Source organism: Marmota monax, unplaced genomic scaffold (genome assembly GCF_021218885.2).
Source record: "Marmota monax isolate L192 unplaced genomic scaffold, Marmota_monax_Labrador192_F-V1.1 WCK01_AAM20220418_F8-fsc00632, whole genome shotgun sequence".
Taxonomy (NCBI): domain Eukaryota; kingdom Metazoa; phylum Chordata; class Mammalia; order Rodentia; family Sciuridae; genus Marmota; species Marmota monax.
In genome coordinates, this window is record NW_026694799.1 from 22,066 (window position 1) to 162,987 (window position 140,922).

The following is a 140,922-nucleotide window of genomic DNA, read 5'->3' on the forward strand; positions in this document are numbered from 1 at the left end:
CTTGCTAAAACATTTTTTTTTGGTTCATGTTATTCTGCCAGTTACTCCCATACCTCTTGGTAAGCTATTATTTGTCTACATCTTAATTCCAGTATCTTTTAATTTTTTTTCCTTAATTAAAGGACCTTTGCATGCATATTTTCCAACCTCTTTTTGCCTCCTTATCATCTACTATTTCCTTAACTGCTGATGAATTTAGAAACTAAAATACACACAAGGATTAACAAAAAATAAATAGGATTAAGAGTAAAGGATAGAAAAATTAAGACCCTGAGATATTGTTTTTCACATAATGAAGAAGAAAATTTAAATATAATTAATGCTGGCAATGTTTTGGTAAATAATATACTTTCATATAATACTGGCACCATTACATTAACATAACTCTTTTAAGAAGTAAATTTGCAGTTTGCTACCAGATTCATAAACAAGAAGAATCTTTTAAACCAATAATTCCTTTCCTAGAGATATGCTCTAAAGAATAATTCTAAATATGGGATAAAACCATTTACATTATATTAATCGGTGTAAAGATGCAAAGGCTATATATTATGATGGTTAAGGAAGGAATCAGCCACATACAGGTTTAAATTTCTGCTAAAATATCAGCTAGGTGGCTTTGGGTAAATTATTTAATCTCTCTAAAATTTTAACTTTTATTATTCCTGTATAGTATTATTTGTAATCATTTCCTTATAAATCTGATGTTCTCATTCTCCCTCCTCCATGTTATGGGAACAACTGATTAATTATAAGTTGGTGTGAAGAATAAATCCCAATGGGTAGAGATAAAAACAGAGAGAGGAGAACATGTGTTGCCAACAGTTTAAACATTATATCAACAACCAACCAAGCCACAAAAGAAATCTAAAGATGAGGAGAAGTGGAGAAATGGGTCTCTAAGATAAAAGACAGAAGGCAGGAAAGTCATAAAATCTAAGTTTGGAAATGGCACCATCAAATCCTTCCTCCTCCTATGTTTCAAGAGTCTTTCCTTGCACATTTTTCAGTGGAGAATTTTCATGAGAAATAATTCATCGATGAATATGAAATTTTGCTTTTTCCCACATTTCCAAAGCAACATGTATGTATATACTTTTCCCTTCTTTGCCTGTTCCTCTTAGAATGGACTTAAAGTTTTCATGTTCTAGTTATTGTGATGTGATTGCCTCACCAACTCTATCAGAAAAAATGTGTTAATTACTCTTTCAAAATAACCCAGAGAGGACCTACTTCTATAGTTTTTGATACAAGATTCTGAAATGCCTCTAGTATTTTAGGCCTTCTGGCAATCAATCAAGAAGATATTCTTCTAAACTGACATTGGTTAATCCAAGCAATTTACATGTTGTAAAAGAGGTAGATATTTTATCAGATGCAAAAATCTCTGTCTGTTGCACTATTTTTAGGAAAATTAGCTCTTAAACAAATTCTGGTTAAGACATTCAGTAGAAATATGACTGATTTGTTTGTGATTCTCATAAATATAATCTTTCAGCAACTTTCCATATTTCCTCCAACCCCCACATAAAGCCAACCATTTTTATCATATGACTATAATCCAACTATTTCCTCAATGACCTATGAGCAAAGAATGTTTTAACCATTGTAGTAACAACCTGTACTGTCATTATTAGCTCATAACTCAGTTATAATTATATGCAATTAATATTTGATACTGAAAGCTAATACTAAATATTAATAATTCCTAATACTGCAGGTTATTCCCTATCACTCCAGTCACCTACAGTTTACATGGTGCTTTAGTTAGCTTTTTCACTGCTCTGACTGAAAAACCTGACATGAACAATTTTAGAAGAGGAAAAGTTCATTTGGGGCTCACAGTTTCAGAGGTCACCAACTATAGACAGCCCGCTCCATTAATGAAAGCAGAGAGAGCACTTAAAAGACAGTAAGTTTGACCACAGTGAGTCATAAATGTGGTGAAAATATAAGGTTCTTCCAACACACTAAGGAATCTGCTATTTTACCATAGTTAATTATACCCTGCTAGATGTGATTGGAACCCTATAGGAAAAAATTAGTGGTGCACTGCTAGAATCCCAGCAACTGGGGAGGCTGAGACAGGAGGATTGCAAGTTTGAAGCAAGCCTCAACAACTTAGCAAGACTCTGTTTCACAATAAAAAATGAAAAGGGCTGAGGATGTGGCTCAGTGGTTAAGCACCTCTGAGTTCGATCCCCAGTTCTAAAAAAAAAAAAGAATTGGGGAAAGGGAGTGGGCAAAAAACAATATTTTTTCAATCCCAAAATTCTACAATTAACCTATAATCTTGTTTGAAGTTTCAGGAATAACTCAAGTATCATTAGTAAATTTCTAATCTGTTTACAGCACTTTCCTTTCCTCTAGAGATAGTGTAGGAAAACACTTTTTATATAGGGCCAGATAATAAATATTTAAGTTTTATAAGCCATGAGGTCTCTGTCACAACTACTCAACTCTGTTTTAGCACAAAATCAATCATAGAAAACACATAAAAGAGATGTAACAAACATTGAAATTTGAATTGTATATAATTTTCACATGCCACAAAATATTATCATTCTCATTTTACAACCATTTAAAATTGTAAAATTCAATTGTACCTCACAAAACATATAAAAATAAGCAACAAGTTGAATTCATTCCATGGGCTATACTTTGACAACCCCTGGTTCTAGGGTTTAAATACTCTAACTCTGATAAACAATCCTGGCATTGTGTTCCTCACAATATCATGCTTATTATTTTGTGTTTTTCACATTATATATATTAAATACATCAGCTCAACAGATACATTCATATTTTAGTACCTAGGAACATTATACCTTAAATAATTTGTATAAAGTAATATATTAGACATATCTTCCAAGCAAGATCATTATACTTCTCATGTTTTATAAACTATATATAACCTTGGAACCCTAGACAAACTTGCTAATTATTAAGGTGCTTAAAAATAGCTTATCACAAGGTCTTTCTATACTACAACCAGCAAAGAGAAGGAGGAAAAGAAAGAAATGTTTTCCACATTAAACTAAAAGGAACTTAGTTATTAATGACATAGATTCCATCCAATGCAGAGGTTTGAAGATTGGAAAGAAGGGAAAGACCAATACCCACTGATGTGTTTGCCTTTCTCTCTTTCAGGCGGCGGTTCTGGAAAATATGGTAAGTGTGGATCATTTCCTTGACTTATCTATTTCGGTGATGAGAACCTTTGAGTTTTTGTTCCCCTATTTTCATGAATTACAAGTTTTCTCCCTTAAAATTGTCATTATTGCCTAAGTGATTTCCTCATATTTCAGTTTTCATTCACTTTGATCTATTTCCCTTTTGTCACCAAATATAATGGTTTCCTATCCAATTCTGGTTATTTATTACCAAAGATTATTGAAAGCATGTATTCCCAGCAAGCCTATTTTCTCTGTGTCCTACACTATCAATGATAATTTTTACTAAAAAAAGAAAATCCTCTAAGATTGACAGAGAATAGATGTCAAGATGAGATAGTGATTATGATAACTAACAAGCCATATTTTTAAAAAACTGACTTATGAAAGAACAAAGAAAGGTTAAAAATGTAGTAGTCCAAATTTCAGTAGAATTGATATTATTTACTCAAGGATTAAAAATATTTACATTGGGCTGGGGTTGTGGCTCAAAGGTAGAGCGCTTGCCTAGCAGGTGCAGGGCCCTGGGTTCCATCCCCAGCACCACATAAAAATAAATAAATAAAATAAAGGTATAAAAAAAGATCTTTACATTAGCTGGGTTGTTAATTCAATGGTAGAGCATATGCCTAGCATGCATTCCAGCACCTCAAAAAATCTTTACCTTAACTAAAGAAAACTGTGTAGTAGGATGTGAACCACAAAAGAACCCTCTCTGAGGAGTAGATGTGGAGCTTTGACCAGCAACACTCCTGAGATAAAACAGACTTCTAAGTCCCTAGAAATTCTGTTTCTGAATATACCTAGACAGGATATCATTAGAAGGTAGCTTCCCTTATACTTAAAAAATTCCCACTGATCTTTCTTTTGTGTGTTATTAGCACTACCTCCTATAGATATGTTCATTAACTATTCTCAGCTGTGATGTTTTATATTGTGTATCATTACTTTCTGGCCTGGCTGTTTCTACTCCCAAAATGCAGACTTACGTTTCTAAGATCATTTTAAATGTCCCTGTTGTCCTGAGTCTTCTAAGATTTTAAACATCTACTTTTATAAATATTGCTGTAGAAGACATGAAGTTCATACAAAAGGGTGCCATAATCTCTGGTTGTCATCTAGTGTCTAGAAAACATATCCTCAGTGACTCTCAGCAAAATATAATGAAAGATTGGTTTCTGAACTGCATTGATTCTTTGATGGCAATTTAGAACTCCTTTAGTTATCCAAGATATCCTCTGAATCATAATAATAGGGAAAAAGACTAGTTAAGGACAAAATCTCATCTACTACCTTCTAGATAACTTTAACTCTGAGGGAAAATAGGTCTTGAGCAACTGCTAGGCAATTATCATAGTCCTGACTGGTAGTAATTATCCCCCACTTTAAAAATAAGAAATCTAAAGCTCAGGTATTTGCATACAAGATTTAAGAGTTGGAAAACAGCAGAGTCAGAATTCAAATCCAAGACTTTCTATCTCTGAAGTATACAATATTTCTATACCAACACACTGCCTCCAATATAGTGTCACAAATGCATTTTGTGTGATTATTAATAAAACCTTATCTATAAATCAAGTATTTACTAGTACAAATATACATCTACTAAAGAAGTTGGAAATTAAATGTATACAAAAGAATTCTTTTAAAAATAGAAGAGTTCCCATTTAAATCAATGTTTTACTTTTGGTTTCCTAAATTCAGATTTCTCTACACTGGAATAATTTAAGACATGACTTAGCTCTTCAAAGAAACCATATAAAACAAAATAGAATAAAAATTTTCCAAACACTACAAATGTATAATCATAAGATGCAATCTAACAAGACACATTTCAAGTATTTCAAACATTCCCAACACAAAGTCAAAATATGTCTTTATAATTATGTTTAAATCTCATTCTTTCTAAAAAGAGAGTGCATCAGGGGGAAAAGAGGACAGGAGAGGAAACTGAAGGAGCAATTGTTTTCTTTTGACTCATGGTACAAGAAACAATATGCATTCAGAGCCATCACTGTGTACCTACATTTCTCAAATGCCTTCTCCACATACAGGAGGTCACAGGACCTTGCGATAGGATCTTATGTTTTTCCCTTATAAAAAGAGTTTCATCTGTGTTGGTTGATTTTATGTGTTAGCTTTACTCAGAAGACCCAGGAGTGATAAAGGGCTCTGAGAAGGGATCACAGACCAAGCCTCTTCCTGAGGTGAATAGTTTTTAGTGAATAAATTTTTTAAAGTTGACAGAAAAAATCAATTTAATCTTTTAAAATGTTTGCTTATAATATATATATATATATATATATATATATATATATATATATTCTTATTGATATAATCTTTCAAACACAATTGATTGTTTTGAAAAAGGAGGTTAAGATTTAATTCAATATACAAAGGAATATTTAAGACAAACCAAACAATCAAATAAGTACCAACGTTCTCTCTTACATCTCACCTCAACAATTACATAATAACTATATTATCTTTTCTAATGCAATCAGTGACTGAGAAGTAAGGATTCCTCCCTCTGAAACTTAACAGATCTTTTAGAGTCTAGATATGATTGTGCTTATCCTGCCAATGGATTAAGAACCTAAAATTAGTTTCCTAATAAAGCCCATGTTCTTACTCTTGGTCAAAGTTAACTGGTGTAGTCACAAAGGTCCTACTCTACATGCCTTTATCACACCATCCCTTACCCTGTAAATGATTACCAAAACTGTGTAAGATGTATATTTGCACAGTCATCCCTAGGTATCCACTGGGTAATGGTTCTAGGACCTTCCTCAGATATCAAAAGCTGCAGATGCTCAAGTCCCATAAAATGGCAATGTATTAGCAAAAAAATCTACACACACCCTCCTGTACACTTTAAATAATACTTAATAAAACATAATTGTTATGTAATAGTTGTTATATTGTATTGTTCAAAGAACAATGACAAAGAAAAATGTCCAAAAACAGCCAATATTCTATTTTACATTTTAAGTACAACAAAATTAGATTAATGTGATAACTATTTCATATCTTTCATCTGTAGCAAAAATAAATCCAATATAAAATTTTTACTTTGAATACATTGCAATAATCCCCAAAGTCTTTAAATCTTTTCATTGTATTATAATTTTGTTGTATGTGCAACGAATGAACTTTCAGCTAAAGTTTGAAAATCTTTGTTATGAAGCTTTACATTTTAACTAAAAGAGTATCATGAAATAAAAGGGAAAGAAAAGACTTGTGTACTATTTTAAAATCTGGGAAAAGGGAGACTTGGAATGTGGTAGAATAATGATCTGTGGCTTACTTATGCAATGCAATGTTGAAATTTAAAAGGACATCACTTATGGTATAACTAGATCCCAAAAAATAAATCCTAGGAAACTATTTTTTTGTTAGTCAAGCTCAAGATAGAAAAGCAACAGCAAAGATATTAAAATAATCAATGGTTTAAAGATATTTTTAAGAGTGATAAGGTATTTTTCAGTGTGAGAAAAATACTGATATTTTTTAAGATTCTATGAAATTGGGAAGGGCAAAGGTAGAATAAACAATGACTACTTTATTAAATCCTAGAAGACTTAATTTGGTTAACAAAATTGTACAATTTAAAAGGTCAATTTAGGTTTCAAAATGGGTCATACAGTATTATAAACAATAGAAAGCAATTATCCCCAAGAGATAGTAAAACTAAAAGTATTCAAACATTAAAAAGAACCAGCTTTCTTGAAAGATATATTACATAGAATTCTTAAGGTTACAAGCATCAATGAAAAAATTCACTCTTCTCCATATCATTCCGACTCCCACCACACCCCAAACAAAACGAAACAGTCCACTGGCAGCACTGTCAAAGATTAAAATATACTGGAATATTCCTCTAAATTCATCAATTCTTGAGATACACTATCACTGCTTTTCATTATAAAATTGGAAATAAGTTTATCTATAATAAAATGTCAATACTCTTATCTTAATGAAGAGAAACAAGAGAGAAAATTCATAAATTACTTCAGACATTACTGCACATTTTTAATGTTATTCTTATCTGAGTGTCAAAAACTTAAATACAGAGAAAACATTAAACTATAATACTACTTTTGATTTATAATTAGCTTCTTACCTAATATTGGTGAGCTTTATTTTATAACTGATAATATTCTAATGTTATGGGCTGGGGTTATGACTCAGTGGTAGAGCACTTACCTAGCATGTGTCAGGCACTGGGTTTGATCCTCAGCGCTGCATATAAGTAAAGATATAAGATTCCAAAACCTCAATTATAAAACCTCCGAAAAACCAAAAAGAAACACAAAAAAAGGGATATACATACATATTCTGATGAATCCTAGACACCAATGCAGAAAAAGAGTTATGTGGGAGGGGCAGGAGCACACCCAGACCCTGCACATATTTATTGACTACATAATAAGTTCCATGTACTACACCGAATGTTTTACTTAAATAACATTATTTAATCCTCATAACACCTCCACAAGATAGAAACTACTATCTCCCCAATTTACAGACAAGAACATGAAGTTTACCAACTACTTAAGTTTGAAGCCAGGATTTGACATTTGTGTCTCCAAGGCTATGCTCTTTTGTCTACTTAAGTAATTCTGAAAAGTGAGCAGAGCAGACTATAAGGAAAGTGAGATTGGGGTGATTAATTGGTTTACCCAAATTAACCCAGCTAGCAGGGTTAGTAAACCCAGGTTTTCTGATTCAGCTTTTATGTTCAGTACTCTTTCTACTATATTACACAATAGGTTTCCTCAAACAAGACGTGCTTCTGCTGCATAGTAAGAATCCACACAATTCTCCTTGGTAGCCTAGATATTTTTTAACTTAATTTCAGGGAACCAAATTACTAAAAGAGAGGAAAAAAACAAGAAAACAGAAATACCTAGCAGAAGCTAATGAATTCAAGAATATTAGATCACAGAAATTTATAGAGTTGATTTACCAGCACATGATAGGAAGGACTGGAAATTTTGGCAAAGTGAACTAGCAGATATTACAAGAAGCAGTTTTAAGATGATGATTAAAACTTTAGAGTCTGACTAGATGGGTTCAATTCTCAGCTCTACCATCTACCAATTGTATGATTTATCTTACTTTAGGCTTTCTGTGCCTCAATTTCTTCATCTGTAAAGCTGGAATAATAATACTATCTTTATGGTTGTTGTGAAGATTAAATGATTCAATATGTAAAGTGTTCAGAAAAGTGAGTGGTATATACTAAGCCCAATACTTATAGCTCCTACTATTATTGTTTTGCATAATGAAACTAATGAAACATACTTTTATTCAATATGTAAATCACATTTGAATTTTCTTTTTCTAGTTTAAGAAATAATTATTGCTTCTTGTCATGATTTTTCCTTTAAATCCCATGCCTTTCAAGATACATATTCCATTAGCTCTTACACATTATTAATTGGTCATAACCTGTTGAACAAATGTCAGTTCATTTATATCACATTTTACCTTTTCTCTCATTAGTCTTCCATTTTATTGAAAAGCCTTGAGTTTTATCAATACTTCTATGCTGTTAGGTGATTCCACCATTTTACAATTTCAGGAAAATCTCAAGCTAACCCCAGTTTTTTTTTTTCAGTTTTAAGACAAATATATATATATATATTCAGGGGAGTGGGGAAAAGGAATAAAATGAAAACACTTGATATCTGAATCATGCATTTTTGTTGTGTGCTCAGTCATGTTTCCAGATTTTGAGGATGAAGAACCTGAAAAACCACCACCGGTTTCAAAAACCTCGATTTTAAAAGCTCCGAAAAACCAAAAAGAAGCACACAAAAAGGATATATGTATGGATTCTGATGTATCCTTGACACCAATGCAGACTAAGTGTGACACGGGAGGGGCAGGAGCAAAGCCAGCCCCTTCAAAGAGCGACACTGGAGTGGCAGAGGCAACACCATCCCCTGCAAAGTGGGACACCAGAGTGGCAGAAGCAAAGCCAGCCCCTGCAAAGAGCTACACTGGAGTGGAAGAGGCAAAACCAGCCCCTGCAAAGTGCGACACCAGAGTGGCAGAAGCAAAGCCAGCCCCTGCAAAGAGCGACACCAGAGTGGCAGAGGCAAAAATAGACCAGGTAAAGAGCGACACCTGAGTGGCAGAGGCAAAACCAGCCCCTGCAAAGAGAGACTCCAGAGTGGCAGAGGCAAAACCAGCCCCTGCAAAGAGAGACTCCAGAGTGGCAGAGGCAAAGCTAGACAAGGCAAAGATCGACCTGGGAGTGGCAAAACCACAGGAATCCCTGAGGGAAACACAAGCGGGAAAAGAACCTAAAACCTCAAAAAGAAAGAAATCCCAGGGGAAAAAAGATAAGAAGGAAGAACCAAAAGCCAAAGAAAAGAAATAGAGTCCTGATGATAAGAAGGGAGATGCAGAGACAAACCAAGATTTTTAAAAAGACAAGATGCCAATAAGAAAAGTGATAAAGAGCAAAATTAAAGAAAATGAATCAGAAGCCAAGGGCAAAGGCAAGTATAAAAGGAAGTACAACAAAAAGGTGGAAGAAAATAAGTAAGTAAAAGGAAGACCCATAAGACAATTGATCATACTTCAGATACAACCCATGGCCCAGTCATTGCCTGAATGGATTATAATGTTTATCTGCAGTTTCTGCTCTTCAGAAGTTTCACCATTTTCTTGCCTCAGCCACAAACTTTGGCTCTTAGACTTTCAAATGTTCTCTCTCTATATATATATATGGTCAAGAAAGACTGTGTACTTTCTGAAATAAAACAATTTTATTGGAGAAATGTAAAATAATTCCTTTGACAAGTGTTCTCTCTCTAGCTTATCCAACTAATCAACCAATAACTATTTATAGTGGGCCTAATGATCACAAGACACCCTACTAGCAATAAGTGTGTACCAAAAAACACAAGTCAGAATCTCTGAAATCAAGTAGCCTGTTAATATAGTGACATATGTATGCACAATAGTTTCTAAAAAGTCTATTTTAAAGGGTGTCCAAAAAGTATTTTAAATGGACAATAAAATAAGAATTCAGAATTATTTTTTTTTTCCTGTGATTCCTTTATTTTTTTTTAATTTTTTTTATTGGTTGTTCAAAACATTATAAAGCTCTTGACATATCATATTTCATACATTAGATTCAAGTTGGTTATGAACTCCCAATTTTACCCCAAATACAGATTGCAGAATCACATCGGTTACACATCCACATTTTTACATAATGCCCTATTAGTAACTGTTGTATTCTGCTACCTTTCCTAACCTCTACCATCCCCCCTCCCTCCCCTCCCATCTTCTCTCTCTACCCCATCCACTGTAATTCATATCTCTCCTTGTTTATTTTCCCATTCCCCTCACAACCTCTTATATGTAATTTTGTATAACAATGAGGGTCTCCCTCCATTACCATGCAATTTCCCTTTTCTCTCCCTTTCCATCCCACCTCATGTATCTGTTTAATGTTAATCTTTTCTTCCTGCTCTTCCTCCCTGCTCTGTTCTTAGTTGCTCTCATTATATCAAAGAAGACATTTGGTATTTGTTTTTTAGGGATTGGCTAGCTTCACTAAGCATAATCTGCTCTAGTGCCATCCATTTCCCTGCAAATTCTATGATTTTGTCATTTTTTAGTGCTGCGTAATACTCCATGGTGTATAAATGCCACATTTTTTTTATCCATTCATCTATTGAAGGGCATCTGGGTTGGTTCCACAGTCTAGCAATTGTGAATTGTGCTGCTATGAACATCGATGTAGCAGTATCCCTGTAGTACGCTCTTTTAAGGTCTTCAGGGAAAAGTCCAAGAAGGGCAATAGCTGGGTCAAATGGTGGCTCCATTCCCAGCTTTCCCAGGAGTCTCCATACTGTTTTCCAGATTGGCCGCACCAGTTTGCAGTCCCACCAGCAATGTACAAGAGTACCCTTTTCCCCACATCCTCTCCAGCACTTGTTGTTGTTTGACTTCATAATGGCTGCCAATCTTACTGGAGTGAGATGGTATCTTAGGGTGGTTTTGATTTGCATTTCTCTGACTGCTAGAGATGGTGAGCATTTTTTCATGTACTTGTTGATTGATTGTATGTCCTCCTCTGAGAAGTGTCTGTTCAGGTCTTTGGCCCATTTGTTGATTGGGTTATTTGTTTTCTTATTGTTTAATTTTTTGAGTTCTTTGTATACTCTGGATATTAGGGCTCTATCTGAAGTGTGAGGAGTAAAAATTTGTTCCCATGATGTAGGCTCCCTATTTACCTCTTTTATTGTTTCTCTTGCTGAGAGAAAACTTTTCAGTTTAAGTAAGTCCCATTTGTTGATTTTTGTTATCAACTTTTGTGCTATGGGTGTCCTATTAAGGAATTTGGAGCCCGACCCTACAATATGTAGATCGGAGCCAACTTTTTCTTCTATCAGACGCAGAGATGCAAAAATCCTCAATAAAATTCTGGCGAATCGGATACAAAGGCACATCAAAAAAATTGTGCACCATGATCAAGTAGGATTCATCCCTGGGATGCAAGGATGGTTCAATATACGGAAATCAATAAATGTTATTCACCACATCAATAGACTTAAAAATAAGAACCATATGATCATCTCAATAGACGCAGAAAAAGCATTCGACAAAGTACAGCATCCCTTTATGTTCAAAACATTAGAAAAATTAGGGATAACAGGAACTTACCTCGACATTGTAAAAGCTATCTATGCTAAGCCTCAGGCTAGCATCATTCTCAATGGAGAAAAATTGAAGGCATTCCCCCTAAAATCTGGAACAAGACAGGGATGCCCTCTATCACCACTTCTATTCAATATAGTTCTCGAAACACTGGCCAGAGCAATTAGACGAAAGAAATTAAAGGCATAAAAATAGGAAAGGAAGAACTTAAATTATCACTATTTGCAGATGACATGATTGTATACCTAGAAGACCCAAAAGGGTCTACAAAAAAACTACTAGAACTAATAAATGAATTCAGCAAAGTGGCAGGATATAAAATCAACACGCATAAATCAAAGGCATTTCTGTATATCAGCGACAAAACTTCTGAAACGGAAATGAGGAAAAACACTCCATTCACAATATCCTCAAAAAAAATAAAATACTTGGGAATCAACCTAACAAAAGAGGTGAAAGATTTATATAATGAAAACTACAAAACCCTAAAAAGAGAAGTAGAAGATCTTAGAAGATGGAAAAATATACCCTGTTCATGGATAGGCAGAACTAACATCATCAAAATGGCGATATTACCAAAAGTTCTCTATAGGTTTAATGCAATGCCAATCAAAATCCCAACGGCATTTCTTGTAGAAATGGATAAAGCAATCATGAAATTCATATGGAAAAATAAAAGACCCAGAATAGCAAAAGCAATTCTAAGCAGGAAGTGCGAATCAGGCGGTATAGCGATACCAGACTTAAAACTATATTACAGAGCAATAGTAACAAAAACAGCATGGTACTGGTACCAAAACAGGAGGGTGGACCAATGGTACAGAATAGAGGACACAGAGACTAATCCACAAAGCTACAACTATCTTATATTTGATAAAGGAGCTAAAAGCAGGCAATGGAGGGAGGATAGCATCTTCAACAAATGGTGTTGGGAAAACTGGAAATCCATATGCAACAAAATGAAACTGAATCCCCTCCTCTCGCCATGCACAAAAGTTAACTCAAAGTGGATCAAGGAGCTAGATATCAAATCAGAGACTCTGCGTCTGATAGAAGAAAAAGTTGGCTCCGATCTACATATTGTAGGGTCGGGCTCCAAATTCCTTAATAGGACACCCATAGCACAAAAGTTGATAACAAAAATCAACAAATGGGACTTACTTAAACTGAAAAGTTTTCTCTCAGCAAGAGAAACAATAAAAGAGGTAAATAGGGAGCCTACATCATGGGAACAAATTTTTACTCCTCACACTTCAGATAGAGCCCTAATATCCAGAGTATACAAAGAACTCAAAAAATTAAACAATAAGAAAACAAATAACCCAATCAACAAATGGGCCAAAGACCTGAACAGACACTTCTCAGAGGAGGACATACAATCAATCAACAAGTACATGAAAAAATGCTCACCATCTCTAGCAGTCAGAGAAATGCAAATCAAAACCACCCTAAGATACCATCTCACTCCAGTAAGATTGGCAGCCATTATGAAGTCAAACAACAACAAGTGCTGGAGAGGATGTGGGGAAAAGGGTACTCTTGTACATTGCTGGTGGGACTGCAAACTGGTGCGGCCAATCTGGAAAACAGTATGGAGACTCCTGGGAAAGCTGGGAATGGAGCCACCATTTGACCCAGCTATTGCCCTTCTTGGACTTTTCCCTGAAGACCTTAAAAGAGCGTACTACAGGGATACTGCTACATCGATGTTCATAGCAGCACAATTCACAATTGCTAGACTGTGGAACCAACCCAGATGCCCTTCAATAGATGAATGGATAAAAAAAATGTGGCATTTATACACCATGGAGTATTACGCAGCACTAAAAAATGACAAAATCATAGAATTTGCAGGGAAATGGATGGCACTAGAGCAGATTATGCTTAGTGAAGCTAGCCAATCCCTAAAAAACAAATACCAAATGTCTTCTTTGATATAATGAGAGCAACTAAGAACAGAGCAGGGAGGAAGAGCAGGAAGAAAAGATTAACATTAAACAGATACATGAGGTGGGATGGAAAGGGAGAGAAAAGGGAAATTGCATGGTAATGGAGGGAGACCCTCATTGTTATACAAAATTACATATAAGAGGTTGTGAGGGGAATGGGAAAATAAACAAGGAGAGATATGAATTACAGTGGATGGGGTAGAGAGAGAAGATGGGAGGGGAGGGAGGGGGGATGGTAGAGGATAGGAAAGGTAGCAGAATACAACAGTTACTAATAGGGCATTATGTAAAAATGTGGATGTGTAACCGATGTGATTCTGCAATCTGTATTTGGGGTAAAATTGGGAGTTCATAACCAACTTGAATCTAATGTATGAAATATGATATGTCAAGAGCTTTATAATGTTTTGAACAACCAATAAAAAAATTAAAAAAAAAAAAAAACTGTGTGCCTAGAAAACCCCAGGAAAGCTTTTCTATTAAACAGAATTTCTAACTACAAACCCACCAGAGCCCACCAATCTCTAGCTGTCCTCTCAGACCTCCTCAGTCACCTCCTCTGGGCCCTGGACCCTGGATCTCCCTAGCCCAGACTCTGCCCCCTGTCAGCTGTCCCACTCACTACCAGGTCTGCACTTGCCCTGTGTGGTCTTACCAATGGCCTTCAGCACCTCTTCCTTCGCCTGCTGTTCTTCCTCCTTAAGCCACAGCAGATGCTCCTTTTCCTTCCTCACCTGCATCCTTGTTGAATGTTCTTTGGTGAAAAAATAGCTAGCTCCCAAGAGTAGGAGCCACAGCATGATCATGATCACAGCAAATGCTGACCTCCAGGGAGAAGCCTGAGGGAAGAAGGGCTCTGTGGCCCAGGCAGACAGCAGGTCAGGGGCACACCCAGGAGACCAGCACACTCAGAGAGGCCAGCCCCTCCCCAGAGCTCTGTTGGGAGTGGAAGCAGCACTGACCTGGGATGTAAATAGCCATGGCCTTCTCCTGGCCCAGGACAGGGTTGAGGACTGAGCAGGTCACATTCCCCACAAAACTGTCTCTCACCACCAGAGTGGCCTCCACACTAAACAGCTCCTCAGTGTCTTGGGTGTGGGCCTCAGAAAGTGCTGGGAACTTGTTTCCACTGAGGTCTCTCCACTGCACCTGGGGCTTTGGGAACCATCCTGAGGCTTTGCACACCATGCGCACTCCATCCTCTTCTGGCCCTTCTATGTGCACTTGAGGGTCAGAGCCCATCCCTGGAAGGAAGGAAGGAAGCTGTGGAGCCCCAGGAGGCCGCCTTGACCCCAGAGTTGCCTAGATATCAGGGAGAAGGTTTCATGTTAAATTCTGGGAGTTCTATAGGAAAAGGGAATAAAAGGAAGGAGCACAGGGACCTACACAGGGCAGTGGGCTCATCTCCCCAAACATGAGGCCCAACCATGAGGAAGAATTTGGTCCCAGGGCTCCCTCCTTGAATCTCTAGTTTTCTCACTTCACAGACTCTCCTGGGACCTCTGCCTCTCTGTGTATATCACATCCAAAATTATATTGAGTGACCACCTTTTTTCCTGAATTCTCTTCCCCTACACCCATGTTCCCATGAGTTATCTTTACCAGATTTCCTCACATACTCTTGAAACTCAAAACTCCAAACTGAATTCATAAAGTTGCACCACTTGTGATAAAATGATTATTAATATGTCCCCAATTCTTCACCCTTATTTATAGCTATTTCTCTCACTTCCACAGACTTTTTACTACCTTTACCTTCTGCCTCTGGACCCAGTCATGGAATTTAATTTAGCCAATGAGAAATTAGCTAATGGGACTAGTGCAGAAGTTTGAAAAGCACTGGTGCCTTGGTTTTACCCTCTGCCATTTCCACAGGAAGATAATCATGGGCTACCCACTGGAGGATGGATTCATGTAACATTTCCTGGTCAACCTACTATAGCTGCCCTAGGTCAGCCACATGACCACCTGAAATGTGAGCACACCCAACCAAGGTGCACCTGGTGAACTTTTCAGCTGACTTAAAAACAAATAAAAATTACAAGTAAAAAGCTTAATTATCCCTGTTGAATAAAAGAAGAGTCTATTCCCTTTTCTTATGCCATTTGCTTTAGGAAACTGCAATTATAAATAGTTATTTTCTCCTCCTTTGAAATGCTTATATATGATTTTGAAAACTGGTTAGGTTTTTTACCAGCTTTGTGGCTCAGAAATGCCTTTCTCAAGGACCTGGGAACCATTTCTTTGAAATGCAAACATGAGGGAAGATAGCAACTCTTTGCCTCCTTTTCTGTGGAAATATAGGAGCCTAACTTATGTGGGCATCTTGCTCCAAGTTGTAAAACTACTTCCTGTCCTAAAGCTGGAGGAGTTTATTTTGCTTCCAGATAAAGACACAGATGGTCTCCCAAACTACTAGGTAAATTTAGGATGAGTTATGTGGAACAAATACTGCTTTCAGCCCTCTTAGTTTAGGATTAGTTCTTCTTCAATTTCAAAACAAGTATACAGGAGATTATATATGCTTGGCTCTAAAAAGAAAGAAGAAATTCCTTTCTAGTTCTGTAATACATTTGAGTATCACCATAATATGTATCACTCTCTGATTTCATGCTTATACAGTAATAAAAGTGTTTTCTTGATTGAGGGATATTTTGCTTTTAATTATGTTTCTGAAACTGAACAAAAATGTAGGAGCAAACCCAGGTAATATTAGCCAAGTTCAGCCCCCATTAGTTGAAATCCCTTAGTGCCTGAATTAAATACATTTTTATTGCCAGATGTACCTGAGATTGTGGCTGTCTGTTACACAGCAGAATTATAGCAGTACAACTGACACACAATTATCAAGTGTCCTGTCAGGAAACAAAAAATGGTTAAAATAAAACCCTGGAAGTCTCTGAACTCTTCTCCCCTTCCAAACTCCATGCCCACAAATCTACTCAGTTGACTCTAGTTTCTAAACCTGTCTGACCCCTCCTCTCCCACCCCACTGCCATGCCTCAGGTGAGTCACTCATTCTCTCCACATCATAACTGCACTCCAGGCCTCCTTCTTGCTCACCTCCCATCCATCCATTCAGAGCTACCAATGAGCATTCCCAGCATGGCTCTGTTTAGGATTCCCACTACTCTGCATCCAAACTCCATAACACAGCACACAAAACCTTTACTGATCTGGTATCTGCCTTTCTCTCCAAGAGTTCTTCCCAAACTCTACCATCTGAGAACCTCAGGCCCACACACTCAACCCCAAGAACTATCTGCTCAAATGCAAGTAGCCACCATCACCATGTTGTAGTACCTCTGCCTTTTCACCTTCCAGCCCATAAACATCCAGGGCTCTTATGCCAGCTCAGGTGTCCACTCCTAATGACGTCATCCTGACACCTGAGAGTGGTGTTAATACAGGACCATCTCTTTATTCTAGTGTTGCCACTTCTTACCATCCTCTTCCTCACTCCTTCTACGAACCATGATGGCCTCATTATACCCAGAATAATCAACCATACTCCTACTTCAAAGGTTTCATACCAGGTGCTCCCTCAGCATTAAACTCTAGCCCCCTAGATATCCACCTTGCTAAATACCTACTTCCTTTGAGCCTTGCTCAGACTTTGAAGAACCTGGGCCTGTAGAGAAGCACCAAGAATCTTCTGGAGAAGTGAGCTCTGCTTTAAAACAAAGAGAACAGGGTTTCAAGGATCTACACCGATGGGTTTGGATGTAATAAATGTAGCCAAAAAAAGTTTTTCTTCTGTAAAATCAAACATGTCCCCTACAACAAAACTAAAAAGCCCAGAAAAACATTTTGCAACCTTGATCAGTATAACTTTCCAAGAGAAACTCATTGCAAGATGTATACCTAAGTAACTTATAAATCAGAGCAATGATAACAAATCTTTACCAATAGTGAGGATGTTAAGCACTCTCTCTGGGATTGGGCAGCTGGTCCACTTGTTAGAAAGATTACTTCTATTTTGTATGGGTAAAATCATGTTATCTGCATACCATCCTTTCTGTTTCAAAGGAAGCATTCTGTAGCTCATTCAAAAATTTCCTCCATTTTCCCCATGCCTCCCCCCTCCCAGTTTTGGATTAGCATGCAGTTATCAGAAAGAACATTCGGCCTTTGGATTTTTGAGAATGGCTTACTTCACTTAGCATGATATTCTCCAACTCCATCCATTTACCTCAAATGTCATGATTTTATTCTCTTTTAATGATGAGTAATATTCCATTGTGTGTATATATACCACAGTTTATTCATCCATTCATCCATTGAAGGGCATCTAGGTTTCTTCCAAAGTTTAGTTTTATAAATTGAGCTGCTAATGAACATTGATATGGCTGTGTCACTGTAGTATGCTGATTTTAAGTCCTTTGGGTATAGACTGAGAAGTGGCATAGCTGGGTCAAATGGTGGTTCCATTCCAAGTTTTCTAAGGAATATCCACACTGTTTTCCACTGTGATTGCATCAAATTTGCAGTCCCACCAGCAATAAATGAGTGTACCTTTTCCCCCACATGCTCATCAACATTTATTGTTGTCTGTATACTTGACAAATGTCACTCTGACTGGTGTGAAATGAAATCTTAGAGTAGTTTTGATTTCCATTTCTCTAATTAATACAGATATTGAACTTTTTTTTCACATATTTGTTCATTGAAGGTCTATCTTCTTCTAAGAAGTGTCTGTTAAGCTCCAGCCAATTTATTGATTTTGTTGTTTATTTTTTATATTAAGTTTTTTGAGTCCTTTATGTATCCTGGAAATTAGTGTTCTATCTGACATGTGTGTGACAATAATTTGCTCCTAAATTGTAAACTCTTTGTTCACCTCATTGTTTCTTTTTCTGATAAGAAGGTTTTTTGTTTGAGTTCATCTCATTTATTAATTCTTGATTTTATTTCTTGCACTCTAGGACTCTTTTTAAGGAAGTCAGAGCATAATCCAACCTGATTAAGCCTTGGCCTACTTTTTCCTCTGTTGGGTGCAGGGTTACTGGACTAATTCCTAGGTCCTTGATCCACTTTGAGTTTTGTGCATGGTGAAAGATAGGAGTTTATTTTCATTTTGCTGCATATGGATTTCCAGTTGCTGTTTCTACTTCTATAAGAAATTATGTTGGGATTTTAATTGGAGTTGCATTGAATCTGTATAGCTCTTTGGGAAGTATGGCCATTTTGACAATATTAATATTGCCTATCCAAGAGCATAGGAGATCTGTCCATCCTCTAAGGTCTTCTTCAATTTCTTTCTTTAGTGTTCTGTAGTTTTCATTGTAGAGATCTTTCACCTTTTGTTAAGTTAAATCCCAAGCATATATATTTTGAGGCTATTGTGAATTGGGTAGTTTTCCTAATTTCTCTGTCAGGATTCATCACTGATATAGAGAAATACATTTGTTTTATGGGTATTGATTTTATATCATCCTGCTACTTGGTTGAACTAATTAATTAATTCTACAAGTTTTCTGGTGGAGTTTTTGGATCCTCTAAGTATAAAATCATGTCACCAACAAATAATAATTGAGTTCTTCTTTTTCTATTTGTATCCTTTTAATTCCTTTCATCTGTCTAATTGCTCTGGGCAGAGTTCAAGGACTATATTGAATAGAAGTGGGCATCTCTGTCTTGTGCCAGTTTTTAGAGGGAATGCTTCCAACTTGTTGCCATTTATAATGATGTTGGCCTTGGGTTTAGCATACATAGCTTTTACAATGTTAAGGTATGTTCCTACTATTCCTAGTTTTTATAGTGTTTTGAACATGAAAGGATGCTGTATTTTGTCAAATGTTTTCTCAGCATCAATTGATATAATCATAAGATTCTTATCTTTAAGTGCATTGATGTGATGAATTATATTTATTGATTTCCGTATGTTGAAACAACTTTGTCTGGAATAAACCCGACTTGATCATGGTGCACTACTTTTTAAATATATTTTTGTATGTAATTTGCCAAAATTTTATTAAATTTTTTAAATACTTTTTATTGTTGATGGACACAATACCTTTATTTTTTATTTGTTTATTTTTTTGTGGTGCCAGGGGTCAAACCCAGTACATCACACATGCTAGGCAAGTGCTCTATCACTGAATCACAACCCCGGCCCCATTATTGAGAATTATTGTACCCGTGTTCTTCAGGGATATTGATCTGAAGCTTTCTTTCCTTGATGTGTCTCTGCCTGGTTTTTGGTATCAGGATGATACCACCTTCGTAGAATGAGTTACAACAGGTTCCTTCCTTTCTATTTCATAGAATTATGTGAGGAGTATTGATATTAATTATTCCTTGTAGGTCTTGTAGAACTCAGCTCTGAATCTGTATGGTCCTGGGATTTTCTTGGTTAGTAGGCTTTTGATGTTATCTTCTATTTCCCTGCTTGAAATTGATCTGTATAAATTGTGTATGTCCTCTTGACTCAGTATGGGTTGATCATATGCCACTGTAGTGTATCTTAACGCCAACCACAGCTTCTCTGGCTTCAGGCATTTATCAAAGCTAAAAATCATACTATAAAGATACATAAAGAAACAAAACAAGTGGAAACTGTTGTGTTTCACAACTAAACACTTAGGGTCACTCCAGGTGAACTGGGCTGCATGAAATAATCACACAGACACAGAGAAATACCTTGGGTCTTGTGGCAGCTCCTCCAGCTTTAGGGGGTCCATGGAAAGAGAGAGAGTGCACATGCTGAACCCTTTTATTGGGAAGAAGCCATTCAAATGAGGCAAGGGGTCAGGTTTCAGGGAGTTGAGTCTACCTATGTGATGTCTACTGTCAGCACATTGACTGAAATCTAGGGAGGTCATGCCCATCTCATGAGCTATATGGGGATCATGGCAGAGCAAGTGAAAAGACCAGAGCAAGGCCAGCACAAACAGAGGAGCAACGTTAGTTCAGTCCACTTTGTGCACTCAGTGCTCATATTTCACACACACACACACACACACACACACACACACACACAGAGCTCATGGATGGCTTGCCACATCTCCACATTGTCATCATTCAAGGTCAAGGGGCACTCACTTCCTAAATGGCAGTTCCCAACAGAAAGCCAAGCTTGATCAAGGCTTCTTTCATGAATGACTTCACTTTCCCTCAATTTTGTATCTCTGTTGAATCAAGCACCCTCATGTTGCCATTTGGCATCATGATGAACCAATCTATATTCCAAGTAGTAACAGGTATGTTGAAAAGGAAGATAAAGCAGTTATATGAAACAAGCAAAATATGGTGACAATGGTATGGCCAAGTAATTCTGAGCAACATGATCTAGCATTAATGTCATCACACTCTAAGTCAGACATATAATTCTGAAGCAAACTGACAAGTAATCTATTTACATATAGAAAATACTTAAAATCCACCAAAAATGAACATATTTATATAATGTTATTGTTGGAGTTAAGCATTTTATTAAATTGATTAATTCCTCAATTACTTTTTCTGATATGTTGTGAGCAATTCAGCACCCTCCTTTAACAGGTACTAAGTAATTGTAGTTTAGATGCTTCTACCAAAGTCCAGAAACCACATAAATTATTTGAACAGGGAAAAGTTAACATGGACATATTCATGTCTGAGGCCCTGAATTTAATCCCCAGCACTGAAAAAAAAAGAAAAAAAAATCAACTAAGAAAAAGTGGTAACTACTAAGAGAAGTAAAAGAAGGCTGAAAAGAATGCAGAAATGGCATATATAGGGAAAAGATACTACCTCTTGGGTTGAGGCAGAGTAGCCAAGGAAGGGGAAAAAATGTATGACAGGGTCCTCAATGAGACTGAGGTGCAGAATTCATTGAGGAAGATGGAACCATGGCCCACTGGAAGGTTGAAATGGATTTGTAATGCTCCATCTCACCAGGTGTCCTCTTTTATAATACCCCTGCCCCAACATTTCTGACACTAAATGTTTGGAGTTTTCCACACCAATTCTCTGTATATATTTGGGTATTCTATAATTCAATTAATGAATTAGGCAGAGAGTCCCACAGGTTAACTGGACCCCACAGTCTTAAAAGTATGTCCCCCATGACTTCAGATGACAATCACAAGATAGCTCCTCAAATTACCCACCTGTTTCTGAAGTTCCTGTCACTGTAAGGAGGTCCAATGTAGTCTCTCCAGTGGCAAAGGAAACCTCTACTCAGGACTTTCAGACATTTGTCCATACCACAGAAAAGATGTATGGATGAGTTTGGCTTTAGTAAAGAGAGGAAGAGCATCATTAGAATGTGAAAAGTAAATATAGTGACCCTCAGAGAATAATGTGGGCAATCTCAAGAGCAAGAAGAATCACACCACCAGTGATTAAGGTCAGGTTATTTTATAGGGTACAAAAGTAGAACATATGATCCAAAGGGACAGGACTTCCCTGGAGACTGGGAAATATTAAGTAACATTGTTTCCCATTAGGAAATCTAGTCTGCCATCTTGTTCTCATCTTATATTTGTTCAGTTGTTTGATCCAATCAAATGTTAGCCCCTAGCTTCATGAGGTTAGTAGTGTATTTCTTTTGAAATATTCTTCCTGATTTGCTGCATTCCATAAAATTTATATGGAACTGGAAACTTACAAAGTAATTTATGAGATTGTTTGGTGCATTTTTACCTTTAGTCTCTTTCTGTCCCTTAAGATTCTTTGTCCAGGTCAGGAGCAGCTCACAAGTTATTGTTCCATATCCCAACAGGCACATTTCTCTGTTAGAGCCTTTTATTTTTTGTAGTATCCTAAATTTTTATCTCATTCCCAACACCTATCATCCATTCCCAAGATCCATTCTCAGATTGGGTGATTTTCTACACTCATTTTCTAGAAGGGCTCAGAAAATCAACAGAAACAACTTTGTTTACTAACCAATTTATTATAAAAGATCTTGTAAAAGATACAGTGAATAGCCAGATGAACACACACATAGGGTAAGACCCAGAAAAGCCTGGATCACAGGTATACCTGTCCTGTGGTAGAGTTTGAGAGGCAGCACCCCTAGGAACATGAATACATTGTTGTTCATAAACTCAGAAGCTCCCTCAAAGTTTTTATGGATATTCCACTGTGTCATTATTATTGATTAAATCATTCACTATTTGCAATTAATTAACTCAAACTTCAGCTCTATTTCGTCCCCTCTTTCATTTTTTACTCATAAAATTTGTTCCTTTGGCAACCTGCCCCTATCATGAGGTGACCCAGGGGCTTTCTAAAAATTGTCCTATTAACATAAACTCAGATGGCTGAAAAGGGCTGGTTATTAATAACAACAGACTCTCCTTCCATCTAAAACAGGAAATTCCAAGGATTTTAGGAGATGTTTTCAGGGATCAGGGAGAGAAACCACTTTTCAGGAACCTAGGGCAGAGACTAAAAATACAGATAAAGATATCAATATAGACATTTCTTACTATGTTACCAAAAGGTGAGCCTTCTGTACACCACCAGAAGTTGCAAAACAAAAAGGGAAAACAGCCCAGTATGGTGGCCCATGCCTGTAATCCCAGCATTTATGAGGTTGAGGCAGGAGTATAACATGTTCAAAGCCAGCCTCAGCAACTTATCCATGCCCTAAGCAATGTAGGAAATGAGGAAAAGACTGTCTCAAAATTTTAAAGGAGGGGGTTTGGGTGCTGGGGTTCTGGCTCATTGTTGATGAAAGTGTGAGGAATGGGCTTTGATCATCAGCACCACATTAAAAAAATAAAATAAATAAAGTTATTGGTTCATCCACAACTAAAGAAAAATATGTTTAAAAAATATAGTTTGTAAATGTTGCTAAGTGGTTAAGCATCCCTGGGTTCAATCCCTGGTGCCAAAAAGGAAAAAAAAAAGAAGGAAAGGAAAGGAAAAGAAAGAAAGAAACCGAATTAACTTGCCTTGCCGTGAACATTCCAGTGCATTGTACCAACAATCTCACATTGTGTCAGATGGCAAAGAAGTGTTTACAAGGTCCAGTTCCGATAATACAAAGAAGACCAATATGGAGTGGATTTGGAGCAGAAATGCAATAAAATGATACTGGACTTTGTCCACACCTTTGACTTTATACTTTATGTATGCATTCCTGTTACACCATTCTACAACCATTTGTAACATGACAAAGCCACCTGACAAATGAAGAGCTTCTCTTCTGTTCTCCTACATAAGGAAAGAAGCACTCCCAGTCATTGATACTACACTGCTATATTATCCACTCTTCAAATTCAGTCAGCCTCATATTTTTACCGAAAAGATAACAATTTGTATATAAAAAGCATAAATATAAGAAGAGGGAGGAAGCAAATGGTCAATATATACAAATACACACATATATACCACAAGCAAAGAGAAAATATACAAAAGTGATTATGTCCTTGTTTTTAGAAGGACTGTGGTTATATGTTCTTTCTGTCTTTGAATTCCCAAACTGTGTTGTTTCTCCCCAAGTAAGAACAACTGTTCACAGTTCTTCACCTGGTAGAGTGAACACACCTTTATTCTTGCAGGACTAAGTCTTCAATAGTCCTGTATCTTCTTGTTTGCTGTGGTTTTCCATATGCCCTTACCATCAGACTTGGAAATACTAAGAAGAAATATATTAACTGGACCCATGCTTGTGGTCAAAGTTTGCTGCAATTTACCTTGCATCTGGAAATTCTCTTTTTCATTTATGTTTACTCTAATAATTCTTGTCTTTCCTCAGTTGTAGTATAGACACAAAGTGGGAATGTAGGGAAAAATTAAAGAGAGTAGCAGAAAGGGGGATATGATCAAAGTACAGTATATGCATGTATGAAATTGCCACAATAAGAACAAATATTTTATACAATGAATATGTACTAATAGCTTTTTAAGGAGGAGATCCATTGCCTTATCCTTAATTCCCTGGATTAACATATCACAACATTATCAGTGGTACAAGAAATTTACTGAATTATGGAAAATAAGTATGTTATATTCATCCCAGAATAGGAAGCACATAACATAAAATATTGGACTCTTCTCTTAAAACTCCATCATTCATTGTAGTTTGGAACTGAAATATCCTCCAAAGGCTCATGTGTTAAAAGTTTGGTCCCCAGCTGGCGGTCCTTTGGGAAGTGGTAGAAACTTCAATAGGTGGGGACTAGGAAAGAGGAAGTAAGTAAGTAACTGTGACTGTGTTCTTGAAGACTATGTCTTGGCCCCTTATCTATCTATTTACTCTCTCTCTCTCTCTCTCTCTCTCCTTCTATCCTTCTATCCTTCCCTCCCCTCTCTCCCCCTAAGTTTCTCTCTCTCTCCCTCTTGCCTTCTGTATGCCATAAGGAGAGCCACTCACTCCACCACCTGCTCCATTACATTCTACCTCAGAAGTAATGCAGCCAGGTGACTATTGACTGAAACCTCTAAAACAGTGAGGAAAAAAATCTCTCCTCCTTTAGATTGATTTTCTCATTATTTTGTAACAGAGACAAAAAAAATGAATAACACACCTATCCATTTCGCTGAAAATTTTTGGATAATGAACTGTCATCTGATAGTCCAAATCTGCAAAAATAGAACTGGGTACCACTTTCAACCTCAAGGTTCCTCTACACACATGCAGGTGCAGTAATGTAATCTCTCCTTTGATCGAATTTTTTGTTTTGTTTTGTTTTGTTTTTGGAAAGAGAGTACCATATGTTGCCCAGGCTGGCCTCAAACTTATGGGATAAATTGATCCACATGCTTTAGCTTCCCCAGCAGATAGGACTATAGGTATATGCTGCCACAGCTGCTTGAAATACTTTTTAATACCAAAAAATAGGACTCCTCAGTTAAATTGCACATTCTCTAAACCAGTTACAAAAAAGCCAAATTTAATCTTCTGCTATCTGAATATAAGATATGAACTGAACTCTCATAACCACACATCTATCTAAAGTCTTAACACAGAGCAGAAGGACAAGCCCACTGAACAGTCCAAGTCTCATATCACAGGCTTTTGATACAGGGAGTCTATACCCCAGAAGAGCCACAGTGAGGGATCACAGAGAGCAAGGGACCCTATGTCGACAAAACCTGGGAGTGTCAGGGAAGTAACAGAGATTCAGCCTCTGTGGGAGCACCATCAACACTTCCATTGGGGTATTCAGGATTTCCTCCAAAGGGGGAGAATTGTTAAGGGGTACAGGGAGCCCCTCAGACCCACTCTCCATGGAGCAGATGGTCATGGACACACCTCCATACATAAACATGAAGTATGGAAACAGAGCTCCAGAAAAGAAGTCTGGAGGGAAAGAGAAAATGTGGGACCCATCAATCATGTTATAGAAGGAGACATCCCCTTCACTGTAGTACAGGAAAACCCCTACCCTGAAAAGATCCTGCCTAGGAGATAACCAAGTCACAGGATTAGTTTGGGAAAAATAACTATTGTTAACTTTCTTCATGACCCAAAATCCCTTTTGTAATGATTCCAGGTAGCAGCCTGTTCTGCTCACATCTTTCCTACAGACTCCCAGAGTCCACTTGCTTGATAATTCATTCTCTATCTCCACTTCCCAGTACCATCTTCCTGGTGTGATGCCCTCAAGACCCAAAACACTGCATTTTTCATCACAGTTCACACAGGGGCCCTTCCAGGACAGACTCATCTTTTCATGAGAGACAGAAAGGCTGTGGTGAGTAGAGTCTTGATCCAGAGTGACCGGCCCTGTTGAGAGAATTGTCAGTCATGCAAGGTCCTCTCCTGCCCCAACACAAAGCACACAGCCACCCACCACCTCACAGTCACAGAGCTGCCTGAGCTGAGGAGGGGATAAGACTCCTGAGGTGAGTCTTGTAACTCAAGCCCATGTCAACAACCAGGAGAAGGATCCAGAGGCTGATTTGGGGGATAGGCTTGTGACGGGACCCTTGACAACCAGTACCCAGTGTTGTACCATTACTTCTGCCACAGCAACACCATTGGTGATGTTGCCATCTGAATCACCACAGAGAACTTAAGGAGAAGCCAGAAGCCATGAGGGCAACAGGAGGAAAATCTGGAAGCACACAGTCACTCACAGGCTTGGAACTGTTCCTTCCACCAATCTATGAGAGAACACAGATCTCATATCAGGGATTTGCAGAGTCTCTACACATCAGAGTCAGCAACCAATCTTCTGAAACACAGCAATGTGGGAGGAAGAAAGGAAAATCTGTTTGAAAACATTCAGCTGCTGTATTTTTTTTCTTACACACACACCCCTATATACACACACCACTCACACATCCTGCTGCAGCCTTCCCATGAAGACTAAGCCCAAAAGCTTAACACCCTGGGATCAAAATGCTAGGTATCTATCTGAAATGTCACTGTTTGGATTTAGCTACCAAACAATACTTTCTCAAGACAAAGATACACAACCATCCTGAAAACTGGGTCATCTTTAGATATAATTGAGGTTAACAAAATTTGCAAGACCTCCATTTACTTATAAAGAACTAACTATGCTGAACTTGTAAAATTAACTCTAAGCCATGAGTAGAGAATTACATCTAGCTTAGCTAAACTTGGAGGTTGACTATAAATTAGACTGCAGGGAACTCAGAGAAATCTTACCCAGTTAGGTGGCAATGGAAAGGGTTTTTAGATGGGAGAGAAAGAAGTTCAAAGAAGGAATCAAATATATACAGTGAGAGGTCAACCCTAGAGACTTTTCTTCCACTTCTCACAGACCAATAGGAGAAAAACACCCTTACATATATGGGAGAACCCTAAAATATTGGACCTAGTCATTTGCTTTCCACAAGAATTGCCTAAAGAGTTTTAAAACTTCCAGCTATGATAGAAACCAAAGTACTAAACTCCATAAAGTGTGAATGTGTAAAATACATGACTAGGCCACTTTACAAATGTGATTAAGATTCAGATTCTTGAACGGGGGAGATTATTCTGGATTCTTGCATGAGTCCAAACTAATCACATAAATACTTGTGAACAGAGATCTTTCTTGGCTGTGTCAGAGAAGCAGATAGAATCACAGAAATAAGGTAAAAAACATGCTGTGCTGCTTGCTTTGAAGGTGAAAGAACAGGCCCTCAAATGAGAGAATACAGATGGCCTCTAGAAACTGCAACACGTCAAATGCCTCCAGATAGGAACACAAGGCTGTCCATACCTTCTTAGATTTCTCTGGCCTACAAACAAGTAAGATATTATATTTTTGTTGGCTTAAGCTACTAATTGTTTTAATATTTATTTTTTAGTTGTAGTTGTCAATACCTTTATTTTTTTTTATGTGGTGCTGAGAATCGAACCCAGGGCCTCCCACATGCTAGGCGAGCGCTCTACCACTGAGCCACAACCCCAGCCCCAAGCTACTAATTTTGTAGTAACTTGGCAGCAAATAGAAAACTAATATGACCACATAGATGACACATCCCTTGTGGAACAGAGCAATGGCAGAGAAATGTGCTTGCAGAAACCAAGAAAGTGAAAAGACAGGTGCCCAGTGAGCCAGTGAACCAGAAAAGGTCTAAAGATCAGAGGAAAAAGTCCAGGGGCAACCAAGAATAAGTGACACCGACCTTGGAATTTAGGGTCAGGGGAGGGGGACCAAGCAATGAGATGAGACCTGCCTTTTCTCAGGAGACACTGACCCAAGAGTCTTATGAACCATTTCAGACTAGCCTCCTGATGGAGAGGATCTGAAATAACTAAGAGAAAACATACGGTCCCTCTTCCCAGGGTCCCAAGGCAACATAAGTCTCCTAAAACTGCCATTTTCCCTTTTGGAAAGAGGACAGGAAGGTCATTGACCAAAGCAAAGCCTACATATGTCATACACTCCAAAATGTCTTCAACTGGAAAGCTTTTGCCTCCAACAGGGCAGAGCCTCAGGAACAAGATTAGAATGGTTAACATAATAACTAAACAACGTTTTTTTTTTTTTTTTAAGATTTGTGTTTAAAATGAGAGGAGAAGGAAGCAGATGGGGGAGAAAAGGAAAAGGGGTGAAAGAAGAAAATCTTTTGAGACTCTCCAGTGTGTCAAGTACCATGCTATGTACCTCAATGCAGCCTTCATATAATTCCCACAGAAAATCTTAATTTATAACTCATTGTTACAATTTCATGAACAAGATGAAATAGACATTTGACCACCCCACACTATGCACCTGTCAATATGATAGTGTTGATTCTAGTATAGCAATGGTGTTTATCCTTATAAAATAAAAGAGTATGCAAGTGTTACATGAAAACTTACAAACATTAATTCAGCAGAGAATTGGGAGATCATTTAAAAAAAAAGACTATGTGATCCTTCTTTTTTAATAAACATCTCCCCAGGAAAACCATTAAGATTCTCAAATAGTGTTCCTTAGACATTTGAATCCAAAGCCTCCTTGATGCCATGACTCAGCCTTCTCTGTCTCTCACATGCTATAATGCTGATGTCAAAAAGAAACATCCAGGGCAGGAAAAGGGCATATTATACAAATTCTGATGGCATGGGTCCTAAACTCACCCCTAGAGTTAAAGAGTCCTCTGGATTATCTTTCATTGCATTGGAAACTTCCTTAGCATATGCCTGGCCTAACTGCTACTGAAAGGTGGAGGTGGTCTCATTATCACAGGTGGTCTCATTATCACAAATTTAATGAGATGATTACTTAAAAATGGCTTAATGTAATTCATACACACACACACACACACTCACACATACACACAATGTATTCACTGAAAACTCTCAAAGATGTATCAAGGATTTGGTTACATTTCAGGCACACAAAGAACCCGCATATCCTCTTCAGACTCAACTCAAACCACCTTGGATGGGATTTTCCATCTCTCACTGATTCAGCACACCCAAAATGTCTATGTGAATCTTGGGCACTCTACTTTCTTTCTCATCTCCTCTCTCCTCCCACCTCATCCTTTCTTCTCTGATCTGTTTCTACCCTTTCTCGGGAAAAACAGTATTAGACTCTCCAGGTTTCTCCTTTTATGATCTTCACAAATTAAAAAAAAAAAAAATCAAAGACGAACACACAAATGAAAATTTTCTTAAAAGCAAAGAAAATTGTTGTGAATATCACTAATTGCATTGTGTTCCTGTAACACAAACACAAACACAGACTTTGTATATAATTTCAAGTAGTTCACAAATCCCCTAAGCATCCTGGACCCCAAATTCAGAACACCAGAAACTCATTTCTCAGAAACCAAGGTTCTTGGAAGAAACCCAGCTAGGACAGCAAGTCAGAGTAGGAGGTAGTTGAGAGAAGACTAATATCCAGAGGACCAGAAAAAAAAAAGAAAAACCAAACCTGGACCCAAACACTAGGAATCTGGGGTAAAGGGAATACAGAACCAAGGCCCCCACATTAGGAAGATGAAAGGCCTAAGTTGTCAAATATGATTTCTGAAATTTTTTGGAGACCAGAAATTCCTATCCACAGTTCCAACCCTGCTTCATCTAGGCTCTGCTCACAACTGAACTCTCCAGTGTCACTGAACCAACAATAAATACCAGTTAAACATGATGTTTTCAGGGGGTACAGCTAACCCTAGCCTGCAGGGGAGGATGGGCCTAGAATAGGTTCACATCTCAGCACCACAACATGAAAAACTAAAATCAAAATTTAAAAATACACTTGGGAAATTACCAAAAATGAAGAATAATTTAGGGCTGAGGTTGTGACTCAGAAGTAGAGTGCTCACCTACCACGTATGAGACACTGGGTTCATTCCTCAGCACCACATAAAAATAAAACAAATGTATTTTGTCCATCTACAACTAAAAATTGTTTAAAAAATTGAAGAGTGTTTAAAAGATAGGAATATGAGGTGAGTTCTGTGATCCAAACAGAAGAAGTCTCTGTGGTCTTCCAATGCAAGTTACAATCATTTTTCTCTCTATTTAGGAGAATTTTGCTTTCCTGTTGTGCTTGGCTTTGGTTAGTTTAGGCAGAGGACAGATTACAAGAGAAGTTAAAATGGTTTACTGGGAGGGGTGGGAAACAAATTAGAGAAGAGAGAGCAGGAAACCCATCCCATCCTGGGTGGAGACCACTGATACAGAAGGTCAGGGGAGGATCCTGGAGGAGGGAAGGCCAAGGACACATCAGAGTCACCTGCATACAGGGGGGCCTTCCTCCAGGCTGAAAGGGAACACATGGTGGTGAGACCACAGCTAAAACAAGCCTGCTCAGCATGAATGTACCTGCCCTGGTCTCCCCTCCATTCTAAAGATGAGACTACCCACAGGAGGAGAGAGCCAGAAAGGAGATGGCCTCTTGCAGTATGCAGGGTCAGCAGGGTGTTGTGGGAAATCCTCTGGACCACAGATTAAGATGGCGGCGTTGCAGGTCAACTGCCACTGCCCCACTGTTTTCTCTCTTTCAGAAAACCATCTGCCTCAAAACTCATAACAATCCATATTCTATCTGTCTTTATTCAGTTTTGCTGCTAAGGATAAAAATTATATTCTGTGTGAAAAAAATTGAGAGATTAAAATATAATTAATTGTCAGGGGAATTATTATATCCAGGCTTTTTCTGGCAGAGATATATTTGGGAAAGGGGTGAGGATGTAGCCCAGAGTAGAGACCTTGCCTAGCATCCACAAGGAGCCAGGTTCACAACTCAGCACTACAAGATGAAAAAATAAAATTGAAAAAGACATTTGGGAACTTACCAAAAATGAAGAATGACTTAAAGACAGGAATGAGTTCTGGGGTAAAACTGCCCAACTTTTCACATGTGAAATATTTCTAGAGAATAAGAACCACTTTTTAGAAAGTACTTGGTTTACTTCCCCACACTTCCACCTGTGGTGAGCAGCCCACTTGGATTAGCACCATTAGGAGCTGGAGAAAACAAAATCTCTGGATGGTGATTTACTGGGAGATGAACAGAAGGCCACACTCCTAAACTTAATGACTCCATTTACTTATATAGATCATTTAATGAACTCTTAGTATTTGCCTTTAAGCTTCTATGTACAGACCAATAGCTAGATGCACTGAAGGCTAAAAATCTATATTCTCACATGAGACCCATGCAGGTGATGGTAATGTGGTTCCCATCAGTGGAATATGCTGGTTGCAAAATAAAAGCTAAGGAAAATAAAATGACAAAAGAAACCATAGGACACAGAGAACATTTTCATTAATCAGGGGCAGGATAGGGTAGTCAATCATACAGATGGAGCTTCTATACCCAAAAGGCAAAATGGAGCCCACAATTGCTTTTTTTATATCAGGGAACATCAAAGGACATCCATAGAATGTCCTACACCAAAAATGGTTATAGGTAGGCTGCCCAATTCCCAACGGGTTATACCTCCGCAGCTACTATGAAGTATCTTTCTAGTAGGGCATGGATAAAGGTTATGTGTCTTAAGCAACCTATTGCATGGGAGAGCCACAGATAGTTTCCAAGGTTAAATTTAAAACCTCCCTGGCTGCCAAAACTAAAGAAGACCCTCAAAAATTCACAGATGGCATCCCACACAATATAATGGACAAGCCAAGGTTGAAATAAGATGCAGAATACATGACAGACCAGGGGTCACCATCACACATCACATGCAAGTTTCCACGTTCTAGGTAGAAAATAGGAGCCCAGATCTAGGAAATCTCAGGAAACAGGGTTCTGGGTTCCACTAGCTTCCAATTCTCTTTCCAGTGATGGGGACCCACATGTCTGTGCCTAGATAGACAAGGAGATGGGACACCAGGACACAGGAAAGGTAAGGAAACAAGGGATACCTGGAGAGTCACTTACCAGACAGATAAGCAGCTTTTCTCTGATCTGAAAAACAACAAGAAATAGAGGAATTAGGAACTACAACATCTGCTACCAAGGAAACATACAAAATCCAGGAGGGAAAGCAGATCTTAGAGATCAGCCTGCAGTTCATCTGAAAGAAAATGTAAAACAGCATGAATGCTCATCCCCAAGAAAAGGAAAGACTGTGTGCCTGGAAAATCTCAGAAAAACTTTTCTGTTTACTAGAATTTCTAACTACAAATCCACCCAACCCCACCAGACTCTATCTCTACACTCTGATCTCCTCAGGGCCCAGGACCCTGGATCTCCCAGAGATCAGACTCTGATCCCTGTCAGCTGTCCCACTCACCACCAGGTCTTCACACTTGCCCTGTACAGTCTTACCAATGGCCTTCAGTGTCTTTTCCTTTGCCTGCTGTTCCTCTTCCTTAAGCTGCCGCAGATGTTTCCTTTCCTGCCTCACCTGCATTCTTGTGGAATGTGCTTTTCTGATAAAATAGCAAGCCCCCAAGAGTAGGAGCCCCAGCATGGTCAGGATCACAGCAAATGCTGACCTCCAGGGAGAAGCCTGAGGGAAGAAGGGCTCTGTGGCCCAGGCAGACAGCAGGTCAGGGGCACACCCAGGAGAGCCAGCACACTCAGAGAGGCCAGCCCCTCCCTACAGCTCTGCTGGGAGTGGGAAGCAGCACTGACCTGAGATGTAAATAGCCATGGCCTTCTCCTGGCCCAGGACAGGGTTGAGGCCAGAACAGGTCACATTCCCCACAGAACTGTCTCTCACCACCAGAGTGGCCTCCACACTAAACAGCTCCTCAGTGTCTTGGGTGTGGGCCTCAGAAAGTGTTGGGAACTTGTTTCCACTGAGGTCTCTCCACTGCACCTGGGGCTTTGAGAACCATCCTGTGGCTTTGCACACCATGCACACTCCATCCTCTTCTGGCCCTTCTATGTGCACTTGGGAGTCAGAGCCCATCCCTGTGGGAAGGAATTTGTGGAGCCCCAGGAGGCTACCTTGGGCCCTGAGACCCCAGAGTTGCCAAGACATTACACAACTTCAGGGGAAGGTTTGCATGTTCAATTCTGAGAGTTCTATGGGAAGAGGAAATAAAAGGAAGGAGTACAGGGACCTACACAGGGCAATAGGCTCTTGTCCCCAGCCATGATGCGCAAAGCAAAAACAGGAAGAATTTGGTTTCAGGGCTCCCTCCTTGAATCTCCAGTCTTCCCACCTCACACACTCTCTTGTGACATCTGCCTCTCTGTGTATATCATGTCCCAAATTGTATTCAGTGACCACCTTGTCTCCTGAATTCTCTTCCCCTCCACCCATATCCCTATGAGTTATCTTTACCAGATTTACTTACATACACTTCAAACTCAATTTCAGAACTGAATTCATTAATTTGCACCACTTGTCAAAAAACTATTATTAAAATAACCCAATACTTCACCCTTCTTTATAGTCAGTTCTAGCACTTCCACTTACTTTTTACTGCCTTTACTTTCTGCCTCTGGGCCAGTAATGGGATTCAATTTGGCAATGAGAAATTAGCAAATATGACTAGTGCAGAGGCTTGAAAAGCACTTGCACCTTGGTTTATTCCCTCTGCCGTTTCCACAGAAAGACAATCCTGGGCTGCCCTGCTACAGATGCCCTAGGTCAGCCACATGACCACCTGAAATGTAAGCACACCCAATCAAGGTGCACATGATAAGCTTTTCATCTGACCGTAAGAACAAATAAAAATTAAAAGTAAAAATCTTAATTCTCCCTTTTGAATGAAAAATATTATCTTCCTTTTTCTTATAACATTTCCTATAGGAAACTTGCAATTACAAAAAGGTACTTTCTCCTCTTTTGAAAAGTTTATACATGATTCTGCAAACAGGCTAGGTTTTTTGCCAGGTTTGTTTTTTGAGAATGCCTTTCTCAAGGACCTGGGACCCATTTCTTTGAAATGTAAACATCAGGTAAGATAGCAACCCTTTGCCCCCGTTTCCATAAAAAGGTAGGAGCCTAACTTATGTGGGCATCTTGCTCGAAGTTGTAAAACTACCTCCTACCATAAAGCTAAAGAAGTTTATTTTTCTTCCAGATAAAGCCTATTAGATGACACAGATGATCTCCCAAACTACAAAGTAAATTTAGGATGAGTTATATGGAACAAATACTGCTTTGAGCCCTCTTAATTGTGAATTACTTATTGTTCATCATGAAAACAAGTATACAAAAAATTATGTATGCTTGGCTATAAAAAGAAAGATGAAATTCCACTCTGGTTTTATAATCCCTTAGCAGATCACCATTATATGTATCATATTTTGGTTTGATGCTTATTCAGTAATAAAGTGTTTTCTCATAGCATGGGAGATTTTGCTTTTAATTATGTTTCTGAAATATGACCAAAGATGTATGAGTAAACCCAGGTGAGATTAGCCAAGTTCAGCCCCAATTAGTTGAACTCACTTAGTGCCTGAATTAAATATATTTTTTATTGCCAGATACACTTGAGATTGTGGCTGTTTGTTACACAGCATTATTACAGCAGTAGAACTGACACATAATTATCAAGTGTCCTGCCACAAACCAACAAATGGTGCAAATAAAACTCCGGAAGCCTCTAAACTCTTCTCCTCCCCTTCCAAACTCCATGCCCACAGATCTATTCAGTTGAATCTGGCTTCTAAACCTGTCTGACCCCTCCTCCCCCACCCCACTGCCATGCCTCACGTCAGGCCCTCATTCTCTCCACATCACGACTGCATTCCATGCCTCCTTCATGCTCACCTCCCATCCATCTATTTAAACTGCCAACATGAGTATTCCCAGCATGGCTCTGTTTAGGATTCCCCGTACTCTGCATCCAAACTCCATAATACAGCACACAAAACCATTACTGATCTGGTAACAGCCTTCCTTTCTTACACTTCTCCCCAAACTCTACCATCGGATACCCTCAGGGCCCTCACACTCAACACCACGAACTACCTGGTCAAATGTAAGTAGCTACAATCACCATGTTGTATGCCCTCTGCCTTTTCACCTTCCAGCCCATCAACATCCAGGGCCCTTGTGCCAGCCCAGGTATCCACTCCTAATGACCTCATCCTGATACATGTGAGTGGTGTTAAGACAGGACCATCTCTTTATTCCAGTATTGCCATTTCTTACCATCCTCCCCCTCAATCCTCCTACCAACCATGATGGCCTCATTATACCCAGAATAATCAACCATACTCCTACTTCAAAGGTTTCATACCAGGTGCTCCCTCTGCATTAAACTCTGGCCCCACAGATATCCACCTTGCTAAATACCTACTTCCTTTGAGCCTTACTCAAATGGTCAGTAAGACTCTGCCTGAGCCCCTATATAACATTGCAGCTTGTCCTAACTTCCAAGCTCACATCCTGAGCCCCTTTCCTAATTCTTCCTAGACTTTTGTCTTAACTACTTCTCACCTTACAACATTTTGAACTGAATTATTTATTATGATTTTTCTTCTTTTGACTCTAGAAGGTGACCTCCTCAGTGCTGGGATCTCTATTACACTGATATACCTCTGTGCACAGAACAAGTCCCCACATATTTTAGATGCTCAATGAACAGTGTTTGTATTGAATCAATGAACAAATGAATAAGCCAATATTTCCTCTATTTAACCTATAAAATGTGAGGCTAAATTAAATGACCCCTGATATTCCCACCAAACCCAGTACTCCCAAGGTCTCCAGAATAAACATCAAGTAACTAACCTGCCACCTTCAGTTCCAAATCAGCCTCCTGATAGAAGCCTCCATTTCTGAAGAAGCAGGTGTACATTTCATTGTCAGAAACCTGGATATTGTGGATATGCACAGCAGCCTACCCCTGGGTGAGGAAGTTGCTCACCAGTGAAGTCCACCCGTACTCAGCCATCTGATCCTCAGTCTGTTCCTGTTGGTTCCAATAGAAGAACAGTGCTTGTGAGAATGTACTACGAAACCACCTGAGTTCCATGTTCTCTGCATTGATGGCTGGGACTAGGGCACAGGGCAGTATGGCATCCTCGCCAAGCACTTCCACAATGGGGTGTTGAGGGCCCACAACCTAGAACTGCTCTGTGGACAGAGACATAGTGGGGATAAACTTACAGAAACAAAGACCAAAAACCAGAGAACACACACCATCCAGCAGGAAGGCCAGGAATACTGGGGGAGGGTCCAGACGAGATGACCTGTGAGGTCTGATGGATTTGGAAGAGATCTTCTGACCATTTTGATGTGGCCCAGAAATGATAACAAAGACACTCCCTCATTGGCCTCTGCTCCTGGTCTCTTACTTGAAGAAATCTCTAAATCAATGATTCCCAAGCCTTCATGCAACTGAACCACTAGGATGCCTTATAGAGCACACATCACTGGACCCCACTCCCAGAGCATCTCATTCAGTACATCAGGGGGACTAAAGAATACGAATTTGTTAGGAGATCCTAGGGTGATTCAGGAAGCACACCTTGGGAACCCAAGGTCCAACTTGCTCTGTCTCAGGAAAGAACTGAAAACACACAAAAGTGAGCACTCTTTGGTCATTCAGAAAATTTTTCACCCTGAAAATTCCCCTCTTCAAATTCTAAAATTTTTGCTGAAGTCCATATTTTTCTCCTCTAATAAAGGAGGAGAGAAATACATATGCATTTTAAAACAGAGTCAAATGGTATGTGCTGCTGTGAAAATCCTGTTCTCATCATTCATGGAAACCCCCATCACTGCATGTTAAAGAAGCAAGTTCACCTTACTCTCCATCCCTTAGTACTCTTGGGCTTCTAAAGCTACCATGTGACTTCTTTGCAGAACACACTGCAATGGGCCTCAAAAGAGCTACTCTCAAACCCTGTGCTGCTCCACTCTGGTCTCAGCCACCATTAAATCTCAACTGGAGGATGACTACGATTCCTGACCTCAGTGTTCCTTTTTGTGTGTGAACTAATACAAGTTGCTGTTCTGTTCCAAGCCTCCACATAGCTCCCCACTTCTCCCCAGGCATGACAAGGTGGACACTCTTTCCCAAGACCCCTCTGAACACACCTGCTGCTTCTCTCCCCATGGGCTCTAGTGCAGCAACCCTGGCCTCTGTGCTTCCTCACACTACAGGACACTGCCAGCTCTGCACAGGCTCCTCCCCCTGCAGGAACCCTCCTTCCTTACAGTTCAGTCCTCCTTCTCCAGGGTTATGTTCCCATCTACACACCACCTCACTGAACACTGCTGCCTACCCACACCTGCTTCCCATGCCCCTGACTGCCCAAACCCTGCCCTGCTGCATTTCCCATCCTGGTCATCTCCTCCAACACACATAGGCCTCTCTGGCTAGCTGCAGTTATTACTCACTGTCTCCTGCTAGAAGGCAAACTTTATGACAGAATTCTATCTGATTCTTTCATAGTACAGCACCTAACAATCAACATTTTATTAATACTTCAGGAATAAAATGAATTAATGAATGCTTGCAGCAACAAAAAAGGCAAGAAAACGAAAAATGAGGGAAAATGTATTTTCAAATGTTTTTATATCTTGCTGTTTAAAACCACAAAGAAGACAGATGGTTTTAAACAGCAAGATATAAAAATGGATACCTGGACAAGGAGAAGCAGGGAAGCGAGACAGCAGAGCAAGGAGCGACTGCAGCGCCCTTCCATATCTTTAGAGCTGGGGAGAGAGATGGGGGATGAGGGCCGAGACCTGCAGGCAGGAGGCAGGTCCAGCCCAGAGCTCCAGCACCTCAGCATAGAGAGCAGGGCTTAGGGCTGGACAGCAGTCCCCTGCTGGAGCAAAGCATTTCCTACTGGTTCATCACTCTAACAGGGTGCTGGGCCCCCCCATAACTCTGACACTGAAAAACAGCTGAGCCCAGGATCCTTCTAGCTCTTCTGGGAAGACTGTGGTATCAGGAAACCATTAGAGTTCCCTGGTAAGAAACTGTTCCTTTCTTTCCCACTCTAACCAGAGGGCAGCTATATTTGGCCCAGAACACCAGCTTCTCCCTGGTTTCCTCCTCTTAGGTCACAGGTGTCTTCAAAGCCAACTTACCTGCTTCTCTGTCCTCCCACTTTTGAAAGGCTGTGACTTCCTGGAGCATCTCTAAACACAGCAGCTAAACAACAAGAACCCCAGAAGACCCCAAAACTGCCCTCAGAATTTGCACCTGCCCCAGCTCAGAGCCAAATCCTCTGTTTCTGAGTCCAATGCTGAGGGCTCAATTTCCTCATATCCAAGAGGCATTCAGTCCCCAGGAATACAGGGAAAGCAGAGCCTGACATTAATTTCAGTCATCTCTGCAGAATCTCTGATACTGGGTCCCCAATAAGCCCTCCAGTCAGAGGAACAACCCCTCTCTGGCTCCTTCCACCATCTAAAGCGAAAGCTTAATAAAGGAGACTGGGAAGAGTGTGCTCTGCCATATGGACATCACACCCTTTACCAGGAAGAAGGCAGCAGAGCATAGCAGCAAAAAGAGGCTACCCACAATTTTCCTGGAACACTGCAGAACAACCTCACTTAGAGGTGAAATGCCACCACCACCCCACAATGCCACCACCAATTACTGCCCTAATGGCAGAATCTCTGAGGCCTAGAGATGTTAGTGCCATGTTACAGAAAGAAGAAAACAAAATTATATTGAATCCCTACTAATTACCAAGAACTGTGCCTCATAAATTTTACTTATGCCATCTCATTATCACAACTGCAGAGATAAGGCCATGAACTCTGCCATATGGTAACATCAATCTACTAACTTCCTAGAGGAGGGAGAAGCTAGATGTGCCAGGAGGCTGCCTTCTACCACCACATCTCCAGCCCAGCCCAGCCCCCTGCCCCAGGTGACTCAAGTGAGCAAGATCCTGAAAGGGATCTTGGACTCCCAGTTGCCTCAATTACCTGGCAAGAAAGCTTATCTCAACCTAACCTGAGCATTCTCCCTCCCGAGGTTGCCCTTTGCCCTCCATTTGGGGAGGAGGGGGTGGAAGCAGTGACAAAGTGCAGGTCAGGTCTCCTTAAAGAACACTGGCAGAATCCTTGAACAGCACTGGCAGGGGACACTAAACCTCAGCACTGTCCTCTCCCAGCTCATCAGGATCACTGTTCAGCTGCTTTGACAAGATATACCATTCACTGAACCACAAATATTTTTTTTTATATGAACTTAAATGATCCTAATACTAATAAGGCTAACATTTACTTTCTTTTTTGAGCAACATGAAATATCTCTTATCTTTTATGTATATTAAGTTTTTTCTAAAAGGCTTTGGATAAATGCCCAAACCATAGAACAATGGTTAATGCCAAATATATGAAATGCATTGGGATTCTAAAATGTGAGAGTTGATATAAAGTATTTACCTCCCCTCCCAATCTAACCCCATTTTTTCATACTGGGGATTGAACTCATACTAGGGAATCCCTCTGCCATTGAACCACAACCCCAGCCCTTTAACCCATTTTCTTAAGGACATAGAACCATATGTAACTTAACACTGCTAAGATGAGTTCACTGTGTTATCTTCTAATGTAGGAAAAGATTTAAAGAACTGTTTTCTGTCTATTTATTTCTAGAAAAAAATGAAAAAAGAAAAACACACACAAGTTGGTGAATTTGTTAATTTATCCTTCCAATCTTTATCCATCATGAACCTGGCTGATGGGCTGCCCTGTGACCTGGTAGCCCACTTAGCAGAGTCCCAGTGGTATGGCAGTGCAAGCCCCTTCTTCTGAGTTTGCCCATCTGCCTCTCTGGTGAGGAGACCCTTCCCAGGTGAGGATGCCACCTCCAAAACTGAAATATTAAACCACAAGTGGCTAAGAGACCTCCTTATGCCTCATACTCTCTTAGTGGAGCCAGAGCCTGGCCCAGCCCTACCCTGAATTCAGCTGTTGAGCTCTACTGGCTGGAGCACCTGCCCCACCATCTTCTGCATGAGCATCCACCCCCTTCCTCATCTGAGATTCCATGGAGGTAAAGTATCACTCCCACTCAAGCCCTGAGATAGAAAATGGTAAGGGAGTGAGGCCAGCGGGACAAAAATTATACATTCCTATAGAAAATTTAGTGAATTTCATTACACTCATAGAAAACAAAAAATAAATAAACATTTAAATGGAAAGACAACCGACTGAGAGAAAGCTGGCATAAAAATGGAAAGAACGAGAAAGGATCCAAGATGATGGAATACAGGAGGTACTGTTTCTGGCTACTCTGTGGAATTAAACCAAGAAAACAGTCAGGCGGGGTCTCTACAAGGTCTCCTAGATGGAATACAACACTCCAAGCATGCCACAGGACCCCTACACAGCAGATTTTCACAGAAACCATCAGAGCTGTGACCACCTGCACAGAAATCAGAGCCTCTGTGTTCCAGTAAGACTCCGGACTCTGGACACAAAGCCCGCAGTTCTAGTGCACACACATCTCTCAAGCAGTGTAGCAGAATCACCTAATCAGCTACACACCGCTCCCACGCAAGCCACATGTCTGCAATCTACCCACAGCATAAAGCCATCTCAGCTCCCCCCACCTCACCAGATACCCTAGCACTGGTAGCAGACCCAGTACATCTTGGAAAATATCTCTCACCAGTGGGCGTGGCTATCAGCGCAGACCTCCATTTGAACAGGTACCTGGTTTCCAACTTCCTCCTCCTACCACACTTCCCAGCTGTGATTACTTGGCACAATGACTACCCAGTGCAAAATCTGCTCTCAGCTGAACTGGAGTGGGAGCGCAATGTGACCAGAGCACTGCCCAACTGGCACAAACCTGAGGGTTAGAGGTCCTGCAGTTGCGGCCTGATAAGCAAAGGAAGGAGATTCTAGTAACATAAGAGTGAAAAACCTAAATCAAATCAGAGAGAACAGGATCAGGAAGCTCCAGGCAGGAGAGGGAGAAGATAGTGGGTGGGGGGCTCAAGTCTTCTCACCTTGGTTAAGACAGTTCCACCTACTGGAAGAAAAGAGGAGCAGAAATGAAAGAGAATTCTAAGAATTTTTTTTTGTAGTTGTTGTTGTTGTTTTTATTTATTTACTTTTTGACTTCTTATTCTTCCCCTCTACCCTTCTATCCTCTGGCCCTCATAATCCCAACATATGTGAAACAAAAAATTTTACATGAAATAGAACTATGAGAACTGAGTCACATGAATAATATAATATAGAGGAATTTTTTTCTTTTTTCTTTTTCTTCTCTCTCTTTTTTCTCTTTTTTCTTTCCCTTTTTTCTTCATTCTTCATGCACCCTCCAAATTTTATTATCTCAACATTCTGTAATTTTCTAAATACATATGTGTGTTTGTTTTTATGTACTCTACTGTCCTCTCATGTACTTGTCTACCCTAAATTACCACCTGTCTATTCCCTTGCTTCCAACCCTCTTCATTAGAGTTCTCCTTCAAATTTTCTAAGGTATATTAACCCCATACCCTCATATCCTTCCCCCTTAGCATATTGTCCTATGCCCAACACAGTTTACTGTCCACCACCAGAAACTGTATACCTTTTAAGAAACTACTGATTATATTAAAAATAATAATTGAATCCAACATTTCTGGACATTGAGACTAACTATAAATGTCTTAATAACAATAATTTGCTTATAGGTGATATACTCTTGCTATTAGGATCTGTTAACATTGTGCTTTCCCACAAAGGAGGGAATCTTGGAACCATACAAGAGCACTACAAGTCTACAGGGTAAAAAAAAAACAGTCTCATAGAGCTGGAAAGAAAGAAATGTGAGCAACATGAAAAGACAAGGGAAGAAAGTACCACAAACAATTCAAGACAACACATCATTAGAAGAATTGACAGCTACAGCAGAAAAAAAAATACAGAGAAATATTTCAGAATATACATTGTTAAAATATTTAGGGATCTCAAAGAAGACATTATACAACAAATACAGGCAGTGAAAGATCACTTTGACAATGAGATACATAAACAAATCCAAGAAGCAAAAGATCTCCTCAACAGAGAGATAGAGGTTATGAAAAAAAAAAAACAGAAGTCCTTGAAATGAAAGACATAATAAACCAAATTAAAAACTCAAACAAGAGTATCACCAATAGAGCAGACCTGTTAGAAAACAGGATATTGAAGATAAAGTATATCACCTTGAAAAGAATGTAGACAGCACAGGGAAAATTATGAGAAATCATGAGCAGAACAAATAACAAAGAGTTATTGGGATAGAGGAAGGCATAGAGGTCCAAACCAAAGGAATGAGCAATCTGTTCAATGAAATAATATCAGAAAACTTTCCAGACATGAAGCATGAAACACAAATCCATATTCAAGAAGCCTACAGGATGCCAAATGTTCAAAATCACAACAGATCCACACCAAGACATACTATAATGAAAATGCCCAACATACAGACTAAGGAGAGAATTTTAAAAGCCACAAGAGAAAGGAAGCAGATTACACATAGAGTAAACCAATTAGGATAAAGGCAGATTTTTCAACACAGACCCAGAAAGCTAAAAGATCCTGGAAAAACATATTTCAAGCTCTGAAAGATAATGGGTGCCAACGAAGAATATCATATCCAGCAAAAGTAAGCTTCAGATTTGAAGATGAAATAAAAACCTTCCACAATAAAAAAAAATGTTAAAAGAATTTATAGATAGAAAACCGGCACTACAAAACATACTTGGCACAATATTTCATGAAGAGGAAATGAAAAACATCAATGAAACCAGCAGAGGGAGGTATTACACTAAAGGAAAAACTAATCAAAATATAAAACCAAGTCAAATTAAATAACAAACAAATATGGCTGGAAGTACAAACCATATCTCAATAGTAACCCTAAATGTGAACGGCTTAAACTCACCAAACAAAACACATCGGCTAGTAGACTGGATTAAAAAATAGATCCATCAATATGCTGCCTACAGGAGACTCATCTGATAGGAAAAGACATACACAGACTGAAGGTGAAAGATCAGAAAAAATCATACCACTCACATGGACCTCAGAAGCAAGCAGGGGTGTCCATACTCATCAAATAAAATAGACTTCAAGCCCAAGTTAATCAAAAGGGATAAAGAAGGACACTACATACTGCTAAAGGGAACCATTCACCAACAAGATATAACAATCATTAATATATATGCCTCAAACAATTGTTCTGCTATGTTCACCAAACAAATTCTTCTCAAGTTCAAGAGACAAATAGACCACAACATGAAATCATGTGTGACTTTAACACACCTGTCTCACCACTGGACAGATCTTCCAAACAAAAGTTGAATAAAGAAACTATAGAATTCAATAACACAAGTAATAACTTAGACTTAATTGACATATAGAGAATATATCAACCAACATCAAGTGGATACACTTTTTTCTCAGCAGCACAAGGATCCTGCTCAAAAATAGACCATATATTATACCATAGGGCAACTCTTAGCAAATATAAAGGAGTAGAGATATAACCATGCATTTTATCCAATCATAATGGAATCAAATTGGAAATCAATGATAAAATAAGAAATTAGAATTCCTACATCACATGGAGAATGAACAATGGGCTACAAAAGACATCAAGGAGGAAATTAAAAAATTCTTAGAGATAAATGAAAACTCAGAAAACATATCAAAATCTCTGTGACTATGAAAGCAGTACTAAGAGGAAAATTCATTGCAAAGAGCTTATTTCTAAAAAGAAGAAAAAGCCAACAAATAAATGATCTCATACTACATCTCAAAGCATTAGAAAAAGAAAGGCAAATCAGCAGCAAAAGCAGTAGAGGGCAAGAAATAATGAAAATCATTGTTGAAATCAATGAAATTGAAATAAAAGAAACAATTGAAAAAAATTGACAAAACTAAAAGTTGGTTCTTTGAAAAAATAAATAAGATCAAAAGACCCTTAGCCATGCTAATGAAGAGAAGAATAGAGAGAAGCCAAATTACTAGCATATGGGATGAAAAAGGCAATATCAGAATAGACACTACAGAAATACAGAAGATAATTAGAAATTATTTTGAAACCTTATATCCAATAAAATAGAAGATAGTGAAGACATCGATAAATTCCTTAAGTCATATGATCTGCCCAGATTGGGTCAGGAAGATATACACAACTTAAACAGACCAATATCAAGTGAGGAAATAGAAGAAGCCATAAGAAGATTACAACCAAGAAAATCCCAGGACTGGATAGATATACAGTAGAGTTTTACAAAATCTTTAAAGAAGAACTAATACCAATACTCTTCAATCTATTTCAGGAAATAGAAAAAGAGCAAGTACTTCCAAATTTATTCTATGATTCAAACATCACACTGATTCCAAAACCAGACAAAGACATTTCAAATAAAGAAAACTTCAGGCCAATATCTCTAATTAATATAGATGCAAAAATCCTCAATAAAACTCTGGCAAATTGAATACAAAAACATATCAAAAAGATCATGCGCCATGATCAAGTGAGATTTATCCCCAGGATTCAAGGTTGGTTCAACATACGGAAATCAGTAAATGTAATTCACCACATCAATAGACTTAAAGATAAGAATCATATGATCATCTCAATAGACACAGAAAAACATTTGACAAAATACAGCACCACTTTATGTTCAAAACACTAGAAAAACTAGGGATAACAGGAACTTACCTCAACATTGTAAAAGCTATCTATGCTAAGCCTCAGGCCAGCATTATTCTAAAAAGGAGAAAAATTAAAGGCATTCCCCCTAAAATCTGGAACAAGACAGGGATGCCCTCTCTCTCCACTTCTATTCAACATAGTTCTTGAATAACTGGCCAGAGAAATTAGACAGATGAAAGAAATTAAAGGAATAACTATAAGAAAAGAAGAACTTAAACTAGCACTATTTGCTGATGATATAATTCTATACCTAGAAGACCCAAAAGGCTCTACCAAGAAACTTCTAGAACTAGTAAATGAATTCAGCAAAGTGGCAGGATATAAAATCAACACCCATAAATCAAAGGCATTCCTTTATATCAGTGACAAATCCTCTGAAATGGAAATGAGGAAAACTAGCCCATTCAAAATATCCTCAAAAAATAAATAAATAAATAAATAAAATACTTGGGAATTAATTTAACAAAAGAGGTGAAAGATCTATACAATGAAAACTATAGAACCCTAAAGAGAAAAATAGAAGAAGACCTTAGAAGATGGAAAGATATACCTTGCTCATGGATAGGCGGAATTAATATTATTAAAATGGCCATATTACTAAAAGCATTTTACAGATTTAATGTGATTCCAATCAAAATACTAAAGGCATTCCTCAAAGAAATAGAAAAAGCCATTATGAAATTCATCTGTAAAAATAAGAGACTCAGAATATCTAAAGCAATTCTAAGCAGGAAGAGTGAAACAGGTGGTATCGCTATACCACATCTTAAACTATATTACAGAGCAATAGTAACAAAACAGCATGGTACTGGCACCAAAACAGGCTGGTAGTCCAATGGTACAGAATAGAGGACACAGAGACCAACCCACAAAATTACAACTACTTTATATTAGACAAATGTGCTAAAAGCATGCAATGGAGAAAGGATAGCATCTTCAACAAATGGTGCTGGGAGAACTGGAAATCCATAAGCAACAAAATTAAATTGAATCCCTATCTCTCACCATGCACAAATATTAACTCAAAATGGATCAAGTATTTAGGAATCAAACCAGAGATTTGCATCTAATACAAGAAAAAAAAATGGTCCTAATTTCCATCATGCGGGGTTATGCCCCAAGTTCCTTAATAAGACACCTATAGCACAAGAATTAAAACCAAGAATCAACAAATGGGATGAATTCAAACTAAAAAGTTTTTTTCTCAGCAAGAGAAATAATATGGGAGGTGAACAGGGAGCCTACATCCTGGGAACAAATTTTTACCCCTCACACATCAGATAGAGCTCTTATCTCTAGACTATACAAAGAACTCAAAAAGTTAAACACCAAATAAACAAATAACCCAATCAACAAATGGGTCAAGGACCTGAACAGACACTTCTCAGAAGAGGATATACAATCAGTCAACAAACACATGAAAAAATGCTCACCATCTCTAGCCATCAGAGGAATGCAAATTAAAACTACTCTAAGATACCATCTCACTCCAGTAAGAATGGCAGACATTATGAAGTCAAACAACAACAAGTGCTGGAGAGGATGCAGGGAATAAGGTACACTCATACATTGCTGGTGGGACTGCAAATTGGTGCAGCCAATTTGGAAAGCAGTATGGAGATCCTTTGAAAAGCTGGGAATGGAACCACCATTTGACCCGGCTATTCCTCTTCTTGGACTATACCCAAAGGACCTAAAAACAGCATACTCCACAGCCACATCAATGTTTATAGCAGCACAATTCACAATAGCTAGACTGTGGAGCCAACCTAGATGCTCTTCAGCGTATAAAAAAATGTGGAATTTATACACAATGGAATATTACTCATCACTAAAAAAATAACAAGATCATGAAATTTGCAGGGAAATGGATGGCATTAGAGCAGATTGTGCTAAGTGAAGTTAGTCAATCCCCCCCCCCAAAAAAAAAGCAAATGACAAATGTCTTCTCTGATATAAGGGGGGTGACTCTAAATGGAACAGGGAGGAAGAGCATGATAAGAAGATTACCTCTAGATAGGGAAGAGAGGTGGGAGGGAAATGGAGGGAGAAGGGGAATAGTATGGAAATGGAAGGAGACCCTCATCGTTATACAAAATACATGTATGAAGATGTGAGGAAAAAAAATATTTATGTCACCTTAGATTGCATAGAGAGAAGTGATAGGAGAGGAGGGGAGGGGAAGGGGAAAAGGAAGGACAGTAGAATAAAATAGACATTATTATTGCTGTGTGTACATATGTGACTGCATGACCAACCTGTACACTCAGGTTGGTCATGAAAATGAGAAATTATATCCCATCTGATACAAATGTATGATATGACAAGGTCATTGTACTGTCATGTGTAACTAATTAAAACAAATAAAAAATTTAAAAAATGTATATAACAGTTTTGGAAAACTTAGAGTGACATGTTTCCTCTGGATCACCACTAGAGAGAGAGGACTATGGCAACAGGCAGGGAAACCCTCATTGAACCCTTTAGTTCTGTATCTGTTACTGGCCTTCTCTCTTAAGCCCTGTGTGTTTCTTTTCTTTTTTTTTTTTCAGTTTTACACAATACATTCATTTTATTTATTTATTTATTTTTATGAGGTGAGGATTGAACCCAGGGCCTTGAATGTGTTAGGCAAGTGCTCTACAGCTGAGCCACAATCCCAGCCATGTGTTTATATTCTTTTTGCTGCTACAACCAATGGTCATAAATTTATTGGCTTAAACAAGGCAAATTTATTATGTTACAGTTCTGGAGGGCAGAAGTCTGAAATGGGTTTCAGTGGCAGGGCTGTGTTCCTTCTGGAAACTCTAGGGAAGAAGCAGTTTTCTTGCCTTTTCCAGAGTCTAGAAGTGGCCTACATTTTTTGGCTCCTGGTCCCCTTCCATCCTCATAGCCAGCACTGGTTGGGCAAATCTTTCTCACACTGTATCTCTCTGACACTGACTTGTCCTTTCATCTTCCTTGTTTAAGGAGATTTGTGATTACATTGGACCTGCTTGGAAAATTCTGGCTACTCTCCCTATTTAAGATCATCAGATTAGCAAAGTTATTTCCTTCTGCTGCCTTAAATCTCCTTTGTGGTGTAACCTAGTCACAATTATTTCACTTCATTTCATAGGAGTAGATTAGCCTATTCTCTTTTTTCTTCCATCCCTCCTTCTTTCTTTCTTGATTTGGTACTGGGGATTGAACTCAAGGACACTTTACCACTGAAGTGCATCCCCAGCTCTTTTTATTTCATGAGACTGGTTCTCCATAAAATGCTTAGGGCCTAAATTGCTGAAGCTGGACTTGAACCTGTGATACTCCTGCATCAGCCTCCCAAACCACTGGGATTATAGGTGTGCACCATTGTACCCAGCAACCTATCCTATCCTTTTTCCTGTTAGCTTGGGTTTTCTTTCAGATGGCTAGCCTCTAAACCAACGAATTATTTTAAAATAACTTATTTGTTTTTTGTAAAAATAAAATAAACTCAACCACTGGTCACTCACATGAGGTAGGACTTATTTACTTTTAGCTCAGGTGGAGATCCTTGCAACAACAGGGGTGCTATAGGTGTCAGGTAAGGGAGTACTCCAGCTTGTGGTGGGCTTTGGAATATCATCTGAATCTTGACATTTATTAGAATTATTTCATGCCAATGAAATGAAGTCTTCTTCGGAAGGCTAGCATCTGAAATCTGAAATAGAATCAAAAGGGGATTAACAGATGGATGATCTGAAGGTGAGGTGTCATAGTGATTTATAATCCCTGATCCTGCAGCCATGAATCCGTTTCTTTGGGTCAGTTGAATAATTTTTGCAGCACTCAGGAAATTGTTCAAAATGGCCCCTGGTGTTAGCAAACAAGCAAGAAGCTTGCAAACTCAGTTGTTGCCTGGGCAGCAAGCATCGGAGGCTGGCTCTAATTGGCTGGTATACCATGGTAAAATTTATTGCTGTCACAAGCAGGCATGAGGTAGATGGTTAGCATTTTCAGAGAACACAAGGACCACTTGCATCAGAATTACATGGGAGTTTGTTTAAATCTGGAATTCCCAGGACACATGGTTAGGAATTCATAATTGGTAGGACTGGGATATGGTCTGGAATCTATCTTTTAGAAAATTCCCCAGGCAACCCTTATGCCAGGTAAAGTTTGGGAACTACTGACAAAGAAAATGGTGTGTTTCTTAAAAATCCCTATATAATTCCCTTCTTGCCCCTTTGGTCTGAGAACCAGAGCAATTTTCTTGTGTACTAAGACTCAATCTTAAAAAAGACAAAGCTTATTTTCTGCCCTAGGCATTTATAATAACAAGTACTCTAGTTTTTCTGAGTGCTAAGGGTTTACATAGGCCTTTCAAGATTTGTGCAAAAGGGATGTAGCTTAAGTGATACAGTGCTTTCAAAGCATTCAGGAGGCCTCAGGTTCAATCTCTAGTACCCTGCCACCCACCCCAAATTCTGCAAGCATAGAAATTTTTTTTCCAAGGAACATCAATTAGTTTGAAGAGAAGGACTTAACATTCCGATGGAGAAGAGCAAAAAAACTGAAGCCAGCTTCAAGAAGGAGAGGAACACACACAGCAGAGAGATGAAGGCTAGTCCTTAATGGCAATGTTGATTACTTAAATGATTAAGATTCTACCATATCTGTGAACTTCCTCATGTTGTAGCCTGTTTTAACTGGGTTTCCTATTACTTGTGACCAAAAATTTCCTAATGTCTGTGGTCACTAGTTTGTTTTGTACTCTCTTGGTTTATGCAATTTACATGTAAAATGTAAAAAAAGTAAAAAGCAGAGAGAAAACTGTTGCTTTGGGATTGAAAGATGCAAAGGTCTTTAGGATAAAATTTGTTTATAAGAAAGCTGTTGAGTGAGCTGTGTCTTCCTCCTATATTTTCATGCCTTTCAGTTCCCATGAGTGTCCACATCCACAAAACAAACTCATTAAATTAGCTTTTATTTGCAAAAAAAAGACTCTTTCTCAAAAAGGGGAAGCATGGGGGTGGACTGGGAATGTGGCTCAGTGATTAAGCACCCCTGGGTTCAATTCCTACTACCAAAAAAAAAAAAAAAAACAAGGAATGGGTTTATTGGAGAGGGGAAGAGAAAAAGGAAACAACCTATTCACCTTACACAAAGGTCTTAGGCACGTAAAATCTATGTATAGTCAAAATAATCCTGGAAAATCCTTATAGCACACATCAAGCATACATAAGGTTTTTCAGTTTACAGTTAGTCTTCATTATTTGATTGACTTCCAAGTTTCCTCTAGAATATAAATTTCATGGTGATGTGTACATGATCCCAAAGCCTGAGATTACTGAGCCTGTCATATCATGGCTACTTAGTACATATTTGTTCAGTGAATATAACTGATCACATGGATTACCCTTATGCTTTGGGATAATTCAGCTCATCGTGGTGAAAGCAGATGCAGGAGCAAAACCTCTCATCTCATGGCTGAAAATGAAAGAGCCAAAGAGAAAAGGGTCCTAAAATCTCCTTCAAGGGGACACCCACAATGACTTAAGACCTCCTGCTAGGCCCCGCGTCCTAAAGGCTCCACCATCTCCCATTGGCACTGTGATGAGACAGAGTCTTGAATATACTTACTCCATTTTGTTTAGTAACTCCATTTTGTGAAACAGCTATGCCAAATAGAAAGGTCATGACTGGGGCAAGTTGTTATTCCTTTTGTTGTGGAAACCCTCAAGAACACGGAACTATCTAACTGGGCTCTGTTTCTGTAACTGGAGTACCTGGGCTTATTCTAATGGCTAAGTCTCCCAACATCTGACTGCAATCTCTTGCTTCTGTAACTTGGCTTGCTTGCATTGGCTAACCCCCCTAACATCCCTTTTGTGGTATTTTAGCTTAAATATGAGGTCAAAGTGAAGGGGATGCATCATTTTGATTATCTGGATTTTAGAGAGTAGAGTGTCTGCCACTGGCTAGCAACAAAGGCTTAATTGGGATGGCAATGTGTGGTCTGAGAGTTATTTGAGGGTCTAGGTATCAATATAACAGCACCAAGCTGGGAGCTGTTGCATTCCAAGACTAAACACTCAGGGTCACGCCTGTGAACTGGGCTTTACAAAATAACCACACAGAGAAATACCTTTCTCTTTGAGTCCTGTTATGTCTCCTCTGACCTTAGAGGTCCACAGAAAAAAAGTAATAGGAACATGTGCTGAACCCTTTTATTGGGAAGAAGCCATTCAAATGAGGCAAGGGGTCAGGTTTCAGGAGGCTGAGTCTAGCTTCTGATATCTACTGTCAGCAGATTGACTGACATCTAGGAAGGCCACACCAAAAGGCAGAGAGAGAAGTGGACACACAAAGGGAGTTTCCATGGAATATTCTATCACAAACAGGGCAAAGGGGTAGGTTTACAAAGGAAACAAGTAAGTGTAAGCCCTAGGGGCATGCCCCACAAAGAGAACCTCCTTGCTATCCCAGCAGAGTGGGGTTGGGGGGTACACCTAGTCATAAGTCATGGCACAACTGCCCAGACTGCAGTGATTTTTCAGATCCCTGAGGTGCATCAGGAATGGAAGGTGTGGTCACTCAGTATGGCTCCCCATAGGGAGCCAACTTTTAATGTGAGGGACATTTGAGACCCAAATGATAGTAGCATGGTACTACTTCATGTTTTCTGGTACTAAGACCAGAGAGATCCAACCCCTGTCATCCCTCAGAAAAATGGCACACCACTTAATACAGCGAGCAAAAGCCCCACAATACACTCAACAGTGAATCCAGTCAGATCATCCTTTGTAACACTTCCTGGTGTGGACCAGGGCAAAATGCCAAGGTCCAGGTCAAAGGAGCAATCTCCAGGGGGAATGAGAATAGGTGGACCAGGGACCCAACTTTCTGCTGCCCTTGTTCCTTCAGAGGTAAGTCAATACAGAAACAGGTGGGCTGGGTGGCCTTTGACTTGGTGTCAGCTCGTAGAAACCTTGATAAAGTATCATTCTGGTACCAGATATGATGATAGACATGGATAATAGTTTTGATCATAATAGAATTATTAGAGCATCCCTCCAACCCCACTGGAAAGACAATGTGGCTAGTCAACGTAGAACAGTAGAGAAAAGAAAAAAAGAAAGAATAAAGGACCCAGTGGAAGTGAAAGATTAATGAACTCCCTCAAAACTAATGGTCTGGTCTGGACCTCACCTAAGAGACTATGATTTTTCTCCAGAGCTTTGTGTGGTGGGAGGACACATAGCAGGTGCAAAAGAAGGAAAACAAAGGCCATTTGGGGAGGATGACTCTTGAGAACAGAAACTAACTCTCCAAATATCCCTTGGCCTTTCTGAGAGTCCCTCTCCCTCTGATAAAGAACTCTGCTTCCCATCAGATGTCCTCCTCACTGAGGCAGAGAGAGTCAGAAAGATGAATGGAAAGGTTATGGACAACAATGGGAGGTTCATACAGAGAATGAGGCAAAGAAAACATTAGCCAAGGACTGTGGGAGGTATATATAGTATGTGACCAGAATTTGTCTCCCCTTCTGATTGGTGTGACATTGTTAGTCACCTTGTGATCTGGTTGCCTAGGTAACCATAGCAGGTAGCCCTGATCTTTAGGGTCGAGCAAATGTGTCCTTGTGCATGGGTGTGCCTTCCTACATCCCCATGGGTAGACCTATGCTCACCTGTTCCTTTGTGATATTGCCCCTTGCCCTGTTTGTGATAGAATGTTCCATGGAAACACCCTTTGTGTGTCCCCTTCTCTTACTCTGCCCTTGGGTGTGGCATACCCATATGTCAGTCAACCTGCTGACAGTGGACATCATGAAGATAGACTCAGCCCCTTGAAATCTGACCCCTTGCCTCATTTGAATAGCGTCTCCTCAATAAAAGGGGTCAGCACATGCGGGGTCTCTCTTTCTACAGACCCTTAAGGTCAGAGGAGCCATCACAGAACCCCCAAAGAAAAGGTATCTCTGGCTCTTGTGTGGTTATTTATCACAGTCCAGTACCCCTGGAGTGACCCTGAATGTTTAAGTCACTGGGAATGTGAAAAAGGTCTTTGTGATGAACTGGAAACTGGAAGGTACTCAGTTAGGAGGAAGACCAAAGTAAGGGAATGAGAAAAGAGAGTCCACAGTTATGAAAAGGTTTCAAGTTAGAATAGAGGATCTGAGTTCCAGTCCTGTGGGGATGATCCCGAAAAGACTCTTGCTCTTTTTATTCTTCTTGTCAATTCTGCAGGGGAAAAATATTTGGGTGTGTTGCAACTTATATTTTAATTTTTGGTATTTCCAAATTAATAAAAAGGTATTTTGTAATGCATTTATCTTAAAAATCACCTAATATAAAAATATTCTACTTACAATTAACATAAAATTTTTTAATTGATCTATTGAAATAAAAAACACTGAATAGTTTTCATAGTTATAAATATCTTTCTTTTTTTAAGTATTTAATCCAGTATTTATTCCACTCATGATATTCTTTGTAACCAGAATACAAGTCATAAGAACAATGTATCAAATAATTTGCTGGTAGTCTTAAATAATGCAGCACAGCATTACTTTTAATACTTCTCCATTGTAGGTTGTTAAAAACTCAAAGAGCAATTTTCATTATTGATTTAAAAAAAGCTTTACATTTTAAAAAAAGGACACTATATACCAAGCTGTTTCATAATTTAAGTATTTTTCCATTTATAAAAAAAGCTTTGGAAGCTGGATGCTTGAATCTGTTTCTCTACTCATCTGCCACACCCTCTCCCAACTACAAGTTAGTACAGGGTTACTGCAAGAATGTTAGGCTTTGACATTATTTTTTTCTTTAATATAGTACTTTAAAAATCTGAGAAAGAATTCAAGGAAAAAAGATTCATGTCATTATTTTTCAAATAAAAAGGAAAACTAAGTTAATAAATTTTAGGCATAATAACAGTGTCCCTTTGAGGTAGAATGCTAAAAGAACTTTTGATCAAATCACAACCTAATTTAAACCTCTGCATCAGAAACTAACTTCTCATAAATTCTCTATAAAGTTAACTGTGGAGAATACATTATCTTGGAATGTATTCTCCACATGTATTGTTAACAAGTCTTCCAAGATAATGTACAGTGGACAAGAATGTTAATCCTACAACTGCTGCCTTCATGTCCATTGAAAGCACAAAATTCTCCTATAAGATATCCAAGATCCAATCCCAAAGTCTTTAGCATCCTATGATGAAAAGCACAGCCATGCTAACTTTAGTCACAAATCATAATACCACACCTAGAAAACAAAAATAGAATTAGTGGCAGTTTATTGCCTTATACAAATTTAACCAACATGGTAACCATGCCAAAGGAATTAAAACATTTTAGAACATATGTACAGACTGTACATTTTAAAAACAAACAATGGGCCTCCATGAACTCAATGATCTCCTTGGAATCTTGAACATCTGCATTCAACATGTCTATCTCAGGACTTTCCTTTCCATCTTTCTTGATTTTTCTAGGTCGCATTTTTCTGTTGGTCAATATTCTTCTGAACTGGAACTGGAATTCTTGGAAACAGTAGGAAAAATACTCCAGTTTTGTGAGAAAAGACCGAAGCATTTCTTCAATGGTCATCACACAGCCTCCACCAGCCTTAACATTTAGGTCATCTTCATCATCAAGGAAGGATTCAAACCAGTCCCAAAGATCTGTAGGGGTCTGCATGTACATTCTATACATAAATCCAAGGGCTCTGATATATGGAAAGTCTCTGTGTTAAAACACCCATAACTTTTTTGTGAGTTTGTTTCAGAGTAAATCATTTATATAACAAGCAAAAATCTGTAGAAACAATTCCTCCTATTGCAACACTTCGAATCCCTTCGCACATCCCTGTCTAGCCAGCTGTTTTCCTTTTTCCCAAGGTTCAACATGTGTGACCTTAAAGTAGATCTCATCCACCACCTCGTGGTAGGTCTTGAGCTCCTAGAGCTGCACTTTGAAGTAAGGCGACCACAGATGTTGGTCAGGATCATGTGATTGAGGTCATGGTCTTCTCTTTGCCCCACAGTGGCAGCACATTGCCCTACTTGTCGGAGACCACCAGCTTAGTGGCGCCGCCACCACTGCACTGCTGCTACTGCTGCTGCTGGACCGCAACTGCCTGGTGCTGTGGCTGCAAGTTGCCTGTTAGCTGGAGCTATTGTTAGCCATGTTGAAACAGAAGGATAAATATTTTTCTCACTGAAGAGCAATACTGACCAAGATGTATTTATATCACATGCATTTATGAATATATAACAATGAATCTCACTACTATGCGAAATTATAATGCACCCATAAAAAATTGGAAAAAATATTATATATATATAGTATTCCTCAAACCAACCATTTAGACTTTTTTCTTTCTTTCTTTTTCCTTCTGGTTTTAATTAACGTTCTGTATCACATACTACATGCAAGAAATTTTTTATAAATCTTTTCTGATACTAAAATAGTAAATAAGTAAGACTCTGGGACAAGTATAGAAATCAAAGAACTTATTTAATTAATCAGTACTATAATTGGTATTATTTTAGGCTGGTTCACAGAGTATTTTAAGGAACAGGATGCTTATTGTTCAACAATAAATACAATTTAAATTAAAGATTCTATGATCCTGCAATCCCATGACTAGTAAAATATTGATGAAAAACAAATCAGTGTGGCAAAGAGATATCTGCACTCCCATATTCACTGTGGCTCTATTCACAATTGTCAAGATATGGAATCAACCTAGGTGTCCATGGATGGATGAGTAGATAAAGAAAATATATGTACAAACACACAAACACAAACACACACATACACATACATACAGCTAATACATAATCTTTGTATTAGCCTATCAATGCTCCAGTATGACACTGGAAGGTCATAAAACCCAACTCTTTAATCTTTTTATGTTTTACATAATTTTTCTTGACAATATAAAGAATGGATGCCTTCAATAATATTGAGGTAGTACTAAAACAGGAATAAACCATGACAAAAACAACAAGAGACTGAGTATAACTGCTCAAACAAGGACCTACAGCAGCCATTCTATGTGGACAGTGAAGTGGAGCTGGCCTGTGGGGTTAAGTTCATTCATATTCTCATTCTCTCTCTCTCTCTCTCTCTCTCTCTCTCTCTCTCTCTCTCTCTCTCTCTCCCAAATTAAAGCAAGCTTATACACAATAGTGTACACAGGAGAGCTGATCAGTGACTGCCTCACCCAAATGCAAGGACAGAAGACAGCATCTGTCATGAGAGCAAGGATGTGTTTAAAACACAAAAAGTTACAAAGGTGGGTGTCTTGGGAGCTTACAGCTGACAGGGTTCTGGCAACCCTAATACAAGGGCAGATAGCAGGTTAATGATCTATATGGCTTAACATCTCCAGGTAGGGAGTAAATTCAGATTTTAAAATCAAAGTTAATGAGGAGCAGCTGAGATTTCAGGGAGGTTTGTTATCTGGTCAAGGAGAGCCAGGCCTGGGTAAGTTCAAAGCACAGGCAAAAGTTCCAAGCAAGTTTAAAACATCAAAATGTGGTCAGGCCAAATAGAAATCTTAGTAATTTACAGTAAAACAGAAATTAACTTTTCATGACCTTGTGGGGATATGGCTGCCAATCTTAAGATGGAATTAGGCTAGGTTCATCATTTCCCCCTTGTATTCTGTGTTCCTTTCAAATCTTTGATAGGGTGGAGGAAGGGCTCTGCAGAAATTTCACTCCCTCAGGGGACAGTCTCCAACTTTCCCGACTCACTCAAAGTTGGCCTCCTTGATCTGACCTGACTCGATTTACCTGTCTATACTGAATGCCTATCTAATTCTGGCTACATTCTCCCTCTAATTTTAGGAACTCCTTCCTGCTGTAGGAAAAGAGGCAAAGACCACTCTGGCATCTTTGAGTTGAGAGGGGGTGATGTCAAATAGGGCAAGTTGCTTTGGAGTTCCCTTTTAGAAGTCAGTTTGGATTCAAGTCTGATTGGAGAAGAACAGATTGTAAACTCATCAGGGGATGGGTACTTCCTAAAACTCTAGTTTGGAGAACACCAGTTTGATATAATGTTCTTTTAAACCTTCTTCATTAAAAACTTGTATCCCTCGGTGTAGTTCCCAGCAGGGCCTCCAAATATGATACTGCTGGTTACCAGTGATGAGTTCTGCTCCCTTGAAGTTTGAACATTAGAGAAGCACTCTGAAGCAAGCATATGAGGCAGGGTTATTTAAAAGGAGGGAACACAGACTTCTCTCAAAAAGGAGAAGGGTGCTACAGCTGGTATCCTGGTATCCCCAAGTTCACACACTCTTATGAAATCTGGGGGGCTTTACAGAACCTGGGCCTATAGAGAAGCACCAGGATGCTTTTGGAGAAGTGAGCTCTGCTGTAAAACAAAGAGGGTAGGGTTTCAAGGATCTACACCATGGATTGTGATGTAATTAGTGTAGCCAGAAAAAAAATTCCCATACAACAAAATTAAAAATCTCAGAAAAGCACTTTGCAACCTTGATCAGTATAACTTTCCAAGATAAACTCATTGCAATATGTATACCTAGGTAACTTATAAATCAGAACAATGTTAACAAAGCTTTACTAATAGTGAGGATGTTAAGCACTCTCTTGGTAATTAGGCATCTGTTCCACTTTTTAGAAAGATTTCTTCTGTTTTATATGTAAAATCATTTTCTCTGCATACCATCCATTCTATTTCAAAGGAAGTGTGCCTGTAGCTCATTCAAAATAATGCAGTTCATAAAGGTACAGGATAAATAGAATGGAGAATGTGACAAGTAATATTTTTTTGTTGTTTTTAAAATACTTTATATGGTAAAAATATAGCAAAAAATACTATCTGTTCAAATACAAAAATATATACTGCTATGGTCACAGTTCTCAGGATGATGTAAGTAGTCGCTGGCTCCTTAACTGTTCACTATAGGTTATCCTAACTCCAACTTTAGCTTCTCTGGCTTCAGTTATTTATCACAGCTAAAATCATACTATAAAAATTCACGAAGAAACAGAGCAGGTGAAAACCAAGCTTGATCATGGCTTCGTTCATGTGTCATTTCAGTTGCCCTCAACTGTATTTCTGTTGACTCAAACACCCCCATGTTGCCACTTGGCACCATAATGAACCAATATATATTCCAAGTAGCAACAGGTAAGTGGAGAGAGAATACAAACCAGTGCAGTGAAACAAGCAAAATACAGTGACATTGGTATGGCCAAGCAATTCTGGAATTACCCACTTATTTAATTCTGAGCAACATGATCCAATCTAATTAATGTAATCATATTCTAAATCAGATGAAATAATTCTGAACCAGACTGAGAGGGAGATGAGGGCACAACAATTGTGCAGTGAGGCAACGAACACTACTGCCTCCATCCTCCTCCTTCTCCTTTCCTTCCTCCTCTGTTGCTGACACTCCTTTCATCAAACTGATGAGTAATATATTTACATATACAAAATACTTAAAATCCACAAAAAAGCAAGATATTTATATAATGTTACTTTGGGAGTTAACCATTTTAGTAAATATATAAATTCCTCAATTACTCTTTCTCACATGCTGTGAGCAGTTCAGCACCCTCCTTTAAAAGGTACTAAGTTATTATAGTTTAGATGCTTCTATTAAAGTCCAGAAACCACATAAATCATTTCAACAAGGAAAACTTAATATAGACTTATTCATGCCTGAGGCTACAGTTTTTATCCCCAGCACTGAAAAAAAGAAAAGAAGTATAATAATTAACTAGTAACTACTTAAAAATCTCCAAATAATGCAGAAATTGCATATATACAGAGCAGATACTACCTCTTTGGATGAGGCAGAGTAGCCAAGGAAGGAAGAAATGTAGGAGAGGGACCCAATGAGAATGAGGAGCAGAGCTCATTGAAGAAGATGGGATGATGGACCACTGGAAGGTTGAAAGGGATCTGTAATGCTCCAATTAACCAGGTTTACTCTTTTATAATAACCCCCATAACATTTCTGACACCATATGTATTGGGTTTTTCACACCAATTTATTCTCCAATTCTCTGCATATATCTGGGGATTCTATAATTCAATTAAAGAATTAGCAGAGACCCCACAGGTTAAGTGGACTCCACAGTCTTACAGGTATGCCCCCCCATGACTTCAGATGACATCACAAAATGACTCAAGTCATCCCACCTGTTTCTGAAGTTCCTGTCACTCTAAGGAGGAACAATGAAGTCTCTCCATTGGAAGAGGAAACCTCTACTCAGACCTTCAGACCTTTGCCCATACCACAGAAAAGGCTGAAGTATGTGTTGCGGCTTTAGCAGAGAGGAGAACATCATTATTAAGTGAAAAGTGAATATAAGAACCCTCAGAGAATAATTTGGCAATCTCAAAAGCAAGAAGAGACACAACACCAGGGATTAAGTCAAGTTTTTTTTATTAGGGTACAAAGGTAGCATATATGATCCAAAGGGACAGGACTTCCCTAGAGAATGGGAAATATAGAGCAAGATGGTTTCCTGTTAGGGAATCTGTCTGGTCTGGTATGTTGTTTTCAGCTGATTGATCAGGCAATTAATACAATCAAAACTTATCTGTGGGAGGCTGACTAGCACATGACTGGCTCTGACTCCCCTGCTGAGTGATGTGGCATCTGGTGGTCATGCTGCTGGATAGCCCCAGTCTTCTAGGGTTCAACCCACTGTGTCTAATGCATGGGCATGCCTTCCTACAGCCCCATGGATGGAGTTATACTCACCTGTTTCTTTGTAATATATATAACTCCTTGCCTTATTTGAGATAGAATGTTCCATGGAAATTCCTTTTGTGTGTCCCCTTTTCTTACTGCCCTTGGGTGTGGCCTTCCTAGATGTCAATCAACCTGCTGACAGCAGACATCATGAAGCTAGACTCAACCCTCTGAAACCTGACCTCTTGCCTCATTTGAATAACTTCTCCTCAATAAAAGGGGTCAGCACGTGAAAGTTCTCTCTCTCTCTCTCTCTCTCTCTCCCCCCCCCTCTCTCTCTCCAGACCCTTAAGGTCAGAGGAGCCATCACAGCACCCCCAAAGAAAAAGGTATTTCTGTCTCTTGTGTGGTTATTTCATGCAGCCCAATTAGCCCAGTTCCCCTGGAGTGACCCCTGAGTGTTTTAGTCGCGAGCAACCTGGCACTTAACCCTTAGCGTCATGAGGCTAGTAGTGTGTTTCTATTGAAATCTTGTTCTGCTTTGCTTCAACCTAGAAAATTTATGTGGAACTAGAAAGTTATAAAGTAACTTATGGGATTGCTTGGTGCATTTTTATATTTTTGTCTCTCTGACCCTTAAGGTGTTTGGTCCAGGTCAGGAGCAGTTCACAAGTTATTGTTTCACATCCCAACAGGCACATTTCTCCTTCAGAGATTTTTTTTCTTTAGTATCCCCAAATTTCTACCTCATTCCCAAGGCCCATCCTACATTTCCAAGATCCATCCTCAGATTGGATGATTTTCTACAGCCATTTTCTAGAAGGGCTCACAAAACCAAGAGAAACCTCTTTGTTTACTAACCAATTTATTACAAAAGATCTTGGAAAGGACACAGTGAATAGCCAGATGAATATGCACATAGGCTGAGGCCCAGAAGAGTCTCAAGCACAGGAGTATCTGTCCCCATGGTGGAGTTTCAGAGGCACCACCCCAACACATGGATGCATTGTTGTTCATCAAATCAGAAGCTCCCTCAATGTTTTTATGGAGGTATTTCTGTCTCTTCTGTGATTATGGAGGTTTCACTGTGTAATTATGATTAAATCAGTGACTGCTGGCAATTAATTAACTCAATTTTCAGCCCTATTTCCTCCCCTCTTTCAACTTTCTACTAATAAAATTTGTTCCTTTGGCAACCTGCCCCCATCCTGAGGTGACCCAGGGGCTTTCTAAAATTTATCTTATTAATATAAATTCAGATGGCTGAAAGGTACTTGTTATTAATAAAAACAGACTATCCTTCATCTCTGTAAGGATATCCCAAGGGTTTTAGGAGCTGTTTTCAGGGATCAGGGAGAGAAACCACTTTTCAGGAACCTAGGACAGAGACTAAAAATACAGATATCAATATAGACATTTCATACTATGTCACCAAAAGGTGAACCTTCTGCACACCACTGGAAGGTGCATCAAAAAGGAGAAACAGCCCAGTATGGTGGCCCATGCCTGTAATCCCAGCATTTAGGAAGCTGAGGCAGGAGTATCACAAGTTCAAAGCCAGTCTCAGCAACTTAGCCAGGCTCTAAACAGTACAGCAAAACACTGCCTTGAAATAAAATTTTAAAAAGGTTGGTGGTGCTGGAGTTGTATATCTCAGTGGTGGAGCATGTGGGAGGCACTGGCTTCGATCCTCAGCACCATATTAAAAAATAAACTAAATAAAGGTATTGTGTCCATCCACAACTAAAGACAAATATTTTGGGGATGTCGCTCAGTGGTTAAGCACCCCTGGATTGAATCCCTGGTACCAAAAAAGAAGATAGAAAAGAAACAGAACTACCTTGCCTTTCAGTGCCCTCCACTGCATTGTACCAACAATCTCACATTGTGTCAGATGGCAAAAAAGTGTTTACAAGGTCCAGTTCCAATAACACAAAGAAGATCAACATGGAGTGGAGTTGGAACGCAAATGCAATGAAATGATACTGGACTCTGTTCACACCTTTGACTTTATACTTTATGTATGCATAACATTACGCCATTTTACAACCATTTGAACTTCCATAAAACAACAATCTATCATGACAAAGCCACCTGACAAATAAAGAGTTTCTCATCTGTTCCCCCACATAAGGAAAGAAGCACTCCCAGTTACTGTATACTACACTGATATAGTATTTACTCTTCAAATTCAGTCAGTCTCATTGACTATACTGTTACCTAAAAGTAATAATTTGTATAGAAAATCATAAATATAAGAGAGAGAGGAAAATGGTCAATATATACAAATACACACATATATACTACAAGCATAGAGAAATACAAAACTAATAGGTCCTTGTTTCTAGAAGTACTGTGTGTTTTATGTACTCTCTTTATTCCAATTCCTATTCTGTGTCTTCTCTCCCCCAGTCAGAAAACTGGTCACAAAAATCTGGTGGAGTGAATACACCTTTATTCTTGCAGGGTCTGTCTTAATAGTCCTGTCTCTTCTTGTTTGCTGTGGTTTTCCATTAATCCTTAAGATCAGACTTGGAAGTACTAAGAGGAAACATATTAACTGGACCTATGCTCATGGTCAAAGCTTTCTGAAATTAACCTTGCATCTAAAAATTCTCTTTTTCATTTATGTTTACTCTAGCAATTCTTGCCTTTCCTCAGTTGCAATAATTATACAAAACAGAAATGGAGGGAAAAATCAGAAGGTAGCAAAAAGGGTGGATATGAACAAAGTACATTATATGCATAGATGACATTGTCACAATAAAACCAATATTTTAGACAATAAATATATACTAATAGCTTTTAAGGGGGATCCATTCCCTTACCCTTAATTCCCTAGATTAACATATCACAACATTATCAATGGTACCAGAAAGTTACTGAGGCGGGGAAAACAAGTATGTTCCATTTATCCCAGAATAGGAAGCAGATACCATAGAAAGTTGGACTCTTCTCTTAAAACTCTATCATTCATTGGAGTTTGGAACTGAAATATCCTTCAAAGGATCATGTGTTAAAAGCTTGGTCCCTATCCAGTGGCCCTTTTGGGAGGTGGTAGAAACTTCAGTAGGTGGGGACTAGGAAAAAGGAAGGAAGTAGGTAAATGTGGCTGTGTCCTTGAAGACTATTTCTTATCCATGGGGCCCCATATTTCTCCCTCCCTCCCTCCCTCTTTCTCTTTCTCTCTCTGTCTCTCCCTCCTCAACTTCTCTCTCCCTCCCTCCCCCCTTCTCAGTCCGTTCCTCCCCACCTTTTTTCCTCTTTCCCCCTCTCTTGCTCTCATAAGGTGAGCCACTTGCTCCACCACCAGTGCCCAATCATGACATGACATTCTGCCTCAGAAAAAAATGAACCCAGGTGATTATGGTCTGAAACTTCTAAAACCATGGGGAAAATAAATCTCTCCTCCTTTAGGTTGATTTCTCAGTATTTTGTCACAGAGACAAAAAAGGGACTAACACACCTATCTATTTCCCTGGAAGTTTTTGGATGATAAACTTTCTGGCATCTGATAGTCCAAATCTGCAAAGATAGAACTAGGGACACTTCTCAACCCCAAGGTTCCTCTACAAACATGCAAGTCCAGTAATGTGATCTCCCCTTTGTTTGAATTTTTTTCAAACAGAGTACCACTAAGGTGCCCAGGATGGTCTCAGACTTATGGGCTGTGATCCTCCTGCCTTAGCCTCCCCTGTAGCTGAGATTAGAGATATGTGCTGTCACACCTATCTAAAATATTTTTAATACCAAAAATATGGCTCCTTATATTTAAATTCCATATTCCCTAAACCATTTCCAAAGGAGTTAAATTTTATCTTCTGCTATCTGAATATAAAACATGAACTGAATTCTCATAACCACACATCTAAAGTCTTGACCAAGTGCAGGAGGACAAGCCCACTGAGCCTTCCAAGTCTCATCTCAGGGGACTTTGCCACAGAGTCCACTTAGCCCCAGGAACAGTCACAGTAAATGATCATAGCCAGCAAGGGACCCTATGAAGACAAAACCTTGCAGCGTCAGGGAAGTAATGGAGATTCAGCCTCTAGGGGAGCACCATCAACACCACAGCCTGAGCTGAACCCCTCCCTTGGGGTGCTGAGGGTCTCCTCCAAAGGAGATGAATTCTTAAGGGGTGTAGGGAGCCCCTTAGACCCACTCTCCATGGAGCAGATGGTCATGGACACATCTCCATACATTAACATGAAGTATGGAAAGAGAGCTCCAGAGAAGGAAGCTGGAGGGAAAGAGAAAATATGGGACCCATCAATCATATTACAGAAGGAGACATCCCCTTCGCTGTATTCCAGGAAAACCCCCACCCTGCAAAGGTTCTGCCAAAGAAATAACTGAGTCACAGGAACAGTCCCTGCAAAATATCTATGGTTTCATTTCCTCATGACCCAAAACTCCATATGTGGTAATTCCATGTATGAGCCTGTTCTTTTTGAATCTTTCCTACAGACTCCCAGAGTACACTTGCTTAAGAGGTCATTCTTTATCTCCACTTCCCAGTACCATCTTCCTGATGTGATTCCCTCAAGACCCAACACACTGTATTTTTCATCACAGTACACACAGGGTACCATGTGGGTACACATTTAGGTCAGATGCATCTTTTCATGAGAGACAGACAGACTGGGGTGAACAGAGTCTGGATCCAGAGTGACAGGTCCTGTTGGGAGAGTTATCAATCATGCAAGGTCCTCCTCTGCCCCAAGACAAAGTACACAGCCACCCACCACCTCACAGCCACATAGCTGCCTGAGCTGAGGAGGAGATAAGCCTCCTGAGATATGAGTCTTGTAACTCAAGCCCACATCCTCAACTAGGAAAAAGGAGCCAGAAGGCTGACTTGACATGTGACAGGACCCTTGATACTAGTTTGGTGACCATGACTTCTGCCATAGTAACACCACCGGTGATGCGATCATCTGCATCACCACAGAGAACTTAAGGAGAAGCCAGAAGCCATGATGGCAACAGGAGGAACATCTAGAAGCACACAGTCACTCACAGGCCTGGAACTGTTCCTTTCGCCACTCTATGAGAGAACACAGATCTCATATCAGAGATCTACAGAGTCTGTACACATCAGGGTCAGAACCCAGTCTTCTGAAATACAACAGTGTGGGAGGAAGAAGGGAAAAATCTGTGTGAAAACATTCATCTGGTGTATTTATTTCTTAATCACACAAACATCCACACAAACACACACCACATACACATAAACATGAAGTATGGATGGGCCACTGCAGCCTTCCCATGAAGACTAAGCCAAAAAGCTTAACACCCTGGAATCAAAAGGTTGGATATCAATCTGAAGGTCACTATTCAGATTTAACTACAAAATAATGCTTTCTCAAGACACAAACACACAATCATCCTAAAAACTAGTTTATCTTGTGATACAATTGAGGTTATCAAAATTTCCAAGACCTCTTTTTACTTATAAAGAACTGACTTGCTGAACTTGTAAGGTTGCCTCTAAGACATGAGTAAAGAATTACATCTAGCTTAGCTGAACTTGGAGGATGACTATAAGTCATGAGTGCAAAGAACTCAGAGAAATTTTGCCAAGTTAGGTGGCAATGAAGAGGGTTTTAGGATGGGAGAGAAAGAAGTTCAAAGTAGAAAACAAAGACATCCAGTGAGAGGTAAACACTAGTGACTTTTCTTCATTTTTTTTCACAGGCCAATAGGAGCAAAAACATCCTTACAGATATGGGAGAACCCAAAAATATTGGGCCTACTCATTTGCCTCATACAAGAATTCCCTGAAGAGATTGAAAACTTCCAGCTATGATAGAAACCATAGTCCTAAACTCCAGAGTGTGTGAATATGTTAAATACATGACTAGGCAACATTATCAATGTGATTAAATTCAGGTTCTTGAGCAGGAGAGATTATTCTGGATTATCTTGGTTAGTCCAAACTGATCACATGAACCCTTGAAAATAGAGACATTTCTTGGCTGTGGTCAGAGAAGCAGATATAATCACAGAAAAGAGGTCTAAAACAAGTTGTATTGCTGGCTTTGAAGATGGAAGAATACACCCTCAAATGAAAAATTACAGAGGGCCTCTAGAAACTGAGCAAGACAACAGCCTCCAGAAAGGAACACAGCCTTGTCCATACCTTCTTGGACTTCTGACCTACAAATATATAAGATAATATATTTGTGTTGGTTAAAGCCACTAAGTTTGTAGCAATTTGGCAGCAAATAGAAAACTACTATGCCCACATAGGTGTCACACCCAATGTGTCAATGGGATAGCAAGGAGGTTCTCTTTGTGGAAGTGGAAGGAGACCCTCAGGGTTATACAGTGGAGGGGGTAGAGAGAGAGGAGGGGAGGGGAGGGGAGAGGTGGGGAGGGAGGATGTTGGAGGATGGGAAAGGCAGCGGAGCACAACAGACACTAGTATGGCAATATGTAAATCAATGGATGTGTAACTGATGTGATTCTGCAATCTGTGTATGGGGTGAAGGTGGGAGTTCATAACCCACTTGAATCAAAGTGTGGAATATGATATGTCAAGAAATTTGTAATGTTTTGAACAACCAACAATAAAAAATTAAAAAAAAAAGAAAATTTCAGAAGTGAAAAATATAGTAAACTAAATAGAGAAGGCTAACAGATGGATTCAACAAACAAATGCAAGATTCAGTAAAACAGAAGATAGGGTGATAGAAATTTCTCACCATGAATGTAACCAAACTGGCAGAGATTGGAATGATGCACTCACAAACTAAGGTATGCTGACAGACACCAGAAGATTGAAAAGTCAAGAAACAGATTCTCTCCTAGAGCCTCCAGAGGGAGTACGAATCTACCAATACCTTGATTTCAACCCAGTGATAGTGATTTCAAACTTCTCACCTTCAAAACTGTAAACCAATATATTTCTGTTGTAATAAGCCAGCAAATTGATGGTAATTTGTTGCAGCAGCCGTAGAAATTAACATAGTAAAATGTATGCTCTCTTCAATTGTACATTCTCCAGGATAGATCATGAACTAGGTCACAAAATGAAGCCTAATAATTTAAAAGAATAAAAATCATACAAAGTATGATTGCTCATTATAATGAAATTAAATTAGATATAAACAACTGAAAGAAATTTGAAAAATTCACAAATATGTGAAAATTAAACAATACCCTCATGAGTAATCAATGGGTGAAAAAATAAATCAAAAGAGAAATTAAAAAACATTTTGAGATAAACTAAAATCAATATATCAAAACTTATAGGAAGCAGCTAAGGCAGTGCTTAGGGGGAAATTTATAGCTGTCAATATGTATGCTAAAAAAACTCAATTCAATAACTTAAACTTATATCTATAAATACTAAAAACTGAAGTAAAAGAGTCTATCTAAAGAAAACATAGAAAAGTTAGTAATGAAAATAGAGTAAAAAATTAATAAAGTAGAGAATTTACAGGCAAAATGGATAAAACCAAAATCTAGTTATAAAAAGGTTAAAGGAATTGACAAGATTAACTATTGAAAAATAGAAGACTCACACTGTAGAATTTGAAATTAAAGGGATGGCATTAATATCAACCTTATAAAAACCTTGTAAATTTACACAATTGTTATTTGTAAATTAAAAATATCTTAAAATTATTAGATAGTTGAGATAAAATGTTCAGTTTCCCAAATGATGCAACTACTGAAATTGACCTAACAAAACATTTTAAAAAATCTAAATAGACCTAAAAGAAATAGGTGGAATTAGTTAGTAATCATTAAAAACTATTCACAAAGAAAACTCCATATCCAGATAACTTTACTGTGAATTCTATCATACATTTAAAGTATTGATACTAATTCTCCACACACACAGTTCAAAAAAAATTGTAAGAGGAAGGAATACCTCCCAACTCATTCCACAAAGTCAATGTTACCTTGATACCAAAACTTGACATGGTCTCTGCTCTCAGAAGATAGGAATTTAATCCCAAAAAACCAAAGGCCTAATGTTTTCTCTAATATGTGGCTGCTAATTCACAATGGAGTCAGGGGCTAGGGAAGAATAGAGTTATTTAGATTAGATAGAGGGGAGTGAAGTGGGGGTAGAGAGTAGAGTGTAGGAAGAATAGTAGAATGAATCAGACATTATCACCTTATGTACATATATAACTATACAATCAGAGGTGCCACAGTCCGGCTGCAGCAAAATAACGGGGGGGGGGTGACGAACAACTTGTGTAGATTGATACAGCAGGAGTGGAAGCAGTTTATTGTAGGACAGGAGTGGTATTTATACATTCCACACAGCTTATCTTAATTAGCATAAACTAGATACATCAGTCAACCAATAAGAAATCTCCACACTTAATGGCTCGCTGGCGTTACTTCACAAACCACTCCCTTTGGCATTTTGCCAGGCGCCATCCAGACTTGTTTACAGACTCTAACAAGAGGGATTCTACATCGTGTACAACCAGAAGAATGAGAAATTATACTTCATCTATGTATGATTTGTTAAAATGCATTCTACTGTCATGTATAACTGATTGGAACAAATTAAAATATAAATGAATAGCAATCATGGATTGTAACTCGTCAAATAAAATAAGAAACTATGATTTCATATTGATACAAGTAACTAAATAAATAAATTCAGGGTAAGAAGAGGAAAGAGAGGTACAAAGGATCTCTCTACATAATACTTCTGCAGGGGAAAATGCCTTTACAGTAAGGGTACTGGGAGGCACCACCTTCATTGAGTGATCAAAGCAAACTATTAGTAACAGGACAGATGAGACTGTGCTGCATCTGATGGGATGCAATGAGAACACGGTGTCACTTCTGTGATTCTGGCCCAAGATGGATAACTTGAATTAATCACAAAGAAATATTAGATTGAGACATTCTACAAAATAACTGAACTACAACTTCAAAAGTGTCAATGTCCTGACAGTCAAGGAAAGAGGGAACTGTTCAACTAGAAGGAGACAAAAAAGATAACTAAATACAAGTAATCCTAAGCAGAATTCTTTTGTTGCAAAAGACATTCTCAGGACAACCAGAAAATTCAAGGTGGTCTGGGCATCAATAGGTATCTATTTAATTTCCTGATTTTGATGGCTGTATTGTGGTTATGTAGGAGACTGTTTTTATTTTTATGAATTATGCTAAAATATCTATAGATTGGCATCTATTCCCAAAAGGTTCAGGAAAAATATAAGTCTTTGCATTGAATATCCAAATTTCTCTAAGTGTGTGATCATTTTAAAATTTTAAAAATTTGAAAAACTAATAAATTTATTTTACATATGTAAATCAAGTAACCCTAAATATAATGCATGTAATCATACATTTTATATTTGTTTTGTTTATGCATTAATAGTGTCTAAATATAAGATCTTGGTAAATATATAGTCTTGGCACCTGAGAACAGACCTAGACTCTCTTATGTCAAATGGGAGGTGTCAAGCCCTGAAGTTCTAAAGAGGTTATAAAAAGAATTGGGCCAGGAGAGCTGTATGACTCCTGCCAGAGGCCATGGCCCTCTCCACAATATCTGGACATCCTATTGCAAAATAATAGCTTCCAAAATTCAGAAATTCACAATTTCTAATATTATCTTCCATTGTTCCCAGGACTCATTGAAATCCCATAAATTATCCTATTTCAAGATCCCCCCAAAACACATCAAAGACTGTCTAGTACTCCTAGATCTGTGCCACTTGATCTTCAAGTGTACAATGAGATGTGCTGGAGTGGCTGGGAAAAAAAGTGAGATAACAGGGAAGACTTCTAAGTGGGGGGCCCGGCAAATGATATGTTCTGGGAGTAGGAACTCTTTCTTATCATTTCAAAGTTCTTCGTACTATGTCTCCTTGTTTTGATTCCAGAAATGTGGCCACTGTTCTGATAAAATTAAAAAGTAGTAGGGTGATTATAGTTACCAGTGATGTGCTGTATATTTCAAAACAGCTACAAGAGAGGATTTTGTATGTTCTCATCATGAAGAAATGATAAACAAGATGATGAATACACTAATTCCCCTAATCTGATCATTGCACAATGCATACATGTATGAAAACATCACATTGCACCCCATAAATATATACAATATGTATTAACTAAAAATAAAATAAACCTAAAAAAGTGAAAAAAAAATTCTGGTGAATCGGATACAAAAACACATCAAAAAAATTGTGCACCATGATCAACTAGGATTCATCCCTGGGATGCAAGGATGGTTCAATATACGGAAATCAATAAATGTTATTCACCACATCAATAGACTTAAAGATAAGAACCATATGATCATCTCGATACACGCAGAAAAGCATTCGACAAAGTACAGCATCCCTTTATGTTCAAAACACTAGAAAAACTAGGTTTAACAGGAACTTAACTCAACATTGTAAAAGCTGTCTATGCTAAGCCTCAGGCTAGCATCATTCTTAATGGACAAAAATTGAAGGCATTCCCTCTGAAATCTGGAACAAGACAGGGATGCCCTCTATCACCACTTCTATTCAATATAGTTCTTGAAACACTGGCCAGAGCAATTAGACAGACGAAAGAAATTAAAGGCATCAAAATAGGAAAAGAAGAACTTAAATTATCACTATTTGCGGTAGAAATGATTCTATACCTAGAAGACCCAAAAGGGTCTACAAAAAACTACTAGAACTAATAAATGAATTCAGAAAAGTGGCAGGATATAAAATCAACATGCATAAATCAAAGGCATTTCTGTATATCAGCAACAAAACTTCTGAAATGGAAATTAGGAAAAACACTTCATTCACAATATCCTCAAAAAAAAATAAAATATTTATGAATCAACCTAACAAAAGAGGTGAAAGATTTATACAATGAAAACTACAGAACCCTAAAGAGAGAAATAGAAGAAGATCTTAGAAGATGGAAAAATATACCCTGTTCATGGATAGGCAGAACTAACATCATCAAAATGGCGATATTACCCAAAGTTCTCTATAGTTTTAATGCAATGCCAATCAAAATCCCAATGGCATTTCTTGTAGAAATAGATAAAGCAATCATGAAATTCATATGGAAAAATAAAAGACCCAGAATATCAAAAGCAACTCTAAGCAGGAAGTGTGAATCAGGCGGTATAGCGATACCAGATTTCAAACTATATTACAAAGCAATAGTAACAAAAACAGCATGGTACTGGTACCAAAACAGGAGGGTGGACCAATGGTACAGAATAGAGGACACAGAGACTAATCCACAAAGTTACAACTATCTTATATTTGATAAAGGGGCTAAAAGCATGCAATGGAGGAAGGATAGCATCTTCAACAAATGGTGTTGGGAAAACTGGAAATCCATATGCAACAAAATGAAACTGAATCCCCTTCTCTCACCATGCACAAAAGTTAACTCAAAATGGATCAAGGAGCTTGATATCAAATCAGAGACTCTGTGTCTGATAGAAGAAAAAGTTGGCTCCGATCTACATATTGTGGGGCCGGGCTCCAAATTCCTTAATAGGACACCCATAGCACAAGAGTTTATAACAAGAATCAACAAATAGGACTTACTTAAAATAAAAAGTTTTTTTTCTCAGCAAGAGAAACAATAAGAGAGGTAAATAGGGAGCCTACACCATGGGAACAAATTTTTACTCCTCACACTTCAGATAGAGCCCTAATATCCAGAGTATACAAAGAACTCAAAAGATTAGACAATAAGATAACAAATAACCCAATCAACAAATGGGCCAAGGACCTGAACAGACACTTCTCAGAGGAGGACATACACTCAATCAACAAGTACATGAAAAAATGCTCACCATCTCTAGCTGTCAGAGAAATGCAAATCAAAACCACCCTAACATACCATCTCACTCCAGTAAGATTGGCAGCCATTATGAAGTCAAACAACAACAAGTGCTGGAGAGGATGTGGGGAAAAGGGTACTCTTGTACATTGCTGGTGCGACTGCAAATTGGTGTGGCCAATTTGGAAAGCAGTATGGAGATTCCTGGGAAAGCTGGGAATGGAACCACCATTTGACCCAGCTATTGCCCTTCTCAGACTATTCCCTGAAGACCTTAAAAGAGCGTACTACAGGGATACTGCCACATCGATGTTCATAGCAGCACAATTCACAATAGCTAGACTGTGGAACCAACCCAGATGCCCTTCAATAGATGAATGGATAAAAAAAAATGTGGCATTTATACACCATGGAGTATTACGCAGCACTAAAAAATGACAAAATCATGGAATTTGCAGGGAAATGGATGGCACTAGAGCAGATTATGCTAAGTGAAGCTAGCCAATCCCTAAAAAACAAATTCCAAATGTCTTCTTTCATATAATGAGAGCAACTAAGAACAGAGCAGGGAGGAAGAGCAGGAGGAAAAGATTAACATTAAACAGAGACATGAGGTGGGAGGGAAAGGGAGAGAAAAGGGAAATTGCATGGAAATGGAAGGAGACTCTCATTGTTATACAAAATTACATATAAGAGGTTGTGAGGGGAATGGGAAAATAAACAAGGACAGAAATGAATTACAGTAGATGGGGTAGAGAGAGAAGATGGGAGGGGAGGGGAGGGGGGATAGTAGAGGATAGGAAAGGTAGCAGAATACAACAGTTACTAATATGGCATTATGTAAAAATGTGGATGTGTAACCGATGTGATTCTGCAATCTGTATTTGGGGTAAAAATGGGAGTTCATTACCCACTTGAATCTAATATATGAAATATGATATGTCAAGAGCTTTGTAATGTTTTGAACAACCAATAAAAAAAGATGTTTTACCAGAGGTCTGAAAGTAAAGCAGAGATAAGTGGGAAAGTGTTCTAGACAAATGGAATATCCAGTGCAGGCCCATGAGACAAGAAATGCATGTCACACATGTTAGGGAAGGCACATGGCCCATTCAGTGAGCAAGAAAAGACAGTTTGGCATGGTGGTGCATGCCTGTAATAGCAGGGTCTTAGGAGGCTGTGGCAGAAGGATAAGTTCAAAGCCAGCCTCAGCAACTTAGTGAGACCCTCAGCAACTTAGCAAGACCCTCTCTCAAAATAAAACATAAAAAGGAATAGGGATGTTGCTCAATAGTTAGGTGCCCCTGGATTCAATTCCTGGTACCATAAGTGGGAGGAGGCAGAGGAAAGTGATGACTTATAAGAGAAAATATATATAATATTATGTAGATAATAATAAATAGAATCTTGTAGAACTTGGTAAAGACTTTCTATTTTGATTGTGATAAAAAGAGGTATTTGAGCAAAAGAGAGAAGCACTTCTAAATAATGAATCTAGTAGAAAATATGGTGGAATGAGATGGACATCATTACCCCAAGTACATGTATGAAGACATGAATTGTGACTCTACTTTGTGAACAACCAGAGACATGAAAAATTGTGCTCTATATGTGTACTATGAATTGAAATGCACTCTGCTGTCATATATAATAAATTAGAATAAATAAATATTTTTTTTAAAAAATCATATACTACTGTAGTGTATCTTAACTCCAACGACAGCTTCTCTGGCTTCAGTCATTTATCAAAGCTAAAAATTATACTATAAAAATACTTGAAGAAACAAAACAAGTGGAAACTGTTGCATTTCATGACTAAACACTCAGGATCACTCTGGTGAACTGGGCTGCATGAAATAATCACACATAGATAGAGATGCCTTTATCATTGGGTCCTGTAACAGATCCTCTGACCTTTGGGGTCCATGGAAAGAGAGAGAGAAAGCACATGCTGAATCCTTTTTTTGGGTTAGGGTTAGTGAGGCAAAGGGGTCAGGATTCAGAGGGTTGAGTCTAGCTATGTGATGTCTGCTGTCAGCAGGTTGATTGACATCTGCGGAGGCTATGCCCATTTCATGAGCTGGGGATCATGGCAAAGCAAGCAAAAAGACCAGAGTGAGGCCTGCCCTAACAGAGGGGCAATGTCAGTTCAGTCCACTTTGTGCGCTCAATGCTCAAGTTCACACACACATAGTCCATGGCTGGCTTGCCACATCTCCAATTCTCATCACTCAAGGCTAAGGGGTGCTTGGTTCCTATGTGGCAGCTCCCTACAGGAAAGCAAGCTTGATATGGCTTCTTCATATGTGACTTCAGTTGCCCTCAATTTTGTATTTTTGTTGCAATAAACACTCCCATGTTACCACTTGACACCACAATGAGCCAATCTATATTCCAAGTAGCAGTAGGAAAGTTGAGAGGGAAAATAAAGCAGTGCAATGAAACAAGAAAAATACAGTGACAATGGCATGACAAAGCGAAGCATGACCTAGCATTAATGTAGTAACATTCTAAATCAGACAATATAATTGTAAAGTAGACTGAGAGGGAGATGAGGGCAAAACAATTGTGGAATGTGGAGACGAACACTACTTCATCCATCCTCCTCCTTCTCCTTTCCTTCTTCCTCTGTTTCTGGCACTCCTTTCATCAAAGTGACAAGTAATACATTTACATGTAGAAAACACTTAAAATCCACACAAAATACTCAACATATTTATATAACTTTATTGTTGGAGTTATGCATTTTAGGAAATTGATTAATGCCTCAATTACTCTTTCTGACATGCTATGAGCAATTCAGCACCCTCCTTTAAAAGATACTAAGTTATTGTGGTTTAAAGAACACAAAAAGCTAAACACCAAAGAAAACAAATAACCCAATCAAAAAATGGGCCAAGGACCTGAAGAGACACTTCTCAGAAGATGATTTATAGTCAATCAACAAATACATGAAAAAATATTCTTTATCACTAGCAATTAGATAAATGTAAGTCAAAACCTCTCTAAGATTTTTATCTCACTCCAGTCAGAATGGCAGCTATTTTGAAGACAAACAACAATAAGTGTTGGTGATGATGTAGGGGAAAAGGTACACTCATACACTGCTAGTGGGAGTGCAAATTGGTGCAGCCAATATAGAAAGCAGCATGGAGATTTCTTAGAAAATTGGCAATGGAATCACCATTTGACCCAGCTATCCCTCTCCTTGGACTATACACAAAGGCCTTAAAAACAGCATATCACAGGGACAGAGCCACATCAATGTTTATAGCAGCACAATTCACAGTATCTAAACTGTGGAACCAACATAGATGCCCTTCAATAGATGAATGGATAAAAAAATGTGGTGTATATACACAATGGAATATTACTCAGCAATAAAAGAGAATAAAATCATGGCATTTGCAGGTAAATGGATGGAGTTAGAGAAGATAATGCTAAGTGAAGTTAGCCAATCTCAAAAAAAGCAAATGCCAAATGTTTTCTTTGATATAAGGAGGTTGATTCATAGTGGGATAGGAAGTGGGAGCATGGGAGGAATAGATGAACTATAGATAGGGCAGAGGGACTGAAGGGGAAGGGAGGAGGCAGGGAGTTATTAGTGATGGTGGAATGTGATGATCATTATTATCCAAACTACAGATATGGAGACATGAATTGGTGTGAATATACTGTGTATGCAACCAGAGATATGAAAAAGACTGCTCTATATGTGTAATAAGAATTGTAATGCATTCCACTGTCATATATAAATATTTCTTTTAAAAAAAGAAATAAATAAAATAAAAGATACTAAGTTATTGTGGTTTAGATGATTCTATCAAAGTCCAGAAAACACATAATCATTTGAACAAAGAAAACTTAAGATAGACCAATTCAAGTCTAAGTCTCTGGGTTTAATCCCCAGCACTGAGGGAAAAAAGAAAAAGAATTAACTAGTAAAAAGTGGTAAACTACTAAAAGAAGTAAAAGAAGGCTCCAAAGAATGCAGAAATGGCATATATAGGTAAAAGATAGTACCTCTTGGATTGAGGCAGAATAGCCAATGCAGGAAAAAATATATATGACACGGTCACCAGTGAGACTGAGGTGCAGAACTTATTATGGAAGAACCTCCCACTGGAAGGTTGAAATGGGTCTGTAATGCTCCAACTCACCAGGTGTCCTCTTTCATAATGCCCCCACCCCCCAAACATTTCTGACCCCAAATGTTTGGAGTTTTTCAAACCAACTTATTCTCCAATTTTCTGCATATATCTGGGTGTCCTATAATTCAATTAAGAAATTAGCAGAGACCCCACAGGTTAAGTAGACCCCACAATCTTACAAGTATGCCCCTCATGACTTCAAATGACATACACAAACATTTTAATTTCCATAAAACAACAAATCTATCATGACAAAGCCACCTGACAAACTAAGAGGTTCTCATGTGTTTCCCCACATAAGGAAGGAAGCACTCCCAGTACTGTATACTACACTGCTATATTATTTACTCTTCAAATTCAGTCAGTCTCATTGACTATACTTTTACCTAAAAGATAACAATTTGTATATAAAAAGCATAAATATAAGAAGAGAGAGGAAGCAAATGGTCAATATATACAAATCCACATATACACAACACAAGCAAAGAGAAATACACAAAGCTATTACAGTCTTTGTTTCTAGAGGGACTGTGTAGTTACATGTACTTTCTATCTTCCAATTGCCATTCTGTGTCTTCTCTCCCCCAGTCAGAACAACTGGTCACAGTTCTTCACCTGGTACAGTGAACACATCTTTATTCTTGCAGGTCTAAGTCTTCAATAGTCCCATCTCTTCTTGTTTGCTGTGATTTTCCAATAACCCTTACCATCAGACTTGGGAGTACTAAGAGGAAATATATTAACTGGATCTATGCTCATGGTCAAAACTTTCTGCAATTCACCTTGTATCTGAAAGTTCTCTATCTCATTTATGTTTACTCTAGTAATTCTTGCCTTTCCTAAGTTGCAGTATTGACCCAAAATGGGAATGGAGGGGAAAATCAAATAGGGTAGCAGGAAGGGGTATATGATCAAACTACATTATATGCATTATGATATTATCAAAATAAGACACTATATTTTGTACAATGAAGATGTACTAATAGCTTTTTAATGAGGGGATCCATTCCCTTATCCTTAATTCCCTGGATTAATATATCAAAACATGCCCAATGGTACCAAATAGGTATGTTTCATTCATCCCAGAATAGGAATCAGATAACATAGAATGTTGGGCTCTTCTCTTAAAACTCTATCGTGTATTGTAGTTTAGAACAACAATGAAATGAAATATACTCCAAAGGGTCATGCATTAAAAGTTTCATCCCAGATGGTGGCCCTGTGAGGAGGTGATAGAAATTTTAGGAGGTGGGGACTAGGATACAGGAAGGAAGTAGTCTTCAAGTGGATGTGTCCTTGAAGACTACATCTAGTTCCTGCCCCCCCTCTCTCCTTTTCTCTCTCCTCTCTCCCCACCTTTTCTCTCTATCTCTCTACCTCTCTTGCCTTTTGTCTGCCATGAGATGAGCCACCTGTTCCTTGTCATCACATGACATTCTGCCTCAGAAACAATGGAGCCAGGTGACTATGGATTGAAACACCTAAAATTGTGTGGAAAATAAATCTCTCCTCCTTAAGATTGATTTTAACAATATTTTCTTACATGGAAAAAAAGGTTACTAACACACCTATCTGTTTCCCTGGAAATATTTGGATGATAAACTTTCTGTCATCTGATAGTCCAAATCTGTAAAAATAGAACTACATACCTTCTCAACCTCAAGTTTCCTCTACACACATTCAAATGCAGTAATGTGATCTCCACTTCGTTTGATCCTCTTTAAGACAGAGTACCTCTATGTTGCCCACATTGATCTCAAATTTATAGGATAATGTTGATTCTCCTCCCTTAGCCTCCAAAGTAGCTGGGATTACAGGTATGTGCTGTTACACCTCTCTGAAATGCTTTTTAATACCAACAAAATGTCTCCTCATAGTTAAATTCCACATTCCCAAAACCAGTTCCAAAACAGTCAATTTTTATCTTCTGTTATGTGAATACAAGACATGAACTCTCATAACCACACATCTGAAGTCTGAACACAGAGCAGGAGTGCATGGGCTCTCTCTAATCCAGTGAGGAGGTCCAAGGAACAGAGTAGAGGAAAGTGTGGCTGTGGAGTCGCTAATCAAGACCTCTGGAGACAAAGCAGGGAGCAGGTCTGATTTTATTGTTCAGTTACCATGTATGTATACTCAAGCAGTACCTAAGCAGATTACAGGTAGCCACCAATGCAATGTCTGCTAACTGTCCTTGCAGCAACCAATTGAGGACTGGGTCATGGAGCAAGGACAAGGACTGCAACACATGGTCTCACATCCAGGGCTGTTCCTACAGGATAAGCGGACCGTCACTCATATACCTCATGCGAGGGGAGTGGCCTGCCACTCAGATGCCATTAACATATGCCAGTATGCAGTACTCCATGTACTTTTCCCCACACAGGAGGACAAGCTCACTGAGCTTTCCAAGTCTCATCTCAGGAGATTTTGCCACAGGGATTCTGTAGCCCCAGGAACAGACACAGTGAGGGATCATGGACACCAAGTGACTCTATGCAGAAAAAAAATTGGAGTGTTAGGGAATTAATAGAGATTCAGCCTCTGGGGAAGCATCATAAACACCACAGCCTGAGCAGAACACCTCCCTTGGGGTGCTCAGGGTCTCCTCCAAAAGAGGAGAATTGTTAAGGAGTACAGGGAGCACTTCAGAGCCACTTCCTATGGAGCAGATGGTCATGGACACATCTCCATACACAAACATGAAGTATGGAAAGAGAGTTCCAGATAAGGAAACTGGAAGGAAAGAGAAAATGTGGGACCCATTAATCATGTTATAGAAGGAGACATCCCCTTCACTGTAGTCCAGGAAAACACCCACCCTGCAGGGATACTGCCTAGGAGATAACCAAGTCACATGATCATTCCAGGAAAAATATATATTGTTAAACTTCCCCATGACCCAAAACCCCCTATCTGGTAATTCCATGTATGGGCTTGTTCTTTTTGAATCTTTCCTATGGACTCCTAGAGTCCACCTGCTATGGGATTTATTCTTTATCTCCACTTCCCAGTAACATCTTCCTGATGTGATGCCCTCAAGACCCAACACACTGCATTTTGCATTAAGGTCCCCAAATTGGTCCTTCCAGGTCAGACACTTATTTTCATGAGAGACTCACAGCTTGCGTTGAACAGAGTCTGGATCCAGAGTGACAGAACCTGCTAAGAGAGTTATCAATCATGCGAGGTCCTCCCCTGCCCCAAGACAAAGCACACAGCCACCCACCATCTCACAGCCACAGAGCTGCCTGAGCTGAGGAGGAGATAAGCCTCCTGAGATAAGAGTCTTGTAATTAAAAGCCATGTCTTCAACCAGGAGAAGGAACCAGAAGGCTGATTTTAGGGGTAGACTTGTGACAGGATCCTGAAGAATCAGTATCAGTTTTGTGACCATCACTTCTGCCACAGCAACATCATTGGTGATGCCAGCATCTGAATTGTCACAGAGAAGTTAAAGAGAAGCCAGAGGCCATGAGAACAACAGGAGGAACATCTAGAACACACAGTCACTCACAGGCTTTGAACCATTCCTTCCACCAATCTACGAGAGAACACAGATCTCATATCAGGAATTTGCAGAGTCTGTAATCATCAGGGTCAGCACCGAGTCTTCTGAAACACAGAAATATGGGAGGAAGAAGGGAAAAGCTGTGTGAAAACATTCAGCTGCTGTATTTATTTCTTACACACACACACACACACACACACACACACACACCCCTCATATATCCTCCTGTAGACTTCCCATGAAGACTAAGCCAAAAAGCTTACCACCCCAGAATCAGAATGCTGAATATCAATCTGAAAGTTCACTGTTCAGATTTAGCTACCAAATAATGCTTTCTCAAGACACAGAAACATAACCATCCTGAAAACTGGGTTATTTGAGATATAATTGAGGTTATCAAAATTTCCAAGACCTCCTTTTACTATAAAGAACTGACTGTGCTGAACTTATAAGGTTAACTCTAAGCCATGAGTGGAGAATTACATTGAGCTTAGCTGAACTTGGAGGATGACTAAAAATCGTGAGTGCAGGGAATTCAGAGAAATTTTTCCCAGTTAGGTGGCAATGGAGAGGATTTTAGCATGGGAGAGAAAAAAGTTCAAAGCTGAAAAAAATACATGCAGAGAGAGGTCAACACTAGTGACTTTTCTTCCAATTTTCACACAACAATTGGAGAAAAAGCATCCTTACAGACATGGGAGAACCACAAAATATGGGACCTAACATCTGCCTCACACAAGAATTCCCAAAAGAGATTGAAAACTTCCAGCTATGATAGAATCCATATCCTAAACTCCAGAAAATGCGAATATGTTAAACACATGACCAGGCAACTTTACCAATGTGATTAAGATTCAGATTCTTGAACAGGGGAAATTACTCTGGAATCTCTGGGTCAGTCCAAACTAATCACATGAACCCTTGAAAATAGAGATTATTCTTGGCTGTGGTCAGAGAAGCAGACAGAATCACAGAAACAAGGTCAAAAACATGCTGTTCTGCTGGCTTTCAAGATGGAGGAACAGGCCCCTAAACAACGGAATAGAGATAGCCTCTAGAAACTGCACAAGACAACAACCTCCAGAAAGGAACACAGCCTTGTCCACATGTTCTTGGATTTCTGACCTACAAACAAGTAAGATAATATATTTCTGTTGGCATCAAATAATAAGTTTGTAGTAATTTGATGCAGAAAGAAAAGTAATATGCCCACATAGGTGACACACCCATGTGGAACAAAGCACTGGCAGAGAAATGTGCTTGCAGAAAGCATGAAACTCCCTGTCTCCTGCACACAGGAAGCTGAGGACCCAGAAAATCTCACATGCTATGCTAGATGGTGAGAGTCAGGTGCCCAGTGAGCCACTGAACCAGTGATGGTCTGAAGTTCAGTAGAAAAAGCCCACTGGCAACCTGGAATAAGTGACCCTGAAGTGGCACCCCCTTTCTCCACAGAGAAGCCCTCTTCACCATGGCTGATTTTAAGACTGTCAGCAAAAGAGTCCATTGTAGATAAACTTCCTATTTTCATGTCACCCTGTTTACTTGGCCACTGGCCAAGAAGATACCAGCACTCCAGGTGCTGGACACCCCCTTACTAGTTTTCACAAATTCATCCAGTATAGCACTTTGAAGTAATGTGCAAACAAGGCCTCTGGCCTTGAGCTGGACTTCACAGAGATGTGTAATTTTTAAGATAAGTTACAAATGGGCCCATGGTAACAGCTGGCAGAGGGAGGAAAGAAAGGGGAGATGAAGCTCTCCCTTTCTCAGGTGTTGTCCTTGAAGAGTTAACTTGCCCAGAACAGTGAAAGAAAAAACTGCTTTTATGTGAACTTCTGCAAACTGTGAACTTCTGAGCCCCTCCCCTTACACATTGGGTATAAAACTCCGAAACTCCCTGAACTCGGGGTTCAGGGGATTGATTGATTACAGCACAGGCTGTACCCTCTGAAACTGGCTGCAGCCAAATAAAACTGTTTCCTGCTGTCTTGGGTGCCTTGCCTCATTTGTCCCTACAACAACTCAGAAACTGGACTTTACCTCAGGGTCACGGGAAGGGGGAACAAGCAATGAGATGGGACCTGTTCTTTCTCAGGAGACACCAAACCAAGGGTGTTATGAACCAGTTCAGATTAGCCTCCTGATGGTGAGGACCTCAAATGACCAAGAGAAAACACACGGTCCCTCTGCCCCCACCATCCCAAGGCCACACAAGTCTCCTCCAACCTCATTAACCAAAGCAAAATCTACATATGTTATACACTCCAAAATGTCTTCAACTGGAAAGCTTTTGCCTCCAACAGGGAAGAGCCTCAGGAACAAGATTAGTATAATTAAAATACTAACTAGGCCTGAGTTGTAGCTCAGTTGCATAGCACTTGCCTAGCATGTGTGAGACACTGGGTTCAATTATCAGTACCACATATAAATGAATAAAATAAAAGTCCATTGGCAACTAAATAAGAAATTTTAAAATACTAACTAAACAACATTTTTTCTTTCTTAATGATTTTTGTTTAAATTTGTGTTCCAAATTTCCACTAATACAGGTTTAATCAGATATATTGGTATTTCCACTTTTGTTGAGTTGCTTGATAGAAACTAGATCATATAAAATGTCTGAGCAGACCCAAATAACCCTTGGAGAAAAGTGAAAATTGCACATATTTCACTAAAACGTTAGTTGGTATAAAATTATAATGTTCTATATTATAACCCAGAGAAGTTATCGAAGAAGAAAGGGAGGATAAGGAAGCAGAGGGAAGATAAAAGGTGAAGAAGAGAAAGAATAAAAAAAACCTTTTGAGACTTTCCAGTGTGTCAAGTACTATGCTATGCACCTTAATACACTCTTCACATAATTCCCACAAAAATATTAATTTTTAACTCATTGTTACAATTTCATGAGCGAGGTAAGATCAGACATTTGTCTACCTCACACTATGAACTTTTCAATATGATAGTGTAGATTCTAGTATAGTAATGGTGTTTGTCTTTACAAAATAAAAAAAAAATGCAAGTTATATGTGAAAACATATAGACATTAATTCATCAGAGAATAGGGAAATGGTAAAAAAGACTAATTGATCCTTCTTTTTTAATAAACATGTTCCCTAGAAAATTGTTAAGTTTCTCAAAGGTGTTCCTCATACATCTGATCCCAAAGCCTACTTGATTCAACTATGGCTCAACTCATGCCATGACTCACCCTTCTCTGTCTTTCACAGCCTATATCCCTGATGTGAAAAAGAAGCATCCAGAGGAGGGAAAGGGCATATTATATAAATTCAGATGATACAGGTCCTAAACTCACCCCCAGAGTCCTCTGGATATTCTTTCATTGCATTGGAAACTGCCTTAGCATATGCCTGTCCTAACTGCTACTGGAAGGTTCAGGTGGTGTCTTTATCACAGGCAAACTCAATGAGATGATTACTTAGACGTGGCTTAATGGAATTCACAAACCACACACACATACACACACACACACACACACACCAAGTTTTTACTGAAATCTCTAGAAGATGTATTAAGGAGTTGGTTACATTTCATACACACCAAAAACCTGCAAATTCTCTTCATAATTCAAATTACTTTGGATGTTTTACAGCTCTCACAGCTTCAGGACACCCCAAATTCTGTGTGAATCTTAGGCACTGTACTTTCCTTCTCATCTCCTCTCTCCTCCCACCTCATTCTTTCTTCTATGCTTTGTTCCACACCCTTTCTCAGGTAAACAATTTTAAATTCTACAGGATCCTCCTTTTATGATCTTAACACATTTTTTAAAAATCAAACACCAAGCCCAAAAGAAAAAGAAAAATTCTCTTAACAGCAGAGAAATTTGTTGTGAACATTATAACTTGCATTTTGTTCCTGTAACAAAAACACAAATCAGAGTGATACATATTTTTTTCAAATGGTTCCCAGACCCCCTAAGCATCCTGGACCCCAAATTCAGAACACTGGAAATTCATTTTTCAGCAACCAAGGTGCTTAGAAGAAATCCAGCAAGGACAGTGAGTTAGAGTATGAGGGGGCTGAGAGAAGACCAATATCCAGAGGACCAGGAAGAAATAAGAAAACCAAACATGGACGCAAAGGGTAGGAATGTTGGGTAAAGAGAATACAGAACCAAGGCCCCACATTAGGAAGATGTAAGTCCTAAGGTGTCAAATATGATTTTTGAAATTTTATGGAGCTCACCAATTCCCATCCACAGTTCCAACCCTGCTCCATCCAGGCTCTCCTCACAACTGAACTCTCCAGTGTCACTGCACCAACAACAAATACCAATTGAACACAATCTTTTCAGGGGTACACCTAACCCTAACCTGCAGGAGAAGATGGACCTACAACAGGTTCACTCACAGAACCACATATAAAAAAATAGAATAAAAATTTTAAAAGACATTTTGGAAATGACCAAAAATGAAGAATGATTTAGGGCTGAGGCCATGGCTTAGAAGTAGAGCACTCCCCTAGCATGAGGCACTGGGTTTTTTACATAAAAACAAAATAAAGGTATTGTGGCCACCTACAACTAAAAAAAAATGTTTACAAAAAATGAAGAATGGTTCTGTTATCTAATCGCAAGGAGAAGACCATGTGGAGTTCCAATGCAAGTTACAATCATTTTTCTCTCCATTTGGGAGAATTTTGCTTTCCTGTTGTACGTGGCTTTTTGTTATTTTGGGCAGGGGACAGATTAACAGAGGATTATGAAAGAAAAAAACCAAGAGAAGTTAAAAGTGTTTACTGGGAGGGGTGGGAAACAAATTAGAGACAGCAGAGCAAGAAAACCTATCCCATCCTGGGGAGGAGGCCACTGATACAGAAGGGCAGAGGAAGATCCTGGAGGAGGGAAGGCCAAGGAAACATCAGAGTCACTTACCTGCATACAGGGAGGCCTTCCTCCAGGCTGAAAGGGAACACAAGGTAGTGAGACCACAGCTAAAACAAGCCTGCTCATCATGAATGTACCTGCCCTGGCCTCCCCTCCATTCTAAAGATGAGACTACCCACAAGTTGAGAGAGCCAGAAAGAAACATGACCTCTTGCAGTATGCAGAGTCCGCAGAGTGTTGTGGGAAATTCCCTGGACCACAGATCAAGATGGCTGCTTCTACCACTATCCCACTGCTTCCTCTCTGTCAGAAAACCATCTATCTCAAAACTCATAAAAATCATTATCTATTTTTATTCATTTTTGCTACTAATGAAAAAAAATCATAGCATATGTAAATATATTTTACAGAATAAAATATAAGTCATTCCACAATTATCAGAAGACACTATTAATATCCAAGCTTTTTTTGGGGAAAATTTATATTGAAAGGGGTGGGGACATAGCCCATGGTAGAATGCTTGACTAGCATGCAGTGGCTATAGATTCATACCACAGCACCACAAGATGAAAAAATAAAATTAAAAAAGACATTTGGGAAATTACCAAAAGTGAAGAATGATTTAAAGACAGGAATGTGAGGTGAGTTCTGGGGTAAAAATAGCCAACTTTTCACAGATGAAATATTTCCAGAGAATAAGAACACTATTTTAGGAAGTAATTGGAATACTTAATCATATTTCCAACTGAGGTGAGCAGCCCACTTGGATTAGCACCTTCTGGAGCTAGAGAAAATATAATCACTGGATGGCGAGTTGTTGGAAGATGAACAGAAGGCCACACTCCTAAACTTAATGATTCCATTTACTTATTTAGATCATTTATTCAAATCTTAGTTTCTGCCTTTAAACTTTTATGTGAAGACCAATACTGAGATCCATTGAAGGTTAAAAAAAAACAATATAATGGGCAAGCCAGGGTTGAAATAAGATGTGGAATACATGACAGACCAGGGGTCACCCTCACACCCAGGTGTCTAAGCTCTAGGTGGAAAACACCAGGCAGATCCAGGGAAGCCCAGGTAGCAGGGTTCTGGCTTCCACTGCCTTCCAATCAGCTTCCCAGGGGTGGGAACCCACATGTCTGTGTCTAGACAGAAACAAGAAGAGGAGACCCCAGGTCACAGGTACGATGAGGAAAAAAGAAATTCCTTTAGAGTCACTTACCAGACAGATAAGCAGCTTTCCTCTGATCTGAAAAACAACACAAGAAATAGGGGAGCTAGGAACAACAACATGTGCTACAAAGGAAACATAAAAAAATCAGGAAGGAAAGCAGAACTTACTGAGATCTTCCTGGAGTTCATCTGAAAGAAAATGAAAAACAGTATAAAACCCCTTCCCCAGAAAAGGAAAGACTGTGTGACTGGAAAACCCCAGAATAAAAACTTTGATACTAGAATTTCTATCTACACACCCACCCAACCCCAACTGACTCTAGCTCTCCTCTCTGATCTCCTCAGTCATTTCCCCTGGTCCCAGGACCCTGGATCTCCCTAGAGAGCTGGACCCCTCTGGCCCCTATCAGCTGTCCCACTCACCACCAGGTCTGCACTTGCCCTGTGTGGTCTTACCAATGGCCTTCAGCATCTCTTCCTTTGCCTGCTGTTCCTCCTCCTTAAGCTGACACAGATGATCCTTTTCCTGACTCACCTGCATCCTTCTGGAATGTTCTTTGGTGACACAGTAGCAAGCCCCCAAGAGTAGGAGCCCCAGCATGGTCAGGATCACAGCAAATGCTGGCTTCCAGGGTGAAGCCTGAGGGAAGAAGGGCTCTGTGGCCCAGGCAGACAGCAGGTCAGGGGCACACCCAGGAGACCAGCACACTCAGAGAGGCCAGCCCTCCCCACAGCTCTGCTGGGAGTGGAAGCGGCACTGACCTGGGATGTAAACAGCCATGGCCTTCTCCTGGCCCAGGACAGGGTTGAGGACAGAGCAGGTCACATTCCCCACAGAACTGTCTCTCACCACCAGAGTGGCCTCCACACTAAATAGCTCCTTAGTGTCTTGGTGTGGGCCTCAGAAAGGGCTGGGAACTTGTGTCCACTGAGGTCTCTCCACTGCACCTGGGGCTTTTGGACCCATCCTGAGGCTTTGCACACCATGCACACTCCATCCTCTTCTGGCCCTTCTATGTGCACTTGAGGATCAGATGCCATACCTGTGGGAAGGAACCAGTGGAGCAACAGGAGGCCGCCTTAGGCCCTGAGATCCCAGAGTTGCCTACATATTATACAACATCAGGGAGGAAGCTTTCATGTTGAATTCTGGGAGTTCTAGGGGAAAGATCCCTTACCAGAGGGAATAAAAGGAAGGAGCACAGGGACCCACACAGGGCAGTGGGCTCTTATCCCCAACTGTGAGGCCCAGAGCAAACAGGAATAATTTGGTCCCACACTCCCTCCTTGAATCTCAGTCTTCTCACCTCACACACTCTCCTAGGACATCTGCCTCTCTGTGTATATCATGTACAAAGTTGTATTGAGTGACCACCTTGTCTCCTGAATTCTTTTCCCCTATACTTATGTTCCCATGAGTTATCTTTACCAGGTTTCCTCACATACACTTCAAACTCAAAGCTCCACAATTGAATTCACAAATTTGCACCGATTGTGATAAAAATGATTATTAAAATATCCCAAATATTTCATCCTTCTTTATAGACAGTTCTCCCACTTCCACAGACTTTTTACTGCCTTTGCCTTATGCCTCTGGGCCCAGTCATAGGATTTGACTTCACCAAGGAAAAATCACCTATTGTGACTTATGCAGAAGTTTCAAAAGCACTTGCACCTTGATTTTATCTTCTGCCATTTCCACAGGAAAACAATCCTGGGCTACCCAGTGGAGGATGAACTCATGTAACATTTCTTGGTCAAACAGCTACAGCTGCCCTAGGTCAGCCACATGACCACCTGAAAAATGAACACACCCAAATAAGGTGCATGTGGTGAACTTTTCAGCTGACTGTAAGAACAAACAAAAATTAAAAGTAAAGATTAATTCTCCCTGTTGAATAAAAAAGATACTCTTCCTTTTTCTTATACCATTTTTTTAAGGAAACTACAATTACAAATAGGTACTTTCTCCACTTTTGAAATGTTTATACAGGATTTTGAAAACTGGTTAGTTTTGATGCCAGTTTTTTGGCTTAGGAATGCCTTTCTCAAAGACTTGGGAACCATTTCTAGGAAATGTAAGTATCGAGGAAGATTGCAAGCCTTTGTCCCCTTTTCTGGTGGAAAGGTAGGAGCCTACATTATGTGGGCATATTGTTCCAAGTTGTAAAACTACCTGCTGTCATAAAACTGGAGAAGTTTATTTTTCATCTAGATAAAGCCTAAGACACAGCTCATTACCCAAATACCAGGTAAATTTAGAATAAGTTACATGGAATAAATACTGCTTTGAGCCCTCTTAGATGAGGATTATTTGTTGTTTATCTTCAAAACAGGTATACAAGAAATTTTATATGCTTGGCTATAAAAAAAACCTGAGAGTCATATCTGTGTAATCCCTTTTCAAATCAACCATGATATGTATCATATTCTAGTTTGATGTTTATTCAGTAATAAATGTATTTTATCCTAGCATATATGATTTTCTTTTAATTATATTTCTGAAACATGACTAATAATGTATGAATAAACCCAGGTGATATTAGGCAAGTTCAACCCCAATTAGTCGAACTCACTCAGTGCCTGAAATAAATACATTTTTATTGCGGGATGCACCTGAGATTGTGGCTGTTACACAGCATTATCAGAGCAGTAGAATTGAGACATATTTATCAATAGTCCTGCCATGAAACAACAAATAGTTCAAATAAAACCTTGGAAGTCTCTAAAGTCTTCTCTTCCCCCTCCAAACTTCATGCCCACAAATCTATTCAGTTGAATCTAGTTTCTAAACCTGTCTGACCCTTCTTCTCCCACCCCACTGCCATGCCTCAGGTCAGGCACTCATTCTCTCCACATCATAACTGCACTCCATGCCTCCTTCTTGCTCACCTCCCATCCATCCATTCACAGCTAACAACATGAGCATTCCCAGCATGGCTCTGTTTAGGATTCCCCCTACTCTGCATCCAGAGTCCATAACACAGCACACAAAGTTTTTGCAGATCTGGTATCTGCCTTCCTCTCCAAAAGTTCTCTCCAAACTCTACCATCTGAGCCCCTCAGGGCTCAAGAACTCAAGTAGCCACAATCACCATGTTGGATGCCCTCTGTCTTTGCACTTTCCAGCCCGTCAATCTCCAGGGCTCTTGTGCCAGCCCAGGTGTTCACTCCCAGTGAACTCATCCTGACACCTGAGAGTGGTGTTAATATAGGACCATCTCTTTATTCCAGTATTGCCAATTCTTACCATCCTCCCCTCACTCCTCCTACCAACCATGATGGCCTCATTATACTCAGAAAAATCAATTAAACTCCAACTCAAATGTTCCATACCAGGTGCTCCCTCTTCATTAAACTCTGGTCCCCCAGATATCCACCTGACTAAATACCTACTTCCTTTGATCCTTGCTCAGACTGTCAATAAGGCTCTGCCTGAGCTCCTATGTAACACTGCAGCTTGTCCCAACTTCCCAGCCCACATCCTTTGCCCCTTTCTTAATTATACTTAGTCTTTTGTCTTAAGTATTTATCACCTTATAACATTTTGTACTGAATTGTTTATTATAACTTTTGTTCCTTTGCTCTAGAAGGTGACCTCCTTACTGATGGGATCTCTGTTACACTGATATATCTCTGGTAGTTAGAACAATTCCCCACATATTTTAGATGCCCCATATACAGTGTTTGTATTAAATCAATGAATAAAAGATGAGTCACTTTTTTCTTCCATTTCACCTATAAAATGTGAGGCTAAATTGGATGATCTCTGATATTCCCACCAAACCCAGTACTCCCAAGGTCTCTAGAATAGAGGTCAAGTAACTAACCTGCCACCTTCACTTCAAAATCAGCCTCATCATTGAAGCTTCCATGTCTGAAGAAGCAGGTGTACATTCCATTGTCAGAAACCTGGACCTTGTGGATGTGCACGGAAGCCTAACCCTCAGTAAGGATGTCCCTCACCAGTGAGGTTCGCCCTCTGTACTCAGCCATATGCTTCTCAGTCTGTTCCCATTGGTTCCAATAGATGAACACTGCTTGTGAGAATGTGGTGTGGAACCACCCCAGTTCCATGTTCTCTGCATTCATGGCTGGGACTAGGGCATAGGGCACTATGGCATCCTCGCCCGGTAATGCCACAATGGGGTGTCGAAGGCCAACAACCTGGAACTGCTCTGTGGACAGAGACATAGGGGGAGAAGGCTAAAGAGACACAGACCAAAAAAAAAGAGAACATCACCATCAGGTGGGAAGGCCAGGAAAGCTGGGGCAGGTCCCACATGAGATGACCCCAGAGGTCTGATGAATTTGGAAGAGGTTTTTTGATCATAATGATTTGGCCAGAAATTATACAAAAGACACTCCCTCACTGGCCTCTGCTCCTAGTCCCAGTCTCTCCCATGAAGAAATCTCTAATTCAGTGGTTCTCAAGCTTTCATAATCCTGAACCACTAGGATGCCTTATAGAGCACACTCACTGGACCCCATTCCAGAGTGTTACATTCACTAGATCTGGGTGGAACTATGAATGCACATATACAAGCAGTTCCAAGGATGGTCTGGGGAGCACTCTTTGGGAACCCCAGGTCTAACTTACCCTTTTTCAGGACAAACCTGAAAACAAAGGGCACACCGGTGGCTTAGGTCAGCACTCTTTGGTCATTCAACCAAACCTAGAAAATTCCCCTATTCCTATTCTAAATTTTTTCCTTCAGTCTATTATTTTCTCCTCCACTAAGGGAAGAGAGAAATAGATATACACTTTAAACACAGAGTCAAATTCTACTTACTTCTGTGAAACTCCTGCTTTCGAGATTCACAGAAACTCCCATCACTGCATGTTTAAGAAGTAAGTTCACCTCACTCTCTACCCCCTTGGTGCTCTTGGTCTTCTGAGGCTACCCATTGTAGCCTCCACATGACTCCCTACTTCTCTCCAGACCTGACAAGGTGGACCACCCTTCCCAAGACCCCTCTGAACGCACCTGCTGCTTCTCTCCCCATGGGCTCTAGTCCAGCAACACTGGCCTCTGTGCTTCCTCACCCCTCAGCACACTGCCAGCTCTGCACAGGCTCCTTCCCCTGCAGGAACCCTCCTTCCAAATGGTCCTACAGCTCACTCCTCCTTCTCCAGGGTTATACTCCCATCTACACAGCACCTCACTGAACACTGCTGCCTGCCCACACCCTGACTCCCATGACTCTGACTGCCACTCCCTGCCCTGCTGCATTTCCCATCACAGTCATCTCCTCCAACACACTTAGGTCTCTCTGCCTAGGTGCATGTATTACTCACTGTCTCTTATTAGAAGGTAAACTGTATGACAGAATTTCTGTCTAATTATTTCATACAATAGCATCTAAAAATCAACATTTCATTAATATTTCAGGAAGAAAATGATTGAATGAATGCTTTCAGCACCAAAAAAGGGGTGGCAAGAAACAAGAGGGAAAATGTATTTTCAAATGTTTTTCTATCTTGATTTTTAAAACCACAAAGGAAAACAGATGGGGACACTCACCTGTGGACAGCTGGACAAGGAGAAGCAGGGAAGCGAGACAGCAGAGCAAGGAGCGACTGCAGCGCCCTTCCATATCTTTAGAGCTGGGGAGAGAGATGGGGATGAGGGCCGAGACCTGCAGGCAGGAGGCAGGTCCAGCCCAGAGCTCCAGCACATCAGCATAGAGAGCAGGGCTCAGGGCTGGACAGCAGTCCCCTGCTGGAGCAAAGCATTTCCTACTGGCACATCATACCAACAGGGTGCTGGGCCTCCCACAACCCTGACACTGACAAACAGCTGAGCCCAGAGTCCTTCCAGCTCTTCTGGGAAGACTGTGGGACCAGGAAAGCTTTAGAGTTACCTGGTAAGAAACTGTTCCTTCCTTTCCAATGCCAACCACAGGGCAGCTCTACTAGGCCCAGAACACCAGGCTCTTTCCCTCCCCTTACCTGGAGCTCTGTGGTGGAAGCTATTCCTCTATCTCTCTGTTATTCCACACCACTCATGATCCCCCAAAAAGGAGGGCCTAGATTCAGGGTCCCCATCAGGAAGAACATGCAGCTCCTGATTCCCCCTTGTTCTGCCCCCTAGTTATGCCCAGGTTTGGCCTGGGCAGTGTCAGAGATATTCACCTCATGAAGGAGGCTGTGGTCCCATCACAGGAGCCCAGAACCCTGTCCTGCCTTTTTAGATGGGGAGTTCACCTAAACCTGAATCTCAGCCCAGTCCCTTCCACTGTGGGCTCAGGACATGGTGCTTCATTTGGCAGGTGCCAAGCACTTCCCCACCAACAACTTTGTCCTTACCATCTTTTTCTTTGAGAAAGATTTCTGCCTGAGAGGTTAGGGACCCTTCCTGGAGACAGGGCATAGAGATAAAAGAGCCCTAGTCAGAGAAAAGACCCCAAATTACCTACTATTTGGAAGGAGCAGGGGAAGGCAATCTGTGCTATTGGAAGGGCAAGTTCAGGGAGCCAACTTCTAGGCTACCCTCCTGGCTCAGCCACTCTCAATGTGACCTTCTTGGTCTCAGTTGCCTTATCTATATGATGGGCATAGTCACAACATCTATCCCCAAGTTTACAACAAATATGATGTGAATTTATAGTCACTAAATGTAATTAGAACAGGATTGGTCCCAGAAAATGTTACAGAAATATCATTAAAACAAATGAATAAAGGAACAACCCTTATTAGGCTTCTCCTGGTTCTTCCTAGAACAAGACTTTCCACCGACTCACACCCACTGCCTCTCACACTACCTCATCCTCTGCTTCTTCCTGCCACCAGCTTCTCCCTGGTTTCCTCCTCTTGGGTCACAGGTGTCTTCAAAGCCAACTTACCTGCTTCTCTGTTCTCTCACCCATGAAATGCTGTGACTTCCTGGAGTGTCTCTAAACATAGCAGCTGGAGATAGGTCAAAGTTACAAGGGCCCCAGCAGGTCCCAAATCTGCCCTCAGAATCTGCACCTTCCCCAACCTGCTCTCAGACACCAATCCATGCTTCTGAGCTCAATGCTGGAGGCCCAAATTTTTCATTCCCAAGAGGCAGTTGGTCCCCAGGAAACAGGGAAAAAGCAGAGCCACACATAAGTTGCAGTGATCTCTGCAGAGTCTCTGACACTGGGGCCCCCACTAAGACCTGCCAGTCAGTGGAGCAACCCTCTCTGTCTCCTTCCACCATCTAAACTGAAAGCTTGCAAAAAGATCCTGGGCAGAGTGTGCCCTGCCCTCTGGACATCACTCCCTTTACCAGGAAGAAGGCAGCAGAGCAGAGCAGCAAGAAAGGGTAGCCACAATTTTCCTGGAACACTGAAGAAAAACTGCACTTAGAGATGCAATGCCACCACCAATCCAAATGCCACCACAAATCCCTTTCCAAAAAGCAGACTCCTGGAGGCCTAGAGATGTCAGGAAAATCTTACAAAAAGAAGAAAACAAAATTATATTGAATCCCCACTAGTTATCAAGAACTGTGCTACATAAATTTTACTTATGACATTTCATTATCACAACTGCAGAGATAAAGCCATGAGCCCTGCCATCTGGTAATATCAGCCTAGTAACTTCATAGTTGAGGGAGAGGCTAGATGTGCCAGGGGACTGCCTCCCACCACCACAACTCCAGCCCAGCCCAGCCCCCTGCCCCAGGTAACTCAAGTGAGCAAGATCCCGAAAGGGACCTTGGACTCTCAGTTGCTGCAATTACAGGGCCAGAAAGCTTATCTCACCCTGCCCTGAGCATTCTCCCTCCTAAGGTTGCCCTTTCTCTTCCATTTGGGGAGGTAGAAAGAGCGACAAAGTGCAAGTCAGCTCTCCTTAAAAAACACTGGCAGAATCCTTGAACAGCACTGGCAGGGGAGGCCGAACATCAGCACTGTCCTCTCCAAGGTCATCAGAATCACCATTCAGCTGCCTTGACAAGAAACACTATTCACCAAACCACAAATAATTTTCTTGTATAAACTTAAATGATTCTAATACTAATGAGGTTAATATTGACTTTCTTTTATGACCAACATGTAATAAATTTCTCTCATCTTTTTCCTATATTAAGTGTTTTCTAAATAGCTTCAGATAAATACCTAAACCATAAAACAATGGTTAATGAAATGCATTGAAATTCTAAAAATTTGACAGTTGATATAAAGTACTTAACTCCCCCAAACCCCCAATTTTATTCATACTGTGGATTGAACACATTCTGAAATATCCAACCAGAAGTGGCTGAGAGACCTCCTTATGCCTCTCTCTCTCTCTTGGAGCCAGGGCCTGGCCCAGCCATCCTCCCCCGAATTTAGCTGCTGAGCCATCCTGGCTGGGGCACCTGCCCAAACACCCTCTGCGTGAGTATCCACCCCTTCCTCATCTGAGATTCCAGGGACTTAAAGTATCCCTCCCACTCAAGCCCTGAGATAGAAAAGGGTAAGAGAGTGAGGCCAGATGGAAAAAAAAAATATATGCATTTCTATAGAAAGTTGAGTGAAATGTATTAGACTAATGAAAAGCAAACAATAACTAAAAATTTAAAAGGAAATACAGCAGACTTAGAGAAAGCAGCCATAAAAAGGAAGGAGCAGGGCTGGGGGTGTGGCTCAGTGGTTTGAGCTCTTGCCCAGCACATGTGAGGGACTGGGTTTGATCCTCTGCACCACATAAAAATAAATAAAATAAAGGTATTGTGTCCATCTACAACTAAAATTTTTTTTTTTAAAAAGGGAGGGTCGAGGAGCCTGGCATTGGTCTGACCTATCAGGAGATGAGACACCAGAATGCACACATTGGCCCAGAGTATCTGAAACATGTTCCCCAGTTACTGCAATGTCAGATCAGTTGCAGAGAGCCAGCACAGGCACTGACCATATTGGGACCCATCAGTGACCCAGGAAGAATTTACTGACCCTCCCAATAACCAGGTAGATCAGGCCCATGTATGGTCATGGGTGAAAAAGGTGAGTCCTAGTGGAAGGGATTTCAGAACGGGGTCATGAAAAAATGCCTAGAGGTCTCAAAAGTTGACTTCTGCCCCTCAGAGATGTAGAGAGGGGCCTAGGCCAGGAGAGGCCCTGTCCAGCCCCAAGAGGCACATTCTAAAAGTCCCTGGGATGCTGCACATCCTGTTCCTCTCCTGTCACAGAGACTCCTCCCCCCAGGCACAGCCAGGGCCTCTGCTCTCTAATAACCACCAAGAAATACTTAGGCACACCATTCACTGAGGGTCATTTTACCTGGAACATTTTATACTTCATTCCCATGATGATTTAGTAAAATACCATGCGTTGGTTTTCACTGTCCTCATTCTAGAGCTGAGGGATGGAGCCTTTACAATATGTGGAAGCTATCCAAGATCATAGGGTCACGCGGACAAACACTGACAGGGGCAGGTCTGCCCCACAGCACAGTCTAAATCTAAAAGAGTTGGGGGCACCAGCACTTGGTGTGTTCCAGGGATCTGTAAGGCAAAAGAGGAAGCAAAGAGTATATTATAACTTTCATCATAAAAATTTTACTCTTACATCAATTTGTTTTTAGCTGAATAGTATGTGTACATATTTGTTAGCTGCGTGTTCAAAATACATGACTTAGGACAGGCATGTGGGGCTGGGGTTGTGGCTCAGTGGTAGAGCACTTTCCTAGCATGTGTGAGGCACCTGGCTCAATTCTCAGCACCACATAAAAATAAATAAAATAAAAGTTCATTGACAACTAAAAAATATTTTTAAAAAAGGAGGGCCTGTCTGCAAACATTTGGAAACTCCCTCCCAGAGAGGAAGGAACAACAAGCACCCAGCAAGAGGATGCTCCATGGATGCCAGATCACTCTTGGGCCTATCACTGCCTGTCACACAGGCAGTCTTGCCGGGTTTCCTTGGCCTCTCCTGCCCCCTTGTGACTAGAATATTGCAGACAGAAAGGGCAGTTCCCAGAAGGAAGACAGAGAGGGTATGGAGGTGCAGACAAGAAATCTTAAAACTGTAGGGAGCTAGGGTTGTGACTCAGCAGTAGAGAGCTTACCTAGCATGTGTGAGGCACTGGCTTCTATCCTCAGCACTCTATAAAAAATATATGAATAAAATCAAGTTGTTTTTTTTAAAAAAGGAATCTTAAAAATGTGGAAGGGAATCACATGGAGTCAGGCCCCAAATTCCTTAACAAGACATCTTTAGCACAAGAGTTAAAATCAAGAATCAACAAATGGGATGAATTCAAACTAAAAAGTTTCTTCTCAGCAAGAGAAATAATATGGGAGGTGAATAGGGAGTCTGCATCCTGGGAACAAATTTTTACCCCTCACACATCAGATAGAGCTCTAATCTCTAGATAATACAAAGAACTCAAAAAGATAAATAACAAAAAAAAAAATCAACAAATGTGTCAAGGACCTGAACAGCCACTTCTCAGAAGAGGATATACAATCAATCAACAAATACAAGAAAAAAATATTCACCATCTTTAGCAATCAGAGAAATGCAAATTAAAACTACTCTAAGATACCATCTCACTCCAGTAATAATGGCAGACTTTATGAAGTCAAACAACAACAAGTGCTGGCGAGGATGCAGGGGAAAAGGTACATTCATACATTGCTAGTGATACTGCAAATTGGTGCAGCCAGTTTGGAAAGCAGTACGGAGATTCCTTGGAAATCTGGGAATAGAACCACCATTTGACACAGCTATTCCTCTTTTCGGACTATACCCAAAAGACCTAAAAAAAGCATACTACAGGGACACAGCCATATCAATGTTTATAGAAGCACAATTCACAATAGCTACACTGTGGAACCAACCTAGATGCCCTTCAATGGATAAATGGATAAAAAAATGTGGCATATATACACTATGGAATATTACTCAGCACTAAAAAATAGCAAGATCATGGCATTTTCAGGGAAATGGATGGCATTAGAGCAGATTATGCTAAGTGAAGTTAGCCAATCCAAAAAAAAAATGTAAAATGTCTTCTCTGATATAAAGTGGGTGACTCAAAATGGGGTAGGGAGGAAGAGCATGAGAAGAAGATTACCTCTAGATAGGGAAAAGAGGTAGAAATGGCAATGGAGGGAGAAGTGGAATTGCATGGAAGATGGAAGGAGGCTCTCATCATTATACAGAATACAAGTATGACGAAGTGAGGAAAAAGAAAAAAAGAAGTGTGCCATATTAGATTGGGTAGAGAGAAGATGGGAGGGGAGAGGTGGGGAGGGGATGGGGGAAAAGGAAGGACAGCAGAAATAAATAGACTTTATTATTGCTGTATGTATATACGTGACTGCATGACCAATGTGATTCTGCAACCTGTGCACTCAGAAAAATGGAAATTATGCCCCATCTGATTCAAATGTATTATATGTCAAGACCATTGTACTGTCATGTATAACTAATTAAAACAAATTTTAAAAATGTGGAAGGGATCGAAGGAAACCAGATATAAAATATCAGATACTGTATGTTTCCAAATATGTGATGTTAAAGAATAGACAGACGGAAGCTGTGGTAACAGAAGTCATATGAGGAGATCTCTGGCAGGCTGAGGAGGTAGTTAATACAGGAAGAGAGAGCAGGGAGCCTCCTGGGGTGAAGGAAGGATTCATATCTTCATCTGGGGTGCTTCCTCAGATATACACAAATGAAGATCAGTGCATTCATTCACTTTAACATTAAAAAGAAAAAGAAACAGCTGATCACAGTGGCACACACCTGGAATCCCAGAAGCTCGGGAGGCTGAGAAACAAGGATCCCAAGCTGGAGGCCAGACTCAGCAATTTAGTGAGGATCTAAGCAACTGAGCAAGAGTATCTCAAAATAAAAAATGAAAAGGACTGAGAATGTGCCTTGGTGATTAAGTACCCCTGGGTTCAATCCCTACTATATATATATATATATATATATATATATATATATATATATATATATATATATATATATATACTTTATATATATATATATATATATATATATATAGAGAGAGAGAGAGAGAGAGAGAGAGAGTATTATGGAGGGGAAGAGAAAAAACTATTCACCTTACACAAAGGTTTTAGGCAGGTAAAACTTATGTATGGTAAAATAACCCTGGAAGATCCTTATAACACACATCAAGCATACATAAGGTTTTTCAGTTTACAGTTAGTCTTCATTACTTGATTGATGTCCAAGTTTCCTCTAGAATATAAATTTCATGGTGGTGTGCATGTGTTCCCAAAGCCTGGGATTACTAAGCCTGTCTTATCATAGCTACTTAATAAATATTTTTTCATTGACTGTAACTGATCACATGATTGCCCTAATGCTTTGGGGTGACTCAGCTCATCATGGTGGGAGCACATGCAGCAACAAAACCTCTCATCTCATGGCCAAGAAGTGAGAGAAACAATGAGAAAAGAATCCTAAAATCTCCTCCAAGGGGATACCCACAATGACCTAATGACCTCCAGTTGGCCCTACCTCCTAAAGGCTCCACCACTTCTCACTGGCAACAAGCTGAGAGGGAAAACATTTAAATGTGGGGACATTGGAGACCCAAATGATAGTAGCCTGGTACTACTTCATTGTTTACTGGTACTAAGACCAAAGAGATCCCACACTGTCGTTCCTCAGAAAAAAAAGACAAACCACTTAATAGAGCAAGCAAAATCCCCACAATGCATGTATTCAACAGTGAGTACAGTCAGATCATCCTTTGTAACACTTCCTGGTGTGGACCAGGGAAAAGTGCCAAAGCCCAGGTTAAAGGAACAATCTCCAGGGGTAATGAGAATAGGTGGACCAGGGACCCCGTTTTCTGCTGCCCTTGCTCCTTCAGAGGTAAGTTGATAAAGGAACAGGTGGGCTGTGTGCCCTTGGTCATGGTGTCAGCTCAGGGAAGCTTTGTAAAGTATCCTGCTGGTACTGGAGAGGATGATGGACATGGATAATAGTCTTGATCATGATAGGATTATTAGAGCATCCCTCCTACCCCACTGGAAAGACCATGTGGCTAGTCAATGTAGAACAGTAAAGGAAAGAAAGAAGAAAAGAATAAAGAACCCAGTGGAAGTGAAAGATTAATGAACTACCTCAGAACCAATGATGAGACATCTGGTCTGGGCTTCACCCAAGAGACTCTGATGTTTCTCCAGAGCTTCCTGTGGTGGGAGGACACATAAGGTGCCAAAGAAGGAAACAAAAGCCATTTGGGGAAAATGACTCTTGAGGAGAGAAACTAACTCTCTCAAACTTCCCTTGGCCATTCTGAGAGTCCCTCTCCTTCTGGTAAAGAACTCTGCTTCCCATCAGATGTCCCCCTCACTGAGGCAGAGAGAGTCATAAAGGTGAGTGGAAAAGGTGACAGACAACAAGCAAAGGTTCATACAGAGAATGAGGCAAAGAAAACATTAGCCAAGGACTTTGTGATGAAGTGGAAACTGGAAGGTACCCAGCTATGGGGAAGACCAAGGTAAGGGAAGGAGAAAGAGGTCCACGGTTATGAGATGAGAAGCTTACAAGTTAGAATAGAGGATCTGAGTTCCAGTCCTGTGGGGAATGATCCAGAGAAGTCTCTTGCTCTCTTTACTCTTCCTGTCAATTCTGCAGCGGAAAAAAATATTTGGGTATGTTGCAACTTATATTTCAAAGTTTCATCTTTCCAAATTAATAAAAAGGATATTTTGTTACGTGTTTATCATAAAATATTGCCTAATATAAAAATGTTTTATATACAACTAATATAAATTTTTTTATAAAATCAATCCATTGAAAGCAACAAAATACTATATAGTTTTCATAGTCAGCAAATATCTTTCTTACTGAGGAGCAAAATTGACCAAGTATTATATCACACACAATTAGGAATATGTAACAAAATTCCCACAGTTATGTATAATTAAATGCACAAATTAAAAATTGGAAAAAAGAAAATTATATACATATTTTTTTCTCAAACAAATCACATTCACTCATTCTGATGTTTTTCTTTCTTTCTTTCTTTCTCCCTCCAGTTTCAATGAATGCAACTTCAGTATTACTTACTACACCAGTTAGAGGCAACAAAATTTTTTATAAGTCTTTTCTGATACAAAAATAGTAAATGAATATATAAGATTCTGGGACAAATATAGAAATCAAAAACCTTATTTAATTAATTAATAAGTATTAGAATTGGTATTACTGTAGGCTGATTCACAGAGTATTTTAAGAAACAGGATGCTTATTATGCAGCAAGAAATACAATTTAAATTAAAGATGCTAAGATTCAGCAGTCCCAAGACTAGTACTATACCCAAAGGAAAGGAAATCAGTGTGGCAAAGAGATGTTTGCACTCCCATATTTATTGCAACATGATTCACAATTGCCAAGATATGGAATCAACCTAGGTGTCCATGGATGGATGGATAGATAAAGAAAATATATGAACAAAACACACAAATACAAATGCACACATACACATATCTACAAGTAATACATATTTTTGTATTAGACTATTAATGCTCCAGTATGACACTGGAAGAACACAAAACCCAACTCTTTAATGTTAGTATGTTTTAAATAATTTTTCTTGGCAATATAGAGACTGGATGCCATGAATAATATTGAGGTAGTACTAAGAGAGGAATAAACCATGACAAAAACAACCAGAGACTGAGTAGAACTGCTAAAACAAGGCCCTACAGCAGCCATTCCATGTGGAGAGTGATAGTGGAACTGGCCTGAGGGGTTAAGTTCACACTCTTATGAAATCTGGGGGGCTTTGCAGAACCTGAGCCTGTAGAGAAGCATCAAAAATCTTTTAGAGAAGTGAGCTCTCTTGTTAAACAAAGAGAGTGGGATTTCAAGGATCTACATCATGGATTTGGATGTAATAAATGCAGCCAGGAAATAAAAGTCTTCCTTCTGTATAATCAAACATTTCCATTTTTTTCTTTTTTTATTGGTTGTTCAAAACATTACAAAGCTCTTGACATATCATATTTCATACATTGGATTCAAGTGGGTTATGAACTCCCATTCTTACCTCAAATAGAGATTGCAGAATCACATCGGTTACACATCCACATTTTTACATAACGCCATATTAGTAACTGTTGTATTCTGCTACCTTTCCTATCCTCTACTACCCCCCATTCCCTCCCCTCCCATCTTCTCTCTCTACCCCATCTACTGTAATTCATTTCTCTCCTTGTTTTTTTTTCCCATTCCCCTCACAACCTCTTATATGTAATTTTGTATAACAATGAGGGTCTGCTTCCATTTCCATGCAATTTCCCTTTTCTATCCTTTCCCTCCCATCTCATGTCTCTGTTTAAAGTTATTTATTTCCTCCTACTCTTCCTCCCTGCTCTGTTCTTAGTTGCTCTTATTATATCAAAGAAGACATTTGGAATTTGTTTTTGAGGGATTGGCTAGCTTCACTTAGCATAATCTGCTCTAATGCCATCCATTTCCCTGAAAATTCTATGATTTTGTCATTTTTTAATGCAGAGTAATACTTCATTGTGTATAAATGCCACATTTTTTTTATCCATTCATCTATTGAAGGGTATCTGGGTTGGTTCCACAGTCTAGCTATTGTGAATTATGCTGCTATGAACATCGATGTGGCAGTATCCCTGTAGTACGCTCTTTTAAGGTCTTCAGGGAATAGTCCGAGAAGGGCAATAGCTGGGTCAAATGGTGGTTCCATTCCCAGCTTTCCCAGGAATCTCCATACTGCTTTCCAAATTGGCCACACCACTTTGCAGTCCCACCAGCAATGTACAAGAGTACCCTTTTCCCCACATCCTCGCCAGCACTTATTGTTGTTTGACTTCAGAATGGCTGCCAATCTTACTGGAGTGAGATGGTATGTTAGGGTGGTTTTGATTTGCATTTCTCTGACTGCTAGAGATGGTGAGCATTTTTTCATGTACTTGTTGATTGAGTGTATGTCCTCCACTGAGAAGTGTCTGTTCAGGTCGTTGGCCCATTTGTTGATTGGGTTATTTGTTATCTTATTGTTTAATTTTTTGAGTTCTTTGTATACTATGGATATTAGGGCTCTATCTGAAGTGTGAGGAGTAAAAATTTGTTCCCATGATGTAAGCTCCCTATTTACCTCTCTTATTGTTTCTCTTGCTGAGAAAAAAAACCTTTTAGTTTAAGTAAGTCCCATTTGTTGATTCTTGTTATTAACTCTTGTGCTATGGGTGTCCTATTAAGGAATTTGGAGCCCGACCCCACAGTATGTAGATCGTAGCCAACTTTTTTTCTATCAGACGCAGAGTCTCTGATTTGATATCAAGCTCCTTGATCCATTTTGAGTTAACTTTTGTGCATGGTGAGAGAAGGGGATTCAGTTTCATTCTATTGCATATGGATTTCCAGTTTTCCCAGCACCATTTGTTGAAGAAGCTATCCTTCCTCCATTGCATGCTTTTAGTCCCTTTATCAAATATAAGATAGTTGTAACTTTGTGGATTAGCCTCTGTGCCCTCTATTCTCTACTATTGGTCCACCCGCCTGTTTTGGTACCAGTACCATGCTGTTTTTGTTACTATTGCTCTGTAGTATAGTTTGAAATCTGGTATCGCTATGCCGCCTGATTCACACTTCCTGCTTAGAGTTGCTTTTGATATTCTGGGTCTTTTATTTTTCCATATGAATTTCATGATTGCTTTATCTATTTCTACAAGAAATGCCATTGGGGTTTTGATTGGCATTGCATTAAAACTATAGAGAACTTTGGGTAATATCGCCATTTTGATGATGTTAGTTCTGCCTATCCATGAACAGGGTATATTTTTCCATCTTCTAAGGTCTTCTTCTGTTTCTCTCTTTAGGGTTCTAGTTTTCATTGTATAAATCTTTCACCTCTTTTGTTAGGTTGATTCCCAAGTATTTTATTTTTTTTTTTGAGGATATTGTGAAGGGTGTGGTTGTCCTCATTTCCATTTCAGAAGTTTTGTTGCTGATATACAGAAATGCCTTTGATTTATGCGTGTTGATTTTATATCCTGCCACTTTTCTGAATTCATTTATTAGTTCTAATAGTTTCTTTGTAGACTCTGTTGGGTCTTCTAGGTATAGAATCATGTCTTCCGGAAATAGTGATAATGTAAGTTCTTCTTTTCCTATTTTTATGCCTTTAATTTCTTTCGTCTGTCTAATTGCTCGGGCCAGTGTTTCGAGAACTATATTGAATAGAAGTGGTGATAAAGGGCATCCCTGTCTTGTTCCAGATTTTAGAGGCAATGCCTTCAATTTTTGTCCATTAAGAATGATGCTAGCCTGAGGCTTAGCATAGATAGCTTTTACAATGTTGAGGTAAGTTCCTGTTATCCCTAGTTTTTCTAATGTTTTGAACATGAAGTGATGCTGTACTTTGTCAAATGCATTTTCTGTGTCTATCGAGATGATCATATGGTTCTTATCTTTAAGTCTATTGATGTGGTGAATAACATTTATTGATTTCCGTATATTGAACCATCCTTGCATCCAAGGGATAAATCCTACTTGATCATGGAGCACAATTTTTTTGATGTGTTTTTGTATCCGATTCACCAGAATTTTATTGAGGATTTTTGCATCTAGGCTCATTAGAGATATTGGTCTGTAGTTTTCTTTCTTTGAGGTGTTTTTGTCTGGTTTCGGAATCAGGGTGATTTTGGCCTCATAGAATGAATTTGGCAGAGCTCCCTCTTTTTCTATTTCCTGAAATAACTTGAAAAGTATTGGTATTAATTCTTCTTTAAAGGGTTTGGAAAACTCTGCTGTATACCCATCCGGTCCTGGGCTTTTCTTGGTTGGTAGTCTTTTGATTGCTTCTTCTATTTTATCCATTGATATTGGTCTTTTCAAATTGTGTGTATCCTCCTGACTGAGTCTGGGCAAATCATATGACTTAAGAAATTTATTGATGTTTTCACTATCTTCTATTATATTGGAATATAGGTTTTCAAAATAATTTCTAATTGTCTTCTGTATTTCTGTAGCATCTGTTGTGATATTGCCTTTTTCAACCCGTATGTTAGTAATTTGAGTTCTCTCTCTTGTAATCTTCGTTAGCATGGCTAAGGGTCTGTCGATCTTATTTATTTTTTCGAAGAACCTACTTTTAGTTTTGTCAATTTTTTCAATAGTTTCTTTTGTTTCAATTTCGTTGATTTCCACTCTGATTTTAATTATTTCTTGCATTCTGCTACATTTTCTGTTGTTTTGCTCTTCCTTTTCTAGGGCTTTGAGATGAAGTGTGAGCTCATTTATTTGTTGTTTTTTTTCTTTTTTTGAGGAATGACCTTCAGGCGATGAATTTCCCTTTTAAAACTGCTTTCATTGTGTCCCATAGATTCCACTATGTTGTGTCTGTATTTTCATTTATCTCTAAGAATTTTTTGATTTCCTCCTTTATGTCTTCTGTAACCCATTGGTTATTCAGTAACATCTTGTTCATTTTCCATGTGATGTAGGATTTTTCCTTCCTTCTTTTATCATGGATTTCCAGTTTCATTCCATTATGATCAGATAAAATGCATGGTATATCTCCACCCCTTTATATTTACTAAGGGTTGCCCTATGGCATAACATATAGTCTATTTTTTAGAAGGATCCATGTGCTGCTGAGAAAAAAGTATATCCACTTGATGATGGTTGATATATTCTATATATGTCAGTTAAATCTAGGTTATTGATTGTGATATTGAGTTCTATAGTTTCTTTATTCAACTTTTGTTTGGAGGATCTGTCCAATGGTGAGAGAGGTGTGTTGAAGTCACCCATAATTATTGTGTTGTGGTATATTTGATTCTTGAACTTGAGGAGAGTTTGTTTTATGAACGTCGCAGCACCCTTATTTGGTGCATAAATATTGATAGTTCTTATGTCTTGTTGGTGAATGGTTTCTTTTAACAGTATATAATGTCCTTCCTTTTCTCTTTTGATTAACTTAGTCTTGAAGTCGATTTTATTTGATATGAGGATGGCCACTCCTGCTTGCTTACGAGGACCATGTGTGTGGTATATTTTTTCCCAACCTTTCAACTTCAGCCTGTGTATGTCTTATCCAATCTGATGTGTCTTCTGGAGGCAGCATATTGTTGGATTTGTTTTTTTATTCCATGTTACCAGCCTATGTCGCTTTATTGGAGAGTTTAAGCAATTAACGTTTAGAGTTACTATTGATATATTGTTTGTACTTTCAGCCATGTTTGATTATTTATCTTTCTTTTTAATTTAGTTTGTTTCTCCATGATTAGCTTTCCCCCCACCCTCTGTCTTTACTGAGGTACTTCCCACTGTTGGTTTTGGTTATTGTTTTTCATTTCTTCCTCGTGTAGTGTTTTGCTCAAGATGCTTTGCAATGCTGGTTTTCTGGCTGCAAATTCTTTTAACTTTTGTTTATCATGAAAGATTTTTATTTTGTTGTTGCACCTGAAGCTTAATTTTGCTGGATACAGAATTCTTGTTTGGCATCCATTGTCTTTCAGTGTTTGAAATATGTTGTTCCAGGATCTTCTCTCTTTCAGCGTCTGTGATGAAAACATCCGCTGTTAACCTTATTGGTTTACCCCTGAATGTAATCTGCCTCCTTTCTCTTGTAGCTTTGAATATTTTCTCTTTGTTCTGTATATTGGATATCTTCATAACAATGTGTCTTGGCGTTGGTATACTGTGATTTTGTATGCTCGGTGTCCTGTATGCATCTAAAATTTGTATATCCGTTTCCTTTTTTATTTCTGGAAAGTTTTCTACAATTATTTCATTCAGCAAGTTACTCATTCCCTTGGTTTGAATCTCTATACCTTCCCTCTATCCCAATGACTCTTAAGTTTGTTTTTTTTTATGTTATCCCATATCTCTTGGATGTTTTTCTTGTGATTTTTTTACCAGCCTTTCTCAGTTGGCAAGTCTCTTTTCAAGATGATATATTTTGTCTTCATTATCTGACGTTCTGGCTTCTACTTGCTCCACTCTGTTAGTGATACTCTCATTTGAGTTTTTAATTTGGTTTATAGTTTCCTTCATTTCCAGGATTATTGTTTATTTTTTTATAATCTCTATCTCTAAAAAGATGCTTATTTGCTTCTTTTATCTGTTTATGTAATTCATTTTCAATGTGTTCTTTCACTGTTTGAATTTGCTGTCTCATATCCTCTTTATGGTTCCATTCCATCTCTCTAAGGTATTCCTAGGGTTCTTTATTTGACCATTTTTCTGATTCCTCTAGGTCCTCCTGAATATTTAGGGTGTCCTGCATTTTTTGTACTCCTTTTCTTTCTTGCTTTTTCATGCTGCTCATGTTACTTCTTGTTCTGTTTGACTGCTGAGTTACTTTTTACTCCTATAAATTTATTTGATGCTTGGGAGGAAAGGTATTAGAAGGGAAGGGAAGAAATCACTAAAGAGAATGAGAGTAAGCAGGTAGAATTCAAGGAAGGGGGAATAAGGAAATTGAAAAGACAAAAGAAAAAAATAATGAAAAAAATAAAAATTAAAAAACATAATAAAAAAAATTTAAAAAAATTTAAAAAATGAAAATGAAAGAAAACAAATAAAAAAAATATTAAATGCAGTCTTAGAGTTTGATTAACTTCTCTTCCAGTAGGTGGAGCTGTGCCCACTGGGCCAAGCTTCTCCTCTCAATATGCAGGAGCCAATCACTGTGAAACAGCTCCTCCTCCCCGACTGGGCGGGTCTCCAATCCTAAGTGCCTAGGGCCTTCTCTTGTGTCTAGTCACTTCGCCACTTTTCCTCAAGCCAGGGCCTGCTCACCAGTGATGCTCACCACAATACTGGCTACACGCCATGTCTGCTGCTCCTGGAAGCCCTATTTTCTTGAACAACTGGGACACTCTCCCTGTTTGCCATTCCCTCAGACCCTAAGTTTGTGGAGCTTGGGGCTGAGAACCCTCAGCGAATTTTGCTTGCCCTCCGTTAGCCACGACCCTGGTAGCTGGTGCAAGAGACCTCAGTTGTCAGCACTGGTGGAAGTGGTAGCCGGGGGTTCCATGCTGCGGGTCCCGCGCCACTCCTAATTCCCTCGGTCTGACTATTGCACTCACGGGAGAGCTGGGAGGGGCCCTTAATGTTTCCCTGCTGTGGGGAGAGGGAGGACTAGGGGTTACACACCTGTCGCCGCCGGTTTCAATGAAGTTATCTCCTCCGCCGCATTTGGTGACGTCAGTTCTCTGCTATGGTGGTATCCCATGCAAATCGTGACAATTCGTTCCCTTTGCCGGGTGACCAATGCAACGGGTGGCTCCTGACTGGCTCCCCCAAGCCCCGTCTCAATCCTGTGGCCACTACCTATGAAGGCTCGGTTGATATTAACCTCTGCAGGTTCAGAAGGGCCGACCAGTTGTTTCAGTGGGATCCTTTAGTGCTGAGTCACAGCGGTTTGTCTGCGAGACACAGGTGAACGGGAGCTTGAATTCAGCCGATCTGGACTCCGTGTGTGTTCTGAGAGGCCCAGAGTGTTCGCCCCAGATCCACATCAGCTCAGCATTGCCTAGTGATCCTGAGCAAACAGCATTTATACAGTTTACGACTCCCTATGCCCGCAGCTGAAGAGGTCAGAGACTTGATCTCTCCGCGCCCACCTCCATGTTGGATCTCTGTCTCAAACATTTCCCTTTTAACAAAATTAGAAAGCTCAGGAAACCACTTTACAACCTCTATCAGTGTAACTTTTCAAGAGAAATTAATTGCAATATGTTTACCTAGGTAACTTATAAATCAAAGCAATATTAACAAACTTTACCAACAGTGAGAATGTTAAGCACTCTCTCTGGAATTAGGTAGCTGGTCCACTTGTTAGAATAATTAGTTCTATTTTCTTTGGATAAAATCATGTTATGTGCATACTATCTTTTTTGTTTCAAAAGAAGTGTGCCTGTAGCTCCTTCATAAATGTACAGGATAAATGGAAGGAAGGATATGACAAGTAATTTTTTTTCCATTGTTTTTTAAATACTTTAATTATGGTAAAAATACTATCTTGTTCAAATACAAAATTATATACTGCTATGGTCATGATTCTCATGATGGTGTAAGTAATCACTGATTCTGCAACTGTTAACTGTAATGTATCTTTTTTAAAATTAGGTATATATGGCAGCAAAATACATTTTGATTCATTATACACATTGCTGAACAAATTTTCATTTCTCTGGTTATACACCATGTAGCCTCACACCCTATGTGCAGTCTTACATGTACCTAGGGTAATGATATCCATCTCATTCTACCATCTTTCTGTTCCCATTCCCCCTCCCCACCCTCCCTCCCCTTTGCCCAATCAAAGTTCTCCCATTTCCCCCATGCCTCTCCCTCCCCATTTTGGATCAACAGCCACTTATCAGAAGAACATTTAGCCTTTGGTTTTGGGGGATTGGCTAACTTCACTTAGCATTATATTCTCCAATGCCATCCATTTACCTCAAATGCCATGATTTTATTCTCTTTTATTGATTAGTAAAATTCAATTGTGTATATATACCACTTTTTTTTATCCATTCATCCACTGAAGGGCATCTAGGTTGGCTCCACAGTTTAGCTATTGTGAATTGTGGTTGCACCAATTTGCAGTCCCACCAGCAATGTATGAGTTTACCTTTTCCCCCACATCCTTACCAACATTTATTGTTGTCTGTTTCTTGATAACTGCCATTCTGACTGGTGTGAAATGAAATCTTAGAGTAGTTTTAATTTGCATTTCTCTAATTACTAGAGATGTTGAACATTTTTTATATATTTATTGATTGAATGTAAATCATCTTCTGAAAAGTGTCCATTCAGCTCCTTAGCCCATTTGTTGATTGGATTGTTTGGTTTGTTGGTTTTAAGTTGTTTGAGTTCTTTATAAATCCTGGAGATTAGTGCTCTACCTGATTGATTGTTTCTTTTGCTGAGAAGAAGCTTTTGAGTCCATCCCATTTATTAATTCTTGATTTTATTTCTTGCACTTTAGGACTCTTTTTAAAGAAGTCGGGGCCTAATCTGACCTGATTAAGATTTGTACCTACTTTTTCCTCCATTAGGCGAAGCGTCTCTAGACTAATTCCTAGGTCCTTGATCCACGTTGAGTTGAGTTTTGTGCATGGAGAGAGTTGGGGGTTTATTTTCATTTTGCTGCATATGGATTTCCAGTTCTGTCAGCACCATTTGTTGAAGAGGATATCTTTTCTCCAATGTATGTTTTTGATGCCATTGTCTAGTATGAGATAACTGTATTTAAATGGGTTTCTCTGTGTCTTCTATTCTGTACCATTGGTCTACATGTCTATATGGGTGCCAATTCCATGCTGTTTTTGTTACTATAGATTTGTAGTATAGTTTAAGGTCTACTATTGTGATGACTCTGCTTCATTCTTCTTGATAAGGATTACTTTCGCTATTCTGGGTCTCATTTTTCCAAATAAATTTCATAATTGCTTTTTCTATTTCTATAAGGAATGATGTTAGGATTTTAATTGGAATCACATTGAATCTGTATAGTGCTTTGGGTAGTGTGGCCATTTTGACAACATTAATTTTGCCTATCTAAGAGCATGGGAGATCTAAGAGCATGGGAGATCTTTTCATCTTCTAAGCTGTGTTCTGTAGTTTTCATTGTAGGGGTCTTTCACCTATTTTGATAAGTTGATTCCCAAGGATTTTATATATTTTTGAGACCATTGTGAATGGGGTATTTTTCCTAATTTGTCTGTCAGAGGATTCATCACTGATGTATAGAAATGCAATTGATTTATGGGTATTGATTTTATATTCTGTTACTTTGCTGAATTCATTCATTAATTCCACAAGTTTTCTGGTGGAGTTTTTTTGATCTTCTAAGTATAGAATCATGTCACCAACAAATAATGATTTGAGTTCTTCTTTTTCTACTTGTATCCTTTGAATTCCTTTCATCTGTCTAATTGCTCTGGGCAGTTTTTCAAGGACTATATTGAATAGAAATGGTGAAAGAGGGCATCCCTCTCTTATAACAGTTTTTAGAGGAAATGCTTTCAATTTTTGCCATTTAGAATGATGTTGGCCTTGGGTTTAGCATAGATAGCTTTTACAGTGTTGAGGCATGTTCCTACTATTCTGAATTTTTCTAGTGTTTTGAACATGAAAGGGTGCTGTATTTTGTCAAATGCTTTCTCTGTATCAATTGATAAAATCATATGATTATTATCTTTAAGTCTCTTGATGTGATCAATTATATTTACTGATTTCCATATGTTGAACCAACTTTGCATCCCAGGAAAGAACCACACTTGATCATGGTGCACTACTTCTTTATTATGCTTTTGTGTGCAATTTGCCAGAATTTAATTGTGAATTTTTGCATCAACATTTGTCAAGGATATTGGTCTGAATTTTTTTTTCCTTGATGTGTCTCTGCCTGGTTTTGATATCAGGATGATACTGACTTTGTAGAATGAGTTCAGAAGGGATACTTCCTAGTCTATTTCATGGAGAAATTTGAGGAATATTTGGTATTAATTCTTCCTTATAGGTCTTGAACAACTAATCTGTGAATCCGTCTGGTCTCAGGATTCTTTGTTGATAGGCTTTTGATGGTGTCATCTAATTCCTTGCTTGAAACTGATCTGTTTAAATTGTGTATGTCCTATGACTCAGTTTGGGTTGATCATATGCCATTGTAGTGTATATTAACTCCAACCATAGTTTCTTTGTCTTCAGTCATTTATCACAGCTAAAATAATGTTATGAAAATACATGAGGAAATGAAGCAAGTGGAAACAAAGCTTGATCATGGTTTCTTTCATGTGTGACTTCAGTAGACCTCAATTTTGTATTTCTGTTGGGTCAAACATCCCTATGTTGCCACTTGGCACCATAATGAACCAATCTATATTCCAAGTAGCAACAGCTAAAATTAAGAGGGAAGAAGAAACAGTGCATCAAAACAAGCAGAATATGGTGACAATGGTATGGCCAAGAAATTCTGAGCAACATGATCTAGGATCAATGTAATCACATTCTAAATCAGATGATATAATTCTGAAGTAGACTGCAAGGCAGTTGAGGAAACAACAATTTTGGAGTAAGAAAACAAACACTACTGCCTCCATCCTCCTCTTTCTCCTTTCTTTCCTAATCTGTTGCTGACACTTTTTCCATCAAACTGACAAATAATCTATTTACATATAGAAAACACTTAAAATCTACAAAAAATCAAGATATTTATATAACATCGTTGTTGGAGTTAACCATTTTACTAAATTGATTAATGCCTTAATTACTCTTCCTCACATGCTGTGAGCATGTCAGTGCTCTCCTTTAAAAGGTACTAAGTTATTGTAGTTTATATGCTTCTATCAAAGTCTAGAAACCATTTGAACAAGAAAAACTTAATATAGACTTATTCATGCCTGAGGCCCTGAGTTTATTCCCTAGCACTGAAAAAGGAAAAGGAATTAACAAATAAAAGGTGGTTATCTACTTGGGATGAGGCAGAGTAGCAAAGGAAGGAAGCAATGTAAGATAGGGTTCCCAGTGAAACTGAGGTGCAGAACTCAATGGGGAAGATGGGATGATGGCCCACTGGAAGGTGCTGTGGTGCTGGTCACTGATGTGGTCAATTAGTCGCTCGGTTACCTTGTCGTGGGGGTTAGAGATGCAGAATCAACACATAGACTCTGGGAACTGGTGAGAGAACTGGCTGGAGCCCCACCTCAGGTCGTCATCAAGCAACTCAGTTTATTTTTGGAATGCATACAATTGTTATAGGGTTCCAGTGGGGCGGCCTATCAATCACACATGAGCAGATAGTATCCATAAGCCAATCATCTTATGCCTAATGTAACCATACTATGAGGATTTTCTAAATATTGTTATCATCAGGAAGGGTCTTTGTCCCTAGGGTCGGGGGTTTCTAAGTTAGTAGTTCCATGTCTGAAGCTCCTGGCTATTAGCTTCCTGGCCTGGAAGCTTGGCAATGCTAACCACAGGTGCTAAGGATGTGGTTTCACTAACGGCTCGCTAGAGCAGAGCATTGCATCCTGCAGGCCTTCCTATCAAGCCCAAACAAATATAAATTCTTCAAGCACTCCAAGCTGCTCATAGCTGCTAGCTGTATACTGAAAGTGATTCCAACCATTTCCTCCCTTTTTATTAAACTTGTTGCTGAAGGAGGACCATGATGAGAGAACAAAGGAAGAGGGAAGAGCATAGAAAAAGGGGAAAGAACCAAGACATGGCCCATTCCTGTAGCTGCACTTGTTTCCTGCTGTGGTGAGAGGGTAGCCATTGCTGACTAGGTCTCTGTCTGTCACTTGGGTCCCCATATGAGCTGGGCATGGGGAAAAAGCATCCATAGGGGCAAAAGACCTCTCCTAAATGGGTGAAGACTTAGGCCTTTGCACAGGTGAGGGGTGAGGTTCTGTGCCTCACCTCTCTTGGTCTCCTAGTTTTCTCCTGATGGCCCCTCTGTGACTGTGCCTGTCTTTGCTTGTACTTCCCTTGAGGAATCTTACCCATCCTTGGCAAACCAGCCATCCTCTGGGGCCAAACAGGGTGATGTGGAGTGTGTAAGGCATTTTCCCCAAGAGAGTTCTCTGTCTCCTTGATAGATAATTCCCCCATGTCCTCCATGCCAGCATTCACCTTAGGATCAGGAAATTCAGGTTTCTTCTCTGTGGAGGGCCAAGCTCACAGTACTAGGCTGGTGAAGCTGCATTCAGGAAGGAAGGAGAAAGGCCATAGACAAACAGTAATATAGTGACAGAGCTGAGAGAGACAGATAGATGAAAAGGAGAGCAGTGATAAGACTCAGGGTATGATCCCTCATAGAGAACTGGCCCTTAGTTGGTACTATTTAGATCCTGTCCATAGCCACCATTCATACAGATGCAGAGGAATCATTATTTTCCTTTTGACTTTCCTTATATGCATGAACTAACATAGCTTGTTTTGCTTCTATTTTGTTGAGCCTTTTTTGGAAGCATCTTAAAATAACATATGCTAAAACAAGAAAAACTATGCCAATACCAGTGAGGATCCAATTAGTAGGGTCAATTAAAGCTGACAATTTATCTCATAGTTGCTGTAAGATTGAGGGGTTAAGAATTAGCTCTGCTCTGGTTTCATTTAGGCTGAGAATCTGGGCATGCAGCATCATAGTGAAATTTCTAAAAGTCATATCCCAAGGCCCCTTAAGTCTATTTGCTAGTTCAAGCCAAGCTTCTGTTACATTTCTTAGTGAGACAGGGATTTGACAAACATTCAGAAATTGAGGACTGCAGGGTACTCTAGCATTCAATTGAAGCATATCAACTTTTTCATCAATATGGTCAATCTTTTGTTGTAACATCAAGATACCTCCTTGAAAGTGCAGGTTTAGTTGCTCCTGGGTGGTCAGGGCTTTAGTGGAGTGCTACACTACCTGATTAATGGCTGCAGCATTTGCTGTGGACTGGATCAAAGCTACACCAGCAGCAGTAGCTGCTGCAACCACAGTGAGGGAGGCAGCTATAATGGCAGCAGTAATCCCAAAATCTCACCTAACTCTGGGAAGGGAAATATCTTTTGTAAAGTGAACCTCTTGAATGGAGGAGTCATCCTCTGTTGGGAACCATAACATGGGGGTTGTTCTCATTAACACTACTGTCTTAACAGATGAATTCCAGCAATTGGTTAATCACATTGGGAATCATCACAATTAAGAGGACCATTTTTGTGATTTTGAGTGGAAGTTACAAAGAAGAAGAGTGGCTTAACACAAACATGGCCTTTAGTAGCACGTTCAGCTGAGGGTTTTTCAAAAGAGCCGGTAAGCCAAATGGCATCAATGGTGACAACTATATCTATATCTAGGACTGATATCTATACATTTGTGCACCATGTAACAATTGTTTGCCTAATTGCAAAAAGTCTCCTGACTGTCTTTCTTTTGTATTTTGAGCATTTGTCATCCAATCTGTATAATATTTAAATATTAAAAATGTCTTCTCTGATATAAGGGGGTGACTCAAAATGGGGAAAAGAGGAAGAGCATGGGAAGAAGATTACCTGTACATAGGGAATAGGGGTGGAAAGGAAAGAGAGGGAGAAATGGAATTGCATGGATGGTGGAAGGAGACCCTCATTGTTATACAAAAATACATATATGAATATGTGAGGAAAAAAAAAAGAATAGTGTTACCCTAGATTAGGTAGAGAGAAGTGATGGGAGGGGAGGGGATGAGGGGAAAGGAAGGATAGTAGAATGAAACAGACAGTATCATTACTGTGTGTGTGTGTGTGTGTGTGTATACACACATATATATGTCATATATATATGACTGCATGACCAATGTGATTCTGCAACCTGTACACTCAGAAAAATGAGAAATTATATGCCATCTGATTCAAATGTATATGTCAAAGTTATTGAACTGTCAAGTGTAACTAATTAAAAAAAAAAAAAAACTATTTGTTTCTGTTAAAAATTGAATTCTCTGTCCACCTTTTGTATAGGGTCTGAACCAACTAATAAGCTCATCAGAAATAAAATATGGTCTGGAAATGGAGAGACAATCTCTCCAAGATATAGCTCTTAGAAGTATACCTTCATTGATGTCCTTAAATTTTCTCTATGGACATCTCTGCAGAAAGGGTTGGGGCCAATAACGTGAATCTTTAGCATGAGGGGGCATGGTCATGCCACTAGGAAGATCACTGACAAAGACTACCTACTTTTGCTTCTCTTTCTAAGGAGAGTGGCCAAAAAACCTATAATTCCTCCTATTCCTGGGTCCCAAAGAATATCATTGTGAAGGCAAATTGTAGACAGACATAACCTCTATGCCCTAGACACATCCCTTAATACAGTAAAGGCCCATGAATGATCAAGTGAGAGTGACATATTCCAAAGGTGCCTTGCTATTGGGTCAGATATAACTGGGCATCATGAGGAAGCATTAGTAGCAAACAAGAACAGCAATACAGTATCATCCAAACCAACAGGTAAAAGAATCCTGGGAGATGGATCCCCCACCCACCAGGCATGTACTTGCGGGCTGAATGACAGAATGATACACAATAGCATAAAAGGGGTCCTTTTCTGCATTGATGCAAAAGAAGAGGAAAGTCCAATTAAAGTCCCAGCAACAGCATAAGTTGTTTTGAATCATTTGGGTGTAGCCCTTCTGGTCGGGTGCAGGAGAGTGGCCAGAGCGACAGTTGCAGTTGTGGCTGTGAGGACCACAAGCCTTATGATGATGTTGATCTGGGGGGCTCCCATTGTCCTCCTGAGTTTTGTCCTTGGGATGCATTTTGCAAGATTTGAGAAAGAAGTATTACAACATTCTGATCACAATTAATTGAGTGTGGATTGCTCTCATGGTTTTTTAATTGCAGTGGCATGAGTATTTTGCTCACTGAAGGCTTTTGCAACTAGATGGTGGTAGAGGCTCTCTGCTAGAGGAGGACTGTCCCAAAGACAGCCTTTCATGAGTGATAGCTATCTGCAAAACAATTTTTTCCCTCATGGGACATACTTCGAAGTGTGTCCATTTTTCCTAGACAGGCCAGCATAGGGCCTTGAGTTATCAGGCTGTTAGGCAGAGGCCTTTCTTCCTCCATACTTACCTGTTGTGCACTTACCTGTGAGTTGAAGGTTATAATTGCACATATAAGCAAGAAGAGAGTACCAGGGCTCTGATCTCCAGCAGGTGACATGGTTTGAGCTTGATCTGATAGGGCTTTGATATCACCCCAGGTTATCTTGTGAGCCCTCGGTGGGGAGATCGTGTTGATCTCTTCTTCTCCTTTTGGCTCGGTTTCCAAGGCCTGGCTGTCAGTGGGTGGTCTGACATTTCTTGCTGGTACTCAAATGGGGTGAGAGGCATCCTCTGGAAAAACACAGGTGAAACCTCTACCCTGAGTAATCAAAGGGTGTGGCCCTTTCCACGCATTAGTGAGTAGATCTTTCTACCATACCAGGGGGACTGGAGTCAGGGAGGGAAAGAAGCCCCAGTGCTTGTATGCAGAGCTTATCCCATTTGAGTCAAAGGTAAGAAAATTGAGGGCAAAGAGAGCATGCATCAATGCAAAGTGAGGATCTAGACATGTATGAGCATTCTTTTGTTTCTGCAATGTTTCCTTAAGTGTCCAGTTAGTCCTTTCCACTATACCTTGCCCTTGTGGGTTATAAGGAATGCCTGTTGTGTGAGTGATCTTCCAGGACACCAGGAAATTTTGAAACTCCTGTGAGGTATAGGTTGATCCATTGTCTGTTTTTAGAGACCAAGGCACTCCAAGCATTAACATTGCTGCTTTCATTGCCTTTATGACATTTGAAACTTTCTCTCCTAACTGTGCCATAGCATGTATACATTCGGAGTAAGTGTGCACAATAACATGGACATATTTGAGCTTACCAAAGGAGGGGATGTGAGTGACATTCATTTGCCAAAGTTTATTAGGGGGGAAGCCTCGAGGGTTTACTCCTTGTAGTTGCAGTGGTCCAAGCGGCGCCATAGGGGCACAATTCTTGCAAGCCTGGACTAGATGCTTGCATTGTGTCATAGTAAGGTCAGGAAATAAGGCCTTCAAATTATTTGCAGACATGTGAAACTTAGTGTGGAGGATACGGGCTTGCTCCAGCAAGTCCAACAACACAGGAAATCTGGAAATAAATGCATCCATTTCCTGAAGTACAATGTCATTAGACCCATCAGAGATGAGTTTGTCCACCTGAGATGTCCTGTTTATTGAGAATTTTCAGGATAACACCAAAGGTGTGTTTGTTTATGTCAGTAAATACACATGGTGCTGAAGGTATGGGCTGAGATGCAGGGAATGAATGCTTAGGAGTTGTAATCTCCAACATTTGCAGTGTTTGGAGCAAATTATTGGGAGTGGGGGGGGGAGTATCAATATGTCCAGGGAAGTCAGACAATATATTCTAAATCAGAGTATTATTCTGTAGGAGTGTTGAACCTCCATGTGTGTTAATGGTAACACCAAGGTGTCTGGCTCTGTGTGAAAAATCTTGTTATAGTAATATCTCACTTTTAGCCCCACAAGAATTATACTTTCTAGCCTACCTTTGATTTTATGACATTCACTCCAGGCCAGATGCACCGAATATAGAGGTCCCTGGCCTTGCCATATAATGCCAAGTAGTGCTCCAGAAGTCAATAGTATTATTCCTAACAGGGGTTTTGACTGGTCATATCTATGGGTCTCTAACCTAGAGAGACTGTCATTGATCATTTGAATAGTTGCCTCTGCTTGAGGAGTGAGCTTTATTTTGGAGGAAGGATCACTCCCTTTTTAAGCAAGTCAAACAGAGGCATTATTGCATCTGGAGGCAAACAAAGAAAAGGCTTGAGCCAATTGATTGACCACATAACTGTTGCAACTCATTGAGTGAGTATTGAGGTCTAGTCAGATTAGGTCTAAGGGGTTGTATTCTTGCAGCAATTCTGTAGCCCAAAAACTCATATAGGGCAGAATGTTGCATTTTATCAGTGGCTATGTGAAGGCCTAAAGTGTCAAGGTTAGACATCAACTTCTTAAGGCAGACTTGCAATTTATCAGAATATGCATGAGCAAGTAAAATATCATCCACATAATGCATGACCAGGCAATGCTGTGTAAGAGGCCTAGTCACATGATAAACAAAGAGCTGACATATTGGAGGGCTATTTTTCATCCCTTGTGGGAGGACTGTCCAATGATATCTCCAGGCAGGTATCATGGTGTTAGGTTCCCACACTGTAAATGCAGAAAAGGGTCTGTCCTGATGTGCTATAGGTATGGAAAAGAAGCAATTCTTGAGGTCTATGGCAATAATAAAATAGTTGCTTGGGATGCTGTCTAGATAAGGAATACCTGATTGAAATGAACCTATCTTTTTCATATGTTTATTTATTGGCCTTAAATCTTGAAGTAACCTATGTTTCCCATTTTTCTTGGGGATTACAAAAATAGGAATATTGTGAGGGCTGGTAGAGGGTTCAATATGCCCAAGATCTAATTGCTCCTGAACTAGTTGCTTAAGAATTGTTAATTTGGGTTCTAGGATAGACCACTATTCCACCCAGATGTGATCTGTGGTGTCCCATTCCAGGGGGATGGGATCTGGCTTACTGGTCAGTGGGACATTGGCCCCTAGAATTGGGAGGTCACTGGTCTCCCCAACAGTCCTATTTTGTCATGTATCATAATTTCATATAAAGGGCTTTATCATAAGTAGTTATGACAGCATCCATTTCCTCCAATATGTCCCTTCCCCATAAGGTGTTAGGGATTTCTGCAATCAAAGGATAAAAGGCACCTTTCTCTCCATCGGTGTCCTGCCAGATAACAGGGGAGATGACTCTCCTGGTGGTTTGTAACCCATGAACACCCTGAATTTGGGGACCTGGTACTGTCTTCCACTTCCTCATTTTGGATGCTGAGCTGGAATCTATTATATAAACATCAGCCCCTGTGTCCACTATGCCCTTAACAAGTTCACCATCAAGCATAAGAGTCATTCTCAGCTTGGTGTCCAAAATGGGCAGCATCCGATGGATTTGAGGACATTTCTTCCCTCTTACTGGCAGGGCTGAGGATTGCCCCAATGGGAGTTTAAAGGCCTGGCTCTGCAATATTTTGTCCAGTGATGATCCTTCTTACATCTAGGACAAAGAGTTTTGGGATGTGAAGGGTCTGGGGGGCTATCATTCCTGGGACAGAATCTTCTGATGTGACCTAGTTGATTGCAGCCAAAGCAAATGAGATCAGACCTTTTCGTGAAGGCCCATTATTTTTGTTAGCTGCTAGTGTGCAAATGGCAGCTGTCAATGCCTGGATGGGTTCTGAAGAGGGAGATAGCTCCTTTGTAGCAATTATCCATTTAGAGAGGGATTCACTGCGTACTGGGGAAATTGCAGCCTTAGTTTCAGCATTGGCTCCCTCCAGTGCCCACACACTGCCTCCGAAGTGGAGTTCCCTTTAACAGAGAAAACCGAGGTTCCAAATTCTGGGAGGACCCATCCCTTATGTGAATTCACAGGGTGAACCAGGGGGAAGGAGAGGTCATAAGGTGATAACAAATCTTATAATGGTATGTGCCTCAACTTGGGTACCAATGGTACAACAAGGGCAAGGAAAAGGGGTAGAGGAGGGGGTTCCTTGCTCACCTTCAAGGAACCAACAACACACAGAACACAAATGGAGTCTATTACCCAAAATCCTACCTTAAATCAACAGGATGGCCAGTCCCAAGGTGCTGGGTGAGAGCAGACAAGTTGAGGCACCAAATTGCTGTGGTTCTGGTCACTGATGTGGTCAATTAGTCACTTGGCTATCTTGTTGTGGGGAGGGTGGGGGGACGGGGTGTAGAGATGCTGAATCAACACACAGACTCCAGGAGCTGGTGAGAGAACTGACTGGAGACCCACCTCAGGTCATCTTCCAGTAGCTCAGTTTAGTTTTGAAATGCAAACAATTGTTATAGGGTTTGAGTCGGGTGTGCCCATCAATCATACACAAGCAAGATAGAATCCATAAGCCAATCATTTATGCCTAATGTAACCACACTATGTGGATGCTCTAAATATTGCTCTAATCAGGAAGGGTATTTGTCCCTAGGGGAGGAGGGTTTCTAAGTTAGTAGTTCCATGCCTGAAGCTCCTGTCTATTAGCTTCCTGGCCTGGCAGCTTGGCAATACTAACCACAAGTGCTAAGGATGTGGTTTCACTAATGGCTCTCTAGAGCAGAGCATACCATCCTGCAGGCCTTCCTATCAGGCCTGAACGAGTGTAGATTCTTCAAGACTCCGAGCTGCTCCTAGCTGCTAGCTGTAAACTGAAAGTTATTCCAACAGTAAGGTTTAAAGAGATCTGTAATGCTCCAGCTAACTGGGTGTCCTCTTTCATAATACCCTCCAGAACACTTCTGACACCAACTAACCAGGTGTCCTCTTTCATAATACCGTCCAGAACACTTCTGACACCAAATGTGTAGAGTTTTCCACACCAAATTATTCTCCAACTCTCTGCACATATCTGGTGTCCTATAATTCAATTAAGGAATGAGCAGAGACCCCATAGGTCAAGTGAGCCCAACAGCCTTAAAAGTATGCCCCCCTGACTTACTGACAATCACAAAATGACTCCTCAAGTTACCCACTTGTTTCTGAAATTCCTGTCACCATAGGAGATCCAGTGAAGTTTCTCCATAGCAAAGGCAACCTCTACTCAGACCTTTCAGACTCTTGCCCATACCACAGAAAAGAACTTAAGGATGTGTTGGACTTTAGCAAAGAGAGGAAGACCATCATTAGAAAATGAAAAGTGAATATAGTAACCCTCAGAGAAAAATGCGGGCAAAAAGAGAAACACAACCAGGGACTAAGGTCAGGTTTCTTTATTAGGGTACAAAGGTAGAATATATGATCCAAAGGGACAGGACTTCCCTGGAGATTGGGAAATATTGAGTAAAATGTTTTCCCTTCAGGGAATCTTGTCCTGTATGTTTTTTCAGCTGATTCATTACACGACTGATCCAATTATATGTTAGACCCTAGCTTCATGAGGTTAGAATTGTCTTTCTATTAAAATCTTGTTCCTGCTTTGCTGCATTCCAGAAAATTTATGCAGAACCGGAAACTTATAAAGTAATTTAGGGGATTATTTGGTACATTTTTATATTTTGGTCTCTATCTGTCCCTTAAGTTTCTTTGTCCAGATCAGAGGCAGTTCATATGTTATTGTTCCACATCCCAAGAGGCACATTTCTCCTTTATAGAGTTTTTTTCTTAGTATCCCTAAATTTCTACCCCATTCCAAAGGCCCATCCTCCATTCCCAAGATCATTCTCAGATTGGATGATTTTCTACAGCCATTTACTAGAGTGGCTCACAAAAACAAGAGAAACAACTCTGTTTACTAACCAATTTATTACAAAAGATCTTGTAAAGGATACAGTGAATAGCCAGATGAATATGTACACAGGTCGAGACCCAGAAAAGTCTCAAGCTCAGGAGTATCTGTCCTCATGGTAGAGTTTGAGAGGCACCACATGGATACAGGTTGTTCATCAACTCAGAAACTCACTCAAAGTTTTTATGGAGGTTTCACTGTGTAATTATGATTGACTAAATCAGTGACTGCTCAAACCTTCAGCCCTATGTCCTTCCCTCTTTCGATTTTCTACTCAAAATTTGACCCCTTGACAACATGCCCCCGTCCTGAGGTGACACAGGGGATTTCTAAAAGTTACCTTATTAACATAAACTCAGATGTCTGAAAGGGGCTGGTTATTAATAATAACAGACTCTCTTTTCATCTCCATCAGAAAACCCAAAGATTTTAGGAACTGTTTTCAGGGACCAGGGAGAGAAACCACTTTTCAGGAACCTAAAGCAGTGACCAAAAATACAGATAAAGATATCAATATAGACATTTCTTTCTATGTGACCAAAAGGTGAGCCTTTAGCACACCACTGGAAGGTTCATCAAAAAGAAAAAAACATTCAGTATGGTGGCCCATGCCTATAATCCCTGAGGCAGGAATAACACAAGTTCCAAGCCAGCCTCAGCAACTTAGCCAGGCCCTAAGCAATGGAGCAAAGCTGTGTCTCAAAATTTAAAAGAGAGTTGGGGGTTGTAGCTCAGTGATGAAGCAAGTGTGAGGCACTAGCTTTGATTCTCAGCACCACATTACAAATAAACTAAATTAAATAAAGGCATTGTGTCCATCCACAACTGAAGGAAAATATTTTTTTAAAAAAGTTTGGGGATGTGGCTCAGTGGTTAAGCATCTCTGGGTTCAATCCCTGGTACCAAAAAGAAAGAAAGAAAGAAACAGAATTAACTTGCATTGCAGTGGCCCCTCCAGTGCATTCTACCAACAATCTCACATTGTGTCTGAGGCAAAGAATGCTTACAAGGTCCAGTTCCAATAACACAAAGAAGACCAACATGGAGTGGATTTGGAATAGAAATGCAATGAAATGATACAGGACTCTGCCTACACCTTTGACTTTATATTTTATGTATACATACCTGTTACACCATTTTACAAATATTTGAACTTCCATAAAGCAACAAATCTATCATGACAAAGCCACCTGACAAATTAAGAGGTTCTCATCTGTTCCCCCACATAAGGAAAGAAGCACTCCCAGGCACTGTACACTACACCGCTATATTATCTACTCTTCAGATTCAGTCAGTCTCATTGACTATACTTTTACCTAAAAGATAACAATTTGTATATAAAAAGCATAAATATAAGAAGAGAGAGGAAGCAAATGGTCAATATATACAAATACACATATATACAACACAAGCAAAGAGAAAATACACAAAGCTATTACAGTCCTTGTTTCTAGAAGGACTGTGTAGTTATATGTACTTTCTATCTTCCAGTTCCCATTCTGTGTCTTCTCTCCCCCAGTCAGAACAACTGGTCACAGTTCTTCACCTGGTACAGTGAACACATCTTTATTCTTGCAGGTCTAAGTCTTCAATAGTCCCATCTCTTATTGTTTGCTGTGATTTTCCACTAACCCTTACCATCAGACTTGGGAGTACTAAGAGGAAATACACTAACTGGACCTATGCTCATGGTCAAATCTTTCTGCAATTCACCTTGCATCTGAAAGTTCTCTTTCTCATTTATGTTTACTCTAGTAATTCTTGCCTTTCCTAAGTTGCAGTATTGACCCAAAATGGGAATGGAGGGGAAAATGAAACAGGGTAGCAGGAAGGGGGATATGATCAAACTACATTATATGCATTATGATATTATCACAATAAGACACTATATTTTGTACAATGAATATGTATTAATAGCTTTTTAATGGGGGATCCATTCCCTTATCCTTAAATCCCTGGATTAATTTATCAAAACATGCCCAATGGTACCAAATTCATCCCAGAATAGGAATCAGATAACATAAAATGTTGGACTCTTCTCTTAAAATTCTATTATTCTTTGTAGTTTAGAACAACAATGAACTGAAATATACTCCAAAGGATCATGCATTGAAAGTTTTATCCCCAGCTGGTAGCCCCTTGGGGAGGTAATAGAAATTTTAGGAGGTGGGGACTAGGAAACAGGAAGGAAGTAGGAACTGTAGATGTGTCCTTGAAGGCTATACCTAGTCCCTGGCCTCCATCTCTCTCTCTCTCTCTCTCTCTCTCTCTCTCTCTCTCTCTCTCTCTCTCTCTCCTTTCCTGTCTCCTCTCTTCCCACCTTTTCTCTCTCTCTGTCTACCTCTCTTGCCTTCTGTCTGTCATGAGATGAGCCACTTACTCCACCACCTGTTCCTTGTCATCACATGACATTCTGCCTCAGAAACAATGGAGCCAGGTGACTATGGATTGAAATGTCTAAAATTGTGTGGAAAATAAATCTCTCTTCCTTAGGATTGATTTTTTCAATATTTTTTTACAGAGAAAAAAAAAGGTGACTAACACACCTATCCATTTCCCTAGAAATATTTGGATGATAAACTTTCTGTCATCTGATAGTCCAAATCTGTAAAAATAGAACTGCATACCTTTCTCAACCTCAAGTTTCCTCTGCACACATTCAAATGTAGTAATGTGATCTCAACTTTGTTTGATTTTTTTTAAGACAGGGTACCATTATGTTGCCCAGGTTGATCTCAAATTTACAGGATAAAGTGATCCTCCTCCCTTAGCCTCCACAGTATCTGGGACTATAAGTATGTACTGTTACACCTCTCTGAAATGCTTTTTAATACCAACAAAATGTCTCCTCATAGTTAAATTCCACATTCCCAAAACCAGTTCCAAAACAGTCAATTTTTATCTTCTGTTACGTGAATACAAGACATGAACTCTCATAACCACACATCTGAAGTCTGAACACAGAGCAGGAGTGCATGGGCTCTCTCTAATCCAGCGAGGAGGTCCAAGGAACAGAGTAGAGGAAAGTGTGGCTGTGGAGTCGCTAATCAAGACCTCTGGAGACAAAGCAGGGAGCAGGTCTGATTTTATTGTTCAGTTACCATGTATGTATACTCAAGCAGTACCTAAGCAGATTACAGGCAGCCACCAATGCAATGTCTGCTAACTGTCCTTGCAGCAACCAATTGAGGACTGGGCTGTGGAGCAAGCATAAGGATTGCAACACATGGCCTCACACACAGGGCTATGTCTATGGGGTAAGCGACCTGCTGCTCACACACCTAGTGCGAGGGGAGTGGCCTGCCACTCAGATGCCATTAACATATGCCAGTATGCAGTACTCCATGCACTTGTCCCCACACAGGAGGACAAGTTCACAGAGCCTTCCAAGTCTCATCTCAGGGGATTTTTCCACAGGGAGACTGTAGCCCCAGGAACAGACACAGTGAGGATCATGGACACCAAGTAACTCTATGCAGACAAAATCTTGAAGTGTCAGGGAAGTAATGGAGATTCAGCCTCTGGGGGAGCACCATCAACACCACAGCCTGAGCAGAACACCTCCTTTGGGGTGCTCAGGGTCTCCTCCAAAGGAGGAAAATTGTTAAGGAGTACAGGGAGCGCTTCAGAGCCACTTGCCATGGAGCACATGGTCATGGACACATCTCCATACTCAAACATAAAGTATGGAAAGAGAGTTCCAGAGAAGGAAGCTGGAAGGAAAGAGAAAATGTGGGACCCATCAATCATGTTATAGAAGGAGACATCCCCTTCACTGTAGTCCAGGAAAACACCCACCCTGCAGGGATCCTGCCTAGGAGATAACCAAGTCACATGATCAGTCCAGGAAAAATATCTATTGTTAAACTTCCCCATGACCCAAAAACCCCTATCTGGTAATTCCATGTATGGGCCTGTTCTCTTTGAATCTTTCCTACAGACTCCTAGAGTCCACTTGCTATGGGATTTATTCTCTATCTCCACTTCCCAGTAACATCTTCCTGATGTGATGCCCTCAAGACCCAACACACTGCATTTTGCATTAAGGTCCCCAGAGTGGTCCTTCCAGGTCAGATACTTCCTTTCATGAGAGACACACAGCTTGGGGTGAGCAGAGTCTGGATCCAGAGTGACAGGCCCTGTTGAGAGAGTTATCAATCATGCAAGGTCCTACCCTGCCCCAAGACAAAGAACACAGCCACCCACCATCTCACAGCCACAGAGCTGCCTGAGCTGAGGAGGAGATAAGCCTCCTGAGATAAGAGTCCTATAACTCAAACCCATGTTCTCAACCAGGAGAAGGAACCAGAAGGCTGATTTTATGGGTAGACTTGTGACAGGACCCTGGAGAACCAGTACCAGTTTTGTGACCATCACTTCTGCCACAGCAACAACATTGGTGATGCCAGCACCTGAATCACCACAGAGAACTTAAGGAAAATCCAGAAGCCATGAGGACAACATAAGGAACATCTAGAACACCCAGTCACTCACAAGCTTGGAACTGCTCCTTCCGCCAATCTACGAGAGAACACAGACCTCATATCAGGGATTTGCAGAGTCTCAACACATCAGGGTCAGCACCCAGTCTTCTGAAACACAGCAATGTGGGAGGAAGAAGGGAAAAGCTGTGTGAAAACATTCAGCTGCTGTATTTATTTCTTATACACACACACACACACACACACACACACACACCACTCACACATCCTGCTGCAGACTTCCCAAGAAGACTAAGCCAGCAGCATAGCATGGTTTTGACCTTGTTTTTGGATCGAAATGCTGAATATCAATCTGAAAGTTCACTCTTCAGATTTAGCTACCAAATAATGCTTTCTCAAGACACAGAAACACAACCATCCTGAAAACTAAGTTATTTGAGATATAATTGAGTTTATCATAATTTCCAAGACCTCCTTCTACTATAAAGAACTGACTGTGCTGAACTTATAAAGTTAACTCCAAGCCATGGGTAGAGAATTAAATCTAGCTTAGCTGAACCTGGAGGATGACTATAAGTCATGAGTGCAGGGAACTCAGAGAAATTTTTCCCAGTTAGGTGGTAATGGTGAGGGTTTTAGGATGGCAGAGAAAAAGTTCGAGGCTGAATAAAATACACCCAGAGAGAGGTCAACACTACTGACTTTTGTTCCACTTTTCAAAGAACAATTGGAGCAAAAACATCCTTACAGACATGGGAGAACCCCAAAATATGAGACCTAATCATCTGCCTCACACAAGAATTCCCTGAAGAGATTGAAAACTTCAAGCTATGATAGAATCCATATCCTAAACTCCAGAAATTTTGAATATGTTGAACACATGACTAGGCAACTTTACCATTGTGATTAAGATTCAGGTTCTTGAACAGAGGAAATTATTCTGGATTCTCTGGGTCAGTCCAAACTAATCACATGAACCCTTGAAAACAGAGACTATTCTTGGCTGTGGTCAGAGAAGCAGACAGAATCACAGAAACAAGGTCAAAACCATGCTGTGCTGCTGGCTTTTAATATGGAAGAACAGGCCCCTAAACAAAGGAATACAGATGGCCTCTAAAAACTGCATAAGACAACAGCCTCCAGAAAGGAACACAGCCTTGTCCACACCTTCTTGGACTTCTGACCTGCAAACATGTAAGATAATATATTTCTGCTGGCTTCAAACAATAAGTTTGTAGAAATTTGACAGCAGAAAGAAAACTAATATGCCCACATAGGTGACACACCCATGTGGAACAAAGCACTGGCAGAGAAATGTGCTTGCAGAAAGCATGAAACTCCCTGTCTCCTGCACACAGGAAGCTGAGGACCCAGAAAATCTCACATGCTATGCTATATGGTGAAAGTCAGGTGCCCAGTGAGCCAGTGAACCAGTGATGGTCTGAAGTTCAGCAGAAAAAGCCCACTGGCAACCTGGAATAAATGACCCAGAAACTGGACTTTACCTCAGGGTCAAGGGAAGGGGGAACAAGGAATGAGATGAGACCTGTTCTTCATCAGCAGACACCAAACCAAGGGTCTTATGAACAAGTTCAGACTAGCCTCCTTATGGTGAGGACCTGAAATAACTAAGAGAAAACACATGGTCCTTCTTCCCTCACTGTCCCAAGGCCACATAAGTCTTCTCCAACCTTATTGACCAAAGCAAAATCTACACATGTCATATACTCCAAAATGCCTTCAACTGGAAAGCTTTTGCCTCCAACAGGGCAAAGCCTCAGGATCAATTAGTATATTTAAAATACTAACTAGGGCTGGGTTGCAGCTTAGTGGCAGAGCACTTGCCTAGAATGTGTGAGACACTGGATTCAATTCTCAGTACCACATATTATTGAATAAAATAAAGGTCCATTGGCAACTAAATTAAAAAAAATTAAGTACTAACTAAACAACATTTTTTTCTTTCTTAATGATTTTTGTTTAAATATGTATTCCAAATTTCCACTAATACAGGTTTAATCAGATACATTGGTTTGTCCACTTTTGTTGAGTTGCTGGATAGAAACTAAAATGTATGAAATGGCTGAGCAGACCCAGAAGACTCTTGGAGAAAAGTGAACTTTGCTCATTTTTCACTAAGATATTAGTTGGTATCCAATTATAATGTTCTACATTATAACCCAGAGAAGTTATCAAAGAAGAAAAGGGAGGATAAGGAAGCAGAGGGAAGATAAAAGGTGAAGAAGAGAAAGAAAAAAAAAACTTTTGAGACTTTCCAATGTGTCAAGTACTATGTTATGCACCTTAATACACTCTTCACATAATTTCCCAAAAAATATTAATTTTTAACTCATTGTTACAATTTCATGAATGAGATAAGATCAGACATTTGTCCACCTCACACTGTGAACCTGTCAATATGAAAGTGTGGACTGTAGTACAGTAATGGTGTTTGTTCTTACAAAATAAAAGAATATGTAAGTTATACATGAAAACATATACACATTAATTCAGCAGAGAATGGGGAGGTGGTAAAAAAGACTATTTGATCCTTCTTTTTTAATAAACATGTTCCCTAGAAAATTGTTAAGTTTCTCAAAGATGTTCCTCATCCATATGATCCCAAAGCCTTCATGACTAAACTATGGCTTAACTCATGCCATGGCTCACCCTTCTCTATCTTTCACAGTCTATATCCCTGATGTGAAAAAGAAGCATCCAGCGGAGAAAAAGGGCATATTATACAATTCAGATGATACAAGTCCTAAACTCACCCCCAGAGTCCTCTGGATAATCTTTCATTGCTTTGGAAACTGCCTTAGCATATGCCTGTCCTAACTGCTACTGGAAGGTTCAGGTGGTCTCTTTATCACAGGCAAACTCAATGAGATGATTACTTAGAAGAGGCTTAATGGAATTCACAAACCACACACACACACACACACACACACACACACACGTACACACTCACAAACAAACACACCAAGTTTTTACTGAAATCTCTAGAAGATATATTAAGGAGTTGGTTACATTTCATGCACACAAAAAACTTGCAAATCTTCACAATTCAAACTACCTTGGATGTTTTACAGCTCTCACAGCTTCAGGACACCCCAAATTGTGTGAATCTTGGGCACTCTACTTTCCTTCTCATCTCCTCTCTCCTCCCATCTCATTCTTTCTTCTATGATTTGTTCAACACCCTTTCTCAGGTAAACAATTTTAAACTCTACAGGTTCCTCCTTTAATGATCTTAACACATTTTTTTAAAAAATCAAACACCAAGCCCAACAGACAAAGAAAAATTATCTTACAAGCAGAAAAATTTGTTGTGAACATTATAACGTGCATTTTGTTCCTGTAACACAAACACAAACACAGAGTGTTGCATATTTTTTCAAGTGGTTCACAGACCCCCTAAGCACACTGAACCCCAAGTTCAGAAGACCAGAAATTCATTTATCAGCAACCAAGGTGCTTAGAAGAAATCCAGCTAGGACAGTGAGTTAGAGTATGAGGGGGCTGAGAGAAGACCAATATCCAGAGGACCAGGAAGAAAAAGAAAACCAAACATCGACACAAAAGGGTAGGAATATTGGGTAAAGAGAATACAGAACCAAGGCCCCACATTAGGAAGATGTAAGTCCTAAGCAATCAAATATGATTTCTGAAATTTCATGGAGATCATCAATTCCTGTCCACAGTTCCAACCCTGCTCCATCCAAGCTCTCCTCACAACTGAACTCTCCATTGTCACTGCACCACCAACAAATACCAGTTGAACAGGATCTTTTCAGGGGATATAGCTAACCCTACCCTGCAGGGGCGGATGGGCCTAGAGCAGGTTCACTCACAGAATCACATATGAAAAAATAGAATAAAAATTTTAAAAGACATTTTGGAAATTACCAAAAATGAAGAATGATTTAGGGCTGAGGCCATGGCTTAGAAGTAGAGCACTCCCCTAGGATGCATGAGGCACTGGGTTCAATCCTCAGCATTACATAAAAATAAATTAAAAGTATTGTGTCCACCTACATCTAAAAAAAAATGTTTACAAAAAATGAAGAATGGTTCTGTAATTCAATCCCAAGGAGAAGTCCCTGTGGTCTTCCAATGCAAGTTACAATCATTTTTCTCTCCATTTAGGAGAATTTTGCTTTCCTATTGTGAATGGCTTTTTGTTAGTTTTGGCAGGACAGATTAATGTGTGAGGATTATGAAAAAAACAAGAGAAAGTAAAAATGTTTACTGAGAGGGGTGGGAAACAAATTAGAGACAGCAGAGCAGGAAAACCCATCACATACTGGGAGGAGGACACTGATACAGAGGTCAGAGGTGGATCCTGGAGGAGGAGGGCCAAGGAAACATCAGAGTCACTTACCTGCATACAGGGAGGCCTTCCTCCAGGCTGAAAGGGAACACAAGGTAGTGAGACCACAGCTAAAACAAGCCTGCTCATCATGAATGTACCTGCCCTGGCCTCCCCTCCATTCTAAAGATGAGACTATCCACAGGAAGAGAGAGCCAGAAAGAAAGTATGCAGAGTCCACAGTGTGTTGTGGGAAATTCCCTGGACCAGAGATCAAGATGGCTGCTTCTACCACTATCCCACTGCTTCTTCTCTGTGAGAAAACTATCTGCCTTAAAACTCATAAAAATCGTTATCTATCTTTATTCAGTTTTGCTTCTAATGAAAAATATCATAGCATGTGTAAATATATTTTACAGAATAAAATATAAGTCATTCCACAATTATCAAAAGGCACTATTATATCCAAGCTTTTTCTGGGAAAAATATATTTAGAAAGGGGTGGGGATATAGCCCATGGGAGAATGCTTGACTAGCATGCAGGAGGCTACAGATTCACACCACAGCACCACAAGATGAAAAAATAAAATTAAAAAAGACATTTGGGAAATTACCAAAAATGAAGTATGATTTAAAGACAGGAATGTGAGGTGAGTTCTGGGGTAAAAATAGCCAACTTTTCACAGATGAAATATTTCCAGAGAATAAGAACACTATTTCAGGAAGTAATTGGAATACTTAATCATATTTCCAACTGAGGTGAGCAGCCCACTTGGATTAGCACCTTCTGGAGCTAGAGAAAATATAATCACTGGATGGCGAGTTGTTGGGAGATGAACAGAAGGCCACACTCCTAAACTTAATGATTCCATTTACTTATTTAGATCATTTATTCAAATCTTAGTTTCTGCCTTTAAACTTTTATGTGAAGACCAATACTGAGATCCATTGAAGGTTAAAAAAAACAATATAATGGGCAAGCCAGGGTTGAAATAAGATGTGGAATACATGACAGACCAGGGGTCACCCTCACACCCAGGTGTCTAAGCTCTAGGTGGAAAACACCAGGCAGATCCAGGGAAGCCCAGGTAGCAGGGTTCTGGCTTCCACTGCCTTCCAATCAGCTTCCCAGGGGTGGGAACCCACATGTCTGTGTCTAGACAGAAACAAGAAGAGGAGACCCCAGGTTACAGGTACGATGAGGAAAAAGGAAATTCCCGGACAGTCACTTACCAGAAAGATAAGCAGTTTTCCTCTGATCTGAAAAACAACACAAAAAATGGGGGAACTAGGAAAAAGAATGTCTTCTACAAAGGAAACATAAAAAAATTCAGGAAGGAAAGTAGAACTTACTGAGATTTGCCTGGAGATCATCTGAAAGAAAATGGAAAAGAGTGTGAAACCCCCTCCCCAGAGAAAAAAAAGACTGTGTGGCTGGACAACCCCAGAATAAACACTTTGATACTAGAATTTCTACCTACACACCCACCCAACCCCACTGACTCTAGCTGTCCTCTCTGATCTCCTCAGTCACCTCTTCTGGACACTGGGCCTTGGATATCCCTAGAGAGCTGAACCCCAGGGACTCTGTTCCCTGTCAGCTGTCCCACTCACCACAGGTCCGCACTTGCCCTGTGTGGTCTTACCAATGGCCTTCAGCACCTCTTCCTTTGCCTGATGTTCCTCCTCCTTAAGCCGCTGCAGATGCTCCTTTTCTTGCCCCACCTGCATCCTTCTGGAATGTTCGTTTCTGATAAAATAGCTAGCCCCCAAGATTAGGAGCCCCAGCACAGTCAGGATCACAGCAAATGATGGCTTCCAGGGAGAAGCCTGAGGGAAGAAGGGCTCTGTGGCCCAGGCAGACAGCAGGTCAGGGGCACACCCAGGAGACCAGCACACTCAGAGAGGCCAGCCCCTCCCCAGAGCTCTGCTGGGAGTGGGAAGCAGCACTGACCTGGGATGTAAATAGCCATGGCCTTCTCCTGGCCCAGGACAGGGTTGAAGACAGAGCAGGTCACATTCCCCACAGAACTGTCTCTCACCACCAGAGTGGCCTCCACACTAAACAGCTCCTCAGTGTCTTGGGTGTGGGCCTCAGAAAGCGCTGGGAACTTGTTTCCACTGAGGTCTATCCACTGCACCTGGGGCTTTGGGAACCATCTTGAGACTTTGCACACCACACGCACTCCATCCTCTTCTGGCCCTTCTATGTGCACTTGGGGGTCAGAGCCCATCCCTGTGGGAAGGAAGCTGTGGAGCTCCAGAGGCCTCCTTGGGCCCTGAGACCCCAGAGTTGCCTACATATTATACAACATCGGGGAGAAGCTTTCATGTTGAATTCTGGGAGTTCTAGGGGTAAGATCCCTTACCAGAGGGAATAAAAGGAAGGAGCACAGGGACCCACACAGGGCAGTGGGCTCTTATCCCCAACTGTGAGGCTCAGAGCAAACAGGAATAATTTGGTCCCACACTCCCTCCTTGAATCTCAGTCTTCTCACCTCACACACTCTCCTAGGACATCTGCCTCTCTGTGTATATCATGTACAAAGTTGTATTGAGTGACCACCTTGTCTCCTGAATTCTTTTCCCCTATACTTATGTTCCCATGAGTTATCTTTACCAGGTTTCCTCACATACACTTCAAACTCAAAGCTCCACTATTGAATTCACAAATTTGCACCAATTGTGATAAAAATGATTATTAAAATATCCCAAATATTTCATCCTTCTTTATAGACAGTTCTCCCACTTCCACAGACTTTTTACTGCCTTTGCCTTATGCCTCTGGGCCCAGTCATAGGATTTGACTTCACCAAGGAAAAATTAGCTATTGTGATTTGTGCAGAGGTTTCAAAACCACTTGCACCTTGATTTTACCCTCTGCCATTTCCACAGGAGGACAATCCTGGGCTACCCAGTGGAGGATGAACTCATGTAACATTGCTTGGTCAAACAGATACGGCTGCCCTAGGTCAGCCACATGACCACCTGAAAAATGAACACACCCAAATAAGGTGCATGTGGTGAACTTTTCAACTTACTGTAAGAACAAACAAAAATTAAAAGTAAAAACTTAATTCTCCCTGTTGAATAAAAGAAGATACTCTTCCTTTTTCTTATACCATTTTCTTTAGGAAACTACAATTACAAATAGGCACTTTCTCCACTTTTGAAATGTTTATACATGATTTTGAAAACTGATTAGTTTTTATGTCAACTTTGTGGCTCAGGAATGCCTTTCTCAAGGACCTGGGAAACATTTCTTCGAAATGTAAATATCCAGGAAGATAGCAACCCTTTGCCGCCTTCTCTGTGGAAAGGTAGTACCCTACATTATTTGGGCATATTGCTCCAAGTTGTAAAACTACCTGCTGTCATAAAACTGGAGAAGTTTATTTTTCTTTCAGATAAAGCCTATGACACGGCTCATTACCTAAATGCCAAGTAAATTTAGAATAAGTTACGTGAAATAAATACTGTTTTAGCCCTCTTAGATGAGGATTAGTTGTGGTTCATCTTCAAAACAGATATTCAAGAGATTATATATGCTTCACTATAAAAAAGAAAGATGAAAGTCATTTCTGTTTGTGTAATCCCTTTTCAGATCAACCATGATACGTATCATATTCTAGTTTGATGTTTATTCAGTAATAAAGTGTTTTATCCTAGCATGGAAGATTTTCTTTTAATTATGTTTCTGAAACACGACCAAAAATTTATGAGGACACCCAGGTGATGTTAGGCAAGTTCAACCCCAATTAGTTGAACTGATTCAGTGCTTGATATAAATACATTTTTATTGCCAGATGCACCTGAGATTGTGGCTGTTTGTTACACAGCATTATCAGAGCAGTAGAATTGAGACATATTTATCAATAGTCCTGCCATGAGACAACAAATAGTTCAAATAAAACCATGAAAGTCTCTGAAGTCTTCTCTTCCCCTTCCAAACTTTGTGACCACAAATCTACCCAGTTGACTCTAGTTTCTAAACCTGTCTGACCCCTCCTCTCCCACCCCACTGCCATGCCTCAGGTCAGGCACTCATTCTCTCCACACCATAACTGCACTCCATGCCTCCTTCTTGCTCACCTCCCATCCATCCATTCACAGCTGCCAACATGAGCTTTCCCAGCATGGCTCTGTTTAGGATTCCCCCTACTCTGCATCCAAACTCCATAACACAGCACACAAAGCCTTTACTGACCTGGTAACTGCCTTCCTCTCCAAAAGTTCTCTCCAAACTCTACCATCTGAGCCCCTCAGGGCTCAAGAATGCAAGTAGCCACAATCACCATGTTGTATGCCCTCTGTTTTTTCACCTTCCAGCCCAACAACATCCAGGGCTCTTGTGCCAGCCAAGGTGTCCACTCCTAATGACCTCATCCTGACACCTGTGAGTGGTGTTAATACAGAACCATCTCTTTATTCCACTATTACCACTTCTTACCATCCTCCCCCTCACTTCTCCTACCAACCATGATGGCCTCCTTATGCACAGAAAAATCAACCATGATCCTAACTCAAAGGTTTCATAACCCGTGCTCCCTCTGCATTAAACTCTGGCCACTCAGATATCCACCTGGCTAAATACCTACTTCTTTTGAGCCTTGCTCAGACTGTCAATAAGGCTCTGCCTGAGCCCCTATGTAACACTGAAGCTTGTCCCAACTTCCCAGCCCACACCTTGTACCCCTCTCCTAGTTCTACTTGGTCTTTTGAACTAAGCATTTCTCACCTTGTAACATGTTGTACTGAATGATTTATTATGATTTTTCTTCCTTTGTCTATAGAAGGTGACCTCATCATCTCTGGGTTCTCTCTTACACTGATATATGTCTGGTGCACAAAACAAGTCCCCACATATTGTAGATGTTCCATAACTATTGTTTGTATTGAATCAATGAATAAGTCAGTCTTTCTTCATTTGACTATAAAGTGTGAGGCTAAATTACATGATCCCTGATATTCCCTCCAAACACAGTAATACCAAGGTCTTTAGAATAGAGATCAAGTAACTAACCTGCCACCTTCAGTTCCAAATCAGCCTCTTCATAGAAACCTGCCTTTCTGAAGAAGCAGGTGTACATTCCATTGTCAGAAACCTGGACCTTGTGGATGTGCACAGCAGCCTGCCCCTGGGTGAGGAGGTTGCTCACCAGTGAGGTCCGCCCTCTGTACTCAGCCATCTGCTCCTCAATCTGGTCCTGTTGGTTCCAGTTGATGAACACTGCTTGTGAGAATGTGGAGCGGAACCACCCCAGTTCCATGTTCTCTGCATTCATGGCTGGGACTAGAGTGCAGGGCAGTATGGCATCCTCACCCAGCACTGCTACAATGGGGTGTTGAGGGCCAACAACTTTGAACTGCTCTGTGGATAGAGACATGGGGGGAGAAAGCTAGAGAGACACAGACCAAAAAAAAAAAAAAAAAAAAGAGAACACATACCATCAGGCAGAAAGGCCACAAAAGCTGGGGCAGGGGCCACAGGAGATGACCAAGAGGTCTGATGGATATGGAAGACATATTCTGACCATATTATGTGGCCCAGAAATGATGTCAAAGACACTCCCTCATTGACCTGTCTCCTGGTCCCAGGCCCTTCGATGAAGAAATTTCTAATGCAGTGGTTCTCAAAATTTCATGCACCTGAATCACTAGGATGCCTTATAGAGCATATATTACTGGACTCCATTCCAATAGCATCTCATTCAGTACATCTGCAGTGAGCCAAAAAATGTGCATTTGTTAGGAGTTCCCAGGGTGGTCCAGGGAGCACATCTTGGGAACCCCAGGTCTAACTTGCCCTGTCTCAGGACAAACCTGAAAACAGACAAAGGGCACACCTTTTGCTCATTCAGCCACATCCAGGAATTTCCCCTCTTACAATTCTAAATTTTTTACTTCAGTCCATAATTTTCAACTTCATTGAAGGTGTAGAGAAATATACATGCACTTTAAAACAGAGTCAAATGCTTCTTGCTGCTGTGAAAATCCTACTCTCATCATTCACAGAAACCCCCATCACTGCATGTTCAAGAAGCAAGTTCACCTCACTCTTCACCCCATTGGTGCTCTTGGTCTTCTGAGGCTACCACATGACTCCTAGGCAGGACATACTGCAATGGGCCTCCAAAGAGCTATTCTCAAACACTGTGCCACTCCACTCTAGTCTCAGAAACCACTAAATCTCAACTGGAGAATGACTACAATTCCTGACCTCAGTGATCCATTTAACAGGTGAGATATTCACGTTGCTGCTCTGCTCCAAGCCTCCACATGGCTCCCCACTTCTCCTCAGCCCACACAAGGTGGACCCTCCTTGCCAAGACCCCTCTGAACTCACCTGCTGCTTCTCTCTCCATGGGCTCTAGTCCAGCAACACTGGCCTCTGAGCTTACTCACCCCTCAGCACACTGCCAGCTCTGCACAGGCTCCTCCCCCTGCAGGAACCCTCCTTCCAAACGGTCCTACAGCTCACTCCTCCTTCTCCAGGGTTATGTTCCCATCTACACACCACCTCACTGAACACTGCTGCCTCGCACACCTGCCTCCCATGCCCCTGACTGCCCACACCCTGCCCTGCTGCATTTCCCATCACAGTCATCTCCTCCAACACACTTAGGCCTCTATGCCAAGGAGCATTTATTACTAACTCTCTCCTGCTAGAAGGTAAACTTATTAACAGAAATTCTGTCTGATTCTTTCATAGAATAGCACCTAACACAGTCAACATTTGAATATTTGAGGAATAAAATTAATGAATGAATAATGCTTGCAGCACCAAAAAAAAGGCAAGAAAAAAAGTGAAGGAAGATGAATTTTCAAATGTTTTTCAATCTTAATTTTTTGAGAGAGAGAGAGAGAGAATTTTAATATTTATTTTTTTAGTTTTTGGAGACACGACATCTTTGTTTGTATGTGGGGCTAAGGATCGAACCCAGGCCGCACGCATGCCAGGCAAGCTTGCTACCGCTTGAGCCACATCCTCAGCCCTCTATCTTAATTTTTAAAACCACAAAAGAATACAGATGGGGACACTCACCTGTGGACAGCTGGACAAGGAGAAGCAGGGAAGCGAGACAGCAGAGCAAGGAGCGACTGCAGCGCCCTTCCATATCTTTAGAGCTGGGGAGAGAGATGGGGATGAGGGCCGAGACCTGCAGGCAGGAGGCAGGTCCAGCCCAGAGCTCCAGCACCTCAGCATAGAGAGCAGGGCTCAGGGCTGGACAGCAGTCCCCTGCTGGAGCAAAGCATTTCCTACTGGCACATCATACCAACAGGGTGCTGGGCCTCCCACAACCCTGACACTGACAAACAGCTGAGCCCAGAGTCCTTCCAGCTCTTCTGGGAAGACTGTGGGACCAGGAAAGCTTTAGAGTTACCTGGTAAGAAACTGTTCTTTTTTTTCCCCCCCAACCACCCGGCAGCTCTGCTGGGCCCAGAACACCAGGCTCTTCCTTTCCCTGTACCTGGAACTCTGTGATAAAAGCCATTCCTCTATCTCTCTGTTATTCACCCACCACTCATGACCCCCCAGAAAGGAGGTCCCAGGATCAGGGAGAACATGATCCCCCAGGGAGAACATCCAGCTCCTGCTTGCCTCTTGTTCTGCCCTCTATTATGCCCAGGTTTGGCCTGGGAAGTGTCATTGACAGACACATCCTCAAGGAGGCTGTGGTGCCCATCACAGGAGCCCAGAACCCTGTTCTGCCTTTTAGATGTGGAGTTCCCCTAAACCTAAATCTCAGCCCACTCCCTTCCACTGTGGGCTCAGGACATGGCACTGCATTTGGCAGGTACCAAGCACTTCCCCACCAACAGGTTTGTCCTTGCCTTCTTTTTCTTTGAGAAAGTTTTTTGCCTAAGAAGTAAGACACCTATCTGGAGACAGAGCATAGAGATAATGAGTGTTGGTGAGAGAAAAGTCCCCCAAACCACCTACTGTTTGGAAGGAAGAGGGAGAAGGCAATCTGTGGTATCAGGAAGAACGAATTCTGGGACCCAACCTCTAAGCTTCCATCCAGACTCAGCCACTCTCTCCATGAACTTATTGACCTCAGTTTCCTTTGTCTGTCTGATGGGCATAGTCACAACATCTACCTCCCAAGTTGGTAATAAAAATGATGTGAATTTATAGTCGCTACATGTAATTAGAACAGAGCCTGGTCTGAGAAAATGTTACAGAAACCACTAAAAAAAATGAATACAGGAACAACCCTCATTAGCTTCTCCTGGATCTTCCTACAACAAGACTATTCCACCTGCCCACCCCCACTACCTCTGGCACCACTTCATTCCATCCTGCTTCCTGCCACCAGCTTCTCCCTGGTTTCCTCCTCTTAGGGAACAGATGCCTTCATATCAACTTACCTGTTTTTTCTTTCTCCCACCTATGAAAGGCTGTGACTTCCTGGAGAGTCTCTATACACAGCAGCTGGAGAAATTTCAGAGTCACAAGAACCCCATCAGACCCCAAATTTGCCCTCAGAATTTGCACCTGCCAAGCTGCTCTCAGAGCCCAAATCTCTGCCTCTGAGTCCAATGCTGGGGGCTCAAATTCCTCAATTCCAAGATGTAGTTGGTCCAAGAAGGGGAGAAAAAGCAGTGCCTGTCATAAGTTGCTGTAATCTCTGTAGAGTCTCTGACATGGAGACCCCACTAAGCCCTCCCAGTCAGAGGAGCAACCCTCTCTGGCTCCTTTCCACCATCTAAAGCAAAAGCTTACAAAAGGAGCCTGAGCAGAGTGTGCCCTGCCCTCTGGACATTGCTCCCTTTACCAGGAAGAAGGCAGCATGAGCAGAGCAGCAAAAATAAGGTGCCCAAAATTTTCCTGGAACACTGAAAAAACACCCCACAATGCCACCACCAATCCCTGCCCAAAGGGCAGACTCTCTGAGGCCTAGAGATGTCAGCAAAATCTTACAGAAAGAAAAAAACAAAATTATATTGAATCCCTACTAAGTATCAAGAACTGTGCTACATAAATTTTACTTATGGGTCTCATTATCACAACTGCAGAGATAAAGCCATGAGCCCTGCCATCTGGTAACATCAATCTAGTAACTTCCTAGAGGAAGAGAGGCTAGCTGTGCCAGGAGACTGCCTCCCACCACCACATCTCCAGCCCAGCCCAGCCCCTGCCCCAGGTAACTCAAGTGAGCAAGATCCTGAAAGGGACCTTGGACTCTCAGTTGCCTCAGTTACAGGGCCAGAAAGCTTATCTCACCCTGACCTGAGCATTCTCCCTCCCAAGGTGCACTTTGCCTTCCATTTGAGGAGGAGGGGGTGGAAGTGGTGACAAAGTGCAGGTCAGGGCTCCTTAAAGAAAACTGATAGAATCCTTGAACAGCACTGGCAGGGGACACCGAACCTCAGCACTGTCCTCTTCCAGCTCATCATGATCACCGTTCAGCTGCTTTGACAAGAAACACCATTCATTGAACTACAAATAATTCTTCTTGTATAAACATAAATTATCCTAATACTAATGAGGTTAATATGTACTTTCTTTTATGACATGTAATAAATACCTCTTATCTTTTTATCTTTTACCTATATTAAGTGCTTTCTAAATGGCTTCAGATAAATGCCTAAACCATAAAACAACAATGTAAAATGTTGTTAATGTAAAATGTATGAAATACTTTGGGATTCCAAAAATGTAACAGTTGATATAAAGTACTTAACTCACCAACCCCCCACCTCCTTTATGTTCGTACTGGGGATTGATCTCATGCTAGGTAAGCCCTCTGCAAACCACATCCCTAGCCCTTTATAACCCCTTTTCTTAAGTATAGAGGACCATCTCTTTATTTTCACACTGCTAAGATGAGTTCACTGGATTATCTTCTACTGTAGGAAAAGGTTTAAAGAAATGTTTTCTGGCTACTTATTTCTAGAAAAAAAAAAGAAAAAGAAAAAAACATACAAGCTTCTCAGTTTTATTTCAGTTTTAAATTATCCCTCCAATCTTACCCAGCAAGAACCTGGCTGATGAGCTGACCTGTGACCTGGTAGCCCACTGAGCAGAGTCCCAGTGGCATGGCAGTGCAATCTCCTTCTTCTGAGTCTGCCCATCTGCCTCTCTGGTGGGGAGACCCCTCCCAGGTGAGACTGTCACCTCCAAAACTGAATATCCAACCAGAAGTGGCTGACAGATCTCCTTATGCCTCTCACTCTCTTAGTGGAGCCATGGCCTGGCCCAGCCCTACCCTGAATTCAGCTGCTGAGCCCTCCTGGCTGGGGCACCTGACCCACCTCCCTCTGCGTGACCAATCCACCCCTGCCTCATCTGAAATTCCAGGGAGGTAAACTATCCTTCTCACTCAAGCCCTGATATAGAAAAGGGTAAGGGAGTAAGGCCACAGGAAAAAAAAAAAAAAAAATATATATATATATATATATATATATATATATATATATATATACATTCCTATAGAAAATTGAGTGAATTTCATTAGACTAATAAAAAGCAGAAAATAAATAAAAATTTAAAAGGAAAGAGAGCATATGGAGAGTAAGCCGGCATAAAAAAGGAAGGAACAGGACTGAGGTATGGTTTAATGGTAGACCTCTAACCTAGCACATGTGAGGCACTGTGTTCAACCCTAAGCACCATATAAAAATAAATATAATAAAGGTATTGTGCCCTTTTACAACAAAAATATTTTATTGATTTTATTATGTTATAAATACACTACAGCAGTGGAATGCATTACAATTCTTTTTACACATATAGAGCACAGTTTTTTGTATCTCTATAAAGTATGTGCACGCCAATTTATGCATTTATACATGTACTTTGGTTTTTTATTACAATTCTGAATACACATATATACCACAATTTTTTCATATATCTGTTTGTATATACAGTATGTTGACACCCAATTCAAGTCTTCATACATGTACTTTGGATAATGATGTCCATCACATTCCACTCGTCTTGCTAATACCCTGCCCCCTCCTTTTCCCCTCCCACCCTTCTTCTCTATCTAGAATTAATCTAATCCTCCCATGTTCTCTCTCTCTACCCAACTCTGAGTCAACCCCCTTATATCAGAGACAACATTCAGCATTTGTTTTTGGGGGGCATTGGCTAACTTCACTTAGCATTATCTTCTCCAACACCATCCATTTACCTGCAAATGCCATGATTTTGTTCTTTTTTTTTTATTTGAGTAAATGTAATGAGTATAACTTATTTTTTTTTATTTTTATTTTCATGTGGTGTTTTTTTTTATTGGTTGTTCAAAACATTATAAAGCTCTTCACATATCATATTTCATACATTAGATTCAAGTTGGTTATGAACTCCCAATTTTACCCCAAATACAGTTGCAGAATCACATCGGTTACACATCCACATTTTTACATAATGCCCTATTAGTAACTGTTGTATTCTGCTACCTTTCCTATCCTCTACCATCCCCCCTCCCTCCCCTCCCATCTTCTCTCTCTACCCCATCCACTGTAATTCATATCTGTCCTTGTTTATTTTCCCATTCCCCTCACAACCTCTTATATGTAATTTTGTAAAACAATGAGGGTCTCCCTCCATTACCATGCAATTTCCCTTTTCTCTCCCTTTCCATCCCACCTCATGTATCTGTTTAATGTTAATCTTTTCTTCCTGCTCTTCCTCCCTGCTCTGTTCTTAGTTGCTCTCATTATATCAAAGAAGACATTTGGTATTTGTTTTTTAGGGATTGGCTAGCTTCACTAAGCATAATCTGCTCTAGTGCCATCCATTTCCCTGCAAATTCTATGATTTTGTCATTTTTTAGTGCTGCGTAATACTCCATGGTGTATAAATGCCACATTTTTTTTATCCATTCATCTATTGAAGGGCATCTGGGTTGGTTCCACAGTCTAGCAATTGTGAATTGTGCTGCTATGAACATCGATGTAGCAGTATCCCTGTAGTACGCTCTTTTAAGGTCTTCAGGGAAAAGTCCAAGAAGGGCAATAGCTGGGTCAAATGGTGGTTCCATTCCCAGCTTTCCCAGGAATCTCCATACTGCTTTCCAGATT

General features: G+C 40.0%; 3 protein-coding genes, 1 non-coding gene and 4 pseudogenes across 5 annotated transcripts; all 8 read right to left on the bottom strand.

Annotated features, from left to right (window-relative positions):
• Positions 1–14,775: 14,775 nt before the first annotated feature.
• On the bottom strand, positions 14,776–92,487 carry LOC124080045 (myelin-oligodendrocyte glycoprotein-like). Its single transcript, XM_058573093.1, has 4 exons — positions 92,157–92,487; positions 90,836–90,918; positions 89,141–89,488; positions 14,776–15,051 (listed from the first exon to the last, which is right to left on the bottom strand). Exons 1-3 carry the CDS (start codon positions 92,213–92,215, stop codon positions 89,250–89,252), a joined length of 381 nt encoding a protein of 126 aa, XP_058429076.1. The 5' UTR covers positions 92,216–92,487; the 3' UTR covers positions 14,776–15,051; positions 89,141–89,249.
• On the bottom strand, positions 28,043–28,115 carry Trnaa-agc (transfer RNA alanine (anticodon AGC)). The gene has a single exon. It is a non-coding gene; the product is annotated as a tRNA-Ala (tRNA).
• Positions 54,540–56,216, bottom strand: LOC124080044 (pre-mRNA-splicing factor 38B-like; annotated as a pseudogene).
• Positions 58,135–58,554, bottom strand: LOC124080043 (protein cornichon homolog 4-like; annotated as a pseudogene).
• On the bottom strand, positions 73,358–74,224 carry LOC124080048 (protein cornichon homolog 4-like; annotated as a pseudogene).
• On the bottom strand, positions 77,865–86,391 carry LOC131423156 (butyrophilin subfamily 1 member A1-like). The gene is made up of 6 exons (XM_058573094.1): positions 86,073–86,391; positions 85,846–85,967; positions 85,479–85,499; positions 85,360–85,386; positions 84,183–84,209; positions 77,865–79,389 (listed from the first exon to the last, which is right to left on the bottom strand). Exons 1-6 carry the CDS (start codon positions 86,089–86,091, stop codon positions 79,375–79,377), a joined length of 231 nt encoding a protein of 76 aa, XP_058429077.1. The 5' UTR covers positions 86,092–86,391; the 3' UTR covers positions 77,865–79,374.
• A 17,465-nt stretch (positions 92,488–109,952) lies between the features above and the next one.
• Positions 109,953–110,348, bottom strand: LOC124080042 (protein cornichon homolog 4-like; annotated as a pseudogene).
• A 12,855-nt stretch (positions 110,349–123,203) lies between these two features.
• LOC124080051 (butyrophilin subfamily 1 member A1-like) lies at positions 123,204–137,630 on the bottom strand. 2 transcript variants are annotated; one of them, XM_046425887.2, is made up of 10 exons: positions 137,263–137,630; positions 135,935–136,017; positions 133,913–134,260; positions 130,844–131,125; positions 130,536–130,736; positions 130,243–130,263; positions 130,123–130,149; positions 128,962–128,988; positions 124,630–124,656; positions 123,204–124,274 (listed from the first exon to the last, which is right to left on the bottom strand). In XM_046425887.2, the coding sequence occupies exons 2-10, from the start codon at positions 136,005–136,007 to the stop codon at positions 123,631–123,633; spliced, it is 1,650 nt and encodes a 549-aa protein (XP_046281843.1). In that variant the 5' UTR covers positions 136,008–136,017; positions 137,263–137,630; the 3' UTR covers positions 123,204–123,630. The 2 variants fall into 2 exon arrangements, with proteins under 2 accessions (XP_046281843.1, XP_046281844.1); XM_046425888.2 differs by having other exon boundaries at positions 133,913–134,288.
• Positions 137,631–140,922: the final 3,292 nt, after the last annotated feature.

Bases quoted from the DNA above. Each gene is read 5' to 3' on its own strand.
- LOC124080045 (XM_058573093.1), bottom strand. From the start codon at position 92,215: ATGTTTAGAGACACTCCAGGAAGTCACAGCATTTCATGGGTGAGAGAA. The intron at 90,919-92,156 runs GTAAGTTGGCTT...CTCTCTCCCCAG, and splicing joins GTGAGAGAACAGAGAAGCAG to CTCTAAAGATATGGAAGGGC. The intron at 89,489-90,835 runs GTGAGTGTCCCC...CTCTGTCCACAG, and splicing joins CCTTGTCCAGCTGTCCACAG to AGCAGTTCCAGGTTGTTGGC.
- LOC131423156 (XM_058573094.1), bottom strand. The intron at 85,500-85,845 runs GTGAGTCAGGAA...ATTTTCTTTCAG, and splicing joins AACATTCCAGAAGGATGCAG to ATGAACTCCAGGAAGATCTC. The intron at 85,387-85,478 runs GTAAGTTCTGCT...GTTGTTTTTCAG, and splicing joins TGAACTCCAGGAAGATCTCA to ATCAGAGGAAAGCTGCTTAT.
- LOC124080051 (XM_046425887.2), bottom strand. From the start codon at position 136,007: ATGGAAGGGCGCTGCAGTCGCTCCTTGCTCTGCTGTCTCGCTTCCCTG. The intron at 131,126-133,912 runs GTTAGTTACTTG...TCCTTCCCACAG, and splicing joins TTTGGAACTGAAGGTGGCAG to GGATGGGCTCTGACCCCCAA. The intron at 124,657-128,961 runs GTAAGTGACTCT...GTTCTCTCGTAG, and splicing joins GAAGGCCTCCCTGTATGCAG to ATTGGCGGAAGGAGCAGTTC.